This window comes from Hirundo rustica, chromosome 24 (assembly GCF_015227805.2).
Source record: "Hirundo rustica isolate bHirRus1 chromosome 24, bHirRus1.pri.v3, whole genome shotgun sequence".
Lineage (NCBI taxonomy): Eukaryota > Metazoa > Chordata > Aves > Passeriformes > Hirundinidae > Hirundo > Hirundo rustica.
Window position 1 is genome coordinate 6,269,722 of NC_053473.1, and position 108,904 is coordinate 6,378,625.

A 108,904-nucleotide genomic window follows, 5' to 3' on the forward strand; every position below is an offset into this window, starting at 1 on the left:
ATCTTCCCCAGCTGCTCGTACTGGTTATACTGGGAAGGGGCAGCCGCCCCCGAACGGAGATAAAATCGCCCCTCAGGGGAGCTGCGGGAGCTCCCCGCGCTGCTCCCGGGTTTGTTTTGGGATGCTCCATCCCCTTCCGTCCTGCCCCGGGGTTTGGGATTCGGGCTCCAAACATTCCCGGCCCCATCAGGGATCAGCGCTGAAGGGATTTTCCTGGTCCCTTTCCCAGGCTGGTTTTTAGGGCTCCCCGAGGTGTCCGGTAAATTATAAATATCCAGTTTAGGATCGGGATTGCTGGGCAGGGCCGGGGTTGGGATTCTCAGCTGGAGCCGGGTGGGATCGTCCCTTGTGCTGCTGGGGCGCCTCCCTTGGATGATCCCAGTGGGATCCTGGATTTTACAGCAGGACCGGGGGTGTTTGTCATGGAAAAGAGAAGATTTGGGGTTCGGGGAAAGGGATTTTGTGCAGCTGGAGAGCTGCTCTGAGCAAACCCGTGGGAGACGGGGAAATCCCCATCCCAAACTGCCTGAAAATCACATCCCCATCTCCCTGAAAATCACATCCCCATCTCCCTGAAAATCCCATCCCAATCTCCCTGAAACCCCACCTCAAAATGCCAGAAAATCCCATCCCCAAACTGCCTGAAAATCCCATCCCGCTCTCCCTGAGCTCCAATCTTCATCTCCCTGAGGTCCCATCCCGCTCTCTGTGCCGGGATCCGGAGCCCCGATCCCATCCCGACCCCATCCCCATCCCATCCCGACCCTATCCCGATCCCATCCCGACCCCATCCCGATCCCATCCCGATCCCATCCCGACCCCATCCCCATCCCATCCCGACCCTATCCCGATCCCATCCCGACCCCATCCCGATCCCATCCCGGTCCCATCCCGATCCCATCCCCATCCCGACCCCATCCCGATCCCATCCCGACCCCATCCCGATCCCATCCCGGTCCCATCCCGGTCCCATCCCGCTCCCCGCAGGTGCGATGTGTTCCAGGCGGCTGCGCGGGCTGGAGCCGTGCCCGGCGCTGCCATCCCCCCACAGCCCGGGGCTGGTGGCACCGGAGCGACAGCGACAAAGTGCCACGGGCAGAGAAACCCCGCCAGGGCTCCGCCGTCTCCTCAGATATTTCATGGATAATTTGGATTTTGGGGGCAGGCGGAGCGAGCGTGAGGGAAACCCCCAAGGCTCGCCTCGGGTTTTCTGCCCTTTACGATTTATTTGCGGTAAATCCGCGGAGAAAATCCTAAGCCCGGGCCATCAAATCCCCCGCAAATATTCCGAAGGGATGAAGAGTGGCCGCGGTGTTTTGTAGGAATCATTCGGGGGATGGAGAGGACAGGATCCCCCCGTCTCCTGTGTTCTGGAGTTTTTAGGAATTCTGAAACACCCCTTGGAAAGCTCAGTTATTTCTGGAGAGTTTGGGATCCTCCGCTGAGCAAAGCAAGAGGGTTTTTTTGGGGTCGTGTCTCTGTGCTAAACCCCAAATATCCAGCCTGGAGCGGTTCGTTTTTTGGGTTTTTTTTTTTTTTTTTTTTTGATCCTGGATCTCCTGCAAGATCCCGTGCTCCAGCTCTGCGCCCTCGGAATTCCTCACGGATCTGCCTGGGAGGAGCAGGGCCGAGCTCGGGCTCTGGGAAAACCTTGGGAATTCTCCCAGCTCCGGGATGCTGAGGCTGCCGCCTCCCATCCCGGCAGCAACCGGTGTTCGGTGCCCCCTGGGAGCGACGCCGCCAGCCCGGGGGAGATTTGGGGTCCGCCGAGTGGGGCGAGGAGGGAGCTGGGGGAGTCTGGAGACGCGAGGAGGAGCCCCGGGAAGCGCCTCCAGCTTTCCCTGCCCCCGGCTGCTTCCCCATCCCAGCGTCCATCCCTCTGGGAATGGGAACAGAGGGGTGGCCTGGCCGTGGGCGCCCGCGGGGAATGGGGTGGGGATGGAGCCGTGGCTTTGGGCTGGATCCCCCACGGCCCCGAGTGTCCCTGGCACATCCCGAGTGTCCCTGGCACATCCCCGAGCGTCCCTGGCACATCCCGAGCGTCTCTGGCACATCCCCGAGCGTCCCTGGCACATCCCGAGTGTCCCTCGCCCATCCCCGAGTGTCCCTCGCCCATCCCCGAGTGTCCCTCGCCCATCCCCGAGTGTCCCTGGTACATCCCGAGTGTCCCTCGCCCATCCCCGAGTGTCCCTGGCACATCCCGAGTGTCCCTCGCCCATCCCCGAGTGTCTCTGGCCCATCCCCGGGTGTCCCTGACCCATCCCCGAGTGTCCCTGATCCATCCCCGAGTGTCCCTGATCCATCCCCACACTTCCCCCCTCTCCCCGAGCACCCCCAGATCCCCCTCTCCCCTGGGATGTGCCCTCAGGAAGGTGAATTCCCGGATCTCCCTCCCTGGAGAGGAGACTCTGGGGCTGCTCGGGGCTCTGCCCGCTCATTCTGGGGCTGCTGAAGTAGTTTTTGGGCAGCAGACCCCCCCTGCGCACGCCCCCAGCCCGCTGGAGATTCCCGGCCCCAGCAGCAGCGCGCTCCCGAAGCGCCTGGGGCCGGAACGCGCCGGGAAAAACCTCGCGACATTCGCTGAGAACCGAAATATTCCCCGATTATTATCATCATCATCACCACCATCATTATTTTCCCTTTGAGCCGTTTCTGCCGGCGGCCGCCCCGACCCCGTCCCTCACCGCCGCTACCGGCTCCGCGGCCCCTCCTGCTCCCAAACCCATCTCCGGCTCCTCTCCGGGATTCCCAAACCCGCCCCCGGCTCCCGTCCCCCTCCCCGCGGGACCCCGCGGGACCCCGGGAGCCGCAGCAGAGCGGCGCCGGGCGCTCACCTGTGCCGGGCGGGCTGCGCGGGCATGGGCCGGGGCCCCGCGGGGGCGGGCGGCGGCGGGGGCTCGGGCCGCGGGGCAGCGCGGGGCTGGTGGCGGGCCGAGCGCGGAGGAGTGTGCCCGGAGCCACTGCAGCATCTCTGCATTAGGATGTGCTCCTCCCTCTCCTCCCTCCTCGGCGTGCGCGCTCCCCCGCTCGCCGCCGGCCGCCGCGCCGCTCCCCGGAGACGCGGAATTGTTGGATTATTTATTTTTTTAATTTTTTTTTTCCCCCCACCTCCCTCCCCTGCTTTTACCACGGCGCGGGGAGAGGGCGGGCATCATCATCATCATCATCATCATCTCCATCATCATCATCATCACCATCGCCATGCATAATTCATCCCGCAGCCTCTCCCGCCTGCTGCGGCCCCCGGAGCAGCTGTGGGGCCGGAGGGGGCTCAGCCCCTCGCCGTGGGGCGGGGGCGGCCGCAGGGCCCCCCCCCCCCCGTGCCCGGGGGTATCCACGGATTACACAATCGATCCGTAAGGACACAATCCAGCCGCGGATTATCCCCGCGTGTCCGTGGCTGCGGATACCCGGGGATGGCATTCCCGACACCCGGGGTTGGCATTCCCGACACCCAGGGATGGCATTCCCGACACCCAGGGATGGCATTCCCGACACCTGGGGTTGGCATTCCCGACACCCGGGGATGGCATTCCCGACACCCGGGGCTGGCATTCCCGACAGCCGGGGATGGCATTCCCGACACCCAGGGATGGCATTCCCGACACCCAGGGATGGCATTCCCGACACCCGGGGTTGGCATTCCCGACACCCGGGGATGGCATTCCTGACACCCAGGGCTGGCATTCCCGACACCCGGGGATGGCATTCCCGACACCCGGGGATGGCATTCCCGACACCTGGGGTTGGCATTCCCCACCAGGAAATCGCCGCGCGGACAGATTTTGGGAGGTTCCGGCTGGCGCAGGGGGTCCCGGACCCTCCGCGGGAAGGGACGGGGGCTGCTCACGGCGGCGGGGCGGGGGGCGACCTTTGGGTCACCCGTGTGTCCTCAATGTGTCCCCAGTGTGTCACCCGTGTGTCACCTGTGGGTCACCAGTGTGTCATCAGTGTGTCACCTTTGGGTCACCTTTGGGTCACCTTTGGGTCACCTTTGGGTCAGTTTTGGGTCGGTTTTGGGTCGGTTTTGGGTCAGTTTTGGATCGGTTTGAGGTCAGTTTTGGGTCAGTTTTGATTCAGTTTTGGGTGGGTTTTAGGTCAGTTTTAGGTCACCTTTGGGTCACTTTTAGGTCAGTTTTGGGTCAGTTTTGGGCCAGTTTTAGGTCGGTTTTGGGGTTTTGGGGTGTGCCTGGAGCCGTTTTGGCCGCGGCTGTGCCGGGGCGGGTTCGGGGTTTGCACCCAGCGCCTTCCCCGCTGCTCCCCGGCCTCCGGGGGAGCGACACGAGGGGACGGGACCGGGACCCCCGCGACCCCCGGGACCCCCGAGATCCCCGGCACGCCCCGAGGTGTGGAGAATTTGGGAAGGGAACGTTTGGAATGTTCCAGGGTCCCTCCGTCCCTCCCCAGCTCCATCCCGGACCTGTCGGTGACGTCGGGAGCTCGGCGGGCGCCGGGGCTGGCGGCGGGTTAATGGGCTGCAATTACACAAGAGTAATTAAGGCATTAGCGTCTCCATCGATGGATTGTCAGAGCTCCCGGCTGTGCCCGGGCAGGGGGGCGCCGGAGGTGCCCCAGTGTCGCTTCCCCTCGCCCAGTTTGGCCCAGTTTGGCCCAGTTTGGGCTCCCCGCTGCCGGTTTTGGGGTGAGGAGGGAAGAACAAACCCCCAGGGACAGGAGGGATGGAAGGGAATCCAGGGGAGGAGATGAGCGCTGTCCCCTCTGTGCCTCCACCCCGCAGGCGACAAGGACAGCGGGGACCTTCGGGTGCCACCGCACCGGGACAGCAGCGACAGCGCCCGGCGGCAGCTCCCTGGGGAATCCCTTGGATGATCCCAGCTCCAACAGGGAAAACTCAGCCACGGGAATGGGCTGGAGCTGGAGGAGGAGGGAAGCGGACCCGGACCCGCTCCTGTCCCCGCGGAGGTCGGGGACGCTGCGGTGTCACTGCCGGGTGTCACAAGGATCCATCCCGGGGATCAGCGCGGTCCCGCCGCTCCGGGAGGGATAAAATCCCCTCGGGAATGCTGCAGGAAGCCCGTGGAGAGGCTCAGACCCTGGGCTCGGTGCTTCCAGCGGCAGCGGGAATTGGGGACCGGGGGATCGGAGGAGTCCCCGGGTTCCAGCCGGGTGGAATTTCCGCGCCAGGAGCCCAAAATCCCGCGATTCCATCCTTCCTCGGGGCGCGGGCAGAGCGCGGCTGGTGCCTGCATCGCGCTGGGAATGTCTCCACTGGGCCAGGAGTGCTTTTCCCCACCTCCGCTGTTCCTGGAAATGCGGGAAAGGGGCGGGAGAAGCCCCCGGAGCAGCAGAGAGCACTCAGCCCTTCATGCTCGGAGCCGGGCCCGCCGCAATTACATCTCAATTAACCAAATTATCCCGCTCCTTTCAGCGGGAGCCTCGGGGCAGGAAGGGCCGGGAGAGACGGATGGATCCCGGCGGGAGCCGCGCTCGGCCGCCGGGAATGGCGGGCTGGGGCCAATCCCGATTTTCTGAGCCTTGGGAGCTTCTCCCCCTGCGCTTCCCGAGGGTTTGGAGCTGAAAATGGTGCTGGAGAGGGTCCAGAGCCGCTCCTGAGCATCCTCCTTTCCTGGCCGGGGAGGGAATTTTGGGAATGCCGAGGTTCGGCCCAGTCCAGGCTCTGGTTCTGGAGGGGATCCAGAATCCTCCTTTCCTGGCCGGGGAGGGAATTTTGGGAGTGCCGAGGATCGGCACAGTCCAGGCTCCGGTTCTGGAGGGGATCCAGAGCTGATCCAGCTGATCCAGAATCCTCCTTTCCAGCCCGGGGAGGGAATTTTGGGAGTGCCGAGGATCGGCACAGTCCAGGCTCCGGTTCTGGAGGGGATCCAGAGCTGATCCAGCTGATCCAGAATCCTCGTTTCCAGCCCGGGGAGGGAATTTTGGGAATGCCGAGGATCTGCACAGTCCAGGCTCCGGTTCTGGAGGGGATCCAGAGCTGATCCAGCGCCCCTCCCTAAGCATCCGCCCTTCCAGGTTGGGAATTTTGGGAATGCCAAGGACCACGTCCTGCTGCTTTTCCCTCTTGGGATTTCAGGAATTTCGGGAATGACTCTTGGGCTCAGCATGAGTTTTGAACCATGTTTTATTATATGTTTAGTGTTTTCTCTATACAAAAAAAACCAAAAAACCCAAACAAAACAAAACAACAACAACAACAAAAAATATCCAGTCTTTTTCTTTTTACAGTGATTAAAAAAAAAAAAAAAGAAAAAATAAAAAATAATTATATCTGAGTATTTTGGCCTTCTCTCATCTCTCATGCAGTGGGTTCAGAAGTCCTCAAATTAAACCCTTTTTATTGTTTTGTTTTCTCCTTCTAGTCCATAATTCTCGCTGGAAACTGAATTTTTACAGCCTCAGCTTTACATTTCTCACTGGAACAGGTGGGGTTAACACAGAGGTGGTGGCTTCTTCTTCTTCTTGGGTTTTATTTTTTATTTTTTTTTTTCTTTTAAAAAAAAGCAAATAAATACACAGGATACTCGAGACCAGCCGGGAGGTCGGACAGACAGGGCGGAGCACGAGATATTTACAAATTAAATTAAAACAAAACAGTCCCGGTGCTTTCTGTCAGATGTGAGAGGGAGGAACAGACGTCGGAAATGATATTTTGGACAGAGGACTCTGCTCTGGGGGAATCTGACGCGGGATTTCGAGGGACTGACATGGAAATTTGGGGTTTTGACACGGAATTCGTGGGCCTGACAGAATTCTGGAGGTTTTGACGTGGAATTCGAGGGTACAACATGGGATTTCGGGGGTCTGATGTAGAATTCAAGGGGTTTGACACAAATTTCGGGGCTCTGACGTGGAATTTCGGGGTTGACACGGGAATTTTTGGGCGTCTGGCGCCGGGTTTAGACAGCGCTGAGCAACCAAACCCCGATGCCCGGCGCCAGGACACGGAGACACGGGCGCTGCTGATGCGGCGGCTGTGAGGAGCAGAAAAGCATCGTTATCCTCGTTAATAAAACAGCTTTTAGTGCAAGAAGTAGGAGGGAGGTGTCTCTCTCTTTTTTTTTTTTTATTTTTTTTTTCTTTTTTTTTTCTTTTTTTTTTTCCCCTTAATAAGGTTTTTATTTTATTTTATTTTATGTTATTTTATTTTATTTTTATTGCTCAACTGAAATCTTGGTTGCTGCAGGCACACGGAGGTCCCCGGCCCAGGAGGGCGGCACTCGCGGCTCTGCCGGGACCCGTGCCACCAGGAGAGGGTTTGGGGTGTGCCAGCAGGGACGGCGGCTCGGGATGCGCCGGGAAAAGCCGTTGGAATGTCGGGAGCGAGCGCTGTGGCGGCCCTGCCCGGCTCTGCCCTTCTCCCTCCTGCTCTCCCCCGTCCCCGATCGCCGGTGACGCCTGGATTTGGGATCTGTCACCCCCGGCAGGGCAGAGCTGGCAGCAGGGACGGCACGTCCCGGTGTGCCGATGGGTTTCTCCAGGCGGGATTTCGGGGTTTGGAGCAAAATTCCAGCTTTTCCCGCTGGTTTTGTGCCTCCAGCTGCGGCGTCACCTCAGGGAGAACGGGAGCAGCCTCTGGATCAGGGAAGCACAGCGGTGTCCTCGTGCCCCGAATTCCCGGCGTTCCCGTCAGCTGTCCCAAGGGTGGGTGCCAGGGAGGTCCCTGGAACTGAGATGGAGCTTGGATTCATCTCCAGGACACGGATGTGGAGTTGGCTCGGAATGTTGTAGGAACAGGACACATCGACAGGTTTGGGGTTGAGCTCGGCTCCTGAGAGTGCTGGGATTTGGGGTTTGGTGCTGGAATTGGGGGTCTGGCTCTGGAATTTTGGGTCTGGTGTCGGAGTTTTGGGTCTGGCTCTTCCCATTTTATTTATGGATGAGATGTTGGCTCCTCGTTTAAGCCCTTGCTGAGGAACGGGATCTTTCCTCTGGAGACCTGGAAGTGCTCCCTGCCCCGGAGAGGTTGTGCAGATCCCAGGGAGGGATCGTTGTCCCTGGGATGGGAACGGGGGCATCCCTGCTAACCCTGGGGGTCACCACAGGAATCGGGACAGGAGGTGACCGGGATGTCCCCTCTGGAGAGGGGATGGAGCAGCAGAGCAGCTCCCAGGGAATGGGATCAGGATCAGGGTGGGGAAGATCCCTCAGCACCATAAATCCTTGTGTGGATTCTCCATCCACCCATCCATCATCCATCCATCATCCATCCATTCATCCATCATCCATCATCCATCCATCATCCATCCATCATCCATCCGTCCATCATCCATCCATCCATCATCCATCCATCCATCCATCCATCCATCCATCCATCCATCCGTCCATCATCCATCCATCCATCCATCCATTCATCCATCCATCCGTCCATCATCCATCCATCCACCCATCCATCATCCATCCATCCGTCCATCATCCATCCATCATCCATCATCCATCCACCCATCCATCCATCCATCCATCCATCATCCATCCATCCATCATCCATCCATCCCTCCATCCATCCATCCACCCATCCATCATCCATCCATCCATCCATCCGTCCATCATCCATCCATCATCCATCCATCATCCATCCATCCATCATCCGTCCATCCATCCATCCATCATCCATCCATCCATCCATCATCCATCCATCCGTCCATCATCATCCATCTCCTGCTCCAAGGATGCTCCCAGGACACGGTGGGTTCATCCCAGCCCTCTCCGGGATTTTGGGATCTGTGGGATCACCCTGTGAGAGCTATGGAAGGTTCGGGGTCAGGGATTTTTTCCCCCATGCAAACCTCGAACTTTACTCAAAGGAGTAAAAGAGGAGAAGCTCGGGATGAGTTTTTAACCTGGATTTTCTTCGGGATCCAAAATCCAGGGGGGGAATTTTGAAGAAATGTCGGATTTAAACCTTTAAAACGTTGAGTAATTTTTACACCGAGTCGAGACAGGGCTGTGAGTGACTTACACCGAGTTGTTTGTCCACATCTGCGCCTCCTCCCTCTTCTCATTACTCAAAGCAACCTGGGGGGAGGACTGGGAATTTCATGAGGAAATTCGGGATAAGGCTGGGCAGAGTCCAGCTCCTTCCCATTCCTCCTTTTCCAAAGAGATGCCGAGAGTTTTCCTCAGGGATGAGGCGGTTCAGGAATCCGGGTTTTAATGGGAATGGCACGTCATGGATGCCCAACACGGACCTGCTGCCAGCAATCCTGGCATTATTCCCAGAGGTTTGGAGGCGTCCTGTCAGCAGCCAGGGCCGGGAAGATCCCAGATCCAGAGGCTGGATTTGTTCTTCATTCCCAGTGGTGCTTGAGCAAGGAGCTGCCCAAGCTCAACGGGGAGCTGGGAATGGGTTGGGAATGGGATTGTCCCTGTGCCCAGGGGCTCTGTCACCTCTGGGAACGGGATGTCCCCATCCCAGGGGCGGTGTCAGCTTTGGCCTGGGGGGGTGTTTCCTTAAAAGCTGGATGGAATTCCAGGAGCTGCTGTCACAAAGGGGATGGGTGGCGGGAGTGGGATCGGGGCGTGGCTGTGTCCAGGCAGGATTGGGATCGGGGCGTGGCTGGGATCGGGGCGTGGCTGTGTCCAGGTAGGAATGGGATCGGGACATGGCTGTGTCCAGGCAGGAATGGGATCGGGGCGTGGCTGTGTCCAGGCAGGAATGGGATCGGGGCGTGGCTGTGTCCAGACAGGAATGGGATTGGGGTGTGGCTGGGATTGGGGCGTGGCTGTGTCCAGGCAGGAATGGGATTGGGGCGTGGCTGTGTCCAGGAAGGAATGGGATCAGGGCGTGGCTGTGTCCAGGTAGGAATGGGATTGGGGCGTGGCTGTGTCCAGGAAGGATTGGGATTGGGGTGTGGCTGTGTCCAGGCAGGAATGGGATCAGGGCGTGGCTGTGTCCAGGTAGGAATGGGATTGGGGCGTGGCTGTGTCCAGGAAGGATTGGGATCGGGGCGTGGCTGTGTCCAGGCAGGAATGGGATCAGGGCGTGGCTGTGTCCAGGAAGGATTGGGATCGGGGCGTGGCTGTGTCCAGGCAGGATTGGGATCAGGGCGTGGCTGTGTCCAGGAAGGATTGGGATCGGGGCGTGGCTGTGTCCAGGCAGGAATGGGATCGGGGCGTGGCTGGGATCAGGGCGTGGCTGTGTCCAGGCAGGAATGGGATCGGGGCGTGGCTGTGTCCACTCTGAGGGTCACAACGGCGCCGTCCCTGCCAGGGGACACGGCCGGAGGAGGTGACACACAAGGGACATCCCCAGGAGGGGGCTCTGCCTCTTGACCCCGACCCAAACCCTGGAATTCCTTTGCCATTGTTTTCATGGAACGATTTGGGTGGGAAGGGACTTTTTAGGGTCACCAGCTCCGACCCCATGAGCTCCGTCTTCACCCCATGTTTGACCTATCAGAGAAGACGACCAAGATAAATGATAATTATTATTTTAAGGAAGGCATTTGCATTGGATTAATTTGCATCCATCTCTCCCGTCGGCCCGGTCCGGGCTCTTCCCGGGATCCTTCGGGATATGGCAAAGTCCCTCTCCACATTCCAGAGCAGTGGGAGTATCCCTGTCACCGACGCGCCTCCAGAGCAGAAAGAACAACTGCGCGAATCCCGCTGCATCCCATCCAAAAAAACCCCTCCATCCTCCTCAGGAAAAAAAATAAAAAGAAAGGAAAAAATCCATCCAAAAATCCATCTTTTCCGAAAGAAACCTGATCTCTCTCTCTCTCTCTCCGTGAAGGTACCTTTGGTTTCGAAAGTGCAGGAAGTGGGAGGATCCATGGGACGCAGTCCATTAGGAATCCCTGCCTTCCACCCTGATCCATGCCGGGAGAGCCGGGAACGCTCCCAGACATCCCATTCCTACTGCTCGGGCGGATCCGAGGCCGTCGGGGGCGCGGAAGCGGAGTGGGAAGAGCGTCCTTGGAGTGACTCCCCGGGAAGCCCCAAGCTGTGTAAGGCATGTGAGGGAGCGCTCAGGGCGGGAATCGCTGGAATCCTGGGAGTCTCCGGGCGGGATGGGGGTCCCACGGAGGCTTGGCCGAGTGCTGGAGCGGGGAAAGGCCACTGTCAGAAAGGAGGAGGGGGTTTGGTGGGAAAAGCAGCGTCCGGCCGGCTCATCCCGGTGCCTGCCGAGGTGTGGATTCCAGTCCGGGGTTCCTTCCTTGGTGTGGCCCTGGATCCTCCAGGGAATCCTCCGCCTGATCCCAGGGGGTTTTTCCATCCTCACCAGCTCGCGTGGATTATTTTTACTTTAATCGTTCTCATCCTGTTCTGATCCCGCTCCTGCTTCCAGGCCCTCTCTGCTACGTAGGATTTATGGAGTTGCCTTGAGAAGGAAGCAGGGGCGGCTCCCCCCGGAATCCCTACAAAGCAAATTTAAACCCCAAAAAGCTTTTCCTGCAGCGCTGTCACCCCGGGAGAGGCTCCTCCCTGTCCTTCCCCCAATCCCAAAAGTTCCTCCACATCCTCTTCTCCTCCCGGGATGCTCCGGAGCTCGGTGGGAATGGGGCGGGAGCTCCCTGTGGGTTTTCCCAGCCTCAGCGAGGACAAATCCCGGTGCTGAGGGAGGCGGAGGGGACCTGCTCTTCCCTGCATAGGTTTTTTTCAGGAAGGAGTGTTTTTTGGGAGAGGTGATGGGCGGGGTGCTGCCGTGAGGATGGACGGCTCAATAATGCGGAGTTTTCACCCCCAAAATCCACCCCTTTCCTTCTTCCATGCCTTTGCTCTGCCCAGGCCCCTCTTCCCCCTCTTCCCCTCCTCCCCTCTGATCTAGAACCTTCCTGGAAAAATTAAACCCAAAAAGTTGGAGCTCCCTCCTAAAAGCGAAAAAAAAAAAGCCTCGGGGGAGCCAAGCCCAACACGGGGCCCCTCCGGACCAGCCCTGAGGGGGCAGCCCCAAAACTGGGGAGCGACCCCAAACTGAGGAGCAACCCCAAAATGAAGAGCAGCCCCAAAACTGGGGAGCGACCCCAGAACTGGGGAGTGACCCCAAACAGGGGAGCGACCCCAAAACTGAGGATCAGCCCTAAAACTGAGGAGCAGCCCCAAAACTGGGGATCATCTGGAGCAGCTCCTCCCATCCATCCGCTCCGGCTCAGCCCCGATTCCCACTCCGGCTCCCGCCCCGCGCCTTTTGCCGTTGGCTCTTTTGCTAAGGATAAATGGCATCGGCGGCCGCCTGGGCTGCCGGGTTGCTTGGAATATTTTTTCTTTTTTTTTTTTTTTTACCCTTTTTTCTTTTTTTTTTTTTTTTTTTTTTCAGATTTTTTTTTTTTTTTTGGCTATTTTTAATTTTTTTTCTATTTTTTTTTTTCCTGTTTGTTTGTTTGTTCGTTTTTTCAGTCCTCGCTTGATTCCCTTCCCCGTCGGAGGCGGCGGCGGCTGCCGGCGGAACCCGCTCCCGACCCCTTGGGCCGTGGGCGCTTTTTTCCTCTTTTCCCGGCGGGATTTCCGCTATGCCAAGGAATAGATGGCGTTGACGGGGGACGTGGCCTCGGAGCTCTCGTTGCCCTCGGTCTCCTCCTTGTCCTTCTTGACCGTGTACTGGCCGATGAAGGAGCCGTCCTCGTTGAACTGGCCCTCGCCCCCCTCTCCGTAGTCCACCAAGCTGTCGTCGCTCTCCTGCTGCTTTATCGTCCCGTCCAGCGAGGTCTGGCTGTTGGGAAGAGGTTTGTTGTCCTCATCGCTGGCAGCAGGAGACAGACAGACACGGCAAGGGTTGAGAAACGGGGCTGAGAACCTTCCCGCCAGGGGTGGGGATCCCAAAGCAATCGGAATACGGCTGGGCGGAGCCCTGAGGAGCGGGAGTTAGTCCGCGGTTGGAGGGGGCGGGAAGGGGAAGGCGGTTGGGATCTTTGAACACCCAATTTTGCCATTTTTTTCAGCTCAGGAATCAAATTTCTTAGCCTCGGTTTCCTCACCTCAAATTTCTTAAACCCCCGTTTCCCCCATTCTCAATTCCTTTACCTCGATTCCTTTTCCTGGATTCCTTCATAATAATTCCCAAATCTCAATTTGTTAACCTCAGTTTCTTACCCTCGGTGTTTTACTCTCAAATTCTCACTCTCAATTTCTTTCTCTCAATTTCTCGAATTCAGTTTCTTGCCCTGGGTTTCTAAACCTCAATTTTTTTTAACCCCAATTCATGAACCTCAGTTCCTCACTCTCAGCTTCTCAACCTCGATTTTTTAAACCTTAGCTGCTAAATCTCGAGTTTTTAACCTCGATTTCTTGCCCTCGATTTCTTAACCTCAATACTCCACCCAAAACTTGGATCAGTGGGGCAGGATGAACACCAGGAATATTTTTCCCTTGGCATCGCTCGGATTCTTTCTCTCCCAGTGTTTTAGCCTCCCTTGGTAACTTGGTTTAGTGGCTCGTTCCCAGATTTCCTTGAGAAAACAGTTTTTCCTTGAAAAAAACACTTTTTCTTTTCTTGGACAACCTGGCTTTTCCTTGGAAAAATGTGTTTTTTCCTTGAAAAACATAGTTCTCCTTGAAAAGCCACATTTTTTCTTGGAAGACAGAGTTTTTCCCTGAAAAAATGCAGTTTTTCCTTGGGAATTCAATGATAACACCACCCCAAATATTTGAGACTTTCTGTTAACTCGGCGTCACAACAAAAAAAAAAAATTAATTTGTTAGCTCTGGAAGCAGCTTTTTTGGGGGAGAGGAGGAAAAGGAGGAATTCAGTGAGGAAGCAGGACTGGTTAGAAATCCCCAAAAACGCCGAGCGGAGAGCGGCAAAACGCGGATCCTCGATTCCCAACGCCCCTTCCCAAACTTTGGGGGGCAGCTCAAGCCGAATCCGGAGCCAGATCGTCCCTAACGGGGGGGTTTGCGGCACCAAATTCCCGCTGGGAATGCATTCCCGGAGAATTCCCGCTGGTTTTACCTCTCTCCGGGATTGTTTATCCTTGTTAGCGCGTTAGGAGGGGGCAGCGGTTTTCCGTCAGCTCCTGGTGGGATCGAACCCAGCTGAAATGGATTTCCGGGAGCGCGGCTGAGCCGGGCATTAGGGAACCGGAGTGGCCAGATGGGAAATGCTCTCCTGAATCCCATAAATCATCGGGAAGAGGGGGAGGCTGGAGCCGGAGCGAGGATTTTCAGGACTGAGAGTGGGCAGATTGGTCAGGATCCAGCAGTTTTGGCTCATGTCCCTTGTCCCCATCCCCTGGGATGCAATTTTTTTCTTGGAAAACAACAGTTTTTCCTTGAAAAAACACAGCTTTCCCTTTGCAAATCCACTTTTTTTTTTTTTTTTTTCCTTTGAAAAAAACACACATGCATTCCCAAGTTCAATCCAGGAGGGATCAGCAGCTGGAGCTGGGGTGGGCCTGGCTGGATTTGGGGGGTTCACCCAGCGCAGGGAGCAATTCCAAGCAGGATCTGACTCTCCGGAAGCCCCGACGGCAGCGGGAATTAGAGGGATCTTGTTTGATGTGTTAGGCAGGGACGTGGGAACGGGGAGAGGGAAATTTTGGCCGTGAAGAAATCAATGGGAGGAAGGAAGGAAGGAAGGAAGGAAAATAAAATTCCCAAAAAAAAGCGGAATGTGCCGGACTTCTGGCAGCACGAGGTCCTACCTTTCAAGAGACCTTCACGGTCCATGTGGATAGACCAGGTGAAAAGGAGGAGAAGGAATGGGAATAAAACAGAGAGAAGCAGAAAGAGCCTGATCAGAGAGAGAAATGAGGAGGTTCTGCATTCACGGGGGCAGCGCTACCACCAAAATAATAATAATAATAATAATTAAAAAAAAAAAAAAAACGGGAATCATGGCCTCGTTATACCAAATGGAGCCGGGATCATTCCAGGCGGGATCAGCCTCCGTGGGTTCCCCCTGGAAGCCATCCCAGCATGGAAAGGGCCATCCAAGAAGGGCTGGGGGTGATGTCCAGGGGCGGCTCCAGGGACCCACGTGCAGCAGGACAAGGGTGGCCGGGTTCATCCCGGCGTCCCACTGGCATTCCTTGGAATGGCCCTATGGATAAACCTCCACCATCAGAGCTTTTCCAGAGCTTTCCTCCCTCACCGTGTCCTCCCCTCTCGCTGCCTGCTGAGGTGTCCCCTCCTGGCAGGTGGCACCGCGTCACCTGTGCCGCTATCCTGGATATCCCGACTGGGAATCCGGACCCTAAATCCGCTCGGCTTCCCCTTCCCGGCATCCGGAGTTTCCAGCCGCCTCCCCACGGGCAGCACGGAACGTTTGGTATAATGAGGCACCGGCACCGGCACGGAACGTTGTCCATGGATAACGAGCCCAGCTTGGGAAGGCTGATCCCAGCTTGGGAATGCTGATCCCAGCTTGGGAACACGGTTATCCCAGGGGTGGAGCGGGGAGATGTGACGGGATGTCCGGATGGGGGGCTCGGAGCGCGGCATGCGCGGGGTGCAGGGGCGTGAGGGTGGCAGCCATGCCGCGGGGAAGAGGGGACGGGAGCTGGGATGGGCTCAGTTCCCGCCCTTCCCTGAAATCCTAAACGCTTCCCTTCCCGGAGCCGGGCCCCGCAATCAGCCCCGAGCTCCAGCAGCCAACAGCTCCAGCCTCCAGCATCTCCTTCCCCTCTGCCTCCCGGGGGGAAACCTTCTGGAATTCTCCCAGGAATTCTGGTGCTCCTCAGGACCCAGAGGGAACGCCCCTCGGCAGAGTTTGTGGGTTGTTTCCTTTTTTTTTTTTTGGTTTGTTTTGTATTAGTCTGGAGTTTTTTCCCCTCCGTTATTTATTCCATCAAAATCCATGGATTCCACCCCAGAGTCTGACTGTCCTTCCACTGACTCCTGCTTTTCCTATGTAAGTTCTGGGGCTGTCCATGAAAGTCGGAGCTCCAGCCGAGCAGAAGGATGAAGGATTCACCCCAGTCCTTCCCCTTGCCTGGAAGGAAACACCCCTTGGATGGTGCCAGGGAATTTCTGCCATTCCAGGGCCTGGGTTCCCCTGGGAGCGAGGCAGGGCGGTGCCTGGCCATGGATTTGCCTCAGGAATGCTGGATGGGGCCAGGAGGGGGTGGTTGGAACTCCCCTGGAGGAGCAGAGCCGGGAAATCCGTGAGTGCTGCCAGAAGCTCGGGCTGGGGGAATCCCTGGGGGAATCCTTGTGGGAATGGGCGGGTTCAGGCTTCCCACAAATTTGGGAAGCACGAGGTTCCCTATCCCGATTGGGATCACGGTTTGGGGCCAGGCTGTGTCCTGGTTACGGCTCATTCCCGTGCCAGGAGTATCCCATAAAATCCAGCCTTGGCAAGGGATGGGTCCGACCCCAAACCCGCAGCAGCACCGGGCTGGGATCATTCCTCCTCTGCCCTTTTCCACAGGGAGCATCCCAAAAACTCGCAGGTGGGATTTTTGGCCGCCCTGGAAGCTCTGAGCAGCAGGGAGGGGAGGAAGGCGTTGGCCCTCGGTGCTGCTCGGGATGTTAAGGAATTCCAGCCTTTCCCTACAACATCCTGCTGGGATGCGTTTGTATTCCATGGGTTTTTTGGGAGCCTGGGGAACTCCATGGAATCCCTTGGAATAAAAAAAAAAAAAAATCCCTCTGAAATGGAGTTTCTGTGCCTCGGAGGAAATAAATGTGATCCCTGGTTCTCTTCCATTTCTGATTCATTTTGTTTCCCTTAAATCCTCTGGCAGAATCCGTTCTTATTCCATCCCTTCCTGAATCCCAAACCAGTTCCTCCCGTGCTGGGAATGGCACGGGATTGAATGAACCCCTGGTTTAAACCAGGAGGGAAAATTCCCACTGGGTTTTGGGAATCAGCTGAGGTGGGAAAGGGAATTTTAATTCTTCAGGGCATTCAAATTAAAACATCCCAAATCCCCTCGGCTGCGGGGCGAGCCCTGATAAAGAGATCTGCTCCCGCTCCCGGGAAATCACCGAGAGCCGGGAATGTTTGGGGTTTTGGTGGGATTGTGTGGGGCTGGAGCACAGGCAGACCCCAAATCCTTCCCCTTTCCTGCTTCCAGGGCTGATCCCAACAGAACTTTGGGCCTTTTTCCCATGGATATTCCTTTATGGGAAGGAGAAGGGCTGAGCTGTGGGGTGGGGACCCCAGAAATACCCTTGGGGTGATGCAGAGTTTGGGGTGATTTTTGGGATTTTTTTTGTGTCAAGAATTCCATAAAGGTCGCTCTGCTGGTGGGAGCTGTCTCAGGGAGCTGATCCCAGAATCCCAGAATCCCAGCTCCTCCCAGACCGATCCCGAGAAAACTTTGGGCCTTTTTCCCATGGATATTCCTTTATGGGAAGGAGAGGGGCTGAGCTGTGGGGTGGGACCCCAGAAATACCCTTGGGGTGATGCAGAGTTTGGGGTGATTTTTGGGATTTTTTTTGTGTCAAGAATTCCATAAAGGTCGCTCTGTTGGTGGGAGCTGTCTCAGGGAGCTGATCCCAGAATCCCAGCTCCGCCCGGACCGATCCCAAGAAAACTTTGGGCGTTTCTCCTTTAGGATACTCCAGAAATACCCTCAGGCTGCTGCAGTTTGGGATTGGGGTGTTTTTTTTGGGGGGGGAGGATTTTCTGCGTCAGAATTTCCGCGGAGGTTGGATTCCTCCCCGCCGGGAGCTGTCCAAGGTGGCCGATTCCAGAGCCCCGGGAAAAGGAGGCGGAACACCGCGACGCGGCGGCGCTCCGGGAGCCGTTTCCTTCGGGAATTTCAGCGGGAAGGCGGCAGGAGGAGGAGGAGGAGGAGGAGGAGGGGGGGACAGGGATCGTTCCGGGGGGGGTGGGGGAGGGGGCCGCGATGGTGGGGGAGGGGCTGATGGGGGGTCGGGGGTCGGACATTCCATGGGATCCTACCTGTAGTCGAAGGATCCGTCCTCCACGTTCTTGTCCTCGGGATTGAGGTGCTCGTCCTTGTTGTCCCGCACTGCGAAGGAGCAGAGAGCCCCCGCTCCCAGTTAAACCAGTAAGGACCCAAGGGCTGGGAAGTGGGGAGGAGCCGGGGAAGGGGCGGGGGGAAGAGCTCGGAGAGGGGAAAACTACAAAGGGGTTACAAAGGGGTTACGAAGGGGTTAAAAAGGGTCTACAAAGGGGTTAAAAAGGGGTTACAAAGGGTTTGCAAAGGGGTTACAAAGGGTTTGTAAAGTGAAAGTGGGCTTGGAAACGGGCTACAAAGGGGTTACAAAGGGTCTACAAAGGGTCTAGAAAGGGTTTGCAAAGGGTTTACAAAGGGTTTGTAAAGTGAAAAAGGGCTTGGAAAGAGGCTACAAAAGGATTTAAAAGGGTCTACAATGGGGTTACAAAAGGTTTGTAAAGGGGTTACGAAGGGTTTGGAAAGGGTTTGTAAAGTGAAAAAGGGTTTGGAAAGGGTTTACAAAGGGTTTACAAAGGGTTTGCAAAGGGCTCTGCTGTGGTGGCACAGCGAGGGGATATCTTAATTGTGGACTTCTCTTAATTTGGAGAAATTATTCTGAATTTATTTCTTAAAATTATGGATGATAAACCAATAATATAATAGAAATAAATAGTAATATTGTAAATAAAATATGAATACGTTTTATTAGTAAACAAATGTGTGTAAATAGGAATAAAGAATAAATAAAATCAGGTGTCTTATAAATTTATATATATTAAATTTATATAGAAAACTGTGTCAAAATATCTTTAGAAATTTATGTAAGAAACTATTTATCAATTTATAGGTATAAAAGTTATATATCCACAAATTCATGGCTATAAAATCCCACTCCAGAGGGATAAACCCCTCCCAATCCCAATTCTCCAACGCCTGGATTATCCTCAAGAATTCCAGGCCTTTTTAAACCTTGGGAATTCCCATTCCAAGACCTCACCTGGATATTCCCCACCACTGGACGATCCCCAAGGGTCCCAGACCCATCCAAACTCCCGGAATTCCCGTTCCTGCTCTCACCTGGATACTCCCCATTACTGGACAATCCCTAAGGGTCCCAGACCTATTTGATCTCTGGGAATTCCCGTTCCCGCTCTCACCTGGATATTCCCCACCACTGGAAGATCCCTAAGGGTCCCACACCTATTCGAACTCTGGGAATTCCTGTTCCTGCTCTCACCTGGATATTCCCCACCACTGGACAATCCCTAAGGGTCCCAGACCTATTTAAATTTTGGGAATGCCCATTCCCACTCTCACCCGGATATTCCCCACCACTGGACGATCCCCAAGGGTCCCAGACCCATCCAAACACCCGGAATTCCCATTCCCGCTCTCACCTGGATATTCCCCACCACTGGACGATCCCCTAATGGTCCCAGACCCATCCAAACTCCGGGAATTCCCGTTCCCGCTCTCACCTGGATATTCCCCACCACTGGACAATCCCTAAGGGCCCCACACCTATTTAAATTTTGGGAATTCCCGTTCCCGCACTCACCTGGATATTCCCCACCACTGGATGATCCCCAAGTGGCCCAGACCCATCCAAACTCCGGGAATTCCCGTTCCCGCTCTCACCTGGGTACTTCCCGCCGCGGCTCCTCTTGATGAAGCAGACGATGAGCAGGATGAGCACCAGGAGCGCGATGGCGCACATCAGGCCGATGAACCAGCCCTGCGTGGCGATGTCCACCTGGTTCTTGGTGTAGGCTGCGGGAAAAGCGGGAAAACATCCCTAAGGAACGGAGCAGAGCCGGGAGGGGACGGAGGAGGAGGAATTCAGAGAGCTGCTCGGGGGGGTTTTCTCTAGTTCCGGTGCGTCTGGGTGCGTGGTCGAGGTTGTAGCTCAGGGATTTGTGGGGGTTTTGGTGGGTTCTTGGTGGGTTTTGGTGATTTGTCGGTGATTTTTTTGGTGGGTTTTGGTGCTTTATTGGTGATTTTTTGGTGCTTTGTCGGTGATTTTTTTGGTGGGTTTTGGTGCTTTATTGGTGATTTTTTTGTGTGGGTTTTGGTGATTTATTGGTGATTTTTGGTGGGTTTTGGTGCTTTATCAGTGATTTTTTAGTGCTTTATCGGTGTTTTTTTGGTGGGTTTTGGTGCTTTGTCGGTGATTTTTTGGGTGGGTTCTGGTGCTTTATCAGTGATTTTTGATGGGTTTTGGTGCTTTGTCGGTGATTTTTTTGGTGGGTTTTGGTGCTTTGTCGGTGATTTTTTTGGTGGGTTTTGGTGATTTATTGGTGATTTTTGGTGGGTTTTGGTGATCTGTTGGTGATTTTTTGGTGGGTTTTGGTGATTTATTGGTGATTTTTGGTGGGTTTTGGTGATCTGTTGGTGATTTTTTGGTGGGTTTTGGTGATTTATTGGTGATTTTTGGTGGGTTTTCGTGGTGTTCTGTTGGTGATTTCTCGGTGGGTTTTGTGCAGATAATAATAAGGAATAAATAAGATCAGGTTTCTTATAAATTTATATATGTGAAATTTATATGGAAAACTGTGTGAAAATACGTTTATAAATTTACATAAGAAACTATTTACCAACTTATAGGTATAAAAGTTATATATCCACAAATTCATGACTATGAATTCCCACTCCAGAGGGATAAACCCCTCACAATCCCAATTCTCCAACACCTGGATTATCCTCAAGAATCCCAGGGAATTTTTTTGTGGTTTTTTTTTTGTTTGTTTGTTTGGGGGTTTTTTTGGTGTTTTTTTGGTGGTGATTTCATGGTGTTTTTTCATTTCATAGTGAAAAATAAATTCGGTTTATCAGGAACTACAAACACAAAGGAAAACCTGGGAAAAGGGAATTGCAAGCAAAGGTGAAGGAAGCTGGGGAAGGAATTGGATGGAATTTGCTGCATCTGAAAACTGCCCTGGGCGTGGGAAGATCCAGGAGAAACATTCCCAAGTCCTGCTGTCCTGGGATTTTGGGCAGCACTGCTGGATCAGGGAATTGCTGAGTTCTGAGGGTTCACTGGAGGCCCTGAACTGGGATGAACTGGGATGAACTGGGATGAACTGGAGCGTAGAGAGGCCCGACAGCTCCAAGTCTTTTCTCCTGGAGCAAATTCCTGCTTCCATCCCCTTCCCAAGGCTCCTGCCTGCCTGCGGGATGAATTCCCATCCTCCGGCTCCCGTGTCCTCCCGCCATTCCCTGACAAATCCACGGCCTAAAAATAGCTCTGAGGCTGCCTTTTCCAGCTTCTCCTTGGAATTCAGCGAGGCAGAGGAGAAAATAACCTTCGGCACGGGGTGGGGGCTGGATTTATCCGAGCTGAGGGATAACTGAGGCGTTCCTGGCGGGAATGTGGGAGAACCGGGGTGATTGGGACGGGATTGGGGATGGAGATGGGCAGGAGAGAGCCGGGAGCATCCCGAAAATCTGGCGGGAGAAAAGGTGGATGAAGAAAGCGGGGAGCAGCCCCGCCTTGATGTGCTGGGAGAGAAAGGATCTTGGAGGAGAGGCAGCAAAGGGAAAAATGGGATGGGCTGGCAAAAATATTCCACCAAATTTCAGGGATCAAACCGTGCTTATTCCTTTGGAATTGAGGCCAGGAGAGGAAGATCTTCCCTCAGGATGAAATGCAGGAATTGCAGAACCATGACAAGGAAATTGGGATTAAAGGGGAGGAGGACACGGAGGAGAATCTTTGGCCAAGAAGTGACGCTGAACCCGGAATGTTCTGGGAATTTGGGGCAGCTGCCTGACGCTTCCTTTGGCTCCAGGGCTGCCAAATCCCACATTTCCTTGATCCCAGCCTGAGCTCCGGAGCCCTCAAGGATGCGCTTTTAGAGGGAGAGAACGAGATGATGGCAAAGACGTGGATTCACTCATCCGAGTGCTGGGGAAGGGAAGCCTGGCTGGAAAGCTTGGAGGTGGAAAAATTCCATGGAGAGCGACGGGATGGGATTTTTCCGGGGAGAAACAAGGAAATTCCAGAGAAGCCTGAGAGGCGGGAAGGGGGTTGGAGCTGGGCTTGGAAAGGAGGGAGGAATTTAAATCCCAGATCCCCAGGAAACCTCACAGGAGGATGGGGGCACTGCCTGTAGGGGAGGAGAAAATTCCCATCCTTCCCAAAAAAAGGGGGGGATAAATCCATCCATTCCTAAAAAAGGGGGATAAATCCATACTTCGCAAAAAATGGGGGAGGATAAATCCATCCTTCCCAAAAAAAGGGGGGAGGATAAATCCATCCTTCCCAAAAAAGGGGGATAAATCCATCCTTCCCAAAAAAGGGGGGATAAATCCATCCTTCCCAAAAATGGGGGATAAATCCATCCTTCCCAAAAAATGGGGGAGGATAAATCCATCCTTCCCAAAAAAAGGGGGATAAATCCATCCTTCCCAAAAAAGGGGGATAAATCCATCCTTCCCAAAAAAGGGGGGATAAATCCATCCTTCCCAAAAATGGGGGATAAATCCATCCTTCCCAAAAAATGGGGGAGGATAAATCCATCCTTCCCAAAAAAAGGGGGATAAATCCATCCTTCCCAAAAAAGGGGGATAAATCCATCCTTCCCAAAAAAGGGGGATAAATCCATCCTTCCCAAAAAAAGGGGGAGGATAAATCCATCCTTCCCAAAAAAGCAGCACTCGAGGACCAGATCAAATCCCAGCAGAGGTGGATTTGGAGCAAACAAGGGTCAGTCGGGGGGTTGGAAGCCCGTGGCTGTCCCAGGGGATTTTGTGATTTGATTTAAGGTGAGGCCAAACTCGAGGGAAAACGGGAAAGCGGCTGCAGCATCCGACAGGTCCCGATTGGAATTGCAGCTGCGGAGCCTTTTTTTTAAAAAAAAAGTAAATAACGATAATTTCGTGGCGGCAAATTCGTTAGCTGAGAGTCGTCACTGACGTGCCAGGAGCAGAGCTCAGCTCCTCCGGGTTTTTGTCTTGGATTGCAAAAGGAAAAATCCTCTCTGGCTCCAGCCTTGTGTGATCCCAAACCCCAGGATCTCTGAGGCTGGAAAATCCCTCTGGGATCACGGAGTCCGAGCTGTGCCCGGTGCCCACCCTGAGCACTCGGTGCCACCTCCAGGTGACACCTCCAGCCCTGGGCACTCCAAACCTCCCTGGGCACTTCCAGGGCCTGAGCGCCCTTTCCATGAGGAAATTCCTGCTGCTGTCCCCCCTGAGCCTCCCCTGGCACAGCCTGAGGCCGTTCCCTCTCCTCCTGTCCCTGTGCCCTGCCATGAGATCCCAAATCCCCCCCGGCTGTCCCCTCCTGTCAGGGAGTTGTGCAGAGCCAGGAATTCCCCCTGAGCCTCCTTTTCTCCAGGCTGAGCCCCTTCCCAGCTCCCTCAGGATTCTCCAGCCCCTTCCCAGCTCCCTCAGGATTCTCCAGCCCCTTCCCAGCTGCCTCAGGATTCTCCAGCCCCTTCCCAGCTCCCTCAGGATTCTCCAGCCCCTTCCCAGCTCCCTCAGGATTCTCCAGCCCCTTCCCAGCTCCCTCAGGATTCTCCAGCCCCTTCCCAGCTCCCTCAGGACTCTCCTGACCCTTCTCCAGCTCCATTCCTTTCCCTGGACACTCTCCCCAGTGTCTGGACAAGTTGAGAACCCCATTTATTTATTGTAAATTTAGCAGCCCTCCTTCTACTCCGCTATTTTTGTCGTTTCCAAGTGCCCTTCGCTCCTGGGAGGAATTTTGTGGCCTTAACGAGCTGCCAGTTAATCAGGAGCGAAACCAGAGCTCGGCCTCCCGCAGGGGAATATTTCTTATTTATCTGCCCTCAGCCTGAAGAAACCTTTAGAGCGACGATTTACAAGATATTAAAAAAAAAAAAAAAAAAAAAAACCAAAACTAAAACTGCTCAGTTCCTTTTTATCCAAAGCATTCCCGGTGCCACGGGATTGTCAGCGGGGGCCCGGCACTCGTGCCAGCAGCATCCAGCCGGGAGAGAGATGGATGCGGAGCGTTTATTCCTGCAGGGAAGGCGACAGCTCCGTGCATCCCACAGGGCTCAGGCCAGCACCAGCCTCGGTCCCGGGGATAAAGGTGCCTCCGTGCCTTAATCTCCATGAAAATATCAGTAGGAACCTCTCAATTATGGAAAATGTATGCAGAGTCTTCCCAGCAGGAATCAGCCAAGGATATTGCGCTTATTTTTTTTTTTCCTGTTTTTTTTTGTTTTTTTTTTTAATGATTCCCGGCCCCTCCATCGCCCTACGGATCCCAAAGTGGGGGGAAAGCAGGGCAGGAAGGAAAAGAGGCGGGTCCGGGTTGGGAATGGTTTTCCAGAGGGATAAAATGGTTGTTCAGAGGGATGGAATCGTTATCCAGAGGGATGGAATCATTATCCAGAGGGATGGAATCGTTATCCAGAGGGATAACTCCCATGGTAGGGTGGGAGCTGACGGAGATTTCGGACTCAGGGAAAGATCCAGAAACAGGAACAAACCCAGGGATTTAACACAAGGCTGGAGCTGTGCCGGGAGAGGCCTGGCTCCAAGATCGGCTCTGATGGGATCAGAATATTCCAGGGGCTGCTGTGCCATGGATTGGCTCAGTCCCGGAGCAGTGTGGGGACAGAGCCGAGGGCAGCCCTGGACACTCCGGACACTCGGGAACCCCCCGGATGTGGCACTGGGGACACGGTGGCCTTGGCAGTGCCAGGGAAGGGTGGGACTCGATGTTTTTCCAAGGTTAATTCCACGGAACACCAGCAGCCGCCATCTGTCCCTGCCAGGGAATTACCCAGCGATATTCCAGATTTTCTGACAATTTCGGATGCACACGGGGGGTGTGGGGAGCTCCGCTCCCCAATTCCCGCAGCTCTCTCCCGCTGGGATTCCCATTTTCCTTTTGCCATTCCCTGCGGAGCCAGTATTTTGTCAGAGCTTCCCATCCCGTGGCTGGAGCCGAGCAAAACCGTTTTAATTCCCTGGAAATCCCCACCTCTACCGACGGCACGGTCAGGGCGCCAGTATTTCCTGCTCTGTGGAATTCCAGCAGAGCAGAACTGAGAGGAGCTGCGCACAGATCCCTGCGGAAAAGCCCCGGGTGGGTGGGAAGGGATTTAGGGCTGTTTGGATTCACTGGGAATCGTCGGGAGGGAACGGCGGAGTTTTACAAACGCCTGAATCTCCTGCGGGACAAAGGAGGGAGCGTCTGGAGCCGGGTGGGAAACGGGGGAACCCACAGCGAGGGAGATGTGGGAACCACACGGACACAAAGCCTGGAAAATTCCACACACAGTGCCAGAGGGGACATCGCAGGAGTATGGAAATCCCGTGGGATCCTCTCGTGCCAACACCACATTCCCACTCCCGATCCTGCATCCCGTCAGTGATGTCTCCTCGTCCCCCGGAGCCCCAGCGCGCACCAAGGGGCCGCAGGCAGAGGCTGTGACAGCACGAACGCGCTCTCCTCCCTTTCCTTCATTCCAGGGAATCCCCATCCAAAGGGATCCCCATCCAAAGGGATCCCCATCCTGAGAGATCCCCATCCAAAAGAATCTCCATCCAAAAGGATCTCCAACCTGAGAGATCCCCATCCAAAGGAATCCCCATCCAAAAGGATCCCCACCCAACGGGATCCCCATCCAAAGGAATCCCCATCCAAAGGGATCCCCATCCTGAGAGATCCCCATCCAAAGGAATCCCCATCCAAAGGGATCCCCATCCTGAGAGATCCCCATCCAAAGGGATCCCCATCCAAAGGGATCCCCATCCAAAGGGATCTCTATCCAAAGGGATCCCCATTCAAAGGGATCCCCATCCTGAGAGATCCCCATCCAAAAGAATCTCCATCCAAAAGGATCTCCAGCCTGAGAGATCCCCATCCTGAGAGATCCCCATCCAAAGGGATCCTCATCCAAAGGGATCCCCATCCAAAAGGATTCCCATCCAAAGGAATCCCCATCCAAAAGGATTCCCATCCAAAGGAATCCCCATCGAAAGGGATCCCCATCCAAAGGGATCCCCATCCTGAGAGATCCCCATCCAAAGGGATCCCCATCCAAAAGGATCCCCATCCAAAAGGATCCCCATCCAAAGGGATCCCCATCCAAAGGGATCCCCATCCAAAGGGATCCCCATCCAAAAGGATCCCCATCCAAAGGAATCCCCATCCAAAGGAATCCCCATCCTGAGAGATCCCCATCCTGAGAGATCCCCATCCAAAGGGATCCCCATCCCTTCCTGGGATTCTCCTCCTCCGCACAACCCCGAGCAACGCCTGGGCTGAGGGGTGCCGAGAGCTGAGGGCGGTGGGATGAGGGATTTCCATGCAGCCACGGCCAAAGCACCATGGGGACGGCTGGGCCATGCCGGGAACACGCCGGGAACACGCCGGGAACACGCCGGGAACACGCCGGGAACACGCCAGAACATGCCGGAACACGCCGGGACACACCAGGGACACGCGTCGGACGCCTGTCTCACCTGAGCTGGTGGTAAAGGTAATGTACGAGTGCTCGCTGGGGTGGGACCATATGGGGAACACCCACAGCTTGTACATCATCCCCGGCGTCAGATCCGCCAGCTGCACCGAGGACGGGCCCTGAGCCTTAACGGGGACTGATCTCTCTGTCTTGTTACCTGGGGAACAGAAACCGCACATCAAACCCCGCCCGGGCACCCCGCGGGCACGCCGGGCACGCCGCGGCGCAGCGCGGGAACGGCGCCGCCGGCACGCCGGGAACGGCGCGGCTCCGGGGCACGGAGCTGCTTTGGGGTCGGTACCCTGGGGACAAGGAGCTGCTGCTTTGGGGTCGGTACTCTGGGGACAAGGAGCTGCTGCTTTGGGATCATTACTCTGTCCTGGGGACAAGGAGCTGCTGGTTTGGGGTCACTGTCCTGGGGACAAGGAGCTGCTGCTTTGGGGTCTGTCCTGGGGACAAGGAGCTGCTGGTTTGGGGTCAGTACCCTGGGGACAAGGGGCTGCTGCTTTGGAATCACTGTTCTGGGGACAAGGAGCTGCTGGTTTGGGATCATTTCCTGAGCCAAGGAACAGCTGCTGGTTTGGGGTCATTACTCTGTCCTGGGGACAGTGAGCTGCTGGCTTGGGATCATTCCCTGAGCCAAGGAGCTGCTGCTTTGGGATCATTACTCTGGAGACGGGGAGCTGCTGCTTTGGGATCATTTCCTGAGCCAAGGAGCTACTGCTTTGGGGTCATTACTCTGTCCTGGGGACAAAGAGCTGCTGCTTTGGGATCATTACTCTGGAGACAGGGAGCTGCTGGCTTGGGATCATTACTCTGTCCTGGGGACAAGGAGCTGCTGGTTTGGGATCATTACTCTGGAGACGGGGAGCTACTGGTTTGGGATCATTACTCTGTCCTGAGGACAAGGAGCTGCTGGTTTGGGATCATTCCCTCAGCCAAGGAGCTGCTGCTTTGGGGTCACTGTCCTGGAGACAAGGAGTTGCTCATTTGGGATCATTACTCTGGGGACAGTGAGCTGCTGGTTTGGGATCATTTCTTGAGACAAGGAGTTGCTGGTTTGGGATCATTACTCTGTCCTGGGGACAAGGAGCTGCTGGGGCCGTTACCCACTGAGCTTTGTGGGTTTGAGGTTTCCTTCCTTCGAATGCCACCAAAAAGGGATGGACAACCACGGCTGTCCAGGAAGGGCGGAAATCCCCAAGATTTCCTCCCTCAGCCGGATCCTGGAGAGGGAATCCCAAGGGATTGATGTTGCTGCATGGATCCAGCGCCCGGGCTTGCTCCTTGCGCTTCCCGGTGACTGGGAAAAAACAGGGGTGGCTCGGGAGCTGGGATATTTGGGATTTACGGCCTGGCAAGCTGATGCATATCCTGAAATACGGGAATTTCGCACAGGGAATCGTTCCAAGGACAATTCAAGGTCATCTCCTAAGGGAAGCTGGAATGGCCAGGAGGGATTTCCTGCCAGGAATGAGGATTTCAGGGATTCCAGACCGGCACGGCAGCGGAGGCGAGGGCTGGGAAATGAACCCAGGGATCGAGCAGCAGCCGGCACCGCCTCTCCGGAAACCCCGGACCCACCAACGGCACAAGGACCCGTCCCTAATCCGAAATCCCGGCTCTGCTCCCAGCCCAGGACGGAGCCGCACGACGCCAGGAAACACCGAGGAGGAGGTTTGGGATCCTAGAGGATTCTGCCAACTCCAGGTTCAGGAATCCCATCTTCCAATCCCCACCGATTTCAATTCCCTCTCTGTTTTCCGCCTCTTTCCGTCCACCGCGTCTCGACATTCCCAAAGGTCATCAAACCCCGCCCTGGCCGTCGGCGCTGGGAGAGGGAATCCCGGGAGAGGGAATCCTGGGAGAGGGAATCCCCAGAGAGGGAATCCCCGGAGGGGGAATCCCCAGAGAGGGAATCCCTGGAGAGGGAATACCCGGAGAGGGAATCCCGGGAGAGGGAATCTCCAGAGAGGGAATCCCGGGAGAGGGAATCCCGGGAGAGGGAATCCCGGGAGAGGGAATCCCCAGAGAGGGAATCCCCGGAGAGGGAATCCCCAGAGAGGGAATACCCGGAGAGGGAATCCCTGGAGAGAAAATCCTGGGAGAGGGAATCTCTGGAGAGGGAATCCCCAGAGAGGGAATCCCTGGAGAGAAATCCTGGGAGAGGGAATCCCGAGAGAGGGAATCCCCGGAGAGGGAATCCCTGGAGAGAAAATCCTGGGAGAGGGAATCCCTGGAGAGGGAATCCCCGGAGAGGGAATCCCTGGAGAGAAAATCCTGGGAGAGGGAATCCCGGGAGAGGGAATCCCCGGACAGGAAATCCCCAGAGAGGGAATCCCTGGACAGGAAATCCCCAGAGAGGGAATCCCTGGAGAGGGAATCCCCAGAGAGGGAATCCCCGGACAGGGAATCCCTGGAGAGGGAATACCCGGAGAGGAAATCCCGGCAGAGGGAATCCCCGGAGAGCCACCTCCAATCTACCACAACCACCACGGGGGGTTTTTTTTTGTTTTTTTTTTTTTTTAGTTTTTCCCTCCCGTTTTTCCGGCCGGGAATCACGGCCCGAGCCCGAGGAGAAGGGGCGGGAGCTGGCAGGATCTCTAAGGGCAGCGCCGCGCCGTAGAGTCGCCGCGCGAGCTGATGCTTACTGGTGATATACTTAACCACAAAGTCAGTTCCTGCCGAGAAATTGTGGCTCCAGGAGATGTTTGCCCAGTTACTGTTGGCCATGGCTCTGATGTCCCAAATGGACGCTCCATTGGCGCCTGGGGACAGTTAGAACACCGGTTAGTCTTCGGCGGGGGTAGGCCCGGCTCAGGGCTCAAAGCGCGCGGGAAGGGCAAAAAAACAAACCCAAACCTGACACAAGGCCTACAGAAGCTGAGAAGAACCTTACAGAGCCTCAAAAAAATAATAGTAAATTAAAATTTTAAAAGGTGAACCTTACAGAGCCTCAAAAAAAATAATAAATCAAAATTTTAAAAGGTGAACCTTACAGAGCCTCAAAAAATAATAATAATAAAAAATTAAAATTTAAAAGGTAAATCTTACCAAAAAAAAAAATTAAAATTTAAAAGGTAAATCTTACAAAGTCTCAAAAGAAAAATTTAAATTTAAAAGGTAAACCTTGCAAAGCCTCAAAAATGAAAAAAAAAAATTAAAATTTAAAAGGTAAACCTTACAAAACCTCAAAAAAAAAATAAATTAGAATTTAAAAGGTGAACCTTACAAAACCTCAAAAAAAATATTAAAATTTAAAAGGTAAATCTTACAGAGCCTCAAAAAAATAATAAATTAAAATTTAAAAGGTAAACCTTACAAAACCTCAAAAAAATTTTTAAAAAGGTACAAAAACCTTATAAAATCTCCAAAAAAGTCAAAGGTATGAAAACATTATGAAGCCTCACAAAAACATATAAGTATCATGAAAACCTCATAAAAACCTTTTAAAAACTTACAAAAATGTCAATAAATCCTTACAAAGTCTCAGAAATCCATTTAAAAATCCTTTTAAAAAGACCTTATTAAAAACAGTTTAAAACCTCACAAAAGCACACAAGCATCATAAAAACCTCATAAAAAACCTTGCAAACACCTCAGAGAAACCTCACAAAATCCTGAAAAAAAAATCCTGACAAAAACCTAAGAGAAACCTTTAAAAAAAATAAAAAATAGATACTTTGCTAAATCTTTACAAAAACCTCAAAAAAAACTTTAAAAAACCTCACAAAATCCTTAAAAAAACCTCACAAAACCCTGAAAAAAATCCTGACAAAAACCTGAGAGAAACCTTGCAAAAACCTTTAAAAAACCCCAAAAAACGTTACTAAATCCTTACAAAAACCTCACAAATTCCTTTAAAAATCCTCACAAAGTCCTTTAAAAATTCTCACAAAACCCTTACAAAAATCTCACGGAGTCTTACCAAACCCTTACAAAATCCTTACAAATCCCTCACAAAATCCTTTAAAAATCCTCACAAAATCCTTTAAAAATTCTCACAAAATCCTTACAAAATCCTCACAAAATCCTTTAAAAATTCCCACAAAATCCTTACAAATCCCTCACAAAATCCTTTAAAAATCCTCACAAAATCCTTTAAAAATTCCCACAAAATCCTTACAAATCCCTCACAAAATCCTTACCAAAACCCGGAGCGAGCACTTTGGTCTCAGCCTAACCACGAATTAACCTCGGCCTAAGGCCGGATCGTTTCTTTCCGAGGTTTCCATCATTTTTGGGGAATTTTGGTGGCGTTTAAATCCGGCTCATCCTGGAATTCTTCGGGGGCTCATCCCTGAGGGTCTGGGAAACCTGGTCCCGGAATTCCCGCGTGGATGAGCGCGGAGGGAATTGTCCCCTGGCCCCGGTGGGACAACGAGGTCACCGGAGTGAGGCTGAAGCTCAGGGATCTCGGCGCTGCTCGGGATGAATCCCGTTCCGACAGAAGCGGGAGCTGGCCCCGCTCTTTATCGGGAATTTAAGAGACGGCGGAGAGGTGACACCTCCGGCTTTTATTGTCATTTTTTTACCTCGAGATATTTCAATGTTCTGACGTCACAAAATCTGGGATCGACCGCCGCAATCCCTTGGGGGGAAAAAAGCAGATTTTGGGGTTGTTTTTTTAAGGGCGCTGCAAGGACCTGGCGCTGTGGGGTGACCTGAAATTCCTGAAATCCCAACCTGGAATTCCTGAAATCCCAACCTGGGGTTTCCTCCTGCCCTCAATTCCCTCTTTCCAATTAGCAGCGTGGGTTAATGACCGGTGTGGGGGTGACCCGGCTTTGTCACCAGCCCCGGGGCGTCAGGCAGGGGCAGATCCCCCACTGCGGAAAGTTCTGGGGCTTTTCAAGCATTTCAAACTGATTTCATGCAAAAAATAAAGGAAAAACGGCTCTGAACTCAGTCCTGGAATCATCCCACACTGCTTCGGGTGGGAAGGGACCCTAAAACTCATCTCATTCCATCCCCAATCCACATTTTCCACTGCCCCGGGCTGCTCCAAACCCCATCCAAGTTTTTAATCCTGACTCCATCCCCTTTTTCGCTCGATTTGTTCCTGAGCGACCCTAATTATTTATAAACTGCAAATTCCCTTGTGCTGGCGCTTCAAACCCAGATAAATCCTTCCGGATTTATCCCTCAGACACATCCAGGAGGGAAGATTTCCCTGCCAGAGCCGAGTTTGCTCCTCCTGACGGTACAAGAAGCTTCTCCCGCCCTGGGAAACGCCCGGCACAGGGATCCTGCTGGAATTCCCACCCTTCCCGAACGTTCCCGGGGGCTCCGGCAGCGCCAGGAGCAGCGGGATAAACCCAAGGACCCAGGATAAATCCTGACAGGTCTCCTCGCTGACAGCCGAGGCGCTAAATCCGAGCTGACATCTCCCGCAGGAGCGCCGGAGCCCGCTCCCAACAGCTCCGAACGCCAGCTCACCCTCCGGGGCGGGAGGAACCCGCGGGGTTTTCCACCTCGCCCCAAAACGCACCCGGCACCGCCGCACCCCCGGCGGGGCCGGGTCATTCCCGGGTCCGCGGAACCCTCCGAATTCCCGCCGGCACATCCCAGATCCCCCGAGCACGGGGCGGCTCCGACCCTCGCGGCGTCCCCGGGAATGGCGGTGGGGAAGGTGGGAGCGGGGCTGGAGCGGGGTTGGAGCGGGGTTGGAGCGGGGTTGGAGCGGGGCTGGAGGAACAGGAGAGCTCAGTACCCAACTCGTGCCGGGTGGTGGCCGCCGGCGCGCCCTCGGCTGCGGCGCTGGTGCTGGCGGCGGTGCTTGGGGCGGCTGTAGGGCCGACAGTAGGGCCGACAGTAGGGCCGACAGTAGGGCCGACAGTAGGGCTGGCTGTAGGACTGGCTGTAGGGCTGGCTGTAGGACCGACAGTAGGACTGACAGCAGGACTGGCCGTAGGACTGGTTTCAGGACTGGTTTCAGGGCTGGTTTCAGGGCTGGTTTCAGGGCTGGTTCCAGGGCTGGTTCCAGGGCTGGATTCCTCCACTGCGGTTGGAGGTGCCCCAGTTGCCTCTGGGAGAGGGAAACACCAGCTTTGTACCCGAGGCGGCGTCGCCCGGGCGCTGCCCTCCCCGGAGCGGCGCGGAACGGAGCAAATCCCACCGGGAACGCACGGCTGGATCCCTTTTTCCTGCCCCCGGCCCCATGCAGGGATGGCCTGGGCTGATCCCAGGGGCTGGGAGTGGTTCAGGAGCAAATCCCACCGGGAACGCACGGCTGGATCCCTTCTCCTGTCCCTGTCCCCATGCAGGGATGGCCTGGGCTGATCCCTGGGGCTGGGAGTGGTTCAGGAGCAAATCCCACCAGGAACGCACGGCTGGATCCCTTTTTCCTGCCCCCGGCCCCATGCAGGGATGGCCTGGGCTGATCCCTGGGGCTGGAGCAAATCCCACTGGGAACGCACGGCTGGATCCCTTCTCGTGTCCCTGTCCCCATGCAGGGATGGCCTGGGCTGATCCCTGGGGCTGGGAGTGGTTCAGGAGCAAATCCCACCAGGAACGCACGGCTGGATCCCTTCTCGTGTCCCTGTCCCCATGCAGGGATGGCCTGGGCTGATCCCTGGGGCTGGAGCAAATCCCTCTGGGAATACCAGGCCGAGCCCCTTTTCCTGTCCCTGAGCCCATCCCAGGGGCTGGGGGCAGTGCTGGGGCTGCTCCCGTTCCCTCAGTTTGATCCCAATCCCGATCCCTATCCCGATCCCAGGCCTGAACGAGCCGCTCGTCCTCTGCCTTCTCCCTGCCCATCGCCCTCCTGGGATAAACCAGCGCGGAAAAACGCGGCTGAGGGTTTGTCCTCATCCCATCGTCCCGCCGCATCCCGGGAAAGGGGATTTAGCTCCAGGAAAACGCCGCTAATCCCATTTGTCGGGCAAGCCGCAATTCCATTAATCCAGCTGCGCCTGGAATTCACCTCCAGCATTTTTTTGAGCCGCCCGAGGCTTCCCAGCTTTTTCCAGCCCGGAGAAGGAGCAGCTTCCACCCCGAGGGGAGTTTGACTCCGGAAGGAGAGCGGGATGGAGGGAAGGAGGCAGGGATGGAGCCCGGGCAGCGCTGCCCCTCCCGATCCACATTTAAACGAGGATTCGGAACGCCCCGAGCTGCCCGGGGCGAAAATCGGGAGCGATTCGTTCGCTCATTGTCCCACTCGGGCTGTGATTCCAAGGAAAAGCGGGAACGAGCCCCAAGGAAAGGGGAAATGCGTCCTTCAACCCCAGCCCGAGCGGGGCGAGGGTCCCACAGGGGGGAAAGGAGCGGGGCACGGGCTGGGGCTGGAAGTTTCCTGCAGAAAACGCAGCGGGAATTCTGCTCCAAATGCCAAAGGCGACGCGGAGGGGACGCGCCCCGGCAGGATCAGGTTAAATTATTTTTATCTCCATTATTCCAGCGGCTCACGGCGCCCCAAACCCCGCTGCTGGGCGGGGGAAGCCGGGTTTCATAAACATCGCCCCCCCAAAACCGAAACACCTCCAGGGAAGCGCTGGGACCGAGCCGGGATTTCCTCTCCCGCTCAGCCCAGTCTGGGATGCAAAATCAGAGTCAGAGCACGGCTGAAAGCACCAGGCCACCCCAAAGTGTTCAAAAACTCCAGCCCAGCCCCAGGGGTGACCCCAGAGCACCCCAAAGTGTTCAAAAACTCCAGCCCAGCACCAGGGGTGACCCCAGAGCACCCCAAAGTGTTCAAAAACTCCAGCCCAGCCCCAGGGGTTGACCCCAGAGCACCCCAAAGTGTTCAAAAACTCCAGCCCAGCACCAGGGGTTGACCCCAGAGCACTCCCAGCTCCTCAAAGTGCCCCCAGAGCAGCCACAGTCCCCCCAAAAATCCAGGCCAGCCTCAGGGATGTCCCCAGAGCACCCCTGGTTCCTCAAAAGTGCCCCAGGAGCAGCTACAGTCATCCAAAAATCCAGCCCAGCCACTGAGAACAACCACAGCCACCCCAAAATCCAGCCCAGCCCCTGAGAACAGCCTCAGGCACCCCAAAATTCCCAGCCCAGCCACCGAGAGCAGCCACAGCCACCCCAAAATTCCCAGCCCAGCGCCAGGAGCAGCCGCAGCCACCCCAAATCCCCCCCGGCTGCCCCCCACGCTGACCCCACAGCCTCATGCACCCCGATCCGAAGCCCCCCGTGCACAGCCCGGCCGGGGGAGGTGACAGGGAGGGGACACATCGCACAGCCACAGGCTCGGCTTTGCCCTCGCGTGTCCGTGCTGAGCCAAAAAAAAAGAAATTATTTTTTTAAAAAGGGATTTTTTTTTTCTTTTTTTTTTTTTTGCCCTTCTGCGTTCGTTCCACAAGGACTCGGCGGGGCCCCGGGGCCGCTAAAAGCTTTTCCTGCTCTGGGATTTGGATCTGGGCTGGATGGGATCGGGGGTTAAGGGATTGGTGTCGCCGGGTTAATGTCCCCATTAACGGGATGGAGGAGCGCTAATGCAGGCTCGGCATTCCCGTGGGAATCGCGGCTCCCCGCGGGAGGAAAACGAGACCCCAGAAAAGGCACAAAGCGATTTTTGGGGAAAGGAGAACCGATGGAAAACCCGGCTCGGCATTCCCGTGGGAATCGCGGCTCCCCGCGGGAGGAAAACGAGACCCCAGAAAAGGCACAAAGTGATTTCGGGGGAAAGGAGAACCGATGGAAAACCTGGCTCGGCATTCCCAACCTGGCTCGGCATTCCCACGGGAATCGCGGCTCCCCCCGCGGGAGGAAAACGAGACCCCAGAAAAGGCACAAAGCGATTTCGGGGGAAGGAGAACCGATGGAAAACCCGGCTCGGCATTCCAGCTCCCCTCGGGGCTCTGGCTGAAATTCAGCTTTGAACCCTGCCCCAGACTCGGGATGGGAAGAGATTATCCGGGATAAATCCCAGCCCCGCCGCTCCCGGTGCGGGGTCTCCTCTCTGAGCATCCCTCACGCACCCAAATCCCGGCCGGAGCAGCGGGATGAGCCATTCCAGGGGGGAATTCCGCTCCCTGCCCCGCTCCCCTGGCTCTGGGGGAAGCGATCCCCGGGAGCGGAGCCGTCGCTTCCCATCAGGATCGCTCGGGAGGGGATGGCGGGGATGGGAATCGGCCTGGCAGCGGCAGCGCCAGGTGAAGAGCGGGCTGGGGTCAGCTGGAAACCTCGGGGAGGCGGCGATGGGAATGCGGCTCCCGGGAACAGGGAGCGGGGCGGGTTTGATCCCAAACTCGATCCCAAACCCGGCCTCGTCCGGGTTTAAAGAGGAAAGGGAAGCGGGAGGGAGGAGAGCTCAGCTGGGCTTTGAAATCCATCCCATAATGAGGGCTGGGGGATCCAGGGGGATCCAGGGGGATCTCAGGGATCCGATATCCCCCAGAGAAAAGGGATCTCAGGGATCCAGGGGGATCCAGGGGGATCTCAGATCCGATATCCCCCAGAGAAAAGGGATATCATGGATCCGATATCCCCCAAAGAAAAGGGATCTCAGGGATCCAGGGGGATCTCAGGGATCCGATATCCCCCAGAAAAAAGGGATCTCAGGGATCCGATATCCCCCAGAGAAAAGGGATCTCAGGGATCCAATATCCCCCAGAGAAAAGGGATCTCAGGGATCCAGGGGGATCCAGGGGGATCTCAGGGATCCGATATCCCCCAGAGAAAAGGGACATCATGGATCTAGGGGGATCTCAGGGATCCAATATCCCCCAGAGAAAAGGGATCTCAGGGATCCAGGGGGATCTCAGGGATCCGATATCCCCCAGAGAAAAGGGATCCCAGGGATCCCTTCCCGGGGTCCCCTCTCACCAGGAGGGACAGAGTTCCCAAAGGGACACAGCAGACCCCCGCTGGCATTCCCAGACCTTTCCAGGGCCCGGAAATCCCATCCGCGCTCCCAAGAGCGGCCGCGATGCTCCAGCCGCGGCATTCCCGAGCTCTGCGGAGGAGCTGGAATTGTTCCCCTGGATTCCCAGCGCCTGGGCGGAGAGTGTGGGGACAGGAGGGAGCACCTGGAATTGGTGGGATGAGGGAGAAAAATCCCTCTTTTCCTGAAGGGAGCAGGCGCTTTCCCCACCCCAGGGCGGGGCAGCGCCTGGGAATTGCTCCAAGCGGGAAGAAATCACCCGGGAAATTCCGGCCGGAAACCACCGGCAGCAATTCCCGGCTCTTTATCCCATTTCAGCCGAGCCAAAGGAGCACTCAGCTCCTTAATTGCCGCCCTTTCAAGGCTCTTTCCCGTCTCCCAGATCCATTATTCCCTCCCAGGGAAGGATGGGGGGAAGATGATGGACTGAGGATGCGGCAATTAATAATTTCACTAATGAGGGATGCTGAGCTCCCAGCCGGGAGTGGAGCAGCAAAAAGAAAAAAAGAAAAAAAAAAAAGAATCCGAACCTTCCACAAAAACCCTGTTTGAAGCTCAGATGATAAAAATCCCAGAGAGGGAGAATCCTAAGAGGAAAAATGGGATTTTTTTTTTTATTTTATTTTTTTTTTAAGGGAAGCTCTAAGGAAAACTAACAACTCCTGCTCGGAGCGGGATAATTCGGCGAAAAGTGAATTAAGATTTTTTTTTTAATTTCTTTTTTTTTTTTTTTTTCAAAATTCGGGAAACAATCCCAATCTCTGCTGCTTTTTAATTATTTAACGGCGCTTTTAATGCGTTGTTGGGCCGTGGCAACAGCTTTCCCTGGGGTGCGTCCACAAAATAATGAGGCTTGGGGAAATTGGGATGAATTTTTCATGATTGTTGATGACTGGGCCGAGGACATTGGCGGAGATTTATTTTTAATTCTCCCGGTTTTTAGCAACAGAATGGAATCGGGAATCCTTGAAGTGAGGAAAATCCGATGTGGAAAGAGAAGAAGTTGGAGAAGAGAAGGGGGAGATGGAGCAGAAAGAGAGGGGTCAGCGATTCCTCCTGTTCCTGGCAGGAAAAATGGGATTTTTCTCCTCAAATTCCCATTTATGGACAGAGAAAAGTCGGGATTTTCCCTGAGTCTAAACCCGACCGATTTCTTTATGGTCCCTGATGAAGTTTTTTTCCAGTTTGGGTGATTTTTTTTGTCCTCGCTCAGAGCACAAATTAAAGCCCATCCTTAATCTTCTCCTTTCCCTGGATCTGCTCTCCTCTCCTCCAAAGCCCGGCTCAGCGGAGGTGAAGCCTTTCCCGAGGGAAAATCCCGGCACTTCACTTCCATTCCATCACCTGCTCCGGTTCCTCCCGGCCCTGACCCCGCCCGTCTCGGGTTTTCCCTGGAAAAGGAACTTTTCCATTCCTTGTCAGCCCCAGCCCTGCAATTCGGGACAAATTCCATAAAAATCCGCCCGATCCGGGTCAGCTGGCGGAGAGGGGAAAGGTCAGGGAGCGTTTCCTAGGATTTGTTGGGAAGAGAAACATCCCCAGGAGCCCGAGGAGGAGAAATGGGATCCAGCTCCGGAGCGGGACTGGGGTGGGAGAGGGATTTTTCCACGCCCTGAGTCCTCTCCTGGAGCCTGGAACGGGGAGGAAGATGAGGCAGCAATTCCCGACCTCCAGCTCCACTTCCCGAGCCTCAGCCCTTTCCAAAGTGTCATTTATCCTTCTGGAAAGGGGAAAGCGGAGCGATGGGCTCCGGGCGATGGGAGGATTATCCCAGAAATCACGAGTAATTCCAGCGGGGTAAGGAATGGAGCCGGGAATGGTTTGGTGCTGGGAGGAGGAGGAGATCAGGTCGTGATCCCAGAGCTCAGCAAAACCCTCTGGAAGCAGAGAGGGACTTGAGGTGATCCCTGATCCACAAAGAAAATCTGGATTCTGCTGGACGAGCCAAACCCCGGCTGGAGAAGGAGCTGGAGGAGAGGATGCTCCCAATCCCAAGGGGGTTTTATGTGCATTTCCAGGGATTTTATGTCCATTTCCAGGATTTTATATGGTAATTTCCGGGATTTTTATGTGCATTTCTGGGATTTTTATGTGCATTTCCAGGTCCTCACCACCTAAACCTGACCAATCTGTTATCCCTCTTTTTTTTTTTTTTTTTTTCCTTTGGGAAGCTGGAGGGAGAGAAAAAAGTCGGGAAGTAGAAAGATTGGCACCGCAAAATAATATCGGGAAGAGACATCGCTGCAACAAAATCCAAGGAAAAGGAACATCCATGAGGCAGGAAAGCGAATCCTGCCCTTGGATCCCTCGGGAAAACCTTCCCTGGGAAGCGCTTGGAATGCGCAGAGGCAAAGCAGGGCCTGCTGAGAGCCCTCGGTGCGGGGGAGCCGCTGCTGCTCCCAAAAATCTTTTTTTGGGATGAGTCCGGTGCTGCCCGGCCATTCCCGCATTCCTGAGCTGGGAAAAGGCTCTCGGGGCGCTTGGGATGTGGGGAACGCCTGGGGAGAAATCGGGATTTTTCCAAGCGTGTGAGAGGTGGGAAATCCTTCCCTGCAGGACCTGGAACCGCGCTGGGGTGCGGGGCGGCGCTGGGATAACCGGGATCGGCTTTTCCATGGAAGGAGGAGGAGGAGGAGGAGGAGGAGGAGGAGCTGTCCCTGGTCCTGGAAAAGGTCTCTCCCGTTTTCGGGAATAGCGAGGAGGGCAAAGCCAGCAGGAGGCTCCATGCAGAACATGCACAGCTCAGATTCCCGCTCAACCCTTCCAATGGACGCCGGGAACGGGGAGGAATCTCCGGGATTCTTGGGAGAGCCAAAGGGAATCCCAACACACACCCCGGCCCCCCCCCCAAAAAAAATCCCAAATCTCCAGCTGCGATCCCGCGGGCGCAGGAAGGGCTCCATGGAGGAGGAACGTTCTGTGTTTTGTGGGATGGGATGGGAGAGGGGTTTGTGTGGAGCTGGGCGGAAAATTCCCAGCGAGGAGGGGAAAAGTTCCTTTATAGGGAAAAAATATCTTTAACGGGGGGAAAAAAAAATTCCTTCTTTAATAAGGAGAAAAACTTCTTCAGGAGGGAGAAAATCCCTCTTTAATACGGAAAACTCACTCCTTAATTTGGGGAAAAAACCCTCTAAAATGGGGGGGGGGGATCTTCTTTAATAGGGGAAAAAAATCTCTTTAATAGGGGGAAAAACCCTCTTTAATAGGGGAAAAAAACCTCTTTAATAGGGGAAAAAACTGCTCTTCTTTAATGGGGAAAAATGTCCTTAATGGAGGGAAACAAAGTGTTTAATAGGGGAAAAAAATCTCTTTCATATGGGAAAAAGTCCCCTCTAAAATAGGGGGGGAAAACCCCTCTAAAATAGGGTAAAAAAAAAACCTCATTAAGAGGGGAGAAAAATAATTTTTAATTTTTTTTTTTTTAATTTTTCCTCTTTAATAGGAGGAAACATTGTTTAATGGGGGAAAAAAAACCTCTTTAATAGGGAAAAAAAATCTTCTATAATATCGGGGGAAAAAAAAAATCTTTAATAGGCAAACCCTGCCCTCTTTAGTATGGGAAAAAACCACTGCTAAAATAGGGGAGGAAACCCCATTGAAATAGGGGAGAAAACCTCTTTAACAAGGAAAATCCCCTATTTAATATAGAAAAAAACAAAAAACTCTTTAATAGGGAAAAGAACCCTCTTTTATAGGGGGAAAAAAAAACCCTTTAATAGGGAAAAAAACCCACTTTAATAGGGAAAAAAAATACTTTAATAGGGGAAAAAAAACCCAATTTCATAGAGAAAAAGCCCCACTTTAATATAGAAAAATCCCCACTTTAATAGGGAAAAACCCCCCACTTTAATAGGGATAAACCCCCATTTTAATACGGAAAAAAAAAACTTTAATAGGGAAAAAAAAACCATTTAATAGGGAAAAAAACCCCAATTTAATAAGGAAAAATCTCCACTTTAATAGGGAAAAAAAAATATTTTAATAGGGAAAAAAACCCCATTTAATAGGGAAAAAACCCACTTTAATAGGGAAAAAAACCCACTTTAATAGGGAAAAAAACCCACTTTAATAGGGAAAACTCCTCACTTTAATAGGGAAAAATCTCCACTTTAATAGGGAAAAAACCCCACTATAATAGGGGAAAAAAAATCCATTTAATAGGGAGAAAACCCCACTTTAATAGGGAAAAAAACCCACTTTAATAGGTAAAAAAACCCCTATTTAATAGGGAAAAAGCCCTGTTTCAATGGGAACTGGTCTCTCTTTGGGCTGGCCCAGCCCGTGGCCACAGCGGTTTGGTTTGGAGATTTTTGAGCGGCTTTTGAGCCTGGCTTAGAGCCCTTTTAATCTTCGCCTAATCCCCGCTGCGGAGCCGCCCCGGCCCCCTTTGTGCCCGGAACCACGGGAATTCCCGACTGGCGCGGCCATTGGAAGGGTTTTAATGAACTTTTCGGCTTAATTGGCAGCTCAATTTGGCAAGCTCCGTCGCCCCCATGCCGGTTACCTCCGGGTACGGTACCTGGGCTTGGCGTGGCTTCGGAGGCAGCGCCAGAGAGAGAGAGAGAGAGGGGGAAAAACGGGAAAACGGGGAGAAGGAGGGAAGAGAAAAACACAGGAATTTATCAAACAGCCCCAACGCGCCGCCGGGACACCGGGAGTCACCAACGAGAGGAGAGAGAGCGGGGAAAAACGGGGTTAAATCCAACCTGGGACGGCGCCTGGAGTCCAGGAATCTGGGGTAAACCAGGAGTCGGGGACAAACCAGGAATCGGGGATAAACCAGGAATCTGGGACAAACCAGGAATCAGGGACAAACCAGGAATCTGGGGTAAACCAGGAATCTGGGACAAACCAGGAATCTGGGGTAAACCAGGAATCTGGGGTAAACCAGGAATCGGGGACAAACCAGGAATCTGGGGTAAACCAGGAGTCAGGGACAAACCAGGAATCGGGGACAAACCAGGAATCGGGGACAAACCAGGAGTCAGGGACAAACCAGGAATCTGGGGTAAACCAGGAGTCAGGGACAAACCAGGAATCAGAGATAAACCAGGAATCTGGGGTAAACCAGGAATCTGGGGTAAACCAGGAATCAGGGAATCAGGGGTAAACCAAGCCAGGGAATCTGGGGTAAACCATGAATCAGGGACAAATCAGGAATCGGGGACAAACCAGGAATCTGGGGTAAACCAGGAATCTGGGACAAACCAGGAATCAGGGACAAACCAGGAATCTGGGGTAAACCAGGAATCTGGCATAAACCAGGAATCAGGGACAAACCAGGAACCAGGGATAAACCACGAATCAGGGACAAACCAGGAATCTGGGATAAACCAGGAATCTGGGATAAACCAGGAACCAGGGAATCTGGGATAAACCAGGAATCAGGGACAAACCCGGAATTGGGGATAAACCAGGAACCAGGGAATCTGGGATAAACCAGGAATCAGGGACAAACCCGGAATCAGGGACAAACCCGGAACCAGGGAATCTGGGATAAACCCGGAATCGGGGACAAACCAGGAACCAGGGAATGTGGGATAAACCACCCCAGGACCCAGGTGAAACACCCAGGAGGGGCCAGCGGCCCCATTCCTTATCCCGTCCGGCAGCTTTGGGCACCACTGGATATTTCCAGCGCATAAAACCGACCCAAATCCATTGAAATTCATCATTTAAAATAGATGTTATATATTATATTAATTTGTATCTGTCGTTATATTAATTATCATATGGTATTATATGTGATTATAATATTATAATCTACTATAATAAAATATAATGTAATATAATCTACTATAATATAATCTACTATAACATACTATAACATACTATAACATACTATAATATAATATAATATAAATCATATATATAATATATATTATATAATATATATCATATATAATATATATCTTATATATTATATATATGATATAATATGATAGAATATGATTGGTGTAATATGATGTAATATAATATAATATAATATGTAATATAATACAATATAATATAATATCCATAATATAATATGGTGTGATATGATGTAATATAATATAATATAATATAATATAATATAACACAACATAACATAATATATATTGTATTATATCATATTTATAAATTTAAAATGATAAAATTTATACACCGCGGCTCTCATCTCGCTATCATCAGTGTCCTAAATTCGGGTGTGAACCAGCTAAAAACATCCCATTTTTCACCTTCAATCCAACCCCGGAGCTCTCCCAATTCCTTTTAAAGCAATTCCAGGCCCCTCCCGTGTTTCCCTCGTTTGTTTTCTCCGCGCCCCCAAACCCAATAAATTTCTCTGGATCCCACCCCGGGGGTGTCGGGAATGGTTTCATTCCCCCGGGATGCGGGCAGGGATCGCTTTCCCCACCCGGAGCCATTAGCTGGGATGGGGATGGAGGGAAGGAGAGGAAATCCCATTAAATCCCGGCCCTGACCCAATCCTTAAGGAGGGGAGGGAGCTGCCCTGGGCTCCCTCAGGGCTCCAGGACTTCCACTTAAATTTGATGGATGTTCCACTGCGGGAGTTTTTATCTGATTATGGGGCTGAGACTGGGGCTCTGGAGGCTTTTAGGGTCAGGTGACGCCCGTGGGGTGACAGGGAAGTGGCACCGGGAATTTTACCTCATTATGGGGCTGAGACTGGGGCTCTGGAGGCTTTTAGGGTCAGGTGACACCCGTGGGGTGACAGGGGAGTGGCACCGGGAATTTTATCTGATTATTGGGCTGTCCCACGGCCTGCCACGATGACATTTTTGGGGTTTGTCACCTCCTGCCACGGTGTCATTTTTGGGGTTTGTCACAGCCCGTCACAGTGCCATTTTTGGGGTTTGTCACCTCCTGTCACAATGCTGTTTTTGGCCTGTCCCATGGCCTGCCACGATGACATTTTTGGGGTTTGTCACCTCCTGTCACAATACCATTTATGAGATTTGTCATGACCTGTTTTTTTCCATTTTGGGGGTTTGTCACCTCCTGCCATGATGACATTTTTGGGGTTTGTCACCTCCTGCCACGGTGCCATTTTTGGGGTTGTCACCTCCTGCCATAATGACATTTTTGGGGTTTGTCACCTCTTGTCACAATATCATTTATGAGATTTGTCATGACCTGTATTTTGCCATTTTGGGGGTTTGTCACCTCCTGCCACGGTGCCATTTTTGGGGGTTTGTCACCTCCTCCCACGATGACATTTTTGGGGTTTGTCACCTCCTGCCACGATGCCATTTTTGGGGTTTGTCACCTCCTCCCACGATGACATTTTTGGGGTTTGTCACCTCCTGCCACGATGCCATTTTTGGGGTTTGTCACCTCCTGCCACGATGACATTTTTGGGGTTTGTCACCTCCTGCCACGATGCCATTTTTGGGGTTTGTCACCTCCTGCCACGATGCCATTTTTGGGGTTTGTCACCTCCTGCCACGATGCCATTTTTAGGGGTTTGTCACCTCCTGCCATAATGACATTTATGACATTTTTGGGGTTTGTCACCTCCTGTCACAATACCATTTATGAGATTTGTCATGACCTGTCTTTTTTCCGTTTTTCGGGGGTTTGTCACCTCCTGTCCCCTGGGCAGAGCCGGGCGCTGCCCTTACCTTCATCCAGCAGCGCCGGCGACTCCTCCACCAGGGCCTCTCCCTCTCCCACCTGGGTGCGGGCGCGCAGCACGAAGCGATAGCGGGAGATGGGGTCCGACCTCTGCAGCGTGAACCTCGTCTGGTTGGGGGACAGGTTCTCCACCACCGTCCGCCCCGTCCGCGTCCCGTTAACTGCAGCGGGAAGGACGGGAACTCCTGGGGTGTCCGGCTCGTCCCTCACCCCCTGGAGGGTCCCCGGGGTCACCCTGGGGCTCGGAGCTGGGGAATTGGGAATTGGGAATTGGCCGGCTTGGGGCACTCGGGGACATCCTGGCTTGGGGACCTGCTGTGGGGGACCTCCAGGTGCTCTCAGATCTGGGGATATCACTTCCCAAATCCCGAGTTTGGATGAGCGCACAGACAGCTCTGGCTGCGCCTCAAATCTTCCTAAACCTGATTTTTGAGCTGATTTTCCCTCAAAAATTGAGTTTAGGGAGCTGCTGAGCACCCACCTCCTCCTCGATTGGGTGCAGATGTCCCCAGCTCGTCCCCTCACCACCTCTGTGGGGTCACGGTGGGGCTGGGAGCTGCTAAATGCACCCAGTTTGGGGCACTTGGGGACATCCTGGCTTGGGGACCTGCTCGGGGGACCTTCAGGTGCTCTCCACTGCTCCCAGCTCTGGGATATCACTTCCCAAATCCCGAGTTTGGATGAGCGCACAGACAGCTCTGCCTGCGCCTCAAATCTTCCTAAACCTGATTTTTGAGCTGATTTTCCTGCAAAAATTGGGTTTAGGGAGCTGCTGAGCACCCACCTCCTCCTCGACTGGGTGCAGATGTCCCCAGCTCGTCCCCTCACCACCTCTGTGGGGTCACGGTGGGGCTGGGAGCTGCTAAATGCATCCAGTTTGGGGTACTTGGTGACATCCTGGCTTGGGGACCTGCTCGGGGGGGGACCTTCAGGTGCTCTCCACTGCTCCCTGATCTGGGGATATCACTTCCCAAATCCTGAGTTCGGATGAGCACACAGACAGCTCTGGCTGCGCCTCAAATCTTCCTAAAACTCCGATCCAGCTGATTTTCCCCAAGCCAGGATGTCCCCAGCTGCCCCAAACTGGGTGCATTTACCAGCTCCGAGCCCCACCGTGACCCCACAGAGGTGGTGAGGGGACTCCAACACAACCTGTGCTGGGCGAGCACAAAAAACCACCTCGGGCTGGGCCTAAAACCTTCCTACATCTGAGATCGAACCGATTTCCTTTCAAAAACTGATCCTGGGGGGCTCCCGAGCACCCACCCACCCCTGCAGATTCCCAGGACCCCTCCCTTCCCAGCCATGGAAGTCTCCAGTTCCTCGTGGATGCCCCTGCCCTGACAAAAAGCAGGAAGGGAAGGAATTCCCGGTTCGGCACCGGGAGGAGGAGGCGGGACGTACAGGGCTGGTACCGGAGCGTGTATCCCGTGATGATCCCGTTGGGATGCTCGGGGTGATCCCACTCCAGGTTGATGATTTCCAGGTTGGGCTGCCGGATCCGCAGGTACCTGGGGGAGCTGGGCACTTGGAGGGGAGGGGAGAGGGGAGAAAACACGCACGGGGTGAGGGACCCGGCGCCGGGACCCCGAAATCCCCGCGCGGACGCGCCCCGAACGGACTGCTCCAGGATTTACCCCAAAACCCCGGAGCCGGGTGGGGGTTTTCGGCAGGGAGGAGAAGCGGAGCGGCTCTGGCGGCATCCGAATCCCGTGGGATCCGTGGAATGCAGCTCCAGCCCCACTCCTCCTCTTGGACCCAAACTTCCCGGCCTTCCTTACACCCCGCTCCCATCCCAAGGTTTCCATCCCGAAGATTCCTCTCAGAACCCCCGGAAGTGGCTTCTCTTATCCCCCCAAAAAATCGCTGGGAAGCAGAATTCCAGAGATCTCCCCCCGGGAGCTGTTGCCCACTGCTCCTCACCCCGAGGATCATTTGGGATTTTTGCTGCTTCAACTGCTGAAGGAAGGAAAGAATTATCCAGCCTGGAGTTAAATTATTCTCCTGATTTCCTCCTAATTGCGGTGCCTTAATTGGGGGAAGAGAGACGGGAGAGCTCAGGGATTTATTTTTAGTTGTTCAGGATATCCTTCAGCCTCCTCAATGTCAGTTTGAGTCGATAAAAGGCCTTGGTGGTGCGGGAAAAAATTAAAATCCGCGTTTTCCCCGTGATAAAGGGTAAAATCCGCTGTAATTATTGATTAACGCCACCCAGATGTCCTTATCATCGCCCCAAATCTCCCGACAGGATCACAACGCCCCTGCCTGCAAAACCCACAGGAGCTGAGCCCTTTCTTCTGAAACAACCTCAACAATCCACAGAAAATCCTTAAAAAAAACGGGGATTTTCCCAAGGAATCGTGAAGGAAGAGGCAGCGCTGAGAGACGCCGGGATGGGATGGGGAGGAGGAGAAAAGGGGGGAGCCCAAAATATATTTTGAGACGAGACTTGCAAATCTTTTCTGGCGTTCTCGTGACCTTCTGTGCCCGAGCTCCCTCCTGCGCTGCAGGAAAAGTCACTTCCAGCCGTCGGAATTGCGGCTCCAGCTCAGAATTATCGGCGCCTATAAATAGCTCCTGTGCCAGCGACAAAATTAAACCCTGGAGTTCATCCTTGACACAAGAACGAGGTGCTCTTGCCGAAAAAGCCTGGCAGAGGAATCGGTGAAGGTCCTGGGAAGGTTTTTCCTGCCTTTTCCGGGATGGATCCACCCCCCGCCACGTCCCCAGACCGCTCCTCGGGGACATCTGCGGCTCAGGCTCAAGTCAAGGGCACGGAGCTGCGCCCAGGAAAGGGTTTTGCGAATATTTCTCTGCTTCAGCCCCAAATCTTCCTGGCTGAGATGTGCCGAGCACCTGACAGGGATTTTTGGGAATGCTGAAGGGGTCAGGAGCCGACTCCAGCCGCGGCTTCAGCGGCAGCACCCGGGGGACGCTCGGCTAAAATCCCTCCTGGGCCGCGGCTCAGCTCCCTGGATCTGCTCCACCCAAACCTCTCCCGGCAGGAAAATATTCCCTGTGCGCTGGAACACCCGGAGGCTGGAAATTCCCGGCGTTCTGAAGTTTTTCCACAGGGTGAAAAACTTGAATTTGGGATTTTAGCGCACGGCGACGCGTGGGGCAAGAAGGAGGACTTTAGGCGTTGTCTGGTTCCTTCTTCTTCACCTTCTTCCTCCTCCTTCTCCGTGGGTTTGGGCGATTTTCCGGGTTTGGGCGATTTTCCGCACCGGTAAAACCTGCATGGCGGGCCTTGGGCGGTCATTAATTAGTCATAAACATAAACAACACATGTGTCACCTCGTTATCGGGTAATCAACGCTTAAATAACCCCGGGAAGAGTTAGAGCCAGCTCCAAACCCCCCTCATTTTCTCCGATCTGCCAATCAGAGCCCACACCGGTGAGCCTGAGAGCGACAACGACGGTCCGCGTCCCGACGGGAACGGCGGCTCCCGCGCGTCCATCCCGAGGCAGAGCCGTGGGGCCGCCGTGGGCGCCCCGTGGGCACGTACCTCCCTCCGGGGTGGGGAACTCCTTGGTCTCGCTGCGGGGCCCGTCCCCCCGGCCGTTGGTCACCACCATCTCCAGCTTGTAGTTGCTGTAGGGGAACAGCCGGGACACGGTGCCCCGGCTGCGGTCCCCGGGAAAACTGGCAAACTGCCGCTTCCTGGAGACCCACAGGTTCTTCAGCAAGCTGCTGTCCCTCCAGAAGTAGGCCTTGGAGAAACAGGCGGGCCGGGGGAAGGTTTTTTCCAGTTTAGTTCCGGGGGTTTTGGGGTTTTTTCGCAGGTTAAAAAAAAGCGGGATTTTTGCCTCCAAGGGCGGCTGGAGGCTGTGGAGGTTTTTAGAGGAATTAGCGAAGCTCCATGAGGAAAGCTGGGGGTGGCACCCGAGGAAGAGGATGAGCAGGGGGTTAAGAGCTTCCCAAAACACAGAGCAAAACCACTGAGCTCGGACTAAAGCTGTTCCTAACTCCCAAGGATTAAAATCCGAGTGATCCTCCCTTCCCGCTCGGAGTAGCGGTGGAGAAGGAAAGGTGGGACTCACGAATTAAAGCCCGAATTTGGGAAATCTCCCATTCCAGCCTCTGGCTGTAAATCCTATTCCATGCAGGAACAAGAATCCATTCAGAAAATCCCCCTGAATCAGGAAAAGTGGAGCCAGCAGACGATCGGATTGGGAACGCTGGGATTTGCTGCTGGACACGAGGTTTTGGGAATGTTTTAGGGAAGGGCCCTGCTCAAGGCTCGGCTGGGTTTGAAGGGCTCCATCCTCTGTACATCAGCAGCAAACGTTAAATATCGGATACAAGACCGGAAAGACGGACAAATATTAAATATAAGCCTGGAAAGACCTGGAATATCACGGATCCACTCTGGCTTTAGCGCCCAGTTAGTCCTGACCGCGGGTTTAGGCTCTGCAGGGGTTGTTGATCAGTAAAAGACGCCGTCAGTATTTTGGGGATGACACAAAACCCGACCTGGACAGGGTCACTCCCTCACAGCCCCTTTGCTTCTTCGCCAGGATCATCCCAATCCCTCCCCGTTTTCCTGGAGCGTCCCAAATCCTGCAGCCGAGCCCAGAGAAAGCAGCAGGAGACGTCCCCAGCCCCATCCTGACACCCCAAAGAGCAAATCCTCGGCTCCTGCCCCGAACCCCCAAAGGCTCCTGGGGACCAAAGGAAGTTTTCTGTCATCCCCGCATCCAGCAGCTCCATCCCTGGGAGCCAGCCGGGAATTTCGGGAGGTTCAGCTGTGTTAAGGGTCAGCGGCAGGCGGGGATTTGGGAATTCGGGGTTGGCTCACTCGGTACTCCTTGAGCTGTCCCTGGATGGTGTCCAGGTGCACCCGGGTCCAGGTCAGAGCCACGGCTGTGCTGTTTAAGACTCTGATCCTGACATCCGTGGGCGCAGCCTTGGGATCTGGGCGGGCGGGGATAAAGCGTTAGGAACCTGGGATGGCCCTGGAGCTGGGACAGACGGACAGCTGGACAGCCGGACACCCCTGCTGTGCTTTTCCCATCAAAAATCCCTGGAGCAGAAGCCCCACAACGGCTCCACGTTCTTCCACGGGGAGAAAATAAATCCGATTTCACTCCTCCGGACATCAGGAGAAAATTCCTGATCCAACTAAAAGCGGAAATTCCTGCTGCAGGGAAGGCTCTGGCTCACCTCCCTCTCCAGGTGAGGGATCCAAGCACATCCAACGCTTTCCTGCCTCACCTGTCCCAAAGTTGGACCCCAAATTTCAAAAAAAACCCCCTCATTTCCATGTTTTTGATCAGATATGGTCACATTCCATAGCCCAGGTGGCCATGGATAGGGACACATTCCATAGCCCAGGTGGCCATGGACAGGGACACATTCCATAGCCCAGCTGGCCATGGACAGGGACAAATTCCATAACCCAGGTGGCCATGGATAGGGACACATTCCACTCTCCAGGTGGCCATGGATAAGGACACATTCCATAGCCCAGGTGGCCATGGACAGGGACACATTCCATAGCCCAGGTGACCATGGATAGGGACACATTCCATAGCCCAGGTGGCCATGGACAGGGACACATTCCATAGCCCAGGTGGCCATGGATAAGGACACATTCCATAGCCCAGGTGGCCATGGATAGGGACAAATTCCATAACCCAGGTGGCCACGGACAGGGACACATTCCATAACCCAGGCGGCCATGGACAGGGACACATTCCATAGCCCAGGTGGCCATGGACAGGGACACATTCCACTCTCCAGGTGACCATGGACAGGGACACATTCCATAGCCCAGGTGGCCATGGACAGGGACACATTCCGTAGCCCAGGCGGCCATGGATAAGGACTCATTCCACTCTCCAGGTGGCCATGGACAAGGACACATTCCACTCTCCAGGTGGCCATGGACAGGGACACATTCCATAGCCCAGGTGGCCATGGACAGGGACACATTCCATAGCCCAGGTGGCCATGGACAGGGACACATTCCACTCTCCAGGTGGCCATGGACAGGGACACATTCCATAGCCCAGGTGGCCATGGACAGGGACACATTCCATAGCCCAGGTGGCCATGGACAGGGACACATTCCATAGCCAAGGTGAGCATGGATAGGGACACATTCCATAGCCCAGGCGGCCACGGACAGGGACACATTCCATAGCCCAGGTGGCCATGGACAGGGACACATTCCACTCTCCAGGTTCCCTATGCCTCACCCCCAAAAAAAAGCGGATTTTTATCCCAAATCCCTCGGTGCCCCGCCCACATCCCCAACTCCCCTTACCCTTTTTACGGAACCACCCCCAAACCCCCCCCCGCCTCCCGCGGCCCAGCGCACACTCACAATCCTCCCCGGAATATCCGATGTAGGTGTCGGGCTCCGGGGCTCTGCCGAAGTCGTTCTCGGCCTGCACCTTGATCTCGTAGGGCACGTAGACGGGCGTGTTCCACACCACGTGCCGCGCGCCCCGCACCGTCTCGTTGTGCCAGCTCCCGCGGGGCTCCCGCCGCCGCCAGCGCACGATGTACCGCAGGTTGGGCCCGTAGGCCTGCGTCGCGTTCAGAGGCTTCGGCGCAGAGGAACGGACGAGGGAGAGTGAGGAGAAATGGGGAAAAAAAGAAATAAAAAATGAACCGAAGGGTTGGATTTTCTCCGCCGAGGAGATCCCCCCAAGTTCTGCTGGGCGGCGGGGGTCTTGTTCCGGGCTCTGTCAGGAAATCCCAAAGGAAGGCGAGGTTTTGTTCCCGAGGAGAGGGGAATGAGTTCTCTCCAGGGGCTAAGGCAGGACCAGGAAATTTTACTCACAGAATCCAGGATTTTAATCCTGGAAGGGCTTGGGTGGAAAGAGATTTAAATCCCAGGCCGCTTCCAAGGGCAGGGACGCTTCCACCGGCCCGGATTCCTTATCTGTGTACTTTACCAAACACACCAGACCCGTGCAGAATGCGGGATTACACAACGCACATCCCCACATTCCAGCGCCCATTCCAGCGCCCATTCCCGCTGCCATTCCCGCCCTCCTGGCGGCTCATCCCTGATTTGCGGCTGACCCCTGCTGGCGCAGGGAGCAAAGCAGGAGCAGATCCATAAACCCTCTGCGCCGCTCCGAGGGCTGGAATCCGGGGGAGCTGAGCCTGGAATCCGGCGACTTTGGGCGCCGCCTCTTTTGACTAATTTTTATTTCGAATTTTTTGGATTATTCCTTTTTATCGCAGCGCTGAAAACGGCGCTTCTTGTGCCACCCGCTTTTTTAAATCCGTGGAACCCTGGGACGGTTTGGGTTGGAAGGGACCCGAAATCCCATCCCATTCCAGCCCCATGAGCAGAGGGACACCTTCCGTGATCCCAGGGTGCTCCAGCCTGGCCTCGGGCATTTCCCGTGGGTTTCCTGGGAATTCCATCCCAGCCCCTCCCCACCCTCCCAGGGAAGGATTTATTCCCAATATCCCATCGACCCCTCCGGCACTCTGAGCCCATTCCCCCTCATCCTGCGACTCCATCCCAAAAGGCATCCGAGGAGAACTCACGGTCCACGTTATCTCCATGTTGTTTTTTTGGGTCCCTGCCCCTTGAACTCCCGTTGGGTTTACTTCAGGACCTGGAATTCACACGGAAAACCAAGAGGAGGAATTTTGAAATGCCGGAACAGCGACCGCTGAGTGGTTAAAACCCTGCAAGCCCAAAAGTCCTCCCAAGGCAGAAGCTGATGCCCTGATTTTTTTCCAGAAGTTCCCATCCAGGTTAATGGGACACGAGACTCTCGGTCCTCCGGAAAACCAGGCCATTTATTTCGGAGGCTGTTTTTTGTTCCCGAAATGTCCTAAATCCCTGAAAGGAAACCATTGTGGAGGGAGCGGAGTTTGTCGCTCTGAGCCCGGAACACGGCCGCTGGGAGCCAGCGCTAGATGCCAGCAGATCCTCCAAAAACCTCCCCTGGAACGGGGAAAGGGAGAAATGCAGCGGAGCTGCTGAGATCCAGGCCAATTCCTGGTGCAGAATCTTCCCAAATTCTTTTTTTTTTTTTCCCCCCAAATATTCCCCGGCAAAGCACTGGGCAGACAGAACTGGAGTCTCGGCCGTGGATCCGGGCTGGGTTTTGTTCTTTTGTCACGGAATTTGGGAGGGAAGGGGTCTTAAAAATCACCCGGTGCCACCCCCTGCCATGGGCAGGACACCTTCCCCTACCCCAGGCGGCTCCAAGCCTGGCCTTGGGCACTTCCAGGGATGGGGAAGTCACTTTTTTTTCAGGATAATCTGTGCCAGGGCCTCGCCACCCCCTGGCATTGACCGGCTTTAACAGTAACTAACAACATTTGCGCTGGAGTCTGATTTCCCTGCAGATCTCTGAGCTTCCTATAGCCTGAAAGGACTGGGAGAATTCCCTCAGGAGCACTCCCTCTAAGGAAAAGAAGGAAAAAACCCAAATTTTCCTATAAGAAACGGGTGACTTCGGCATAAACCTCCGCCTTTTGCCGGATCGCCGCTGTCACCCCCCCCCACGGGCTCGAGAATTCCAGGCGCAAAATCCCACTGCCTCCCTCGCCAACCGATTCCTGGGATCCGGGGGAGAGAGCCTCCGGGGAGGAGGCGGGGTGTGGATTCCAAGGACGAAAAATCCCGTCGGGAGCGCTCACTCACGGGCGCCGTTGGTCTGGTAGCGCTCGGAGGACAGGCTGGGCACGCTGCTGCCCACGTCGTTGACGGCGATCACCCGGAACTGGTAGTTCACGTACGGGGAGAGGCTCAGCACGGCCGAGTTGACGCTCCCGGGGTACCGGGAGTGGTTGTGCCAGATTCCCGGCTGGAAGCGGTCCTCCTCGAACTGGACGATGTAGTCTGGGGAAGAGCGGGGAGAGGCGAAGGGTGGAAGGGGTTTGGGGGTGGGAATTTTCTGTTACCCTGGTTTTTCTGAGTTTCTTTATTAGCCTTTCGATTTTCATAACTGGAGTCAGAGCTTTTAGTTACTGTAGGATATTAGAGCAATTTTCTACCTTTTCCCACAGATGTAACATAAACAAATCCTTTGTTTTGCATTCTCTGTCCTTTGTTTGCACATTTCTAACCTGAAAACAATTGTAACTGACAATTGGTCTGGCCACTGAGGCTGAGGGGTGGAAACCCCAAAAAGCCAATCTTCTGCTGGACCCACAAATATATAAAAATAAGAAATAAACACGGGGTCTCTTCTCTCCGCTCTCTCGGCTGTGAGCTGGGATCAGAAGGACCTCTGCCTTGCGGAATCTCTTGTCTGCGTGTGACTGCTCTGTGTGTCTCGGTGACAGTTTTCCGTCTCTGGGGAGAGTGATTTTGGGGGTTTTGGGGGGTTTTGGGGGGTTTTGGGGGGTTTTGGGGGGCAGACCTGTGATGGGGCTGTTGTTGTCATCGCCGGGGATCCACGTCAGCCGCACGCTCCTCTCGGCCAGATCCGTCAGCTCCAAGTCCCGGGGCCGGTCGGGTCGCTCTGTTGGAATGGGATAAATGAGGCTGGAATTGTCCCAGGAGCGAGTCCCAGCTCCCGTCACCTCTCCCAGCCCCGTGGGCAGGATGCGCTCCAGGGCACAATCCACGTCCTGCAGCTCTTCAGGGGACCGGAGTGATGCATAAAATATAAATGTGCTCACGTCTGACAGTGGCTGGCCTGGAAATTCTGCATTTCACAGGAATAATCCTGCTTTTCCAGGAAAAACCCTGCCTTTCCCAGGAAAAACCCTGCTTTTCCAGGAAAAACCCTGCCTTTCCCAGGAAAAACCCTGCCTTTCCCAGGAAAAACCCTGCCTTTCCCAGGAAAAACCCTGCCTTTCCCAGGAAAAACCCTGTCTTTCCCAGGAAAAATCCTGCTTTTCCAGGAAAAACCCTGCCTTTCCCAGGAATAATCCTGCTTTTCCAGGAAAAACCCTGTCTTTCCCAGGAATAATCCTGCTTTTCCCAGAAAAAACCCTGTCTTTCCCAGGAAAAACCTTGCCTTTCCCAGAAAAAAACCTGCCTTTCCCAGGAAAAACCCTGGGATGGGGGAAGCACCAGGTGCTGGTTTAGGGGGATTTGCGACCTTACACAGAGAAATGCAAACGAACAGCAGGGAAAAGACAAAACCTCAGTGGAAACATAAATTTGATAGAAATTCCCTGGTTTTGGGGGGGGGTTTTTGTGTTTTTTTTTTTTAATCTGGTCACAAGGACCAGCTCCTGCAATAACAGGAATAAATTCCAGGTAAGAATAAGGGGATTCCATGCGGGTTTGGTTTTTTTTTTCCTTTTTTTCCCATCAGGATTTCCAAGTACAGGCAAAGCGATCCCTGCGCTCGGGGGCTTGCCGCCGTGGGACACGGGATGCGGTGGAACGGGAGCTCCCCGCCCACCTGGATGTGTTTCCAAGGAATTCCTTCAGGAATATTCCCCCCAAGGAAAAGAAGGAGAAGAAACCCGGCTGCGTCCCAGAATTTGGACGGGGCTTGGGAAAAATCAGCTCCTTCAGGGACAGCTTGGGCAGGACTTGGGAGCCTCAGCTCCCAAGGGACAACCTGGAAGCATCATTCCCCCAGCTTCTTCCCGGCTGCCACCCTTCTCCCTTGGAGCTACCGGTGAGGGGAAACCCCAAAACCAAGGCGGAGAACAAAAGGAAGTCGAGGAATTAGTGACGATTACCTTTGGGCAAATCTCTCAACCGATTAGCGGGGACGGCTGCAAGGTAAGACAGTGCTTTGTTAGCCGGGGTTAGTTTAAGCTTGGGTGGCCAAAGGAGCACCTGGCAAACACAAAGTTCCACGTTTCAGCGGGAATCGGCCCGGCTCGGGAAGCGGAGCGGGAAAATCCTTCCCCCCAGACGCCTCCACTGCTCCCCCCGCGCTCGTTGTTGAGGGCAGAAGGGAAATTATCGGCCCGATGCGGGGTTAATGAGCAGTTAGGGGAGAGGAGGGGGAATAAATCCAGCCCAGGGGGATTATTTGGGGTTGCTGTTCCAGCTGCGGAGGGGCACGGGCAGGTTGTGGCGTTCCCGGGAATCTGAGGCGGCCAGGGGATGACAAATCCCTGTTTTCCAAGTGGCACGAACGTGGGATGGCGTGGATTCGTCCCTCCCTGTGCTGCCAGGGGGACACACGAAGGGGACACGGGGCAGGAGGAGCGGGCTCAGCCCCCATCCCACCCCAACACCCCACTAAATTCACCCCCAAACTCTGGGATTTCCTCACAGATCTCCAACATCCACCCGGGGATGACAAATCCCTGTTTTCCAAGCGGCACGAACGTGGGATGGCGTGGATTCGTCCCTCCCTGTGCTGCCAGGGGGACACACGAAGGGGACACGGGGCAGCAGGAGCGGGCTCAGCCCCAACCCCATTGCTCAGCACCCCAACACCCCACTAAATTCACCCCCAAACTCTGGGATTTCCTCAGGGATCTCCAACATCCACCCGGGGACGTTTTGGCGTGCAACAACTCCCGTTTAATTCCTCGCCCCTCAAAACACCGGGACTTTTTTTTTTTGCGCCGTTTCAGCGCCGCCGTTGGGAGCCGAGGCAGCAGATCCGGCAAGAACGGAATTCCCGCTCTGCCAGCGCCTCCCTGAGCATCCGGGGGACAATCCCGGAGCCCTGATCCCGCTTCCAGCCCGGCCTCGGGGCCGCGGCGTCCCGTTCCAGGCGGTGGGGTCAGGAGGGCTTTACCCAGCACGGTGAGATAAGCCTTGGCCAGGTCCCTGTCCAGCTCCGTGCTGGCCACGCACGTGTAATCGCCCTGGTCCTTCTCGGTCACGCCGAAGATCGTCAGGCCATCCTCCTCCTTCTTCATCCTTCAAGGAAACAACGTCCCAGAATTCCGCCCCGGCTCGCCTAGGAAGCGGCGTCGGAGGCTTGGGTGTTTTGTCTCCCGACAGAATCCAGCCGGGAACTCAACCAGAGCAGGAGAAGGTCTCCGGTCTGGAGGTTTTATCGGCCAAGGGTGCGCCGGGTTATTCTGGGAAAGCTCATTTCCTTAAGGAATCGCGCGCCCCGGGGTGCGTCTGGGGAATGATCACATTTTTAGGACAACGGCCAGCCCTGGGATCAGACCTTGCCTCACAAGAAAGGGGAGTCAGGTGCGGAGAGGAAATTAAAGCTGCGCCAGCCGCAGCGGAGAAACATTAATTCTGGAGCAGCTCGCTGTGAGCCCCCAGCTTTTATCAAGGAGTCCTAAAATAGCCGTGGATAAAACCCGCGGCCAAGTCCGGATTTACTGATAGATCAGCAGGAATTGCTGGAGGCAGCGAAGGAGACGGAAAACGTCAAAAACATCCAACGCTGCTTAGGTGGGACCCCAATATTTATCCCCGGGGACTCCTGGAACGTTCTGCTAAAGAAAAAAAATAATTCTGGGAGAGAAACCGACGGGATTTTTGGGCACAGACCTGCTGCCCAGGTAGAGGGGGACGTCGTCCTTGAGCCAGGTGACCATGAGCCGGAGCGTGGGGTCGTGCTTGACGCGGCAGTGGAGCCGGGGCATGGTGCCCCTCTTGACCACCTGGTCCTCGGGGCCCCTCACGATCCGGGTGGGGTCTGTGTGGGGTCACGGACAAAAGGTCACGTTCCAAACCCCTCAGGACCCCTCAGGATCCGGGTGGGGTCTGCAGGAGGTCGAGGGCTGTGTCCCAAATTTCTCCTGTCCCCCTCAGGATCCTGGTGGAGTCTGTGTGGGGTCACAAAGGGCTGTGTCCCAAATTTCTCCTGTCCCACTCAGGATCCAGGTGGAGTCTGCAGGAGGTCGAGGGCTGTGTCCCAAAACCCCGGGACTCAGAGGAGAGCGGGGTTTCTCGGGAAGGACAACCACGCTTGGGGTGTTTGTCCAGCTTCCAACACATAAATCAATTTGATGAGCCATTAATTCGTGCCGTGACTTTTTTTTTTTAAAAAAAAACAACAACCCCCTTTTCTGCAGTCAGCAGCCGGGGTTTGCTGAGTGAGGTAAAAACAATTCCAGAAATGTTTTGCTGTCCTCAGCCAACCCCGAGGAGCACCTGGGGTCCGTGCTGGTGCTGCTGGTGGCACCTCCCAGCCCCACACCCGAACCGAGCCCTTCCACCATCCCCAGCCCTTGGCTTTTCCCAGCACCACAACGGAATCTCCGCCACTTTAAATCTCCCGGCTCTGACCCTCTGGAAGTTCGGACCAGCCACAACCAACCCCCCTCCACCTCAAGGATCATTCCTGACTCAGCTCCCAGAAAATCCGAGCGTTTTCACCTCAGCTGCTTCTGCTGCAGCTTCCAGATGGATCCAAGATTTTAGCCTCGACTATTTCCGCTGCAGTTTCCGGAGGAGCCGGGATTTTGGCAGCTCTGTGCCCCTACCTTTGACCTCCAGGCGCACCTGGGCCTCGGCCTTGCCCAGGATGCTGGTGGCCACGCAGGTGTAGATCCCCTGGTCCTCCTTCCGAGCCATGAAGATCTCCAAGCTCCCGTTCTCGTGGGCTTTGTAGTTGCCTCCGTCCAGCATGTTCCCCTGGCCGTTCTTAAACCTCCCGACAGCCACAAAGCGCCGTTGGAAGGGAAGGAAAAGCAGGAAACCCCCGCTTTTCCCGCCCCCGGGGATGGGATCCGGCTCTTACCAGCGCAGGGTGGGGATGGGGGACCCGAAAAAGGGACAGTCCAGGCGGGTCCTGTTGTTCTGGATCACCCTGATCAGCTGGTGCTTGGGGCCCAGGATCCGGGGCTGGACATCTGCCGGGAGACAAAATTCCAGCCGTGGAGGAAGGAGGAGAAATGGATTCTGCCGCTCTTCTCCAGCCTTTTCCCCTGTTTTTGTTTTTATTTTGTTTGTTCGTTTCGCTTTTCCGCCCTGTGGAGCTTCTCCATCCCCACTCACCTCCCCTTCCCTCTCCTCCCAGCCTCGCTCTGTGACTCGTATCCCTGGATTTGCCCGGCCTTTGCCTGGTTTGAATCCATGGCAATGGATTCCTGCCCCAGAGCCCGGGGCCTCTGTGCATTCCCTCAGAGCAGCAAAGGGGGAAAGTCATGGAAAAATTCTGCAGGGAAAAGGGGGCTTGGAAAAACCAGGGAAAAGGACTTTTACATGGGAATACGGTAATGGGATAAAGGGGAATGATTTTAAACTAAAATGGGAGAGTTTAGGTGGGATATTGGGAAGAAATCCCTGGCTGGGAGGGCGGGGAGGGGCTGGGGTGGAATTCCCAGAGAAGCTGTGGCTGCCCCTGGATCCCTGGAAGCGTCCAAGGCTGGGCTGGATGAGGCTTGGAGCAGCCTGGGACAGTGGAAAGTTCCATTCCCCCATCCACGGCAAGAGGGTGGAATTTCGGATGAATCCCAGAACCCGCTGGTTGGGGAAAGGTTGGGAAAGGGTGGGAAAAAGGGTGGGAAAAAGGGTGGGAAAAAGGGTGGGAAAAAGGGTGGGAAAAAGGGTGGGGAAAAGGTTGGGGAAAAGGTTGGGGAAAAGGTTGGGGAAAAGGTTGGGAAAAAGGTTGGGAAAAAGGTTGGGGAAAAGGTTGGGGAAAAGGTTGGGGAAAAGGTTGGGGAAAAGGTTGGGGAAAAGGTTGGGGAAAGGTTGGGGAAAGGTTGGGAAAAAGGTTGGGAAAAAGGTTGGGAAAAAGGTTGGGAAAAAGGTTGGGAAAAAGGTTGGGAAAAAGGTTGGGAAAAAGGTTGGGAAAAAGGTTGGGAAAAAGGTTGGGAAAAAGGTTGGGGAAAAGGTTGGGGAAAAGGTTGGGGAAAAGGTTGGGGAAAAGGTTGGGGAAAAGGGTGGGAAAAAGGTTGGGGAAAAGGGTGGGAAAAAGGGTGGGAAAAGGGTGGGAAAAAGGGTGGGAAAAAGGGTGGGAAAAAGGGTGGGAAAAAGGGTGGGAAAAAGGTGGGGAAAAGGGTGGGAAAAGGCTGGGAAAGGTTGGGAAAGGTTGGGAAAGACTTTTACAATCAGCAGCTCCAGCCCTGGACCCAACACCACCTCGGCACTAAGCGCCACATCCACCCTGTCGGGATGAGCTTTGAGGCCCTTTCCCGCCCGGCCCATCCCCGGATTCCGCGGAAGTCCGGGCTCTGGAATTCCGGCTGGCTCACCTGTCACCCTGCTTTTCCTGCGTTTTTTAAAGCCTTTTGATTGTTCATAAGATGGAGTCAGACCTTTTAGCTGCTGCGCAATACTAGGAGCAGTTTCTACCTTTTCTCACACACGTAACATAAACAAACCCTTTGTTTTTCATTCCCTGTCCTTTGTTTTTCATTCCCTGTCCTTTGTTTGCACGTTTCTAACCTGAAAACAATTGTAACTGACAATTGGTCTGGCCACTGAGGCTGGGAGGTGAAAACTCCAGAAGCCAATCCACAGCCAGACCCACAGATGTATAAAAAGTAAGAAATAACCAGGCAGAGGGGCTCTGGGCTTGGCTCAGCCTCGGGCTCTCTCGGAGGAACGTCTCCGCCCTGCGAATCCCTCGTCCCCGAGCGGTCGCCCTGCGTGCCGCCGTCCCACCCACTCACCCAGCACGCTGACGAAGGCGTTGGCCAGCAGGTACCCGTGCTCGTTGGAGGCGTTGCACTGGTACACGGCGCTGCTGCCGATCTGCGTGTCCCGGAACACGATGGTGTCCCCGGACACCTCCCGGCTCGGGTTCGGGGGAGACGCTGCAAAACAAGCATGGTCCCATGCCCGGTGAGAATTCCCAGCCCGGCTCCACAAGGCGGCGGCGGGGTGTGAGCGCCGCAGGCACGGCTGGGAGAGGCTGGGAGAGGCTGGGAGGGGCTGGGAGGGGCTGGGAGCGTCCCGACAAACGGCGGGATTCACGCGGAGCCCACGAGGGTGCTGGATCCCGCCAGAAACTGCGGCTCGTGCTCAGCCAGGAGATCCTGGGCTGGGATTTGGGCTGGGATTTCAGCTGGGATTTGGGCTGGGATTTTGGAGGAGGCAGCAACTCTGGCTCGTGCCCATCCAGGAGATCCTTGGTTGGGATTTGGGCTGGGAGTTGAGCTGGGATTTGGGCTGGGATTTGGGATGGGATTTTGGAGGAGGCGGCAACTCTGGCTCATGCTCAGCAAGGAGATCCTTGGTTGGGATTTGGGCTAGGATTTGGGCTGGGATTTGGGCTGGGATTTTGGAGGAAGCAGCAACTCTGGCTCGTGCCCATCCAGGAGAACCTTGGTTGGGATTTGGGCTGGGATTTGGGAGAAGGAGGCCCATTCTCTCCCTCCCTCACCTTCGATGGGCTCTCCGTTCACCAGCCACTGGATGGAGGGTTTGGGATTCCCGTTGGCCCGGCACACCAGCCTCCCGTCCTCTCCGGGCGCCAGGATCAGGTTCTCCGGCTCATCCAGCCAGTAGGGAGCAGCTGGAAAACAGCCGGGCCCCGGTGACACAGGGACAGCGGCACCAGCGCCGAAATCCCTGCTCCAACGCTTCCTGGGGCGGGGGAAAGGGATGGAAACACCCAGCGGGATTCCCGGGATTCGGTGAAGGAGGAGAGACCCCGTTCCTTCTCCGTGGCCACACAATCCCACCACCACCGCTGTCAGCGGGAATTCCCATCTCCCGCCAATTTTGGGGGCGTTTGGAAGAGATTTAACTTGGAAAAGGGAAGATTTAGACGGGATACTGGCAGGGAATCATTCCTCGGGAGGGTGGGGGGTGGCCTGGGATGGAATTCCCAGAGAAGCTGCGGCTGCCCCTGGACCCCTGGAAGTGTCCACGGCCGGGTTGGATGGGGCTCGGAGCACCCTGGGACCATGGAATGTGTGATCTCTCAGGTCCTTCCAACCCGACCCATTCCACGATTCCCGGAAGAACGCGGAGGCGGAGCGCTCCCGCCCCCAGGGACGGGCCCCGCCGCCCATCCCAGCATTCCACGATCGTCCCCTCCCGGCTCCGGGATCCAAAGAGGGAAGGTAAAGGCGACGTACCCTTCACTCTCACCGAGATCGTGTGGCGGATGCTTCCCATCTTGTTGGAGGCCAGGCAGAAATATTCCCCGGAATCCTCCTCGGACACGTTGGAGATGCGCAGGGCCTTGTTGAAGTTCTCCAGCTTGGTTTTTCCCGCCGGCAGCTCCCCGCCTTTCTTGTACCACATGATGTCCGGTGCTGGTCTGAGGAGAGGCGAGCGCGTCAGAGCTTTTCCAAAGGCAAGGGAACGACTCCCGAGCAAGGAGCTGTTATCCCCAAATAACTGTGGAATTCCCATTCCGGGAACCACCAAAGCCCAGGGAGAAGCTCTGATCCAGCTGAGCTTATTCCCGTCACCGCTGCCCCTAAACCACGGCCCTGAGCATTCCCAGGACACAGATGTCCTGCCCCACACGGTGCTGAGGAGCTCCCGGGAAATTCCCAAACTTTAGGACGAACCAGTGAGGAATTATCCTTGGGCAAGGATCTGAAAACACCTGGAAACTCCAGCATTTCCGCTGGCTCATCGAGCCGGCGACGGGAGCACTGCTAGCAACCACAAAGGAGGGAATGATCCCTTCTCCCACATCCAGGGGCGATTCCTTGCCCTGATCCCGCTGGGAATGGCCGGGGATCGCCCTCTCCGTGGTACGTACACTCCGGAGGCGATGCACTCCAGCAGGAGATCCACCCCTCGGAGAACCATCTGGCTGCTGGAAGTTCCGTAGGGATACATGAAGCTGGGAGTGGTTTCCGTGATCCCTCGGGCTGGAATCAGTGGGAGAGAAAGGGAAAACAAAAACAAAAACAAAAACAAAACAAAACAAAAAAAAAAAAACCAAAAAACAAAGAAAACAAAACACGGGTCTTTTAAAGGTCTCCGGAAATTCGTGGAAGTTGTCGCCTCCCGGGCCATCCCGGGATTCTGAACTCACCCAGGAATGTGCCTGGAAAGGAAAGGAGGGCTCCAAATGGATTTGGGATTTAAAAAAAAAAAGGAGGGGGAGAGAGGAATTTTGGAGGGCAGGGAAGAGAAGGAGCAGCAGAGGGAGCTGAGAGCTAGGGACACTCCCCATTCCATCAGTTCCCGCTTTTCCTGCCCTCCCTGCCTCTGGAAAATGGGCTGGAATCAGATGGAATTGGGAAATATTGATGGATGTAACACATAACGATAGAGAGCAGGAAGAACGGGCGCGGAAAGGGTTTGTTCAGACCCAGAGCCGCTTTTCCACGGAAATCTCCGGGATACGGAGCGTTCCCGGGGCTCCAGCAGCACCGAGGAGGTTCTCCAGCTTTCCTGGAGGCCTGGAATGACGATTCCCCTTGGAAAGGGACAGCTCAGCCACCAAAATGACCCATTTAGGGCTGGAGAGGGAAGTTTAACGGGAGAAAAACAAAGGGAAGGCACAAGACAATTCCCTACGGATCCACACACGGTGAAGGCCTCTTTTTGCAGGGGGAAAAATTAATTATTCATGGGAAAAATTCCATTAGGAAGTGGAAGGACTGACCTAGATCTGGATCAGTGAGGACAGAACAGGATGAGATGGGCGGGAAGGCAGCAGCAGCAGGGATGGAGGTTATGGGATTAGGAGTGGGATGGGAGCAGGGGCACAAGAAATCCTGGAGCAATCCGTGGGGAGAGAACATCCTGGTTCTGGAGCAGGATTTGGGATGCGGCTTCTGCTGCCCCAGAATTTCCTTGGCTCAGTGAGGGGGAGGCAACCGGGATTTGGGGGATTTGGGGAAACTTCCAGAGCTGCAGCAGGGGAAGGAGGAGGGGAGCGAGGACAGGAATTCTTCCTGGAATTCCCACCTTAGGGAAGGAAAACCCGACCGCAGGATTAATCCACAGAGTCCTTGGAATTGGTTCCACACCCACATCCCGCCGCTCCCACGGGCTCCACGTGCGCTCCCAGTTAGTTAATTACGGATTAATGGATTACCAGGGCAGGAAAATCCCGGCTTTATCCCGAGTTCTCCGGGTCTCTTTGCATCCCTGCTCCCGGAGAAAGTCTCATTCCCGGTTGAACCAGCTCAGCCCATCCCAGGGCAGAGCTCCCAAACCTCCAGCACGGCCGGGAGCTTCTCCCATCAAACCAGAAAAGTGGGAATTCATCCTTTCATCGGCCAAGCCTGGCTTTGATCAGGATTTATTCCCACTCCGGATCCCGTGGGATAACCGGAAGCGGAGCGAGCTGGATCTTTCCAGCCTGTATCAGTGATGGCAATTAAAAATCAGGGAGATTAATTAGTACCCTCCTGGCTTTAATTAACCTAAGGACAGCACGGAAAAAAAATCTGATTGTTGCCTCAGCACAGCACCATTAATAAATAATAATTAATAAATAATGAATTATGAATAATAATTAATAAATTATAAATATTTTGCTGTTTCCAGCAGGGAGCAGCCAGAAATTCCCTCAGAACCAGAGGCTCTGAGCTTGTGGAAGTTCCAGCTGGAAGTGACAAGGTTTCCCTCGCCCCTCTGGGCGGATCCGAGCTGGAAAAATGAATCCCGGGGCTGTTAACTCCGGCCTAAAAATCGACTCTGCTCCCAAGCTTTGCTGTGGACTGGGATCATCCCAGAAACATCCCGGAGCTGCCAGCTGCCCCTTTCCCATCTAAAGTTCCTCCTTTTCCAGGGATGTGCCCATCCCGACACAGCCAGGCTCATGGGACAAAACAGGGGTTTGATTCCATTGAAAGGGGGAAAAAAAAAAAAGTGGGAAATTCTGCTGATGAAATATTCCGTTTGTGCTTTTGGATCGTTTTTTCCCCCCCAGTGATTGCAGCCATTTTGCCCACGGAATTCCGGGAATCATCGCTCCGAGCCCTGGGGACACGGGGTGGGTGGCACTTCCTGCGGTTATCCCGGGGAGGAATTTGGGACAAGCGCCCCACGGATCTCCAGTGCTCCACATCGCCGCATTCCCAAGCTCAGGAACATCGTGGGAATGGGATTCACGGCCTTCCAGACCCCTTTTTCCAGCTGCCCCTGGAGCTGAGCCGGGATCGTGGGGATCAGCACCCCAAGGAGGAACAGCCGGGAGCCCCAGACGCCCCCAGCGCCTCAAATCCCTGGGATTCACTTCCCTCTCCACATCCCAAAGCCTCCAGCATTCCCAGCCAGGGCATTCCAGGGAGGAACGCTGGGGCAGAGTTTTTATCCCCAGCTCATTAATTATGGAGTTAATTAGGGCCTGGGTCGGAGTCCAGGTCTGCACAGGGGTGGGGGAGCGGGACCTGAATCCTCAGGAGCCAGGAAGTTTTCCAGGGAATGTCACAACACAAACAGCAGGAAGTTTCTCCTGTGCACCCACGGAATCGAGGGACGGAGCGGGATTGTGCGGATAAAATCCCATTTTCCTGATGGAGTCACTCCTGAGATCCCTTTTCCCTGAACAAAGACACCCAGTGGGAATTCCGGAAGCCCGGGAAAACTCTCCGCTGGAATTCCCTTTGTCCCTGTCCCATCTCCCGTCCTCTCCCTTCCAGGCGGTTGATGCCGCCCCCACCGAAGATGATTTTGCTGCCAATCCCTTTTCCCAGCCGTTTTTCCAAATATTTCCAGCCCATTCCGGCTCCTCCTCCCAGGCAGATCCCGCTTCCCAGCCTTTCCCGGCTCCTCAGCACCCTCCAAGCCCTCCTGCTCCCGATGCCAGGATCCCAATTCCCTTGGCCGCGCCCTGCCCTGGCACATCCCGCTCCTGCCGCTCTCCAGCTCTCCCTGCTCCCGGCTCCGCGTCCCCAAAAATCCCGCTGGGATGGGAATTGTGCCCTGGGCACGAAGAAGCTCCGGCTTCCAGGGAATTCACTCCAGGACACGCTGGGGACAGCAAGGGATGTTCCCGGAGCTGACCCCAAAAAAACCCCGGCCCCAAAAGCAGCAGGAAGCGAAGCTCCGGATCTGGGAGCGGCTGGAATCCGCGGTGGCTTTGGAGGGGTGGAATTCCCAGGATTCCCTGTGCTCCCAAACCTGCCCCCATCTCCCGCTCCCGAAAATCCCTCACTGCTGCCCTTGTTATCCCAACGCATCCCGGACAATTCCAACCCGCTCCCAGGGCACCCATCCTGGGTTTTTTGGGATGGGATTCTCCCAGCAGGAGCAGAATCCAAAGGGAATTCCCTGCCCAGATTTAGGATTTTGGGGTGGGATTCTCCCAGCAGGAGCAGAATCCGAAGGGAATTCCCTGCCCAGATTTAGGATTTTGGGATGGGATTCTCCCAGAATGGGCAGAATCCAAACGGAATTCCCTGCCCAGATTTAGGATTTTGGGGTGGGATTCTCCCAGCAGGAGCAGAATCCAAAGGGAATTCCCTGCCCAGATTTAGGATTTTGGGGTGGGATTCTCCCAGCAGGCGCAGAATCCAAAGGGAATTCCCTGCCCAGATTTAGGATTTTGGGGTGGGATTCTCCCAGCGGGCACAGATTCCAAAGGGAATTCCCTGTCCTGACAAAGGGCAGGAGCCCGTGGAAGCATCCAGCACGTCCCCAACCTCTCTGCACAGAAATCACCCAGATTCCAGGAAAACCCAAACATTCCTCTTTTCCTTCCCTCTTTTCCTTTCCTCCCCGCCTGAGTTCAGCTGGGAACACCGGGAGCGCTCCCTCTGGAAACGCTCCCTCTGGAAACACAGAAAACAGGGAAGAGGATCTGCCGTTTAAACCCTGAGCTTTGCTGAGGACAGGACGGGGAAGGACCGAACTCGGCTCAGCCAGATCCTAAAAAAACAAACCCCAAACCTCCCAAGCCGGGCTTAACCGGCTCAAACCCCGCTGAGCGGAAAAGGGGGAATTCTGCGGGATTTGGGAAACGGGGAATTCCGCCGGCTCGGACGGATTTGTGCCGGCAGATTCTGGCGGAGCTGAGGGCAGGACGGGGAAGGACCGAACTCTGCTCAGCCAGATCCTAAAAAAACAAACCCCAAACCTCCCAAGCCGGGCTTAACCGGCTCAAACCCCGCTGAGCGGAAAAGGGGGAATTCTGCGGGATTTGGGAAACGGGGAATTCTGCCGGCTCGGACGGGTTTGTGCCGGCAGATTCTGGCAGAGCTGAGGGCAGGACGGGGAAGGACCGAACTCGGCTCAGCCAGATCCTAAAAAAAAACCCCAAACCTCCCAAGCCGGGCTTAACCGGCTCAAACCCCGCTGAGCGGAAAAGGGGGAATTCTGCGGGATTTGGGAAACGGGGAATTCTGCCGGCTCGGACGGGTTTGTGCCGGCAGATTCTGGCGGAGCTGAGGACAGGACGGGGAAGGACCGAACTCGGCTCGGCCAGATCCTAAAAAAAACAAACCCCAAACCTCCCAAGCCGGGCTTAACCGGCTCAAACCCCGCTGAGCGGAAAAGGGGGAATTCTGCGGGATTTGGGAAACGGGGAATTCTGCTGGCTCGGACGGATTTGTGCCGGCAGATTCTGGCGGAGCTGAGGGCAGGACGGGGAAGGACCGAACTCGGCTCAGCCAGATCCTAAAAAAACAAAAACCCCCAAACCTCCCAAGCCGGGCTTAACCGGCTTAAACCCCGCTGAGCGGAAAAGGGGGAATTCTGCGGGATTTGGGAAACGGGGAATTCCGCCGGGCTCGGACGGGTTTGTGCCGGCAGATTCTGGCGGAGCTGAGGGCAGGAGGGGGGTCAGTGGGGTTAGGCGGGGCTGGGTTAAGCCGGGACCCCCAAAGGCAGCGTGGACTCACCGCGGTACATGGCGGGGGAATTTCCTAAGGACGTTTCGTTATGGGACTTCTCTGCAATTAAACAGAACACCGTGAGCAGCGCCGGGGACGGACCGGGAGGGGGGGCACGGGAATTCCCGAAAAAAACCAGCCGGGAGCTGGGGACACGGGGAGTTCCCGAAAAAACAGGGGGAGGCGTGGGGAATTCCCGGAAAAAAACAGGACAGGAGACATGGGGAATTCCTGAAAAACAGCCAGGATGGGGGCTCAGAAATTCCAAAAAAACCCCAGGACAGGAGACACGGGGAATTCCCATAAAACAGGACAGGAGACATGGGGAATTCCTGAAAAACAGCTGGGACTGGAGACACGGGGAATTTACAAAAAACAGCCGGGACAGGAGATGCAGAAATTCCCAAAAAAACAGGACAGGAGACACAGGGAATTCCCAAAAAACAGGACAGGAGACATGGGGAATTCCTGAAAAACAGCTGGGAGTGGAGACACGGGGAATTCACAAAAAACAGCCGGGACAGGAGATGCAGAAATTCCCAAAAAAACAGGACTGGAGACATGGGGAATTCCCAAAAAACAGGACAGGAGACATGGGGAATTCCTGAAAAACAGCAAGGACAGGGGACACAGAAATTCCCAAAAAAACAGGACGGGGACACGGGGAATTGCCAAAAAAACAGCCAGGGTGGGAGACACAGAAATTCCAAAAAAACCCCAGGACTGGAGACACGGGAAATTCCTGAAAAACAGCCAGGGTGGGGGACACAGAAATTCCCAAAAAACCAGGACAGGAGACATGGGTGATTCCCAAAAAACAGCCAGGATGGGGAACATGGGGAATTCCTGAAAAACAGCAAGGACAGGGGACACAGAAATTCCCAAAAAACCAGGACAGGAGACACGGGAAATTCCCAAAAAACAGCAAGGATGGGGGACATGGGGAATTCCCAAAAACCAGCCAGGACAGGGACAGGGTGGAAAACACGGGAACATCCCAAAAACCAGCCAGGACAGGGACAGGCGGGAGCAGGGATCCAAAAGCACTTGGAGCGCGGCGCCGTCCAGGACAACCACAGGCGGGAAGAGCGGGAAAAGGGGCTGATTTCCCTCTCCAAGGGGCGGGAAGAGCTCAAACCGAGGGAATTGTGGAGCAAATATTTCCTTGGAATGTTTCTCCCACCGGAAATCTTTGGGGAAAACCCCAAAAAAATTGGAGGAATTTGGAGGGGGGAAATGTTTGGGATTTTTTTCCTCTGTTTTTTTTTTTTTTTTGACTACAATAATTCCATACTCCAGCTGCTCATTCCCATGGGATGGACACAGCTGGACAATGATGGAGGAAGGCAAGGAGGAGATGAAGTAATAATAATAATAATAATAGCAATAATTATAATAATAATAAATGTTTTAAGACCACAACCTGCTGAATAATAATAATAATAATAATAATAATAATGATGTTTTAAGATCACAACCTGCTGAATAATAAAAATACTAATACTAATATTAATACTAATACTAATAATAGTAATAATAATGTTTTCATGCAGAACCAGCTGTAAAATCCCTTTTAATTCCAAGTTAATTCATGGAGGTGGTGTCCAGCTCCTCACTGAGCTCAATTCCCATGAAGAATGAAATGAATCCCTCATTCCCTGGGAATCGGGGATTTCCCACCCGGCCCTGCCCTCCCCAGAATCCCAAACCCCGGGCTGGAGCCCGGGAATATCCTGGCACAGCCACATTCCCGAGCCTTCGGCGCCTCAAATCCCTGTGTCCCGGCCAGGGGTTAGGAGAGTCCAGAAAATTCCCAGGAGCTCCCCAGACCTGAAGAAATCCCACAGAAATTCCCTCAGGAATTTGTGATCCCTGCGCCAGATCACCTCTGGATATTGGGATCATCCTGGACAGTAGGAACACTCCAGATGCGTCAAAACTCTGCAATTTATCCCAAACTCATGGAATCGGCGATTCCTGCGTTTCCCTGGCGATGGTGGGAACTCTCCATTTGTGCTTGAAACATTCCCAGCTTTATCCCCACTTGGGAATTTGGTGATTCCTGCTTCCAGCTACCCTGGAGACAGTGAGAATGCCACATCCCCGACAAAACATTCCCTGGTTTTATCCCAAGGTCACGGAATTGGCGATTCCTGCATTTCCCTGGCAATGGTGGGAACGCCCCATCCGTGGGACATTCCCAAACTCACGGAATTGGCGATTCCTGCATTTCCCTGGCAATGGTGGGAACGCCCCATCCGTGGAACATTCCCAAACTCATGGAATTGGTGATTCCTGCATTTCCCTGGGGATGGTGGGAACGCCCCGTCCGTGAAACATTCCCAAACTCATGGAATTGGCGATTCCTGCATTTCCCTGGGGATGGTGGGAACGCCCCGTCCGTGAAACATTCCCAAACTCATGGAATTGGTGATTCCTGCATTTCCCTGGCGATGGTGGGAATCCCCCATCTGTGAAACATTCCCAAAGTCATGGAATTGGCGATTCCTGCATTTCCCTGGGGATATTGGGAACGCCCCGTCCGTGAAACATTCCCAAACTCATGGAATTGGTGATTCCTGCTTTTCCCTGGGGATGGTGGGAACGCCCCATCCGTGGGACATTCCCAAACACCCGGAACTGGTGATTCCTGCATTTCCCTGGGGATGGTGGGAACGCCCCATCCGTGGGACATTCCCAAACTCACGGAATTGGTGATTCCTGCATTTCCCTGGGGATGGTGGGAACGCCCCGTCCATGAAACATTCCCAAACACCCAGAACTGGCGATTCCCGCATTTCCCTGGGGATGGTGGGAACGCCCCATCTGTGAAACATTCCCAAACTCATGGAATTGGCGATTCCTGCATTTCCCTGGCGATGGTGGGAATCCCCCATCTGTGGAACATTCCCAAACACCCGGAACTGGCGATTCCTGCATTTCCCTGGGGATGGTGGGAACGCCCCATCCATGGGACATTCCCAAACTCATGGAATTGGCGATTCCTGCATTTCCCTGGCAGTGGTGGGAACGCCCCATCCGTGGGACATTCCCAAACTCATGGAACTGGCGATTCCTGCATTTCCCTGGCGATGGTGGGAACGCCCCATCCGTGAAACATTCCCAAACTCATGGAACTGGTGATTCCTGCTTTTCCCTGGGGATGGTGGGAACGCTCCATCTGTGAAACATTCCCAAACACCTGGAATTGGCGATTCCTGCATTTCCCTGGCAATGGTGGGAACGCCCCATCCGTGAAACATTCCCAAACTCATGGAACTGGTGATTCCTGCATTTCCCTGGGGATGGTGGGAACGCCCCATCTGTGGGACATTCCCAAACACCTGGAATTGGCGATTCCTGCATTTCCCTGGCAGTGGTGGGAACGCCCCATCTGTGGGACATTCCCAAACTCATGGAATTGGCGATTCCTGCTTTTCCCTGGCAATGGTGGGAACGCTCCACCCGTGAAACATTCCCAAACTCATGGAATTGGCAATTCCCGCATTTCCCTGGTGATGGTGGGAACGCCCCATCCGTGGGACATTCCCAAACTCATGGAACTGGCGATTCCTGCATTTCCCTGGGGATGGTGGGAATGCCCCATCCGTGGGACATTCCCAAACACCCGGAACCGGCGACTCCCACACCGAACCCCCTCTCCACCCCCAAACCCGGGAATCCACGACCCCTCCCTCCCCACTCCCCCCCAAAACCCCACCGCTCCCTCGCCCCACCCCAACCGAACCACGGCAGCCTCGGTTTGGGATTCCCGGCCGGAATTCCCGAGGGGATAGACCCCGGAAGCGGCGAGCCACTTACTGGTTTTGACCTTGAGGGTGTAGGGGTTCTTCTGCTGGATGGTGTGGGTGAAGTGGAAGCGCGCGTTGCAGCTGTAGTCGGTCAGCGCGTCCTGCGCCAGCACGTTGGAGAAGTAGAGGTCCCCGTTGTGGCCCTGGGACACGCGCTTGTCCTGCGGGATCGGCTCCATGGCTGCGGGAGAAGGGCGGGAATCCGGGATTTACCCGGGAAGGGGGATCAGGGAGGCGCCCCAGGGAGCGTCCCACGGTGACTGTGGATCCCCCCACAGTCGTCCGTTGGGTGCAAAGGGCAGGGAAGCGCCGTTTGTTTTTTTCCCCCCAGGAAAACTCTGCTCCTCGGAGCGACCTTGAAGCAGGGGAGTTGGAGCACTGTGAGACGAAAGAAGCTCTGGTTTTTTGGTTTTTTTTTCTGCAAGTTAGTTAGTTTGTTTAGTGCTAGCGTAGTTAGACGCTGTAGAATAGCCAAAGCTTTTTTTTTTTCCCCTTTTTTTTTTTCCTTCTTTTTTTGTCCTCTCCTCGGAACTGTTCCAACCTCTCCGGACTAAGGACCTGGGGAAGCACCGGGGGCCTCCACAGGGGACCCACCCCACCAAGACCAGCCCTGCACATCTCCTTTTCTCCCAGCGCCAGCGGAGACGGAGCGGTGGAGCACAGTGACGACCCTCGAGGAGACTTTCTTTAAGTTTGTTATCCCTCTGTAAGCGGCACGAAGCTCTTGTCATCGGGTATTGTGCTGGGAGTGCTTTGCCTGTTTAATAAACAGGTTTTTTCCACTTCTCTCTGAGGAAATCTTTTTTCCCGAACTGGTTGGGGGACGGGAGGGGGGCCCCGTGGGAGGGTTTCTCCCAAAATCTGCCTGAAACCAGCACAGGAGGCGAGGGCGATGCCCGGAGTTTGTTTTCGTGGTTTTCCGGCTCCGCGCTGCGCAGGGCGCAGCTCCAAAGCTCACGTTCGGCGCGGTTCCGCTCTCATTCCAGGGGTGGGAATGAGCCCGGACACGCGCTGCTCCTTTGGAACGCTCGGAAATGGCGCTGGGATATCGCTCGGCACCGCTCACGGTCCCGACTGCGGCTGTTCCGCGGCTGCTGGCAGCAGCTGCTGCAGGAGGCTGCAGGGATCGGGGTGCAACACTGCAGGATTGGTGTGAAACAGTGCAGGGATCGGGGTGCAACACTGACTGCAGGATTGGTGTGAAACAACACTGACTGCAGGATTGGTGTGAAACACTGCAGGATTGGTGTGCAACACTGCGGGATTGGTGTGCAACACTGCGGGATTGGAGTGCAACACTGGCTGCAGGATTGGTGTGAAACAGTGCAGGGATCAGTGTGAAACACTGCAGGATTGGTGTACAACACTGACTGCAGGATTGGTGTGAAACAGTGCAGGGATCGGGGTGCAACACTGGCTGCAGGGATTGGTGTGAAACAACACTGACTGCGGGATTGGTGTGAAACACTGACTGCAGGATTGGTGTGAAACAGTGCAGGGATTGGTGTGCAACACTGGCTGCAGGGATTGGGTGCAACACTGACTGCAGCTTTTCCCTCTCCAGCCCGTGACTGCAGGCTCCGACAGCAGCCTCTGATGCAGACGCAGCCTGACGTCCCAGCAGTGACCCTGAAGCAGGAGGAGGGGCCCCAAACTAACAGAAACTCCCCTAAATTAGCAGGAATTAATTTAAACTAACAGGAACTCCCCTAAATCAGCAGGAATTACCTTAAACTAACAGAAACTATCCTAAATCAGCAGAAAGTGCCCTAGATCAGCAGAAAGTGCCCTAAATTAGCAGGAATTAATTTAAACTAACAGAAACTCCCCTAAATTAGCAGAAAGTGCCCTAAATTAGCAGGAATTACCTTAAACTACCAGTAAGGACCCTAAGGTAGCAGCCACGATCCTAAACCAGCAGTAACAACCCTGAACTATCAGAATCAAACCCGAATTATCAGAACCAACCCCAAACTATCAGAACCAAACCCGAATTATCAGAACCAACCCCAAACTATCAGAACCAAACCCGAATTATCAGAACCAAGCCCGAATTATCAGAACCAAGCCCGAATTATCAGAACCAAACCCAAATTATCAGAACCAAACCCAAACTCTCAGCACCAACCCCAGACTCTCAGCAGCGCCGCCACCCCCGGTCACTCTGAGCCCCAGAGGCCAGGGAGCCGCCGTTCCCAGGATTCCCGTCGGGAAAGGCGCTCCCGGACTCACAGCTGCTCATCCAGAAGATGACGGGCTCGGGGAGGCCGGGCGGGGGGTTGCACTGCAGGCTCAGCGGCGCGCCCTCGTCCACCTCGATCACATCCACCTTCTCCTTGGGCCACAGCGGGGACTCTGCCACGGGGAGCAAAGGAGAGTGAGGAGAGGAGGGAAGGATTCCCCCGCAGCGATTCCTGCTGGATCCGTCCCGACTTCGGCGCAAAATTCCTTCTGGGCGTGTGCAAAACTCCCTGGAATTCACCCGCCAAATCCATTGCCGGAATCCGCAGCCTTAAATTCATACCCTCAGTTCCGTACCCTGAAATCCATATCCTTAAATTCGTACCCTCAATCCCACACCCTCAGTTCCGTGCCCTCAAATCCATACCCCTAAATCCATCCCCCAAATCCATCCCTGAAATCCATATCCCTAAATTCGTTCCCTCAGTTCCACACCCTCTGTTCCATGCCTTCAAATCCAATCCCCAAATCCACAGCTCAAATCCATACCCCTAAATCCATCCCCTTAAATTCATATCCTTAATTCCACCCTGCCTTGTTCCATCCCCAGAAATCCACGTCCTCAAATCCATATTCAAATCCATCCCTGAAACACACTACCTCAAATCCATCCCCTCCAATCCATCCCTCAAATCCACCCCTCAAATCCACCCCCTCAAATCCATCCCTCAAATCCATCCCCTCAAATCCATCCCCTCAAATCCATCCCCCCAAATCCATCCCTCAAATCCATCCCTCAAATCCATCCCCCAAATCCATCCCCTCCAATCCATCCCCTCCAATCCATCCCCTCCAATCCATCCCCTCCAATCCATCCCCTCCAATCCATCCCCTCCAATCCATCCCTCCAATCCATCCCCTCCAATCCATCCCCTCCAATCCATCCCCCCAAATCCATCCCCTCCAATCCATCCCCTCAAATCCACCCCGTCCATCCTGAGCAATTCCCTGTCAGCTCCAGCCACAACCCCGCTCCTTCCCCATCTCCTGGACACAGCTGGACACAGCTGGAGCTGTCCGAGTGTTACCCTGGTTTTTCTGAGTTTCTTTATTAGCCTTTTGAATTTCATAAATGGAGTCAGATCTTTTAGTTACTGTAGGATATTAGAGCAGTTTTCTACCTTTCCCACAGATGTAACATAAACAAATCCTTTGTTTTTCATTCTCTGTCCTTTGTTTGCGTATTTCTAACCTGAAAACAATTGTAACTGACAACTGGTCTGGCCACTGAGGCTGAGGGGTGGAAACCCCAAAAAGCCAATCTTCTGCTGGACCCACAAATGTATAAAAAGTAAGAAATAAACAAAGGGGTCTCTTCTCTCCGCTCTCTCAGCTGGGAGCTGGATCAGAGGAACCTCTGCGAAAATCTCTTGTCTGTGTGTGATTTCTTTGTGTTTCACGGTGACATCCGAGCTCCGGATATTCCCCCCAAACCTCCTGCCCCGCATCCCGGGGATCACTCACTGGACACCTGGAGGTGGATTTTGCTGGACAGCGCCGTTCCGTAGTCGTTCCGGGCGAAGCACTGGTACTCGCCCTCGTAGTCGTCGGGCCGGCCGCCGCTGTGGAAGTCGATGACCAAGGTCCCGGATCTCCTCCTCATGGACACCTTGGGATCCTTGGCCACGTTGAAGAACTTCCCGTTCCGCGTCCAGGAGAAGCTGGAACGGCAGGGAAACGCCGGGTCAGGGACCGTTCCCGGAGAGGTCCTCACCTGCGCCGTGCCAGCGCTGGATGGGATGGGATCATGGGATGGGATCCATGGGATGGGATGGGATCAATGGGATGGGATCCATGGGATGGGATCCATGGGATGGGATCCATGGGATGGGATCATGGGATGGGATGGGATCCATGGGATGGGATGGGATCCATGGGATGGGATCATGGGATGGGATCAATGGGATGGGATCATGGGATGGGATGGGATGGGATCCATGGGATGGGATCCATGGGATGGGATCCATGGGGTGGGATGGGATGGGATGCAGTGGGATGGGATGGGATCCATGGGATGGGATGGGATCCATGGGATGGGATGGGATCATGGGATGGGATCCATGGGATGGGATGGGATCATGGGATGGGATCCATGGGGTGGGATGGGATGGGATGGGATGGGATGGGATGGGATGGGATGGGATCCATGGGATGGGATCCATGGGATGGGATCCATGGGATGGGATGGGATGGGACGGGACTGGATGGGACGGGAGGCTGGAGCGGCTGGAGCAGCTCCGAGGGATGCGGGATCAGGGCTGGGAATGCGCTCACATGGGAACGGGATTGCCTTTGGCTTCGCACTCAATGAAGATGTTGTCCCTGGGATCCACGATGTAATCCTTGATGGATTGCTTGGTGATGGTGGGGGGCTGCGGCACTGCAGGGAAAGGGAAACCCGTGAGGAACGCGGCGAGATCCCTCTGCGCCGTCCCGCAGCAATTCCTGCCGGGATCTCAGCTCCTTCCCCCGGCTGGGTGGGATCTGGAGCTGAATCCTGAGGCAATTCCTGTGAATTCCCTGAATTCGTCACCTCTCGGAGCACCATCACCGTATCCAGGCTCCCGTCAGGCACCCAAAAACCCCAATTCCCTCTCCGGGCCTTGGGAATGTCGCAGTTCCAGCCTCCTGTTCCCACAGGAATTCCCAGTGGGAATTCACCCAGGACCTGGGGCTCAGGAGGGGCTGGGCCAGGGATCCTGAGACATTCCAACCCCAACGACGGCTCCAAAGGAGCTCAGTCCGGAATTCAGGAGGGCAGGGATGGAAAAGGGGACACAGGAACCCCACGGCCAGAACAGGACCCAGATCCCATCTCCCGGGATGGAGATCCAGGGCTGTTCCCTCATCCCCTGAGATCCAGGGACGCTCCCAACACCTCGGGGTGCGGGGCTGAGCCTGCCCCAGGTGCCAGCAGGGGATTCCTGCCCTTCTCCGAACCCAAACCCCGCAGGGAAAACCTTTCCATGGCAAACACAGCCCGGCTGCTGCTCCGGGGACAGCTGGGAGCTCTTCCCAAAGCTGCTCCAGCCTTTCCACGCCTTTCCCAACCGGGATGGGTGGGAAAAGTGGCTGAGAAGGGGCCAGGTGCCCCTTGTGCCACCACAGCCGCCGCCAGCTCCCGCTGAGGGACCCCGGAGCGGGACTGGGGACGAGGACACGGCCACCAGGAGCGGAGGGAATACTTACATTCGCTCTGGATATTTGCTGTTATTCCCAAAGGGAAAGCATCGAGGGGGGAAAAAAAACAGGGTGTTAATTCAGGGACGGCCCTGATCCCAGCAGAGCCAGAAAACAAATCCAGGGGGTTTGTGCAGGCCTTGGAAACACTACACATTAAAAAAAAAAACAACAAAACCCTTTTCTTTGCGATTCCAGAGAGGAAAACCCAGGTGTGGAGGAGGAAATCCAAATGTGGAGGAGGAAACTCAAATGTGGAGGAGGAAATCCAAATGTGGAGGAGGAAATCCAAATGTGGAGGAGGAAATCCAAATGTGGAGGAGGAAACTCAAATGTGGAGGAGGAAACTCAAATGTGGAGGAGGAAACTCAAATGTGGAGGAGGAAATCCAAATGTGGAGGAGGAAACTCAAATGTGGAGGAGGAAACTCAAATGTGGAGGAGGAAACTCAAATGTGGAGGAGGAAACTCAAATGTGGAGGAGGAAATCCAAATGTGGAGGAGGAAATCCAAATGTGGTGGAGGAAATCCAAATGTGGAGGAGGAAACTCAAATGTGGAGGAGGAAACTCAAATGTGGAGGAGGAAACTCAAATGTGGAGGAGGAAATCCAAATGTGGAGGAGGAAACTCAAATGTGGAGGAGGAAACTCAAATGTGGACGAGAAAATCCAAATGTGGAGGAGGAAACTCAAATGTGGAGGGGAGAAAACTCAAATGTGGCGGAGGAAACTCAAATGTGGAGGAGAAAACTCAAATGTGGAGGAGAAAACTCAAATGTGGAGGAGAAAATCCAAATGTGGAGGAGGAAATCCACCCGGGATGTTCCCACCTTCATCCCACCTCCTCCCCACCCCAGCCAGGAATTTTTGGGAAGGGAGTGGAGAGGATAAATCCCAAACTCACAGTCCAGGGGGACCTCGATGGCACTGACGAGCTGCTGGAGGCAGAGGACGAAGGCAATTCCGGAGCAAGTGACTTGGGCTCTCCTCGGGATCATCTTGGCGCTTCCCTGGGCGGCCTCAGGACCTTGGGATGTCCCTGGGGGTGGATTTGGGATGTCCCTGGGGGTGGATTTGGGATGTCCCTGGGGGTGGCACGTCCAGAGGGATCCTCAGCTGGGAAAAAAAAAAAAACAAAACCAACCCCAAAGTCACCTCACTGAGCCAATCCCGGTGTTTTCCCTCTGGAAACTTCGGGAACGCGGCGTTTCCGCACAAAAAAATCATGGGAATGGGGCCAGGAATGGCGTCCAGGATTTGGGGAACACGTGGGAACAGCTCCCCTGAGCCCGGGATTGTCCTGCTGGAAGGATTTATGGGATTGTTTGGGCTCTGGTCCTGCAGTGAGTGCCCAGGGATGGAGAGAAAATTCCTGGAAGCAGTGGGATCCAAGTGGAGCCCGTGGGACGGAATATAAAAGCGGATTTGCTGTTTAAAAAAATCAATAATATTTGTATTTTATACATCCCTGTGGGCCCCCAACTGAAACAGGGCTGCAAAAAACCCGGGAATATCAGGAGGAAACGAAACTCCAGACGATTTCCGAGCTGTAAAAGCACCACGGAATCTCCAGCCCGAACCCTTGGGCAGAATCCCGGACGATCCAGGATGATCCGTAGGATGGCACGGAGCAGCGCTGCCTGGGAGCGAGGAAAACCACACAGGGAATTCATCCCCTGGAAAATGCCAGGCTCCTCCAGGCTCCTCCAGGCTCCTCCAGGGCCCCTTTGTCCGGAGCAGATGTGGGCAGCGGGAACAATCCCGGGAACCATCCCCGGGAACAATTCCTGCGCCTGTAGGTGGGCGCTGGAGAACACAGCCCGGCATTGTCCCGGGAATTCTCCCGGCACCGAGGCTGGAGCTGCCGCAGGGATCGGGGACATTCCGAGCCGGGGGTGCCGGAGTCGGGAGGGGAGAAGCTTTTCCCTAAAATCAGCGGGTTTTTTCCCGGCGTTTCTTTTTTTTTTGCCGCACAGAAAGGATCTGACTCCAGCCCGAAAAGCAGGAAAAATCCTGCGGGCTCATCCCTGCATCCCAAAGGGAGCGGCGGGGAGGGGAAGGGGCGGGTGGGGTTGGGTCCCTCACCAGCAGCACCAGGCTGGGCCCTGCCCTGCTCCTCAGAATTCCATGGAATTCCCTCTTTTCTGCCTCCAGGATCCGAAATCAGCGATCCGTGGAGACAGCTCCTCTCCCTGCAGAAATTCCCAGGGAGATCCCGCCCCGGCGCCGGCCAGGACACGGATCCCGCTCCAGGGGATTTGGCCCCAAGACATCCTGCTGTCAGAATTCCCAAAATCCCCACAAACAGCAGCGCCTGGAATGTTCCCTGGTCCCCTGGGATCCCACTGGCTGCAGGAGCCACTCTGAGGACGGGCTGGAATTCCTTTATTCCCACTTCATATAATGAGATTTTTTTGGGGGGGATAACAATGGGAAAAATCCCTTCCCTACACCCCCAGCTCCTGGAAAACAACCCCAGCTCCCAGAGCAGGAAATGGGAAGCGAAGGGAATCTGGGCTTGGAATTCAATAAAATTAAAGGGTGAGGGGTTGGATTTAATCAGCTCACTGGGAGCAGCAGGACGCTCCCAGCAGCTGCTGGGTTTTTATCCCAGTTTTTTTCCCCGATTTATCCCGATTTACGGCTGCAGGAGGAACAGCAAAACTTTGGGAATTGCTGCTCCCAGGGAGGGAAAATCATCCACAGCCCTCCTGACACTGGGATTCTTAACTGGGAAAAAAAAATCCACACGGTGGCTGAATCAGGATGAGATTGGTTTGGGAGGAACAAGGAAAGGAAGTGAGGGGGAAAAATAGGGAAAATCCAGGTGGGAAAGGGAAAAGTTTGGTGCCCCCCGGGGCCGTCCCTGGCCGGACACTGGGGCTGCTCCAGCGCCATTTCTCCAGGGATCCCGAGAGAAAATCCCAAAGAATCTGGGGGGCGGTGACTCAGGGACAGCCCTTGTCCTGTTCCTGATGGGGCAGCAAATCCCACCCTGGCAAATCCCACACCGGAAAATCCCATCCTGGAAAATCCCATCCCGGAAAATCCCATCCCGGAAAATCCCACACCAGCAAATCCCATCCTGGAAAATCCCATCCCGGAAAATCCCACCCTGGAAAATCCCATCCCACCCTGGCAAATCCCATCCTGGAAAATCCCACACCAGCAAATCCCATCCTGGAAAATCCCATCCCGGCAAATCTCACCCCGGCAAATCCCACCCCGGCAAATCCCATCCTGGAAAATCCCATCCCACCCTGGCAAATCCCATCCTGGAAAATCCCACACCAGCAAATCCCATCCTGGAAAATCCGACCCCGGCAAATCCCATCCTGGAAAATCCCACCCCGGCAAATCCCATCCCGGCAAATCCCACCCCGGCAAATCCCATCCTGGAAAATCTCATCCCGGCAAATCCCATCCCGGCAAATCCCATCCCGGCAAATCCCACCCCGGCAAATCCCATCCCGGCAAATCCCACCCCGGGAAATCCCACCCCGGGAAATCCCATCCTGGAAAATCCCATCCCGACCCCCGGCAGCCGAGGGCGGGCGGAGGTGGCACCGTGCCATTGTCACCTCCTTTCCAGGGCCATCCATCCCGCGCTGCTCCCAGAAATCCCTGGGATCCGGAGGCATTCCTGGCGACATCTGGCCCCGGGATCAGCCAAGGGTGGGAAAACAACCCCGGGATGGATCCGGAGCCTCTGGAAAATCTTCCCGGCTCCCAGCCCCGCTCCTGCCGCCGGGGGAGATCCTGGAGCCGGGCTTGGAGCAGCCTGAGCCTCTCCAAGGATGGGAATGTTTGGAAAAGCTGTGGGATTTCTGGGGTCCCTGGGAGTCCCCTCCCACTCGGGATATTCCAGGATTTTGTGAGTAAAATGATGGATGCGGCGCCCAGAGAGAGGAAAACTCCACATTTCTCCAATCGCACGGAGCTGGGAGAGGGCTTGGCCGGAATTCCCTTCCCTGCTGGAAGCTGCTCCACGCCTGGGATGTCTGTTCCCATGGGAAATCCACTCCGGGAAGTCGGGACACTTGGAATTCCTCTCCAGTGCGAGAGGAGCCCTGGGACGCGGGAACAGCAGATCCTGAGCCCATCCTTAGATCCCAGACCCGGATCTCCCTCCTGCCGGGGGCATCAGGCACGGCTGATCCCGGGGGGAGCTGATTTATCCCAGTGGGATCTGGTTTATCCCAGTGGGATCTGGTTTATCCCAGTGGGATCTGGTTTATCCCAGCGGGAACCGACTGATCCCAGGGGGAGCTGATTTATCCCACTGGGAACTGATTTATCCCACTGGGAACTGATTTATCCCTGTGGGAACTGATTTATCCCATTGGGATCTGGTTTATCACAGTGGGAACTGATTTGATCCCATTCCCACTTCTTATCCCAGGAATTGTGACAGCCCTCGAGGACATTTTCTGCAGGAATGGGATGAAATCCCAAATTTATTCATTCCCCAGAGTTGGGAATGAGGAGGGCAAACCCCTTCCCTGCTGTTTCCCACCATTCCCTGTTTTTTTTCCTCACCATTCCCTGCTGTTTCCCACCATTCCCTGTTTTTTTTCCTCACCATTCCCTGTTCTTTTTCCTCACCATTCCCTGTTTTTTTTTCCTCACCATTCCCTGTTTTTTTTTCCTCACCATTCCCTGTTCTTTTTCCTCACCATTCCCTGTTTTTTTTCCTCACCATTCCCTGCTGTTTCCCACCATTCCCTGTTTTTTTCCTCACCATTCCCTGTTTTTTTTTCCTCACCATTCCCTGGTTTTTTCCCCTCACCATTCCCTGCTGTTTCCCACCATTCCCTGCTTTTTCCTCACCATTCCCTGGCATTTCTCACAACTTTTCCCGTCGCCCTTTGCCACTCGCTCATCAAATCCCGGTGTCACCACCTCTCCATCTGCCTCCGGAATGGGAACAAATTAATTGGGAGAAGCTTTTGGCTCTGGGATAATGAAGTTGGCACAAGCCCAGCTCAGGAGGGAGCCCAGGGATGCCGTGGTCAAGAATTCCATAAAAAACAAAAGGGAATTAAAACCCTAAATTGGAATTTAGGGTTTCCTTGGAAAAGGTGGAAGGGTGGGGGGACGGATTGAGCCGGGGATGAATGAAGGGAGGGGTTTTATCCACCAAAACTTCCCAAAATCCCTGGAAAAGGTGGAATCCGTGTCCTGCAAATCCTTGGAAGCACAAATCTCCCCTTGCTGACACCGCTGGAAGCGGGAGGGAAAATCCACAGGAAAATCACGGAGTTTAAAGTCAAGGAAAAAAAAACAAAGGAAAGGGAAATTTCAATATTTAGCTCCTCCCACCTCATCTCCGATCCACCAAAGTTTCCTGCTGGGAATGTGCAATGGAAAAAGCGTGAAAATCCATTAAAACCCCGGAGCTGAGGGAAACAAAGAGCAGGGGTTGGGAATGAGGGTTGGATCAGCAAATTCCTTGAATTCTGCACGTTGGAATTGGAGCTGGAATGTCCAATTTTAGTAAAATACCGAGAAGGTTTTCCATGAAAAATTCAGGAGAGGAGGAAGGATCCCACCCCTGGCACAGCTCAGGCACAGGATCCGGGCACAACCTGTCCCAAAAAAACACATTCCAAGATTTTCCCTGCCTCCCCCAGGATCATGTGGGAATGTGGAGCGTGTCCCGCCTCGGCTGAGCTGATGTGGGAGATCGGGAATCTCCCTCACGTGGTTTTGGGATGGATTTCCCTCCCTTTTTCCAAGATCAAGAGGGAACGAGTGCTCAGAGGGCAGAAAAACCGGAATTTCCGTGCGGGAGGGATGAACCCCACAGGATCCAGGCACAAAACCCCTTCTGGATGTCAGGGAATCCCACAGAAAGCTTGGAGCGTCCCTGAGGGATTCCAAGCCCCTTTTTTGGGGATTTTCCCATTTTCCCAATCCTTTTCCTGCCGCTCTCCCGCATCCCTCAGGATCGCATCCCTCGCCGGCGGCCATGGCAACACCAATCCGTGCGGGAAAGGGGAAGAATCCGGAAAATTATTCATGAGGAATGCGGGAGAGCTGGGAGCCGACCCTCTGGAAGCTGCTCCTGCCCAGAGAAAGCCCCTCCTGGGCATTCCCATCGGGAAAACGCTCCTGGTTTATTATTCAGAAGGGAGAAGATTCCTGTTTGTTGTTGTTGTTGGGCTTAATTAGGAGGAAAAATCTTCCTGGAGGAATCCTTGGTGGTCCCAAGCCTGCTCCCAGCCCCCTTCCCGCTCCTCTGCTCCAGCTTTTCCAGAGCCTCGGAGCAGCAGGAGGGTTTGGGAAGCGGAGCGGGCAAAGCCTGGCTCCAAAGCCATGGAATTGTCCCATTCCCAGCAGGAGGACGGCGTTTATTCCCTTCTCCCGAGGGAAATCCCCGTTTCCCTCTAAGATTTTCCACATCCTGGAAAGGACACCCTGAGCCCTCCACATCATCCAAAAATCCCCGTTTCCCTCTATGATTTTCCACATCCTGGAAAGGACACCCTGAGCTCCCCACATCCCAAAAAAATCCCCGTTTCCCTCTAAGATTTTCCACATCCCAAAAAATCCCCGTTTCCCTCTCGCTGCCCTCCCCGCAGTGATCCCGGCTGTCCCAACCCCTCCATCCCGTAATCCCAACTTTCTCCGTCCTTCCCTCCTTTCTCCCTTTTCCTGCTTTTTCCCGGCGGGAACAATGGAGCCGTGGCAGCGGACACTGCCCGCTCTGTGCCCGAGTGCCAGCCCGGGCCTGTCCCCGTGTCCCCGTCTCCTCGTGTTCCTGTGTCCCTGTGTCCCCGTGTCCCTGTGTCCCTGTGTCCCTGTATCCCTGTGTCCCCGTGTCCCTGTATCCCCATGTCCCTGTATCCCTGTGTCCCTGTGTCCCCGTGTCCCCGTGTCCCCGTGTCCCTGTGTCCCTGTATCCCTGTGTCCCCGTGTCCCTGTATCCCTGTGTCCCTGTATCCCTGTATCCCTGTGTCCCTGTGTCCCTGTGTCCCCGTGTCCCTGTGTCCTGTGTCCCTGTGTCCCTGTGTCCCTGTGTCCCTGTGTCCCTGTGTCCCTGTGTCCCCGTGTCCCTGTGTCCCTGTGTCCCTGTGTCCCTGTGTCCCTGTGTCCCTGTGTCCCTGTCCCTGTGTTCCCGTGTCCCTGTGTCCTGTATCCCTGTGTCCCTGTATCCCTGTGTCCCCGTGTCCCCGTGTCCCTGTGTCCCTGTATCCCTGTGTCCCCGTGTCCCTGTATCCCTGTGTCCCTGTGTCCCTGTATCCCTGTATCCCTGTGTCCCTGTGTCCCTGTGTTCCCGTGTCCCCATGTCCCCGTGTCCCCGTGTCCCTGTGTCCCCGTGTCCCCATGTCCCCGTGTCCCCGTGTCCCCGTGTCCCCATGTCCCTCTGTCCCCATGTCCCCATGTCCCTCTGTCCCCGTGTCCCCGTGTCCCTCTGTCCCCGTGTCCCTGTGTCTCCGTGTCCTGTATCCCTGGAACTCTGGAGCCTCTCCCGGCTCAGGTTTCCAGGGAACGGGATCCCAAATCCTCCCGAGGCCCGCGCTGCCCATCCCACTGCGGATGCAGCCGTGCCATCTGCTCTCCCGCATCCCAGCAGCTGCTCGGGATCAATCCCAAACATCCCAGCCCCTTTTCCCCGGCAGGAGGGCGGGAGCTGCTCTTCCCTTGGGAACCGGGGGTTGGTTTTGCTTCCCGGGGCTTCCATCCCCGGCTGCTCCTGGATATCCCTGTTTGTCACCTCGCTCTGCTTCGGAAGAGGAATTCTGAGAACCACCCACGGATGGGAATTCCCGGGAAGTGGGAATCTCAAATCCCATTCCCACCTCCATCCCAAATCCAGGATTCGGGTCAAAACCCTGCCGGGGACACTCAGAACAGCCCAAATTCCCCCCAGCTCAGCCGTGCCACTCCCAGGGAATCATTCCCAGCCCCATCCCAACCCCGGGCCTGTCCACAAAGGCTGGAAAAGGGAGACAAAGGAGCCGGGAATCTCTGGGATCAAACATTCGGGAGCAGCCTGCTGCCCTGGGCCGGGGCCAGCTCAGCCTGGCAGCTGTCACCAGGTCAACCAAAAATCCCCAGGCGGCTCCCAGCTGCTGGGATGGCCGGGAATAAATCCCTGGGGAGCGCCAGCAGCCGGATCCCGGAGCTGTCGGCAGGGAACGGCAGCCTGGGACACGCAAAATCGGGTTTTGAAGGACATCCGGGGAAAATCCGCCCTCTGGAATGAGCGCTTGTGGTGCTGGATGTAAAAAAAACCCCCCGTGGATGAATTCGGCTGAATTCCAGCTTTTCTGGGAATCCGGGGGGAGCGCTGAGGTCCGACAGGGAGTTTGGGGTTTCAGGGTGTTTTGGGTTAGAATCGGAGATTTTCAGATACAGGGGAAGAAGGAAATGGGATTATCCTTTCGTGGAGTGGATTTGAGGTGGGATCACGGAATGTTCCCGTGGGGAGGGGGATTAAAGATCCGGCAGTGCCACCACAGGGACAACTCCCACCGTCCCTGCCGGCTCCAGCCCGGCCTGCGACATTCCAAGGACGGGCCAGACATGGGAATTCTCTGGGAATTCCATCCCAGGGCCTCCCCACCCTCACAGGGAAGAATTCTTCCCAGCATCCCACACAACATTCCCCTCTTTCAGCCTGCACCCATCCCCTTGTCCCGTCACCCCAATTCCTGCTGCAGATTCCCTTTTCCTTCCTCGTAACTCCTTCAGATCCCAAAGTCTCCACAGAAATCAAACCCTGAGGATTCCACACAAATCAAATCCCGAGGTTTCCACACAAATTGAACCCCGAGGTTTCCACACAAATTGAACCCCGAAGTCTCCACAAGTCAAATCCCGATTTCCCCACACACTCAATCCCGATTTCCCCACAAACCCCAAATCCCGATTTCCCCACACCCCCCAATCCCGATTTCCCCGCACACCAAATCCCGATTTCCCCACACACACCCCAGTCCCGATTTCCCCGCACACCCAACCCCGATTTTCCCGCACAGCATTCCCTTCTCCCGGCTGCCCGTTCCCACCACGCTCCGCCTGTCCCCGGTGTCCCCTGGCACGTGCCGGCGGCACAAAGCTCCCTCCTGTCCCCGCGCTCCTCCCGCTCCCAGCTGGAATTGCCTCCAGCCCATCCCAGAGGAGATCCCAACAAGGAGCCTTTGTGGACGGCTCTGCCGGGAATGTCCAAGCCAGATTTCGGGAATGTGACACCACCGAGGGACGGGAGCTTCTCCCGAGCCCCGCGCTCCATCGGCCGGGCTCACAGAGGCGCCTTTATCTCGCACGGAGCGGGAGCGGGATCGGGATCGGGATCGGGAGCGATCCCGGCCCCCACAAGCAGGGCTGTGTCTGTAAATCCAGCGCAGCTGATCCTGGATAGCCTGGAAAAGGACGGAGGGGCTTCGGGAAGAGGGGGGAAAACGGAAAAGCTGGAGCAGAAGTCATCCAAGAACACGGAAAATGAGGGAAATGAGGTTGGAAAGGGATTCCCTCCGGGGCGGGAAGGAATCCAGACCTGCCCGATAGGATCTGACAAAGATTGGAAGGGAATCCGAGCCCTGGATGGATCCTGGGGGGTTTCAAATTCCAGGGAATATTTTGGGAAGAGCAGACGAAACCCAAGGGAAGAGCCTGTGGGAATGGCAGATCTTCACCCGGGCAAAAGGGAAGGGCGGGATTATTCCCCTGCCCACCGGATGGGGAAATATCCAGTAAAACCTGCCGGGAATATCCAATAAAACCTGCCGGGAATATCCAATAAAACCTGCCGGGAATATCCAATAAAAGCCGCTCCTACAAGGATGGGCAGCCAAGATTGGTCCAGGAGGAGAAAAATCCCCAAATCCACACGAAGAGGGAGCTCCCAAAAATCCCGGAGGCAGCCGGATCCCTGAACAATTCCAGCTGGGATTACCTCAGGAGGTCACCACCGTCGGAGCGGGATCAGCCCTGAACCCGGCCCAGCCGAGCCAGGCTTTACCCAGCCGGGGTTTAAAACCTGTCCTAAATCCTGGAGACCGCCCGGCTCCCAAACTCCAGCCTAAAAACCTCGCTGGAGATGGGAAAGGGAGAATTCCCACATTCCCTGCATTCTGCCGTTCCAACGGATCCCTGATTTCCCTTTGGATCTTGGGTTCCAGTGGCAACAGGGATTTGGGAACTCAGGGAATAACGTGGAGTTCCCAAATCCCCAGGAGGGGCTTCAGCACCCTGGAGAGCAGCTGGATCCAAGAGGATCCTTTTCCCTCCCACGGACATTCCCGGCCTCGGCATTCCCAGGTTTTTCCAGAGGATTCGTGGCTGCCCATCCCTGGGAGTGTCCAAGGCCAGCTTGGAGCAAGCTGGAATAGGGGAATGGGATGAGCTTTGATTTTCCAGCCCGGATTATTCCATGATTCCGCAGCTCTTTGGCCTCGGGGGTCCTTGGGATAACCAGGAAAAGGGAACAACTCAGAGGGAAAAAGGGAATTTTGGTGCATTTTCCACGGATCCAAGGAGAACCTTCCTGCCCTCCCAGCTCCCGCTGGAGCTGCCAGCCCGGCCCGCCCGTGCCAGGAGATTTCAGGAGGAATTTGGGATTCGGGCTGACAGAGCCGCGGGATCGGATTCCGACTGTCCCTGGGAAAACGAGCGAAATCCCGCTGCCAAGGAGGCGGAAAGTGGCGGAAAAGCTGCCAGGAATTCCAACGAAGCTCCGGCTTCACCTTGCTCCAGCCCCGGGGGTTGTGCTCCTGCTTTCCCACTCCCCGTCAGGATCCAGGTTTGCTTCCAGAGGAGCGAAAGGAACATCCCAGAATCCAGGATGGATTCATCAGCTCTTCCCAAGCCTGGACTGAGCAAAGCTCCCTCTCCCCTTTGGATGCTCCTCTGGAAAACTGGGAATGCACCAACCCCTTGCTCTGGCGTCTCAGGCAGAGGAACGGCAGGAAAAAAATTCCCAAATTTTCCTTTGGAGGGAAATTCTCCGTTGTTCCCTCCCTCCTGTGCCCTTTGGATGCTCCCTGAGGAAAACGGGGCCGGATCTCAAAGCGCCGGGATGAGATCCAAAGGAACTTAAGGAGGCGTTGTCAGGAATTCCTGCCCACCCAAACTCATCCCATTTTTTGTTTTTTTGTTTTTTTCCCGTGGATAATCCCGCTCCTCCGATCTCATTAAGTGGGAACGGCGATCCCGATAAGCCGAGGGATAAATCCTCCTCTTTTTTAATCCGTAATAACCCAGCCCGGTTTCCTTCAGCTCGGGATTAAAGGAAAAAGGAAAAGGGAGGGGGGGGACGGGGATTACGGAACGTTTGAACTTCCAGCAGGTTCATCCCGAGCTGGAATCCCTGGAATTACGCGATAATTATCCCGGACAGCCTGGAAAGGGACCAACAGGCTTCGGGAAGAGGAACGGAAAAGCTGGAGCAGAAGGTGATCCAACGGACACGGGAAATGAGGGAGATGAGGTAGGAAAGGGATTCCCTCGGGGGCAGGAAGGAATCCAGACCTCCCTGACAGGATCTGATGAAATCGTAACGGAATCCAAGCCCTGGATGGATCCTGGCGGGTTTTAGGAATGCTTTGGGAAGGGCAAACAAAACCCGAGGAATAAAGGGAAGTGCCAGAGATTTTTTTCCCTTTTTTTTTTTTTTTTTTTTTTTTTTAGGAGATTCCTCTCAGGTTTTGCTGTTTAAATCCAAATAAAATCTGATTTTTTATGTTTTTCCCCCAAAATCTGATTTTCTCAATGGGTTTGAATCCTCCCAGTTCGGCTGCTTTTATTCCACCTGAAAATTGTGGGAAGCAGGGAATCCCACAGCTCCCAGAAAGCAAAGAAATGAAGGAATTCTGCCTGAACTCCCAGGTTTTTCTGCCTGGAAATGAAGTTCCGATGGGATTTGGAAGGTTGGTGCTGCCCGGACGAGTAAATTACAGCCCCACAGAAAATCCGCTCCCACATGGAAAACAAATCCAGAAATTCCTGCCGAGCGCTCCCAGATAAAATCAGAGCCTCAGGAACGTCCTGGGAATGTGGCTGTTCCACTTTCCCGGATTCCTCAAACAAATCCCAAGGTTTTCCCTTGGAGACTCCTCCTTCCCCGAGCAAGGGCAGGATGGAGCCGAAAAATTCCAAAGCTCCAGATGGAACCGAAAAATTCCAAAGCTTCGAGTTCCCTTTCCAAGCTCCACCTGCCCAGGTGAGCTCCACTGGCCTTTATCCAGGGAATTTTTCCTCGGAGAACCCATAAAACTCATCTTTATCCAGGAAATATTCCCTTGGAGCATCCCATAACCACCACATTCCTGATGATTTCTGTATCCCTGGATAAACCACTCTTTATCCAGGGAATTTCTCCTCGGAGAATTCCAGAACTTCCCCATTTTTCTCAGCGGGGCTGAGCAGGGACAGGGGGAGGATCCAATCCAGGGCCATGATCCCTGCGGATGATCCCTTTTCCCGAGGTCACCCCCCCTGGGATGAAGCATTGGGATTAAGGATGGCTCCAGCGGGAAGTGAAACTTCCTTAAATCCATTTTTCCCCCTTTTCCCAACAAAGGAAGCACCAACCAAGATCCCTCCTCCTGCTGCCCGTGTCCATCCTTTCCTCACAGTCTTGGGAATCACCGAGAGCTTCCTGGGATGGCGTTCCCACATTCCCACTCCCAATTCCGTTCTCATTCCCAGATTCCCGTTCCCAGGTTCCCATTCGGATCCAGGCTCACTCTGTGGTTCTCACCTGATCCCAACCCTGCTCACCGCTGAGATTTGTACAACCCCACTACACCCAGGAGTATCCCACGAGTATCCTCCTTGGAGCATCCCAAACACCTGCCAGGAGCAAAAAACAGGGGGGAAAAAAAATTCCCAATTTTTCCCGTTATTATTCAATATTTTCTCCCACTTTTGGGAACCTTCATGGCGGAGTTTTTCCAGCGGATTTTGGGGAATTTTATCCCCCCCCCCCCCCAAAAAAAAAACCCCGGAGAGAATTGGAGGAAAAATAAATCCTCATCAATTAATTCAGAAAACTCGGGATGTTCCCCATTCAATCACCGGGATGATTGGATCGGGTTTAGACCAAATCCCTCGGGATGAGGATGAGGGTGGAGCTTTGTTAAGCCCGGAACTAACACAAAGCCAGGCCTGGGTCCCAACTCCTGCGAACAAAGTCACTTTTCCATCTGAACAACTTCCCCCTGTCAGCTGAGCGCTTTTCCATGAATTATTTATGTTGGATTCACGTTACAACCACACGAAAAAAGGAAAAAAAAAAAACAACCGGGAAAAGCAGCGAAGGCCCAGCCTGGATCTGGAAAACGGCAAAATGAAAAACAGAAATCAGGCAGAAAATGCCAAATTTGAGTTTTCTTTCGGGAGGGAAAAAAAACCCAAAAAGTCTTCTTGGAACAAAGCAGCCCCTCGGAGGCTGCCAAAGAGGGGGAGGTTTTCCAGGAGCACGGGGCGGAAAGAAAGGAATCAGCATCCCTGGAAAAGTCACAGGATTCCTGCTTTTGTCCTCGGCAGCTGCCAGGAGCACCCCGGAAACATCGCAGCGCCACAGGATCCATCTTAAAGCAGCCGGGCCTCTGCTGGGCACCTCAGAATCCCGGCTTTTCCCGCAATTCCCGCAATTCCCGCATGCCCCCGGCCCCCGGCGCTGCCCCTCTGCCGGGAACACCCCGGGGTGACTTTGGGGAACGCTCCGGAGCCATCCCAAGGTCCTGACCTTGAGGAAGGGACCCACAGGCAGCGCTCCAAAGGGAAAAGCAAAACCCATCCCGGCCAAGAGGCGCCGGCCGTTCCCGGTTTCACAGGGATGGGGTTTTCTGGGCAAAAGCTCCGTTTTCCCACCCAGAACTCCCCCGGGTGCCGCTGCCAGAGGAACGCGCGTGTTCCCGGCTCCCTGTCCTCCGAGGAGCACCCGAGGCCACGGGAAAGGGAGGATCCTGCTCCATCCCTGCTCCATCCCTGCTCTATCCCTGCTCCAACCCCGCTCCAATCCTGCTCCATCCCTGTCCCATCCCTGCTCCATCCCTGCTTTATCCCTGCTCCATCCCTGCTCCATCCCTGCTCCATCCCTGCTCCATCTCTGCTTTATCCCAGCTCCATCCCCGCTCCAATCCTGCTCCATCCCTGTCCCATCCCTGCTCCATTCCTGCTTCCTTCCTGCTCCATCCCTGCTCCATCCCTGCTCCATCCCTGCTCCATCCCTGCTCCATTCCCTGCTCTGTTCCCGTTCCATCCCTGCTCCATCCCCTCTCCATCCCTGCTCCATCCCTGCTCCATTCCCTGCTCCGTTCCCGTTCCATCCCCGCTCCATCCCTTGCTCCATCCCTGCTTCCTTCCCTGCTCCATCTTCTCCATCCCCTGCTCCATTCCCTCCATCCCTCTCCGCAGGCCCCAGCGCTCCCGCGGCCTCCTCTCCCTCCTCAGCCTCATTCCCGATCTTCTCGCCGCCGTGGGAGCAGCGGGAGCGCCCGTGGGGCCGGGATCCCAATGATTCAGCACTTTCCCCGCCGTTCCCGACGGGAAATCCATGCCCGGGAGCGGCTGCGGGAGGATGCGGATCCCGCACTCACCGCTCTCCGCCGGGGCCCGGCGCTTCCCGGCGCCGCATCCCGAGCCAGGTGCGGGGTATTTTTTTTTTTCCCGATGGATTTTTTCCGGCCCGGGATGTTCTTCCGGAGGGGCAGGAGCGAGGCGCGCTCCCCGCGGGGCTGCGCGGTCACCCCGGGGTCCCCACCCGCCGGGGTTTTGTCACACGCAGGGACGCGGGGCCGTGACGTCAGAGCCAAAAATCCCACCGCGCGCCCCAGATCCCCGCTTCCCGGGGTCCCGGCAGCGAAACCCGGCACATTCCGGGGGTCACCCGGCGGGTTCGGGGCCCCAAATCCGCGCCGGGGACGCGCGGATCCTCCCCATCCCCGGTGCGCAGCCGGGAGCGTCCCCAGAGAGATTCCCGCATCCCGGAGCGTCTCCAGAGAGATTCCCGCATCCCGGAGCGTCCTCCGAAAGATTCCCGCATCCCGGAGCGTCCCCAGAGAGATTCCCGCATCCCGGAGCGTCTCCAGAGAGATTCCCGCATCCCGGAGCGTCCTCAGAGAGATTCCCGCATCCCGGAGCGTCCCCAGAGAGATTCCCGCATCCCGGAGCGTCTCCCGAGCGATTCCCGCATCCCGGAGCGTCCCGGCCCCGCTGTGCCCTTACCCGGAGATGAGGTGCCGCAGCCGGGTTCGGTCCGGGATCGGTCCGGGATCGGTCCGGGTTCAGTCCGGGCTCTGCTCGGGTCCGGTGCGGTTCGGTCCAGGTTCTGCCCGGGCTCGGTCCGGGCTCTGTCCGGGTCCGGTGCGGGTCCGGTGCGCCGCACTGCGCGCTCCCGGGCGCGGCCGCGCCGCACTGCGCGCTCCCGGGCGGGCGGAGAGCGAGCGCGCCCCGGAAGCGGCGGCAGCAGGAGGAGCAGGAGGAGGAGGAGGAGGAGGCAGGGATGGGATTGGGAAGGGATGGGATTGGGAAGGGATTGGGAAGGGACGGGAGGGAGGGAGGGAGGCACGGGCTGGAGGGGATTGGGCTGAGCAGGGGGAGGAGCTCATTAGCGGCGCGTTAATGAGCGGCCGAAGGCGCTGAGCGCTCCCGCGGCCGCAGGCGCAGTCTGGGGACAGAAAGGAGAATTTTGGGCCAGGGGAGGAAGAGGCGGGGGAGCGCCGGGGCTCTGTGACCCCGCAAGGGCCGGGAGCGTCCCCGGGGCCGCCGGGGGACAGCGAGAGCGGCAGCGCCCGGCGCGGGGGGCGACAGCGGCTGCTGGCACCGGTGGCACCGGTGGCACCGATGGCACTGGTGGCGCTGAAAGCACCGGTGGCACTGCTGGCACTGCTGTCACTCGTGGCACTTACGGCACCGGTGGCACTGGTGGCGCTGAAAGCACCGGTGGCACTGGTGGCACTGCCGGCATTGATGGCACTGGTGACACCGCTGGCACTGATGACACCAGTGGCACTGCTGGCACTGCTGGCGTTGCCAGCACCGGTGGCACTGACGACACTGGTTTCACTGGTGGCCCTGGTGGCATTGATGCCACCGGTGACACTGCTGTCACTGCTGGCACTGATGACATCAATGGCACCGGTGGCGCCGGTGGCACTGCTTTCACTGGTGACACTGATGACACTGCTGGCACTAATGACACCAATGGCCCTGGTGGCACTGATGACACTGGTTTCACTGGTGGCACTGGTGGCATTGATGGCACCGCTGTCCCCGCTGTCCCCTGGTGGCATTGATGGCACCGGTGACATTGCTGGCACTGATAACACCGGTGACACTGATAACACCGGTGACACTGATGACACCGGTGACACTGATGACCCTGGTTTCACTGGTGACATTGGTGACATTGATGGCACCGCTGTCCCCGCTGTCCCCTGGTGGCACCGCTGTCCCCGTGCCCCCGGTGACCCCCGGGTGACCCAGCCGCTGTCCCCGCGGTGCCACCGCAGCTGTCGGGATAATCCCGGGGAGATTCCCGGCCGCCCCTTCCCAGGGATTTTATCAAATTCCCGATTTTTGGGGCTGCGGAGCCGGGATTGGCGGGGGCGGCGCCCGGGCGTCACCTCCCTGCTGAGGCCGAGGGAAAAAGGTGGAATGTTGGATTTTATGGATGGATGGATGTGCAAATGGGATGTATCGAACATGCCAGGGAAATCACGGAATGATTCGTGGGTTCAGGCTGAGTTCGAAGGCTCCTTAAACCAATCCGATTCCATGGGCAGGATCTTCCGCCATCCCGGGTTTTTCCAGCCTGGCCTTGGACACTCCCAGGGATGGAGCAGCCATGGATCCTCTGGGAATTCCATCCTCCCGTCCCTCCCAGGGAAGGATTTATTCCCCAAATCCAACCGAAATTTCCACTCTGAGCCCATTCCCCCTTTTCCTCTCACTCCATCCCTTTTCCATCCTTCCTGTCGTTCCCTCATCTCCTGGAAGGGATCAAAATTCCCAACGGGATGCGGGGACACAGCCGGAAAATCCAGGTTTGGAAATTCCCATTTCCCTATGGAATAACAGATCCAGGGAGCGGCTGCTGGGAAAGGAGGGAGAGAAATCGGTCAGGAATATTCTGGGAGAGAGCAGAATTCCAGACCCCCATCCCCAGCCGCCGGGAGCTGTGGAAAACCGGGAAAAACCATGAGGAAAACTGGGAAAAATCCACGGGGAAAACTGAGAATAAAAACAACCCAAACCATCCTCAAGGATCAGCAAGAAAGGACAAAAAAAAAAATCTCGGAGTTGAATCCGGGGAGGTTTTTCCACGGATGCCACCGAAGTCAGGGATCCTCTCCCTGACGCCGCCGCTTTGGGACCATCAGATTTCACCGGGCTTTGCCTTTTCTGCCGGATCCTGCCGGATTTCGGCTGGGAGAAGGGAATTCCACTCCGGAGCTGCGTCCCCAGCAGTGCTGACTGCTCCTCCAAGGTGCTGATCCCGGAGAATTCCAGAGGGATCCAAGGGCACGCTGCACTTCCGGAGATGCTCAGTGCCTTGAAAAGATTTTTTTTTTCCTTTTTTTCCCTTTTCCCCCATTTTTTCCCCCTTTTTTCCCCCCTTTATTTCCCATTTTTCCTGCAAGGTTTTTTTTTTTTTTTCTCTTCTCTCCCGTTCATGGCCACAAATGGCTGGGAAGGAACTGAAATATCCCTTTATTTGGGGGGGAATTTTCCATGGAAAATCCCATCTGGAAGAGGCCGCAGCCCTCCCGCCCCTGACAAAATCTGATTTACACCACACAGGGCCGAGCTGTTTGGGCTGGGAGCCAAAATTCCCTGATTTTTTCCCTGCGGATGCCTCTGGGAGAGGTTCTGGAAGGGAGGCAGGAGGAAAAGCTTGGAATTTTCTGATGGAGGAAAGAAAACCGGGATGTGTCTCCTGGCCCTGTGGGACCAGCCAAACCTGGTGTAGAAATGATCAAAATTCCTCCCAAAAAATAGTTGGAAATTCAAAAAAAAAAAAAAAAAAATCACATAAATGGGATGGAAAATGCATCCTGAAATTCCAGGAACCGTTTGGGATGAGGAAGCGCTGGGATCGGCTGGAATTCGGACATTTCCAGCCGGGAAATCCCTTCCCAGATCCACCCTGGATCTTCATCCTCGCTCCAGGCCCTCGGCTTCTCCCTGGAGATTCCCAGCAATCCAATTATCCCGGGTAATCTCGGGACGGAGGAGCAGGAAAAGGAGTTCCTGCAATCTGTTCGGGAAAAAATCCGGAATGATGGAATTGTGGGGAGGCTCTGGGAACAAGCTGGGGATGGGGTGTGCAGGCCAGTCTCATGGATTCACATCCCAGAATCTCAGTTTTCATGGATTCACATCCCAGGAACTCGGGTTTTATGGAGCAGCAGCTTCTCCAGCCCCAGGACATGGATCATCCCACCCAGGAAATCCTGGGACTCGGGGCTTTCCATGAAATCCTGGGACTCGGGGCTTTTCCATGAAATCCTGGGACTCGGGGCTTTTCCATTAAATCCTGGGACTCGGAGCTTTTCCATGAAATCCTGGGACTCGGGGCTTTTCCAGGAAATCCTGGGACTCGGGGCTTTTCCATGAAATCCTGGGACTCGGGGCTTTTCCAGGAAATCCTGGGACTCTGAACTTTTCCAGGAAATCCTGGGACTCGGGGCTTTTCCATGAAATCCTGGGACTCGGAGCTTTTCCAGGAAATCCTGGGACTCGGGGCTTTTCCATGAAATCCACGTGAGCACGGGCAGAGCGGTTTGGCCTCGTTCGCTGCTCATTCCCTGTTAATCCGGGAATTAAAACCTGGATCGGGATTGAAATGAGCTCATCCCGAGTTTGTTGTTCCAACACCAGCAGGAAAAGCCGCCCGCATTCCCCAGTGGATTCCCTCGGGAGCCAATGGCCGGAATTAAAGGGGAAGGGATCGCTCCTTCCAGGAGAATCCAACCCCGGAGCTGTCGGAATTCCCAATCCCTGAGCTCCTCCGGCACTAAAGGATGGAAAATCCCGCGCGATATTCCCAAAAATCCGGCGGAGCCGCGCTCTGGGGCTGTCGGCGGTCGGGCAGTGCCACCTGCCGTCCCCGCTCCAGGGATTCGCCCTTCCCAAATCCCGGAGCGGCGGAGCCGGGAATTCCCCAGACATCCCCACGTTCGGGTGGGGAGCGGCAGCGGGACGGGAAAACCGGGAAAAACTGCGGGACTCCATTCCCTGTTCATCCCAAAAATTCCGTGTCCACGTGTCGCCATCCCACGGAAAGGAGGGAAGAATTCCAGAGGCGGAAATTCCATGGGGATCCCCGGGTTTGCTGGATGAGAGGGGGAAAAAATTCCTGAGGGGATGCGGGGACACAGCTGGAAAATCCAGGTTTGGAAATTCCCATTTCCCTATGGAATAACAGATCCAGGGAGCGGCTGCTGGGAAAGGAGGGAGAGAAATCGGTCAGGAATATTCTGGGAGAGAGCAGAATTCCAGACCCCCATCCCCAGCCGCCGGGAGCTGTGGAAAACCGGGAAAAACCATGAGGAAAACTGGGAAAAAGCCACGGGGAAAACCGGGGAAAAATATGGGGAAAACCGGGAAAAAAGCCATGGGGAAAACTGGGAAAAATCCACGGGGAAAACTGGGAAACAAACCCCAAACCATCCTCAAGGATCAGCAAGAAAGGATTAAAAAATCCCGGAGTTAAATCCGGGGAGGTTTTCTGGGATTCGGTGAAGTGGGGATCCCAAAAAATGTTCCCTTCATCCCGCTGGGACAGCAGCAGGAATTTCCTCCTGGAAAAGGCGGCCGGGCCTTGGAAGGAGCTTTGGGATCATCGCATCCCTGCAGGTATCCAAGGAATTCTGGAGTGTGGATGGAGCACGGGTTGAGGATCCTGGAGGGATTTTTCCGGCCTCGGGAATCCGGGAATTCTGCACAGCTGGAGGCCACAGCTCCCGGATCCCATCCCGGGACAGCCAAAGGAAAAGACCAAAATTCCCAGGGAATTTTGGGAGCCGAGGCGGGGATGGGGCCGGAGCTGAGCAGGATCTGGGGGAAGGAAAATCACGGCAGGGAAAAAGGAAAAGAATTCCAGCAGGGCGAGGCCGGGGAACGCAGGAAAAGAGGGAAAAGCGGCAAAACTGGGCTCAGTTGTTAATTAAAAATCTGCCTCTAATTAGGGATATTCCGCCCTCGGGCAGAGGGATGATCCGGAGCTGATCCCATGGTGAATTCCAGGTGAAATTCCGGCTGGGATTTGTTTCCCGGGATGTGTCCGGAGCATTTCGGGAGGGATCTGTGCCCGGGTAGGATCCAGGATCTCCCGGATCCTGCGGGAATCCGGCTCTTCCCAGGAAAACAGCCTGGAAAATCCTGGCTCGGGAAGGCTGAGTCCAGCCCGGAGCGAATTCCAGGCTCCTCCTTCGCCGCTAGATCGCAGCACATCCCTAATTTCTGCTGCCGGCGCATTCCCGGGCAGGGAAAAGGAGCCGCTGGAACATCCTGGAATCACCGGAGCAAAAAATCCAGGCGGGAAACGGCGCGGGAAGAACGGGGCCGAGAACATTCCTGCCCTCAGGATGGATCCAGCCCGCGGGAATTTCCTGGGCTGGGAAAAGCGCCACGGGCAGGGTCCAGCGCTGCCAGGGCTTCCCGATCCACGGGGAAAAAGCTTGGAATGGGATCACTGGATTCCCACAGCCCTTGGGCAAACTTGGCTGTGGATCCTGGAGGGAAAATCCGTGAAGAAAAGAGGGAAACGATGAGGTGGGAAAGACAGTCGTCTCCAAATCCCACGGGGTTCACATTCCCGAATTCCTGCCCTTGTCCCGTTCACATTCCCGAATTCCTGCCCTTTTCCCACTGCAGGAAAACACTCATCCCCCTGAATTCCTGCCCTGCCACATCCCCAGATTCCTGCCCTTTTCCCATCCCTGAATTCCCGCCCTTTTCCCACTTCAGGGACACGTTCCCATCCCCGAATCCCTGCCCGTTCCCATCCCAGAATTCATTCCCATCCCGGAATTCCTGCCCTGTCACATCCCTAAATCCCTTCCCTTTCCCCCCTCCTGCAGCTCCTGAGGATCCCTCAAGGGCTGGATCACCTGGAATTCCCTCCCTCCTTTCCCAACCCTTTTTCCCCCCTTCCCTGCCTTTCCCAGCCCCTCGCGTTCCCAAATTCCAAGCCCAGGGGCTGTTCCAGAGCCCAGACTTCCAGGGCTGTTTGTTATTCCCGGCAGGAATATTCGGAGACAGAAAATCGCTCTGTTGATCCTGCAGAGGGAATCGATCCCTGCGGAGCGTTCATCCCTGCCCGGGAGAGGGAGGGATGATCCCGCCGGGATTCGGGATCGGGGCGGGAGTTTGGGATGAATTGTTGGGATTTTGGAGGCCTTGAGGGCCCAGTTTGGGCTGCCCGAGCACCGGCACGGGGGTTAATGCTGGAATTCCGTGGGAAAACATCGGGAGTGGGAATGGGAATGGGAATGGGAACGGGAGTGGGAATGGGAATGAAAATCAGGGCGTGAGGAGGGATCCCAAAAAATGGAATTCAGAGGATTTAGGATCCTGAGGAGCAGGGATTGGCTGGAGCTGGGTCAGTGGATTTTAGGGAAAGGTTTAGGCTGGATTTTAGGGAAAGGTTTAGGTTGGATTTTAGGGAAATTTTAGGTTGGATTTTAAGGAAAAGTTTAGGTTGGATTTTAGGGAAAAGTTTAGGTTGGATTTTAGGGAAAGGTTTAGGTTGGATTTTTGGGAAAAGTTTAGGTTGGATTTTAGGGAAATGTTTAGGTTGGATTTTAGGGAAAAGTTTAGGTTGGATTTTAGGGAAAGTTTCCTCCCCAGAGATGGTGATGGGGCACTGGAAAAGGCTCCACAGGGAATGCTCACATTCCCAAGGCTTCCAGAGCTCCAGGAATGTTTGGACAATGCTCCCAGGGATGCTCAGGGTGGAATTTTGGGATTGGTGGGATTTGGGGATTGTTTGCAGGGCCAGGAGCTGGATCGATGGCTCCTTCCAGCTCAGGATATTCCGCGATCCTCCAACTCCCATCCCAAGGAGTTTTCCGACCTCTGGAAAGGATCTGGGAGCCGAAGCTTCCATGGAATCCTCACACGGAACCATGGAATGCTTTGGGTTGGGAGGGACCTCGAAGGACCTCATCCCGTTCCAAACCCTCTCCCACATCCTGGATTTTGTGGGGTCACAACGGGCGTCCCTGTCGGCATTCCCAAAATCCCAGCCCTGGCCGAAACGAGAGAATTCCTTTGGGAATGCTGAGCCTTGGAATCTGTGGGATTCGGCGGCCACAATCCCAGGAAATCCAAAGGCTCCAAGTGGCTGCAGAATCCCTCTCCTGTGGGGTTTTTTTGGGATATTTCTCCCAGTTTTAACCCAGATCCCATGAATCCCATCTGTCCCTCAGCAGGGAGTTGTATCCAGCCCCAGAATTCCATTTGTTCCCGTCAGCAAGCGGAGAAATCCCAGGACATCCCTCAGTTAATAAAACCAACATTTAGGATTTTTCTTCCCCTTTTCCTCCTTTCCCAGCCGATATTTGGAGCAATTTCATGGAAAAAACGCCGTGATTCCCGTGGATCCCAATCCCCTTTTCCAGCAGAGCCCCTGGAATTTAAAACACTTCCAGCGCTGCCTTTCCCTCCGGAGGAGGATGGGAATAAATCCCGGGAGCCGGCCATAAATCAAAAATTAATCTCCCCGAAGAGCCCGGCCTGTCCCGATCCCTCAAACAGCAAAACAGCGGGAATTCATCACGGGAATTCATCCCGGTGGCTGCCAGGGAGGATGGATGAGGGCGGAAAAGCAGGGAGCTAAAAAACATGGAGGGAAAAACATGGAGGGAAAAACAGGGAAGGAAAAACACGGAGGGAAAAACATGGAGGGAAAAACATGGAGGGAAAAACATGGAGGGAAAAATATGGAAGGGAAAAATATGGAGGGAAAAGTATGGAAGGGAACAACATGGAAGGAAAAACATGGAGGGAAAAGCACGGAAAACCCTTGGGATGGGGCTCTGGGGGGTGTTAAACATCACTTCCCATTGTCCCATCTATGGAATTTTCCCATCCATGGGATTGTCCCTCCCAAATCCTTGGAATTCTGTCCCAGAATTCCCGCTGTTCCATGCAGCTCCGGGGAATAAATATCCAGGGTTTTTTTTTTTAAGGGATTCAGCTCTCACCGGGAGCAGCACAGGGAGGATGGGAATTCCAAGGTCTTTTCCATGGAAAAGGGACAGAGGAAGGGAATTCCAAGTCTTTTCCATGCCCAAAGTAATTTTTTTTTTCCCCAAAAAAATTCCCGTCCCATTGGCCCATCTGGATAACAACCGGTTTGACCTCATTTTTTAGGGAATATTTCAATTTTCCTTCCCTGTTTGTGCCCAGGATCTGGGATTTGTCCCAAAATTGGGAACTTCCCTACTCTGAGGTGGGAAAAAGTCCTGGAAAAAGGAATTGCTCCAAGTTTTCCAGGAAAACCAGAAAAGAAACAGAGCAGGAGCGAGTAGGGAAAGAAATCCCAAGATTTTTGAGGCTGGAAAAGCGAGGGGGGAGCAAAGAGCTCCATGAATTCTCCAGGGTTATCCAGGGAATATTTTTTTTCCAGGGTGGGAAGCAGAGGGGAGCTTCAGGAGCGACTCCGGAGCTGCAGCGTCCTCATTCCCACATCCCAATTCCCTCCGGATCCATCCCGAACCCCGGCAATTTTCAAGCCGATTCCTCTGAATCCCGAAATAGCTTCACCCCTCACGATTCCCAGCCTTTTTTGCTGCTTTTCCCGTAAAAAATTCCTTTTGATCTTTATTTTTTCCCCTCCCTCTCTCCAACAAATGAAGCCCAAACCCAGCGGCAGGAATTGTTCCCGTTGGAATTACTCCGGGAACCTCCGGATCAGGATGGAGTTGTTGCATCCCCTAAAAAAAAAAAAGACGGACGAGGAAATGAAAGGAATTCATTAAAATATTTCCCTGGAAGTGGCTTTGGAGTCCCCTGGAGCGTTTGGACATTTCTCGGACATTTATCCCTCGAATTTGCCCTTTTTTTGGAGCTTCTCCCATTCGGAGCCGGGATTTTTCGGGATGTTGCTCCCAAACACTGGAATATTTTAAGGAACTGGAAAATGTCGGGGCTCCGAGGCTGCCTGGGTCATTCCCAGAGGATCCATCCAGGATTTCCATTTCCCTCCTTCCCACACATTCCCGCCCCCATTCCCGAGGATTCCGCCCCACAGGAACCCTGGGAGCCCGGCACTGGATACACAAGCACGAACTCATTAGCGGCGCTAATTAGCAGCTGTAATCAGCGGGATGCTCCAAAGGGAAGGGAAACGAAGGAGAGGAGAAGGGAGGGATGGATCCAGGGGGGAGGCTTTGGGAAAGGGGGAGAAAAACGGGAATACCAAAGGCACGGGGAGAAAAGGCCTGGATAAGAACGGAGCTGAGGTTGTTCCTGCTTTGTGCTCCGCCGGGATCTGGGCGCATTCCCAAAAATCCCCTCGGATCCCTGCCGCCCTCCCATTCTCCACCTTCTCCTCATTCCACGCTTCCCACGGCTCGCCCAACCTGATCCCGAACGGCCCCGGGAGGAGCGGGGGAATTCCCATCCCCGATCCCGGGGTTTGACAGGTGGATGAACTTCCCCAGGATATCCCAGAGCCCTCCGTGATCCCGCCATTCCCGGTTTCCCGCATCCAGGAGCCCCCGGCGTGGCCATGGCAACTGGTTTTGCTCAAGAGCAGCTGGAGAGCGGAGTTAATTTTAGCTGAAGTGAGGAGGGAGCTGCTGCAATCCCTGGATTTCTCCTCCTGGAATGGCTCCCAGGGACTCCCGCGCCACGGCAGCCACCTGAACTTTGTTATCCAGGGAAGAATTCCTTATCCATGGAATTACGATGGGCTTTGGGTCAGGAGGGGCCTCAGAGATCTCGCTCCAACCCCAAATTATTTAATTCCAGCTGATCCATGGAGTCGATCCTAAGGAAAGGGAATTATCCATTATTCCCTCAGTTCAGGGAGGACATTTGGGGCTGGAACATTTCCAGGGAAGGGAGCGGAGCTGGGGAAGGGGCTGGAGAATCCTGAGGGAGCTGGGAAGGGGCTGGAGAATCCTGAGGGAGCTGGGAAGGGGCTGGAGAATCCTGAGGGAGCTGGGAAGGGGCTGGGGAATCCTGAGGGAGCTGGGAAGGGGCTGGAGAATCCTGAGGGAGCTGGGAAGGGGCTGGAGAATCCTGAGGGAGCTGGGAAGGGGCTGGAGAATCCTGAGGGAGCTGGGAAGGGGCTCGGCCTGGAGAAAAGGAGGCTCAGGGGGAAAATCTGAATTCCCAACGTTTCCCAATGTCTGAATTCCCAACAGTTCCCAGTGCCCAGAGTCTGAATTCCCAACATTTCCCAATTCTCAGTGCCTGATTTCCCAACACTTCCCAGTTTTCAGTCACCAATCCCGACCGAGGAGCCGGATTTCTCCTCCGTGAGCTCCTCCGACTCCGGGTTTTTTCCATTGATTTTTTGCTGATGGATTTCTTGGCTCCCGTGCCGGAGCCAGCAGCCAAATCCAAAGGAACTTTTGGAGAGAGTTTTCCAGAAAGCGGATCCAGAGCTGCCCGTCCCCAGCAATCCCGGAGTCATCCTGCTGGGAAGAGGAAGGGATGGAAGGGAGCCAGAGCTCGGAGTTCATCCCGAAAATCTCCTCCTGCGCAGTTGCCGCGGGATTCATTCCATAATTTATTTTTCTCTAGCCAGGAAAAGCCAAAACTGCTCACGAGGAAGTTTTCCAGGCAAAATCTGCCCTTGGAATTATTTTCTGGGAGGAATTCTCTCCATTCCAGCCTTGCCCCAACAAATCCGAGACGGTGCTCCCGCCCGGAGCTGCTTCCACGGGAATGATTCCATCCTGGATGGCTGGAGACTGGCCTGGAGCATCTCCAAGGATTTTCCGTGAGCTCCGAGCTTCCCAAAAACCCCAGGGAAGCGTTGGACGCTGTCTCTTCCCAAGGAATGCTCCCGTTAATCCTCACCCTGTCAATTAACCGCAGCGTTTAATTAATAAATGAGCATCTGCTCGGGCACAGAGAGGACATGGATCGGCGGGAATGAGTCTCCGGAGGCGGCGGATCTGCTGCAGCGTTGGGAACACGGACAGAGGACAGGAACAGCAAAATCCCGTGGGAAGCGGATCAGACGGATCCGGGATGGTCCCGCTGTGGTCGGCTGCCAGGAGAATTCCTGGAAGCTGGAACGGGAATCTTCAGCAGGAGCTGGAGCACCAGGACACGGGGAGCAGCTTCCCACGGCCAGAGGCCAGGGATGGACGGGATATCGGGAAAGAATTCCCAGCTGTGAGGGTGGGCACGGGCTGGGATGGAATTCCCTGCGGAGCTCTGGCTGCCCCTGGATCCCTGGAATTGTCCAAGGCCGGGTTGGACGAGGCTTGGATGGAATGGGATGAGTTTCTGGGATCCTTCCTGCCCAACCCATCCCGGAATAACGCCAGGAATGGAGCCCGGATGCATCCCAGTTCCAGCAGTTCTCCACTCAGGATGAAACTCTGGATCCATTTTCCTCCATTTCTGGGGTCCCGGCCTGGTAGAATTCCTTGTTCTCCCCATTTTCAGAGCCATTTTCCAAGTCCTGGCGATTTTCAGATGGAGCTCCGGGAGCAGGGCTGGGATCTCCCACGCCTATCCCAGATTCCCATTTTTTCCAGTAGCAGCAGGGCTGGGATCTCCCACGCCCATCCCAGATTCCCGTTTTTTCCATCAGCAGCAGGGCTGGGATCTCCCACGCCCATCCCAGATTCCCATTATTTCCATCAGCAGCAGGGCTGGGATCTCCCACGCCCATCCCAAATCCCCGTTCTCCTCCCAGGAATTTTCCTCTGTGGCCACTCCAGCTCCTCTCCCTGTTCCCACACCTCAATCCACACACTCCCGATTTTCCGGGGGCCCGGAAGGATCCGTGTCTCCCTCTGCCCCCACGCCTCCCACCCCTTTGGGTGCCGCTATTCCCGGGAAAACCGGCGGGGGAGAGGGAAAGTCAGAGCCTAATCAGACATTAAGACAACGGATTCATTAAGAAGTCGTTAATTAACAAACGCCAGGAACTGTGCCACTAATTAAATGCCGGTTAAAATTCCCCGGGATCTGGCAGCGCCTTTTCCTCCCGCTGCCAAGGTTTTTCTCCGCAGTTCACCTCGATCGTCATCGTCCTGCCGGAGCAGGGGGTGCTCCTGGAAAACATTCCCGGCTTTCTCCTCCCCTTCCCAAGGAAGGCTGTTGGCTTTTCCCTGGGGGATTTCAGCCGGCTCCTGCTTTCCTCCTGGAGTTTTGGGGCTGTGGCGGTGTTGGCTGCGCTGTTTTCCGTGGAATATCGTCCCGCTGGCTCTGGGGTGAGGATTAGCGGGAGATGTCCCGGCTCAGTGACCTCCCTCCCAAACCGCTCCGTGATTTTGGGAAGATTTCCTTTTTCCAAGGCTCCTTCAGCATCCACAGCCAGGAAAAATCTTCATTCCTCCTCCTCCCACCCGTGGGTGGCAGCTCCGGTGGGACACTCATTCCTGGGGGATGCTCCTTGGCCTTCCCAGAAATCCCTTGGGAAGGGAATGGGGTCCACCAGTTCCATTAGTTCCCTTCCCTTTTCCTTTTTCCCTTTTCCCTTTTCCCTTTTCCCTCTTCCCTTTTCCCTTTTCCTTTTCCTTTTTCCCCTTTCCCCTTTCCCTTTTTTCCCCTTTTCCCCTTTTCCCCTTTCCTCATTCCACATTTCCCTTTTCCCTTTTCCCTTTTTCCCCTTTTCCCTTTTCCCTTTTTCCCTTTTCCCTTTTTCCCCTTTTCCCTTTTCTCCCCCTTTCCCTTTTCCCTCCCTTCCTCCCCAAAATAACGGGATTTCTCTCCCCAATTCCAGCCTCCTCCCCACTTCCCTCTGTTGGCAAAACCAGACTGATCCGATTTCTCCACAGGTTTCCCGATTTCCCGGAGATTTTCTTTCTCCCCCTCGTCCTTCGATGTGACAAGCCGAGGTGTCCCGGCAAACTCCGCATCCATAAAATCCACGGCATTCCCACGCTGGGATTTACGTAACGGGGACACCGGAGGCATCAAAAGGAATTGGAGATGAGGTTCAGGATCAATCCCGGATCCATGGGAAGGAGGGAACGGGAAGGGGAGCACGGCAAACACCGGGATGCTCCCGGCGCTCCCGGGGCCTCTTGTCCTGTTTTATCCCGAAATTCCCAACCTCCCCGAGTGTCCCGGTCGTCCTTGGGAGCCGCAGCAGATGTGCAGGGACACGTCTGGAAGGAGCTCCCTGAATTCCTGGAAGAATCCCTGGAATGTCGCCGACCCCGCCACAGGGGGCTGAGCCCCAGGGTGGGGGCACAGGGCGGATCTTCCCGAGGGAATTTGCAGCTGGAAGTGCCTGGAATGTTCTGGAAAGGGCTGAGGGAGGCGATGTTTATTCCCAGAGATCAGAGGACGGCTCAATCCAGCTCCTCTGGAACTCGGGAAGCGGCTTTGGACGGCATTCCCAGCATCCACAGGCAGCGCCGGAGCCCGGCCCAGATCCATGCAGACCCCCGGATTAATCCCAGTGAAGCCGGGATTCCCACACCCCGCATTCCCAGTGGGAATCCGGGGCAGCTTTGGGATCACGGGATCCCTGCGGGAGCCAGGGCCCCATGAACCATCCCAAAATCCCCAATTCCAGCTGCTCCAAAGGCAGGGCCGAGCCCCAGAGCCCGGATTTTAGGATTTCTCCTCTGGGATCAGAATTCCTGGGCTCCCACGCTCCTCTCCCTCATATCCCAACCCTCTTCCCACCCCCAGGGCTTTCCCTCAGCCTAAACAAACGCGGGGATGAATAATCCCAGGATTTGGAGATGCTGGATCGCCATGGCAACCTCCTCCTCCTCCTCCTCCTCCAGCCGGGAGCGTTCCCGATCTCCCTCCGCTGCCGGGAACTGGGACAGACTGGGACAAACTGGGAGCTAAACCCGGGCTGTCCTCCACATTTATCCATAAAAACCCCCACGTTATCCATAAAAAAACCTGGCGCTGCCCAGTCTGAGCCCCACCAGACCCCCGGGATGTCAGAGCTGCAGGAAAACGTTTCTGTGCCCCCCCGCAAAAAGCAGATTCCGGGTTTTTTTCTCCCGTTTTCCCGATTCCTGTGGGTTTTTCCCCCTGCTCCGTCCTCTCCATCCCGATGGGTTTTGCCTCTCAGCGCCTCGAGCTGATCCCAGCGGCAGGGAATGGGATGGGAGCTGGAAAATCCGCTGGGTTTGTGGGAATTGAGCTCCAAGCCGTGCGGGGGGCGGCCCTGATCCTGGGGAACAGCTCCGAGGGAACGATCCAAGGAACACAAGGAACCCAAGGAATCCAAGGAACCCAAGGGATCCATGGATCCACGGCCAGGCCCGGGCTCTGGAGGAGTGGGATCAGGATCAGGAACATTCCAGCTCCTCAGGGAAGGGCCGAGCCCACTGTGCCATCACTTCCTCTGGGAAAAGCTGCTCCAAAGCCATTCCCAGAGCTCCCAAACCTCTTGAAATCCCATGGATGGGGTCTGGGAGGAAACAGGAGCAGGGAAATCCCATTAAAATGGGGAACAGGAACATGGAAATCCCATGGATGGGGTCTGGGAGGAAACAGGAGCAGGGAAATCCCATGGATGGCGTCTGGGGGTGACCTGGTCCCTTGGCATGGAACAAATGGGGGGACAAGGACAAGGAATGAGGATGGGAATGAGGATGAGGACGAGGACGAGGACGAGGATGAGGATGAGGATGAGGATGAGGATGAGGATGAGGATGGGGATGGGGATGAGGATGGGGATGGGGATGAGGATGGGGATGGGGATGGGGATGAGGAAGGATGAGGATGAGGACAAGGACGAGGACAAGGGCTGCTCAGAGATGTGTCATTGCAGCGATTCCAAAGGGCTCCTGGTTTTTTCCCCATGCAGGATCTGTGGAAAGCTGCCAGGGAACACAGCCCAGGTCACATCGTCCCCGGTGACGGTGACAATCCACGTTATCCATAAAAAAAATCACCCGTGTTATGCATAAAATATCCCCCTGTTATCCATTAAAAAATCCTGTGTTATCCATTAAAAATTCCTCCACATTATCCATAAAAAACCCCCACGTTATCCATAAAAAAACACAAGTTACCCATTAAAAACCCCATGTTATCCATAAAAAAACCACATTATCCATAAAAAAAACCCCTGATGTTGTCTATAAAAGCTCCATGTTATCCACATAAAACCCCCATGTTATCCATAAAAACCTCCACATTATCCATAAAAAATCCCCAACTTACCCACAAAAAAAAAAAAAAAAAAAAAAAAAAAAAAAAAAAAACAACAAACCACAAACCACGTTATCCATAAGGAAATCCCCACGTTATCCATAAAAAACCCTCATTGCCCATAAGCCACACCCCCACGTTATCCATTAAAAAAACCCCCACATTATCCACAAAAAAATTCCCACGTTATCCATAAAAATATCCCACATTATCCACAAAAACAATCCCACTTTATCCATAAAAAATTTCCCATGTTATCCATAAAAGCCCCCCTCACGTTATCCATAAAAACACCCCGCGTTATCCATAAAAATATCCCAGGTTATTGATAAAAAAACCCCACATACTATCCACAAAAAAATCCCACGTTATCCATAAAAAAATTCCCATGTTATCCATAAACCCCCCTATAACCGGGAGATCCCCCAGGCGTGTTCGCCCCTGGAATCCCTTCCCGAGGTGGATGTGGAGATGTCTGGGAATGAGGGGAGGATGAATCCCGGCGCATTCCCAGCCGTGGAGGAGGGAGCCGGTCCCGTTCGGGCCCTAATTCCCGTTATTCCTGTTTTTTATGGGATCGGCCCGGATTTATGGGCAGCTTTTTATGGCGGCCATAAAGCAGGGAACGATTCCCGTCCCTGGATCACGGGAAGGGATCTCCGGAGGGTTCCGGGATCTCTCCGTGGGAACAAGCAGGAGGTGGGAATTTGGGGAGGCTGGGATTTGGGACTGGGGTTCGAAACGGGATTTGGGATCCAAAACGGGATTTGGGATCCAAAACGGGATTTGGGATCCCGCCTCGAAGGGGTTCAGGGCTCTGGATTTGGGAATTCACCTCCGGCTCGGGATCCCGTTCCCATCCCTGCCCCAGGAGAGATCCCGGCTCGCTCCGGATGGGATTTGCTTTAGTTCGGGATGGGGGAGCAGAGCTAAAAGCGGGATTTGGGATGCCTGCAGGGCGTTCCCGATCCCAAAGGGAATAAAAGGCGCTGGAGCCCTTTGTTCATCCAGGTCTGGCAGAGCTGAGCTTGGCTGAGCCCGGTTTAACCCTCTAAATCCCTCGGGATTTGGAGCGGCTCCCCGGGAGATCGCCTCGTGTCCCTAGGGATAAAAGGACGGGAATCTCCTCCCAGCCCCACGGGAGTCAGAGGGAAAATCCCACTCCGGGCTCCGAGCTGGGCTCGTTTCCTTTTTCCAAGGAAAACTTTTAACCCTTTCCCAGGGAACATTCCCGGGGCGGAGAAGCGCTGGCGCAGCGGGGAGGACAAATCGGAGCCATCTCGGCTGCAATCCCACGCAATTAAAAAACCTGGATCGGGATCGGGATGAGCTCGGGAGCAGCGGGAATCACTGAGCCTCTGCGGCAGGAGCGGCTGAGGGCAGGGACAGAGCCCCGGGACACCCGGGAGCGGCTTTTCCATCCCCAGGGAATGTGTGGGGCAGCGGGAATGCCGGATTCCAGCTCCTTCCATCCCCAGGGAATGTGTGGGGCAGCGGGAATGCCGGGTTCCAGCTCCTTCCATCCCCAGGGAATGTGTGGGGCAGCGGGAATGCCGGGTTCCAGCTCCTTCCATCCCTAAGGAATGTGTGGGGCAGTGGGAATGCCGGATTCCAGCTCCTTCCATCCCCAGGGAATGTGTGGGGCAGCGGGAATGCCGGATTCCAGCTCCTTCCATCCCTAAGGAATGTGTGGGGCAGTGGGAATGCCGGATTCCAGCTCCTTCCATCCCTAAGGAATGTGTGGGACAGCGGGAATGTCGGATTCCAGCTCCTTCCATCCCCAAGGAATGTGTGGGGCAGTGGGAATGCCGGATTCCAGCTCCTTCCATCCCTAAGGAATGTGTGGGGCAGCAGGAATGCCGGGTTCCAGCTCCTTCCATCCCCAGGGAATGTGTGGGGCAGTGGGAATGCCGGATTCCAGCTCCTTACCCATCCCTAAGGAATGTGTGGGGCAGCGGGAATGCCGGATTCCAGCTCCTTCCATCCCTAAGGAATGTGTGGGGCAGCGGGAATGCCGGATTCCAGCTCCTTCAGTGCTCCAGGGAATGTGTGGGGCAGCGGGAATGCCGGGTTCCAGCTCCTTCCATCCCCAAGGAATGTGTGGGGCAGCGGGAATGCCGATTTTTCCTTTTCCCCTGGAAGCGGGCACGGGCACAGGACACACCTGGAAGCGCTTTCCCGGCCCACCGGGAGCTCCTCGGTGCTTCCCAAGGGCGCTGCTGGGATTTGGGAAAAAGTAAACAGCAAATTCCTTGTATGACCCAGAGCTGGCCGAGAGCTGCGATTTTTCCTTTTCCTGGGGGAAAATCCTCGGGGTCGGTGCAGTGGAGACCCCCGAGCTGCCGAGCCCCATCCCTGCTCCATTCCCGCTCCATCCCTGCTCCCATCCCTGCTCCATCCCTGCTCCATCCCACCTCCATTCCCGCTCCATTCCCGCTCCATCCCTGCTCTATCCCAGCTCCATTCCCAGCTCCAATCCCTGCTCCAACCCTGCTCCATTCCTGCTCCATTCCTGCTCCATTCCCGCTCCATTCCCACTCCATTCCCAGCTCCATCCCTGCCCCATCCCTGCTCCATCCCTGCTCCATCCCTGCCCCATCCCTGCTCCATCCCTGCTCCATCCCTGCTCCATTCCCGCTCCATCCCTGCTCCATCCCTGCTCCATCCCTGCTCCCATCCCATCTCCATCCCAGCTCCATCCCTTCTCCATCCCAGCTCCATCCCAGCTCCATCCCTTTTCCCTTTCTGAGTCCCTGCTCCATTCCTGCTCCATTCCCTGCTCCATCCCTGCTCCCATCCCATCTCCATCCCTCCTCCATCCCTCCTCCATCCCAGCTCCATCCCAGCTCCATCCCTTTTCCCTTTCCGAGTCCCTGCTCCATCCCTTTTTGGGGAACACGAGCCGGGAATTCCCAGCGCTGTTCCCTGCGGAGGGACCCGGGCCCGGGCGCGGCCGCAGCTCGGGAAAAGCCGAGAAATCCCTCTGAGGAGAGGGAAATCCGGGACACAAATCCCAAACCCATTCGGGACACAAATCCCAAACCCACGGAGCGCCCCCCTCCCCTCCCACCCGCCCCCAGGCTCGGCATTCCCGGGAGGGGAGGGAAGGGAGGGATAAATCCATGGATCCCGTCCTCCTCCCTCGGGAGCATCCCCCGGGAGCTGCCGGAGCCGCGGGGGTTAAAGCC

The 108,904-nt window shown here is 55.0% G+C and overlaps 1 protein-coding gene across 22 annotated transcripts; it reads right to left on the minus strand.

Annotated features, from left to right (window-relative positions):
• Window positions 1-10,390: 10,390 nt before the first annotated feature.
• Window positions 10,391-90,787, minus strand: NFASC (neurofascin). 22 transcript variants are annotated; one of them, XM_040085905.2, is made up of 32 exons: window positions 90,612-90,787; window positions 76,336-76,547; window positions 75,442-75,459; window positions 74,527-74,632; window positions 73,717-73,913; window positions 72,244-72,366; window positions 70,022-70,192; window positions 66,209-66,259; window positions 61,168-61,279; window positions 60,530-60,714; window positions 59,830-59,961; window positions 59,117-59,260; window positions 57,241-57,352; window positions 56,984-57,150; window positions 56,046-56,193; window positions 55,327-55,451; window positions 54,308-54,343; window positions 53,026-53,127; window positions 52,305-52,502; window positions 51,194-51,264; window positions 50,010-50,232; window positions 48,480-48,595; window positions 47,187-47,391; window positions 45,081-45,203; window positions 43,664-43,837; window positions 40,558-40,572; window positions 31,920-32,234; window positions 28,858-28,974; window positions 26,208-26,363; window positions 19,404-19,535; window positions 17,768-17,837; window positions 10,391-12,628 (listed from the first exon to the last, which is right to left on the minus strand). In XM_040085905.2, the coding sequence occupies exons 2-32, from the start codon at window positions 76,427-76,429 to the stop codon at window positions 12,427-12,429; spliced, it is 4,140 nt and encodes a 1,379-aa protein (XP_039941839.1). In that variant the 5' UTR covers window positions 76,430-76,547; window positions 90,612-90,787; the 3' UTR covers window positions 10,391-12,426. The 22 variants fall into 22 exon arrangements, 21 of the variants coding, with proteins under 21 accessions (XP_039941839.1, XP_039941834.1, XP_058279476.1 ...); XM_040085900.2 differs by having other exon boundaries at window positions 10,391-12,658; window positions 90,612-90,786; XM_058423493.1 differs by lacking the exon at window positions 90,612-90,787 and adding an exon at window positions 89,984-90,076 and having other exon boundaries at window positions 10,391-12,658.
• Window positions 90,788-108,904: the final 18,117 nt, after the last annotated feature.

Excerpts from the sequence above, each read along its gene's own strand:
- NFASC (XM_040085900.2), bottom strand. The coding sequence starts at position 76,429 with ATGATCCCGAGGAGAGCCCAAGTCACTTGCTCCGGAATTGCCTTCGTC. Across the intron at positions 54,344-55,326 it reads GGCTTATCTCACCGTGCTGG|CCGTCCCCGCTAATCGGTTG; the intron begins GTAAAGCCCTCC and ends CTTACCTTGCAG. Across the intron at positions 19,536-26,207 it reads TACCTTTACCACCAGCTCAG|CCTACACCAAGAACCAGGTG; the intron begins GTGAGACAGGCG and ends CTTTTCCCGCAG.